Raw genomic sequence first — 144179 nt, 5'->3', positions numbered from 1 at the left:
TCTCCGTCTGTTTGCATTAATCTTTCCTCCAGAGAACACATTCATTGATTCAAAAATCTAGGGGATAGTTTCTACTCATGTACCATGACAAAAGCATGCACCATGTCTTGATATGGTGGGATTGAAATGTGGGTTGTGGAGAGTTATGTGCCTTCATAACTTGAGTGTAGAGCAAAATGCCTTTTCCCTTAACTGACTAGGCATCAAAGCTAGCACTGAAATAAGACCCCCTGGTTTCTCTAGGTACTGCACTTTAAGGGTCTTCCTCAAAATTTATAATGCTTAAAAAATTGTGATAACAGTGAAGTGTACACACACACACACACACACACACACACACACACACACACATATACAAACACATATACATATAATATAGATTGATAGATTCCTTTAAATGGAAAATAGGCTCAATTTTCTATATTTGCTTCTCAAACAAAGTAAGCACTAATCAAGTTTCAGACTCAGATGATTGTACCATCAAAGGCTGTCCACTTTTTAAAAAATTGTTTAATTTGGGTATAATATTCTTAGGTCAGATTTTTAATAGCATTTTGTGGAACCTAGCCATCTTCCTTTTTTGGATAATCTAGTTACATTTTTTTTCATGTGTATTCCTGATTCATCCACCACACAGAGGTGAACCTGTTCTTTGAAATGCAGTGAAATATTTTCTACAACTCTTCTGCTTAACAACATGAAAAACCAGACAGATAGAAATACAAAGAGCATCAGAGACTCAAAGCCTCCTTCTCTCACTGGCCTCTGACTTCTCTGGCATTTCCTTCCCTCTTTGAGCAAAATGACTTTCTTCTTAAATATTTTTCCTTGTGCTTCCTTAGACCCTTTGAATATTAGCTGAATAATGTTAACTTGTTTATCAGTAAAAAAAAAACAGCAAAGACAGTCATCAGGATTCCATCAAACACTTTTAAAAATTATTTCACTGCATATAGTCAATAAGCAGATAGGGCACTATCCCCCTTTCCCCCACAGCCATCATGTCATAAGACAGTGCAGTAAATTGTCTTAAGACAAATTCATTAAGAATCATTAGAGAGGAGCTACTACAAAGGGTGAAATAGTTCATCTTTAAAAGGGTGAAATAGTTCAATTTAATATCAATACAATATTCCAGAGAGCTAGAGAAATCAGAACAATTTATAAACTTGTGAAAGAAGAAAGAATACTTAAAGCTCATTTAGTACACTGATTCTCAAGATCAACAAACTTAGTATATTTTCACATATATATATATATATGTGTGTGTGTGTATGTATGTATATATGTATATATATGTATGTATCTACATATATATAACTCAATAATATAATTTATTTCCTTTATAATAAAATATTTTATTTTATTTATTAACAATATTTGGAGAAGGGGATCCATAAGTTTCACCAAAATGTCAAAAGCTTCCTCTCTTTTTAGAGGGTTGCATTCCCTGTAAATATGCATCTTCTCCAACACTAATCATTTTTTTTTCATTTTTGTCATTCTAATCAGTCTTATAGGTGTGAGGTGGTACCTCATAGTTGTTTTATTTTACATTTCTCTAATCAATATTGCTCTGAAGTATTTTTCATATGCCTATATATAGCTTTAATTTCTTTATCTGAAAACTGCCTGTTCACATCTTTTGACCATTTATGAACTGAGAAATAACCTGTAATCTTATAAATTTGTTTCAGTTTTCTATATATATTTGAGAAGTGAGTACTTTATCAGAAACATTAATTATGAAAATTATTTCCCAGCATTCTATTTTCCTTCTAATCTTGGCTATATTTATTTTATTGATGCAAAATTGTTTTTAATTTAATATAGTCAATATCATCCATTTGGCAAATTATAATATTCTCTATTGTTCAGTTATAAATTTCTCCCTTTTCCATGGTTCTGACAGAGTATACCTTATTCTCTTAACTAGTCTATGATATTGCCCTGATGTCAAAATCCTGTACACATTTTGACCTTATTTTGATATAAGATATGAGATGTGGAGTTGTACTTAGTTTTTGCCATACTATTTTCCAATTTTCCTATCAGCTTTTGTCAGATAGTGAGTTCTTATCCCAGAAGGTAATGTCTTTGGTTTGCCAAACAGTAGAATACTATAATCATTTACTATTGTTTCTTTTGTACCTACTCTAATCCACTGTGTCATTCTATTTCTCTGTGGTTCAGTGCAAAAACTTTTTCTTGCCTCTTTTTTGTGAAATAACCCATTCTCCCTCCTCCTTTCCCTTTCTACCAGGACACTCCTCTTTCACCCCCTAATGCCATCTTTTTTATATGTTATCCCTTCATATTCAGCTGCCACCTATACCTTGTCTATATATGCTATTCCTAACTACACTAATAAATGAGAAAGTTCATATGAATTATCAGTACACAGTTTACTTTAAAAAGGAAAGCAAGATGGATATCAGATAACTATGTTAGCATTTTAAACTCCTGCTTCCCAAATACCTGATGTAAAAAAATATGAATCCAACTTGCTTCCAGCCCAATATCCCAACACTCCAAACACCACTACCAGCCCAGCAACCAAATCTGGAGAAAAAAAAAATGGGTTAACATCTTGCCCATATGATTATTCAAAAAGGTGCTCTGCCTATGAGACCACAGATCCAATGGGGTAATAGAATCAACTATTAAATTATTTTTGGAAAAATAGGCCCATTGTTAGCCCTAATGTTAAGGACATAAAGCTCATAGAGCCTCTCACTACCTACTCTTCACTCTTTAGCTACAATAGGCTTTCTAGTTGTTCCTAAATTATCCATGTGGGAGGTTAACACATATTTGAAATTCCTTCATCCATTTTATGTAAGAACTTTGCTAGTTAGTCAATAATAAGAAAACAAGAAAATAAGCAGCTGAGTCAGAAATGTAAATGTAGAATTAACTATTCTGAAATGGGGGAGTAGAGGTGGGGAGGGGAGTATCTATGAAAAAATGTGGTGTTTGAAATAAATGCTTTGAAATTCTTAGTAGAAATTCCAGAGAGTTAGAGAAGTCTGCACAATTTATAAACTTGTGAGAGAAGAAAGAATACTTAAAGCTCATTTGGTACACTGATTCTCAAGATCACCAACCTTTGTATCATATACTTATGCATATATATATATATATATATTCAATCTAATTTATTTCCTTTATAATACTATATTTTATTTTATTCATATAGAAACAATATTTGGAGAAGGGGATCTTTAGATTTCACCAAAATGTTAGAGGGTTCCATGACACAAAATCTTAAGAACCTTCGATCTAGTCCAATGCCCTGATTTAGCAAATAAGAAACTGAAAACTAGAGATGTGAATGTCATTTAGCTTCAGCTACATATTTTGAAGGGGGGAAAAAAGAATCTATAAATGAATAATCCAACAAAATAAGGGCATGTAACTCTGCTCACAACAGAACCCAATTCTTGATTTTAAAGTCTGAATTTCAATTATACTCAGAAAACAGACTATAGACAGGGATGGTTCTGTCTCTAGATGCCAAGTTCTTCATTGAGCTGGAGAAATCCTTGATTTGGGAGATAACATGAAAGCAAGGCATCTGTCACTTTCTGAATTCTAGTATGAATGTGTCATTTAAGACTTATCTATAATCATGTTAAAATCCTACCACATCATCTGAAGAATTCATTTCCAGAACCTGTCTAAAGGTACTCCAATAATCTCTGAAAGTCCTTTCCAACACAAATGATCCTCTCTTCCTTCAAAAAACTTCTTGACTTTGTCATTGCTATTCAGTGTCAGATTTTACAAGGATCTCTTAAGCATCCAGTGTGTGGGAAAAAGAAATTTTGAAAACTCTAAGCTACTGTAATATCCTTTTTAGGCATATATATATATATATATATATATATATATATATATATTTGTTTTCTTAAGTCATTTTTCAGTCATATCCAACTCTCCATGATCCCATTTGGTATTTTCTTGGCAACATCCTGGAACAGTTTACCATTTCTTTCTCCAGCTTCTTTTACAATTGAAGAAACTGAAGCAAACAGAGTTAAGTGACTTTCCCAGTATCACACAGCTAGGAAGTATCTGAAGACCTCATGAAGATGAATGCAGTCTCTACTGTACTATCTAGCTGATCTCATATACTGGTATATGTTTCTAATTACTTAAAAAGTGGCAAAAAGGGAAACAAAGGAAAGAAACCAAAGTATGTCACTATAATAAGACTGACTGGCATTGACATATGAGCAGTGTTCAGTTTGATGCAATCTTCATGTGTGTACATAAAGAGGAAACAAAAATACATACCTAGTACCAATGCATTCTTTAGTGGCAATTATCCAGGCATTCAAGCATTTATTGGAGAGTAAATATAGTGTGTATTACATATCTACTTACATTCATACATGCATGCATATATAAACTCTATATTTGTCTTTACTCTATGTGTGGATCTCTTTCTCTTCTCCCTTCTTAACTCTCAGCAAAGAAAAAAGAAAAAGAGGAAGGAAAAAAAGCTGATTTTACTCTTCAAAGATTGAAGAAACCAATCAATTCAGAGACCTTCTATTCTAAAGGTGATATTTAACAATAATGAGACACTGCTTCTGGAGCAGAAATGACAAGAACTTTATACTCCATCTTCCAGTTCTTGAGAGTGAAAAAGAAAAAAGGCAGAAATTTGTAAGAGCAGATTTCAAAGTATTTAGGAAACAGGTTACATTCCATGAATGATTTTTTTTTCTTTTTATAACATTTATTTATCTATTTTTAAATTATTAAGCATTTTTTTATTTGTCTCTTTTTATTTTCTTTTATTCACTGGGAAGGAAGGAAGGAAGGAAGGAAGGAAGGAAGGAAGGAAGGAAGGAAGGAAGGAAGGAAGGAAGGAAGGAGGAAACCTCTATTCACAAACACAGTCGAGCAAAATATATTCTCATATGGGTCCATTAATTCTCTATTAGGAAGTGAAAAGCATTCTTCTTTATCAGCACCTTGGAATCATAGCTGATATTTAGTTGATCAGAGTTCTTAATTCTTTTTAAGTTTGCTTTTATCATATTAATGTTTTAATATAAAGTGTTCTTCCAGTTCTGTTCATTTGACTCTACAATTGTTTCTACATGTCTTTCCCTGTTAGCCTAAGTTAGCCTAAGAGGACATAAACTTTCAAGAATGAAATTCTGAACACACACACACACACACACACACACACACACACACACACACACACACACACACAGCACAGAAGAGAGTTAACATAAGAGGCCAATGTCTGAGAAGTCAAAAAAAAACCTGAGAGTTGAAAAGAAATGTTTATTAGATAAAAGCAAGGGAAAATAAATGAAGGTTAAATACAAAACATAATACAATCTTGGAAGTATAATGAAACAAGATGTATCTGGCAAGAAAAATTAGGGGAAGGGCAAATTTAAAAAATATGAAACTACTAGGAAAAGAAATAGGGATCAAAAAAGGGTTCTTGTTAGGGACTGCTGTGTATGGGAGCATTGTAAATTATCTTCACCTGGTGTCCTTGAGCACCAGAGTCTTGTTTTACTAAGTGCCACAAGAGTGGGAGTGGATTAGAGACTGGGAGGTATTTAAGCACTGGTATTTGTTTCAACAAACAAAGACCTTGGTATATAGGGAGAAACTTGTCTTCCACCCATCCAACACTTGTCTGGGGAAAGTTTGAGGGAGTCCAGAAAGGGAATTCAACAGAGTTCTTTTTAAATTTCTCTTTTCTCTACCTGCAAAAATGATCTTTTTAATTTGGAAGATGACAAAATGGCTTATAAGGAGTTGATACCCAAGATAAGTAATGCTATCTCCCAAAGAGAGTATCTAACTGCCATTGAAAAGTTCCAGCTACCAGAAAAGAATGAGCTATATTCGACTGACAGGTGTGATTATTGTGTCACTGGCAGTATTCTTTGAAAGATCATGGAGACTATTGATAAATGGTCAAAGGATATGAAAAGGTAATTCTCAGATGGAGAAATTCAAGCTATCTATAGCCATATGAAAAAATCCTCTAAATTATTATTGATTAGAGAAATGCAAATTAAAAGAACTCTGAGGTACCACCTCACACCTATCAGATTGGCCAATATGTCAAAAAAAAAAGAAATAATCAGTGTTGGATGGGATGTGGGAAAACTGAGATACTAATGCTTTGTTGGTGGAGTTGTGAACTGATCAACCTTTCTGGAGAGCAATTTGAAATTACACCAAAAAAAAAAATAAAACTGTGCATTCCCTTTGATCCAGTAACATCACAACTAGGTCTATATCCCAAACAAAAAAGGGGGAACCACATGTACAAAAAATATTTATAACAGCTCTTTTTGTAATGACAAAGAAATGGAAATTGAGGGGATACCCATCAATTGGGGAAAATGGGTGAACAAATTAAGGTAAAGGAATGTAATGGAACAAATATTATTATATAAGAAATCATGAGGGACAGGATTTCAGAATAGCCTGGAAAGCTTTTCATGAACTGATGCAGAGTGAAGAGAACAGAACCAGAAGAACATTATACACACTAAAAGTAATTGGGTGATGATCAACCATGATGGACTTGCCCATTTCAACAGTATAATATTCAAAGACATCCTAAAAGACTTGTGATAGAAAGCAACTTCCATATCCAGAGAAGGAACTATGGAGTTTAAATATAGAACAAGTTTACCATCTTCAGTTTTTTAAAGTTGTCGTATGTATTTCATCTTTTTGCTCTCTAAAGTTTTTCCTTTTTAAATTTGATTCTTCTTTCATAACATGATTAATATAGTTCTTTGTTCAGCATGGTTATACGTGTATAGTATATATTAGAATGCTTTCTGTCAGGGGAAGGGGGAGGGAAAGAGAAAAATATAAAACTCAAAACCTTGCAAAAAATGATTGTTGAAAACTACCATTGCATTTGATTGGAAAAATAAATAAATAAAATATTTGATTAAAAAAAAAGAAACACTATGGAGAACAGATGAAGTGCCACAGGATTAGGGAAGGGCAAATCCATCCCCTATTTTTTTAAAGAAATGAGGAGTGGGAAGAAAAATACAGGGGATAAACCTGATATGCTTGACTTCAATTTCTTGAAATTTTCTAAAATATTTTATTGAAGAGATGGTTTGTGAAAATCTAGAAAAGGAACTGGATTTTGCAAAAGACAATTGTTTCTTCCAAAACAGAATATGACAGAACACCCTCATTTTCTTTTCTTAGACTAAAGTTATGATATTAGTCGTTTACATAAATTTCCACAAAACTTGTTATGAACTCTCCCATGCTGTTCTTAGGAGCTGGGTAGATAGGTGTGGGCTGGATAATAAATATTTAGTGATTTTTAAAACTGTTTGAATAACTGGACCATGTTTCCATGTCAACTTAGAAAAGGATCACTATTGAAGGGTCTACTTTGGAAAGCAATATTCGGTCCTGTGCTGTTTACTGTTTTATCAAAGACTTGTACAAAAGCATAGGTAGAAGATTTTCTAATGGCATGAAGGATACTTAATCTTTTATATGACAGAATTCCAAAAGATTTTGACAGGTAGTTCATGGGGGGGGGGAATAGCACATGGAAACAAAATTTATGCCAAATTTCTCAGTGATTCTACACTTAGAAGGATTAATATAAAGTGGCTTGTGCTTATGTTTCTCAGTTAGAGAGCGAAACTCTCAAGAATGCCCTGAGGATGGAATCCTGGGCTAGAAAAGGCCCATTTATTCTGTGTGGGTCCAATTGCACCATCATACTGCAAATAAGGGATGTTTGGCAACATTGTAGAAATAATAATAATGTTGTCTTTAACAGGACACATTTAAGAAAAGTACAAGTGGAAGTATGATTGGGGTAGGGGATAGTTGGTCCATTTTTTCTCTCTTTGTTATTTTCTCTTCTTGCACCAATAATAAAACACAAGTATTAGAAATCATCTGTCATGGCCTTATAGAAGGGAATCATTACCATTTGCTGCTCTTGTCCTGCTGCTGCCCTCACTTCTCTTTCTCAGTCTCTTCCTGAATCCCTCATGATGTGTTGTATATGAAAAACCTCCTATTACTGTCCATCCCCAACTACTCCCTCCAAGATTAGAGGGCTCTCTTCTCAAACTGGGAATAGCTGTAGATCCCAGAAGGTGTTGTGTCTATCTGACTTTTTTTTTTAAACCAGGGCTTGTTACACATAGATCTAATAGTTACTTCAATTTAAATATATAGTTTCCACTTCTAACCATTATTCCTACTTTTCATCTCTGGAATTAATCCAATTAAGTTTAATCTCTCTTCCATATAACAATTCTTCAAATCCTTGGTCATTTGTTATGATTTCCCTGAAGTATTTTTTCTAAGGTTAAACATTCTGAGTTCCATCAACCAGTCCTTATATGAAATAGACTCAAGGTCTTCCACCATTATGGTTGCCTTCCTCTGGTCACTCTCTGGCTTATTAATGCCCTTCCTAAAATTTTTCCTGGCTTACAATGCTCAGAACTATCTGAAATATAAAGCTAGATTTTTATCCACAAGGCCAAAAGTGTCAAAGTTGCTACCTAGCACCATCAGCAAATTACCCAAGAACACTAAATCAAATTAAAATGTAATTGAGAAATATTTGACAAAAATAAGTAAAAAATACAATGCAACATAAATAATACTAGTTTGTGAGTTTCTAAGTGCCACCTGCAGGGTTTATATGTGTTTATACCACTACATTAGGTCAGGTGCTTCTCATTATTCCAAAACAAAGAGGATCAATAAATACCTTTGCATCTTTAGATGTTTCTCCCCATGTCCTATCCATTTCTGCTGTTTTTATCTCACTAGAATTTTCATTTGTATATTCAATATTTCACTCACAATTTTTCCAAAGGTATCTTAGGGTTGACTTCCCCATAGAATATTAGATCCTTGGGATCCTATCTATTCTTTCTCAGAATACTTTTTTAAAAACTCTCTTCTCAACCTAGGATGTATATCACATTATATATGTCTGCTTTACTTCTCCTTTAGCACTGTTTGTAAGATGAAGTAGTCTAGAACTTGATAGTTAACTTTATGAAGTTTGCTCTGGGATAACCTTCGGAATTTTTATGGAGATATAGTCTGTCTCTTGTCCTCAAAAAAAAAATCTGGAAAATGAGTAAGGAATGGTGGTTAGTTACATTTTTCAGAAAACTTAATGACTTAAATTCTCTTTGTCCCTCTCTCTGTGTGCCTTACTTCTCTCTCTCAAACTTTATATACAAGATCCATAATTTTTCATGTTTTATTTCAAGTTGAGTTCTTTGATTTCATTTTCTGTCACTGTAACTGATATTCCTTGCTGGAGGGGACTTTTCTCTCCTCTCTGTCATGTTTTTGAGATTTTCCACTAATTCCTCAGTATTATTGATTTCTGTTACCAAACCATTTTTGCTGATAAAGTTCTCATCACAGACATCAGATTTTTTTATTGATATTAGACTTTAGACATCTTTTTAAATCTAATATTATGACAAATGTTTCATCAGAGACAAGAGATTGTTCTTTACTGATTCCATATTCTTCTTCATTTCCTTTAATCACCTTTTTAAATCTAATGTGATGTTTCGTATTCGATGAGTTTTGTTTCTGTGGTCCCAAATTCATTTGTTATTTTTTCTTCAGATATTACTTTTTGAGATTTTTTTAATCCATATTTGCGCATTGTGTTGGGTGTGTTTTTTTCTTCCTATTTGTTCACATCTTTGTGCTTTCCATTTGAGGCTCACTGGATGTTTCTCTTCTTCTCCATGTCTTTTTTGTTCATTCATTTGTGTGTGTTCCTAATTTTTATTCATGTACAATGGTGAGATTGAGGTGTTTCACTACATTATTTAGCTAAATTTTCTGGATAGAGAGCTGGTATGGAAACCAGCAATACTTGGGTGAAAGTACCAATTCTGGACCATTCAAAATCTCTTAGTGCTCTAAACAACTCCTAAGATTATGAATTGTAGAATTGTCAACCTGCATTGATAGAAGGATTTTCCTCACCTGAAGTTCTTCTACCAATGAAATCATAGATACAAGTCCTATTCCTATTTCCTCAATTATCAGTTCTGTTTCTTCATGCTGCCAATTTGAGTTACCATTTGTTTATTCTTTTTCCTTTTTTCAGATTTTTGCAAGGCAATGGGGTTAAGTGGCTTGCCCAAGGCCACACAGCTAGGTAATTATTAAGTGTCTGAGGACAGATTTGAACTCAGGTACTCCTGACTCCAAGGCCAGTGTTCTATCCACTGAACCACCTAGCCGCCCCTACCATTTGTTTCTAAAAAAAGATTAGCTAATAGCAAATACACAGATATATATATATATATATATATATATATATATATATTAGAATTTTTAAAACATGCTCTAATTCAGTAATACAATTCCTTTTTATTTTTATCTTCTTTGATTTTCAGAAATTTCTCTTCCTGGGACTAAGGGTATTTTTTTATTTACTGCTTTTCTAGCTGTATAATCTTCTGCATGAAGCCTTCCCCAATGCCTCAAATGCTATGTATCTATGTATCTAACTACTATGTATCTACTATGTATCTAACTACCATATGCATATGAAGATATTATATATATGTGTGTGCGTGTGTGTGTGTCCATCAATTTAAACATGATGCACATGTATACATATATATCCTTAAACTTTATATTAATGTTGCTATATTCTAGTAAAATATTATAGTAGTTTTGTCAGACAACCTTTCTTTAGCCCTGAACGGGAAGGCTTCTAGTTTATTTCTATTGCTGATATTTGCTTTCAGTTTTAGAAAGATACTACTTATCATTTTATGAAAGTTGTATTTATTTCTATGTTTTATGGTATTCTTATAGTAATTAGAACAAGTTTGTCAAACTCTTATTTTCTTCGATGTGATAAGATTTTTGCTGATTTTGTTATTGATATGTCAATTATACTTCTGGTTTTTCTAATATTGAGCCAGTTCTGAATTCCCGATATAACTCCCACCTAGTTATAGTGTCTGATATTTGTGATATATTACTGTAATTTCCTTGCTATTGTTTTACTTAAAATTTTACATCCATATTCATTAGGAAAAATGGTCTATAGTTTTCCTTCTCTGTTTATGCTTTCTTTGACTTAGGTGTAAAAAAGCTATATTTGTGTCATTGAAGGAATTTGGTAGGACTCCAATATGTATTTTTTCAAATAATCTATATAGTATTATGATTAATTATTCCTTAAGCTTTTGGTAGAATTCACTTGTAAACATGTGGTAATGAGGAATTTTTTCCCTCAGGGAGGAAAAAAATAGGTTATTCAGTTTCTTTTTCTAAGATTGAATTGTTTAAGTATTCTATTTCTTTTTCTGTTAATCTGTACGATTTATATTTTTTAGGGGTTTTTTTTTGTAAGGCAAACAGAATTAAGTGGCTTGCCCAAGGCCACACAGCTAGGTAATTATTAAGTGTCTGAGACCAAATTTGAACCCAGGTACTCCTGACTCCAGGGCCGGTGCTTTATCCCCTACGCCACCTAGCCACCCCCCTCAATTTATATTTTTTTATACATTTTCACCCATTCAATTTAGATTGTCAGTTATATAGATGTGCAATTGAGCAAGAAAAGCTTCTAATAACTGCTTTAATTTTATCTTCATTGGTGGTGCCTTGATTCTTTTTTATTGTAGTTTCTGGTGATTTGTTTTACTTGTTTTTTTAAATCAAATTAGTCAATAGTTTATATATTTTATTGCCTCCCCAATAAAAGAGTTATTAGTTTTATTTATTAGTTTGTGTTTTGTTGTTGCTGCTGTTGTTCTTACTTTCAATTTTATTATTTCCAATTTTCAGATTTTCTATTTTGGGGTTTAATTTGGAATTTTTAATTTATTCTTTTGCTAGTTTTTTTTAAGTTACATATTAAACTTTTTGATATTTTCCCCTTTTATTGTTGTAAACTTTTAAAAATAGAAATATTCCACTAAGCACTGCTTTGACTGCATTCCACAAATTTTGCTATTTTATATCATTATTATTATTATTTTTCATGAAATTACTGATTATTTCTATTTTTTTCTTCAGCTCATTCTTTAAATTAGATAATAGAAAGTTCTGCCTTAACATAACTGGATCATTCTACAGACATCCCAATACCCTTACTGACTGTGTTTCTGCAATCCTCACAACCAAAAGAGACTTTAGTACCTGGAACAAAGGACTCCAGTGTGGATTTGCTGAACCTATTGGAAGCAAGAGTTAGACCCTGCCCTGGTTCCCATTACTGGCCTGTCAAAGAGTCAAATTTGTATAATGTGAATTTATATAAAGCAAGAATCATCTATATTTAGTTTTTCTATTCATTTTTAATCTATACTTCCAAGGCCCTTAATTAGATATAATTCTTATTAAAATATGGTCCATAAAGGGTGTATTTAACATTTATGCTTTTCTGCACTCATTTGTAAAGCTATCAAGCCCTAATATGTAGTAAATTTTTGTGAAAGTGCAATGTACAACTGAGGGAAAAAAAGTATAGTCTCCTGTTTTCATTCAATTTTCTCCAGAATTAGCAGGTTTAACTTTTATAAAATTCTATTCATCGACTTAACTTCTTGTTTATTTTATGGTTAAATTTCTATAGTTATGAAGGGATGTAAAGATTACCTTGTTAATATAGTTTTATTGCCTTTTCCCTCTAGTAATTAATTTTTCCTTTTAAGAATTTGGATTTGGTGAAACCAAGATGGCAGAGAGAAGAGAGGAACTTTTGTGACCTCTTCCTAACTTTCCTCAGAAACAACATTAAATCAAACCTCTAAACAGATTCTGGAGTGATAGAATCCACAAAAAGATAGAGTGGAGCAATTATTCAGCTTAAGATATCTAGGAAGAACTTCAGGAAAGGTCTATCTCACTTGGGTAGAGGGAGAACAGAGCCCTAAGCAGGCAGGGTGCAGGGAAAGTCAGTGGAGGTTCTCAAATGCAATTAAGTTCAGCATCCAAGACCCCCTAGGTTCTGGTTCAGCAGGTCAATAGCAACACAGATCAGTTGTGAGGACTAGCTGGGTGGGCAAGCCTGAGGCACCCAGTGTAGAAAAAAAGTGAATAGGTCCCTGACCCCCAGCAAAAGAAGCTTGGGACAGTGTTCCCTGTGGCCCAAGAGCCGAGTACAACTTTGGAAATCAAACCAGGCTAAAAAATGAGAAAGACAGGAAAAAAAAAAGTCCTGGCCATAAAAAATTACTATTGCAACAAGGATGATCAAAATACCATTTCAAAAGAAGACAATGGAAAAAGTCTACATGTGAAGTCTCAGAAGGAAATATTAATAGATCTCATGATAAAAATCATCTTGGAAAATCTCTAAAAAGGTTTTTTTAAAATCAAGTAAAAAAATTGGGAAAAGAAATGAGAGGCATGCGAGAGAGAGTCAACAGTTTGACAAAGAAAGCACAAAAACCGATTGAAGAAAAAAACTTGTTCAAAAATACAATTGGTCAGGGCGGCTAGGTGGCATAGTTGATAAAGCACTGGCCCTGGAGTCAGGAGTACCTGGGTTCAAATCCGGTCTCAGACACTTAATAATTACCTAGCTGTGTGGCCTTGGGCAAGCCACTTAACCCTGTTTGCCTTGCAAAAAAACCTAAAAAAAAATACAATCGGTCAAGTGTAAACAGAATACTACTTGTTAAAAAAATAGAATTGCTCAAATATAGTAGGATATACAAAAGCTAAAAGAAGAAAATAATCCCTTAAAAATTAGGATTGGATAAATGGAAGCTAATAATTCTATAAGATATCAAGAATTAGTCAAGCAAAATTTTTAAAAAATGAAACTATAGAAGAAAATGTAAAATATCTCTTTGGAATAAACAACTAACCTGGAAAATAGATCCAGGAAATAAAGAATCTTTAAACCAATCAGAAAGTCATAATAAAAAAATGTCTGGACAATACTTTTCAGGAAATTATCAAGAAAAATTGCCCTAATTTACTAGTATAAGAAGAATCCATAGATTGTATCCTGAAAGAGACCCCAAAATGAAAGCTTAAAGGAATATCATAGTCAATTTTCTGAGTTATTAGATCAAGGAGAAAATACTGCAGTCAAAGAGAGAAAAACAATTCAAATACCAAAAAGCCTGAGTAAGGACTTACAGATACAACATTAAGAGACAAGAGAGAATGGAAAATGTTATTGTGGAAGGCAAAGGGGTTTGGATTAACTACGAAGAATTAATTACACAGTAAAAGTGAACATATTCTTTCAGGGGAAAAGGTGGAGGTGAATTTCAACTTTCCTAAAAGGAAAAAACAGAACTGAAGAGAAAAATTGATCTTCAAATACTAAAATATAAGAGAAGCATAAAAAGTTAAACAGAAAATGAAAAGAAAATGTTATTCGAGACTAAACTGTTTCCCTACACAGGAAGGTGATACTTATAACTCCTGAGATCTGTATATATGTGTATAAGAATGTAGATAGTAGAGATAGGCTGTGAGCATAAGTTGATTTTGATGTGATTATATTAAAAAAATTAAGGCATAAAAAAGAAATTGTACTGGGAAGAGAGGTGAAGGGGGTGGGAAGAATAGGGTAAATCACATTGCACAAAGTGGCAGAAGCATCCAAGGAGGAAAAGAAGGCATGGGGATGAGAATTTCCTGAATCTTACTTTTATTGGACTTGACTCAAAGAAGGAATAACATATAAATTCAGTTGCATTTAGAAATTTATCTTACCCTATAGGGCATTAGGAAGGAAAGGGAAAAGAAAAGCAAAGGAGTGACTGATAAAATGGAGGGCATAAAGAAGGAGAGAAGTAGGAGGGGAAAGGGGAAGAAAAGGGAGGAAAGCTGATGGGATGGCAGAATGAGAGGGGTGGTGGTCAGAAGCAAAACATTGTTGAGGAGGTATAGAGTGAAAGGAGAGAGAAAAGTACAAACAGGAGAAAAATAAGATGGAGGAAAATACAGAGACAGTGATCACAACTGTGAATGTGAATGGTATAAACTATCCCATAAAATGGAAGGGAATAGAAGAGTGGATTACAAAAAACAAAATGCTATAATATGGTTGTTGACAAGAAACACATCTGAAGCAGAGAGAGATATAAACACAGAGTAAAAGTGAAAGACCCTAGCATAATTTATTATGCTTCAGCTGAAGTTTAAAAAAAAAACCAAGGGTAGCAATACTGATCTCAGAACAAAAGTAAAAATAAATCTAGATAAAAAAGATAAGGAAGGAAACTCAATCTTACTAAAAGATGCTATAGATAATGAATTAATTTCAATACTAAACATACATGCTTCAAATAGTATAACATCAAATTGTTAGAGGAAAAATTAAATGAGTTATAGGAAGACTTAAACAGCAAAACTAACTAGTGGGGGACCTCAATCTCCTCTCTCTCAGAATTAAATAGTCTAAACATAAAAAAGAAATTAGGAAGTGAATAGAATTTTAGAAAACCAAGATATGTTAGACCTCTGGAGAAAACTGAAAGGGGATAAAAAGAAAGATACCTTTTTCCTCAGTGGTACATAGTTCCTACACAAAAATTGACCATGTATTAGGGCATAAAGACTTCAAAATCAAATTCAGAAAGGCAGAAATGTTAAGTACATCCTTCTCAGATCATGTTGCAATAAAAATTATGTATAATAGGGGGCCATTTAAAAGTAGATTAAAAATTAATCCAAAGATAACAATTATAATGAATGGATCAAACAATAAATCATAGAAATAATTAATAATATTATCCAAGACAATGACAATGAAACAACATACTAAAACTTATAGGATACAGCCAAAACAGAGGAAATTTTATATCTCTAAATGTCACGAATAAAATAAAGTAAGAGGAGATCAATGAATTTAGCATACAACCAAAAGTTAGAAAAAGAACAAAATTAAAATCCCCAATTAATACCAAAGTGGAAATTATTAAAATCAATGGAGAGATTATTAAAATCAAAAGTAATAAAACTATTGAACTAACAAATCAAACATGTTTTTTTATAAAAAGACTAATAAAATAGGTAAACCTTTGATTAATTTGATTTTTAAAAAGAATTAAGAAAACTAAATTACCTGTAGCAAAAATGAAAAAGTGAATTCACCACCAGTGAGGAGGAAATTAAAGTAATAATTGGGAATTATTTTGTCCAACTGTATGCCAGTCAATCTGACAATGAGTGGAATCAATGAGTATTTACAGAAACAAATTGCCCAGATTAACAGATGAAGAAATAAAATACTTTAAATGGCCTCATTTTAGAAAAATGGAATTGAACAAATCATTGATGAGTTCCCTAAAAAAAAATCTCCAGGGTCAGATGTATTTACAAGTGAATTCTACCAAATATTTAAAAAAATAATTAATTCTAATTCTATATAAACTATCTGAAAAATGGACAGAATCTTACCAAATTCCTTTTATGATACCTATGGCTGTAATATGCTGATGCCTAAACCAGGAAGAACCAAAACAGAGAAAGAAAAGTAAGGGTCAATCTCTCTAATGAATACTGATGCAAAAATTTTAAATATAATACTGCAAAGAGATTACAGCAAATTACCTATGACCAAGTAAGATTTATATCAGGAATGCATAGTTGGTTCAATATTAGGAAAGCTATCAGGATAATTCACATATCAATAACAAAAAAAAAGATATAAAATGATTACCTCAATAGATGCCGAAAAATCTTTTGACAAAATACAGCACTCACTGTAGCTCTAAAAGGCATTGGAATAAATGAAGTGGGGGCAGCTAGGTGTCACAGAGGATAGAGCACCAGTCCTGGAGTCAGGAGGACCTGAGTTCAAATTTGGTCTCAGACACTTAATAATTGCCTAGCTGTGTGACCTTGGGCAACCCCATTGCCTTTCAAAAAAACAAAAATAAATAAAGTATTATCTATCTCAAACATTAGCAAGCATTATATGCAATAGGGGTAAGCTAGATGCATTCCCAATAAGATCAGGGATGAAACAAAAATGCTCATTTTTATCACTATTGTTCAATATTGTACTAGAATTGTTAGCTTTAGCAATAAGAAAAGGAAAAAAGGTAAAGAAATTAGAAAAGACAATGAAGAAAGAAAACTTTGAAAATGATATGATGGTATACTAGAGAATGAACTAAAAACTAGTTAAAACAATTAATTTTGGCAAATTGGCAAGATATAAAACAAACCTACATAAATAATCAACATTTCTATTTATTACCAGCAGCAAGAGATAGAAAAAAGAAATTCTGTATATAAATGCAGACAACATAAAATACTTGGGAATCTACCTGTCAAGTCAAATATAGAAACTATATGAACACAATTACCAAAAATTTTTACACAAATGAAATCAGATCTAAACAATTAGAAAAAGTTCAATTGCTCAATGGTAGACCAAGCTGATATAATAAAAGTGACAAGTCTCCCTAAATTAATCTCTTAGTTTAGTGCCATACCAATCAAACTATCCAAAAATTATTTTTGGGGGGTAGGAAAAAAAAACAAAATTCATCTGGGGTGGGGTGGGGCAAGATGATGGTGTAAAGGCAGGGACTCACCCAAATTCTCCCCCAAACCACTCCAAATACCTTTAAATAATGACTCCAATCAAATTCTAGAGTGGTAGAACCCACAAAAAGCTGAGTGAAACAATTTTCCAGTCCAAGACACCTTGGGAGATCATCCAGAAGGGTCTGTTGTACTGGGTTTAGAAAAGCCCTGAAGTTTAGCCAGGGCAGCACCAGAGCAAACTAGCCTAGCAATGCAGGAACAGATCAGCAGGATAGTTTCCAGACCTCTCAACCCAGAGATCACCAAAGACAACTTGGAAGATCAGTAGAAACCTGCTTCACCAGGGTGAGAGTGGAGTGTAATACAGTGCAGACCTCAGCAGTGCAGTCTCAACCCAGTTGACCGAAGCATGTCTTGGGAGTCACCTAGCAGCTACTTCTGAAGGGATCAACCTACAAAAAGTAAGGTTAGAAGGAAATTATAAAGGGTCTCTCTGCTATCCCTGAGGCAGGACTCTGCTGTTTTGCACATACTCATATCGAGTTATAGTCTGGGGCCCCAGTCCCAGGAAAAGAAGCAGAACAACAACAGAGTTTACTGCAGCAGAGCAGGGACTCTCCTCACAGTACCAGCGAAGAGGGGAATACTTATGGTCACCTACAGATTTGAACACAGGTCAGGAGAGTAGTCAGAGACTCTCAGAAGATCTTGGAGGAATTGAAAACTTACAGGTCCCTGAATGTATCTCTGAATACAGCTACAAAAATCCTCAAAGGCTTGGGACAATGTTCCTCCACCCTGAAAACAGAACCCCACCTTAACAAAGAGTTAAAATCAAGTCATAGGCTGAGGAGATGACGAAATATCAGAAGAATAAAAAAATCCAACAATAGTTACTTTGGTCATACATACATATTTTGTTCTTCCACTTTGGTCATATGGAAGAACAAAATACACACTCAGAAGAAGACAATAAAGTCAAAGTTTTTGCATCCAAAGCCTCCAAGAAAAATATGAATTGGTCTCAGATCCATGGAAGAGTTCAAAAATAACTTTGAAAATCATGTAAGGTAAGTAGAGGAAAAATTGAGAATAGAAATAAGAGTGATGTGGGAAAATCATGAAAACCAAGACAACAACTTGCTGAAGGAGATACCAAAAAAAAAAATTACTGAAGAAAATAATATCTTAAAAACCAGCTTGGTGCTTCTGGCCAAGATGGCAGAGAGAAACCAGGCACTATTTTAAGTTCTCCTGGTTTTCCCTCAACCAACAAGAAACAAGCCTCTGAACAGATTCTGGATTGACAGAACCAACCAAAGAACAGAAGGGAATATCTTTCAGCAAGGTCTATCACAGGGAAGCATGGGCATGCCCAAGGCAGAGAGCAGAGACCCAGGGCATTGGCAGCAAGCTGAGGCAGGGGGCTAACCTGAGAAGCTCAGTAGAGGGAGAGGAAGACTTTGTGGTGTGCAGAGTGGGAGGACTGGGAGAGCTTCATCTTGTAGACTGAGACAGCTCCAGTATGACTATCCAAGTCACCCATTTGGCCAGCATGGTTAGTCTGGATGGAACCAGGAGCCCCTGGTGTTGACTGGCATTCCTAAGTGCAAACACAGAAAACACCGCAGGTATTCACACCTTTCCCCAAGGCCAGGTGTAGGTGGTGGATTTCCCCAGTTTTGACTAACCAGAGAGAACCTCTGACATTTCCAGACTCAACAGCCTAGCCCAGTTGCTGTGTTACAGTGAGGACAGCCCCACTTAACCCCATTTGCCTTGAAAAAAAAATTAAAAAACTTACAACCTAAAAAAAAAACTCAGTCTGAGACAAATGGAAAAACTGACCCAAAAAGTTAATGAAGAGACAAATGCCTCAAAAAGCATAAATGACCAGTTGAAAAAGGATATATGAAAGCTCACTGAAGAAAATCATTCCTTAAAATATAGAATAGAGCAAAGGGATGCTAATGGCTTTGTGAGAAATCAAGAAACAAGACAAAATCAAAACAATGAAAAACTAGAAGAAAATGTGAAATATCTCATTGGAAAAACAACTGACCTAGAAAACAAATCCAGGAGAGATAATTTAAAAATTATTGGACTATCTGAAAGCCTTGACCAAAAAAAAAGTTTAGATATCAGTTTTCAATAAATTATTAAGGAAAACTGTCCTGATATTCTTGAAACTGAGAGTAAAGTAGAAATTGAAAGAATCCATCGATCACCTTCTGCAAGAGATACTCAAATGAAATCTGTCAGGAATATTGTAGCCAAATTTCAGAGCTCCCAAGTCAAAGAAATAATTGCAAGCAGCCAGAAATAACTCAAATACAATGGAGACACAATTAGGATAACAAGATTTAGCAGCTTCTACATTAAGGTAAGGAATATGATAAAATTTGGAATATGATACTCCAGAAGGCGAAAGAGCTTGAATTACAATAAAAAATCACCTACCCAGCAAAACTGAACATGTTCTTTCAGGGGAAAGGATGTACATTCAATGAAACAGAGGACTTTCAAACTTTCATGTTGAAATGACCAGAGCAGAATAGAAAATTTGAACTTCAAAATGCAAGATTCAAGTGAAGCATTAAAAAAAGGTAAACAGGGAAGCAAATAATAAGAGACTTAATGATGTTGAACTTTTTATATTTCTGAATGAGAAGATAATACTGATCACTCATATGAATTTTCTCATTTATTAGGGAAATTAGAAGGAGCATATATAGACAAGGCACTGGTGGCAGCTGGAATTTGAAAGTATAATATATTTTTAAATAGAGTTAATGGCAAGAAAGGAGAAAGGAAAAGGGAGAGGTAGAATGGGCAAGTTATGTCACATAAAACAGGCAAGAAAAAGTTTTGCAATGGAATGGAAGAGAGGGAAGGTGTGAGTGAGTGAGCTTTAATCTCATCTTGGCTCAAAGAGGGAATAACATACACACTCAATTGAAATCTATCTTAATTGTGAGGAAAGTAGGAAATGAAAGGGATAGGAGAAAGGAGGTGGGAGAGAATAGTTGATAGAAGGGAGGGAAGATTTGGGGACAGGCTGAAAGGAGAGAGAATAGAATAAATGGGGTGGGGGAATAGGATGGAGAGAAATTCAATTAGCAGCAATAGTAACTATGGGAAAAAATATTGAAGCAAGTTTCTCTGATAAAGACCTCATTTCTCAAATGTAGATATCTGAGTCAAATTTATGAAAAAATAATAAGAACCATTTCCCAATTGACAAATAATCAAGAAGCTATGAACAGCTTTCAGATGAGGTTAAAAATGCAATCTATTTAAATCATTTTTAGGGGTTTTTTTTTGCAAGGCAATGGGGTTAAGTGGCTTGCCCAAGTCCACACAGCTAGGTAATTATTGTGTCTGAGGTCAGATTTGAACTCAGGTACTCCTGACTCCAGGGCCGGTGCTCTATCCACTGCACTACCTAGCCACCGAAAATCATTTTTAAAGATGTCCTAACTCACTATTGGTAGGAGAAATGGTACTACCTTATACCTATTGGATTGGCTAATAGGACAGACATAAAGAGAAAATAACAAATGTTGGAGAGGATGCAGGGAAATTGAGATATTGATGCACTGTTGGAAGAGTTGTGAAATGATTCAATAATTTAACAGAGCAATTTGGAAATATACCTAAAGAGCTATAAAACCATGCCTGTCCTTTGGCCTAGTGGTGCCACTGATAGGTCTATATTCCAGAAGAGTTGAAATACAGAAAGAAAAGTACTTACATGTATAGGGATATTTATAACAGCTCTTTTGCAGTGGTAGGGACTTGGAGATTGAGTGGATGCTTAATATGTTCAGGAATAGCTGAACAAATTGTGGTATATGATGGAGATAAAATGTTCTTCTATTATGGTAAATGATGAACAGGATGCTCTCAAGAAAAAACTTAAATGAGCAGATGTAATGGGAAATGTACTATATACAAATTAAGAGCAATATTGCAGGATGATAAGTTATGAATGACCTATTTTTTTCCTTGACAGTTCTGTGACCCAAGAGAATTCTGAAGGACTTATGATAAAGAATACTATCCATCCAAAGACAGAACTGATGATGTCTGCATAAAGACTGAAGCATACTTTTTTAAATTTTTTCTTTATATTTCTCTATGTAGAAGGGGGTGAGAGATTAAATCTTTTACAACATAACTAATGTAGTAGTATGTTTCATAGCAACACATTTTTTCTAATTTATTTAAGGCAGTGGGGTTAAGAGTGACTTGCCCAAGGTCACACAGCTAGGCAATTATTAAGTATCTAGGGCCACTTTTGAACTCAGATCATCCTGTCTCCAGGGCTGGTGCTCTATCCACTGCACCACCTAGTTGTCCCCATTGGCTACACATTTTTAAACTGCACCAAGTAATTTGCTCAATCATCCATCTCTACAAAGTAAAGGGAATAGATTATCTTGTGACAAACACAAGGGTATTTCTCTTTTAGTCATTGCTAGTAAGATTCTTGCCAGAGTCCTTCTCAATAGGCTGAAACTTTATCTGGAAGATGGTCACCTCCCTGAGAGCCAGTGTGGCTTCAGAAAGAGTAAAGCAACAGTCGATATAGTGTTTGCTGCCTGACTACTATAGGAAAACTGCCAGGAACAGAATAGAGGTCTGCATACATTTGTAGATCTGACCAAGGTCTTTTGTTACCATCAGGTGTGAGGGTTTATGGAAAATTATGTCAAAATTTGGTTACCTGGAGAAGTTTATCAGTATTTATTGTACATCAGTTCCATGAAGGCATGCATGCCTGGATTCTGGATAGTGGACAATGCTTTCAAGATTTCCCAGTCACCAATAGAAAGAAACAAGGATGTGTTCTTGCTCCCATACATTTTAACATGTTTTCAGCCATGTTATCAAACACCTTCACTGAGAATGAACATGGTCTCAAGGTCAGCTACCACATTAATGGCAAATCTTCAACTTGAAAAGGTTACAGATCAAGACCAAAATAGAGGGAGTATTGATGCATGATTTTCTGTTTGCAGATGACAGTACTCAATGCAGCCTCTGAAGCTGAGATGCAACAAAGCATAGATTAGTTCTCTGCTGCTTGTACTATTTTTGGTCTAATGATTAACACAAAGAAGAGACAGGTGTTCCACCAGCCAGCACCGCACTATCCATATGTGCACCCATCCATTACAGCAAAAGGAAGTTTTTAGTACTGTGGACAAGTTCACTTACCTTGACAGTGTCCTTTCAAAGGAGGTATATATTAACAGTGAGGTTGACACACACATTGTCAGAGCTAGCTCAGTATTCCAAAAGAAAGGGGAGAAAAGAGCAGTATTAGACTGACTACCAAACTGAAGGTCTACAGAGCCATTGTCCTGACCTCATTGCTATATGCTTGTGAAACCTGGGCAGTCTACTAGCACCATGTCTGGAAACTGAACTGCTTCCATTTAAATTGTCTTAGGAAGATTCTGAAGATCACTTGGTAGAAGATACCAGACACTGAGGTCCTTTCTTGACTTAAACTTCCTACCATTCCAAACATTACTACAAAGAGTGCAACTATGATGGACTGGACACATTGTTAGAATTCCAGCCATATGCTTCCCCCCAAAAAACTATTTTATGGAGAACTCACTCAGGGCAAGTGCTCACATGGGGGTCAGAAGAAGGGATACCAAGAAAGTATCATTGAAGAACTTTAGAATTGACTATACAGCTTGGGAGACACTGGCACAGAACTGTCCAGCATGGTATGCCCTCATTAGTGAGGGTGCTGTGCTTTAAGAGGAAGGCAGAATTGAAGCAGCTCAAATGAAACGAGACATCTGTAAGTTTAAACACCCCAGTTGTTCACATTAGACTATTGTGCCCAACCTGTGAATGAGCATTCTGAGCTTGTATTGGTTTGACCGGAGAGTCAGACACACTGTAATTTGTCTCCAACATAGTGATGTCATTTTGGTCTTCTTCTGATAGTGAAAAACGAGAACCAACAAGTAACTTGCTTTCTCAATGAGGGGAAGTAGGGGTGGGAGGGAGAGAATTTGGAACTCGAGGTTTTTGGATGTGAATGTGTAAACTTGTTTTTACATTTAAGTGGGGGGGAAAATAATTTAAAAAATTTATATGGGGGCAGCTAGGTGGTGCAGTGGATAGAACACTGGCCCTGGAGTCAGGAGTACCTGAGTTCAAATCCGGCCTCAGGCACTGAATAATTACCTAGCTGTGTGGCCTTGGGCAAGCCACTTAACCCCATTGCCTTGCAAAAACTAAAGAGAGACAGAGAGAGAGAGAGATTGAGATTTATCTGGAGCGACGAAGGCCAACAATATCAAGGGAATTAATGGAAAAAAATGCAAAGGAATGTGGTCTCCAGATCTAAAAACTATATTGTAGAGTAGCAGTCATCAAAACTATCTGGTACTGGCTTCTAATAGATCAGTAGAATAGATTAGGTACAAAGAAACAGTGGTAAGTGACAATAGTAGTCTATTGCTTAATAAATCCAAAGACTCCAGCTTTTGGACCAAGAACTCATTATTTGACAAAAACTGCTGGAAAAACTGGAAAATAGTATGGTAGAAATAAGGCATAGACCAGTATCTCACACTCTATACAAAGATAAAGTGGAATTAAGTATAGGACTTTAGACATAAAGATTCATATGTCAATTAGGAGAATAAGAAATAGTTTATCTGTCAGATCTATAAAGAGGGGAGGAGTTTATGACATACAAAAGATGGAGAACATTATAAATACAAAAGGATAATTTTTATTACCTTAAATTAAAAAAAAGTTTTGCACAAACAAAACCAATGCAACCAAGATTAGAAAGAATGAAGAAAACTGGGAAATAATTTTTATAGCCAGATTTCTGATAAAGAACTCATTTTAAAATAAATATCTGAGACAAATTTATAAAAATACAATTCAGTTCCCAATTGATAAATGATCAAAGGATATGAACAGGAAATTTTCAGATGAAGTTAAAGATGCCATAAGAAGAAATATTCTAAATCACCGTTGATTAGAGAAATGAAAATTAAAACAACTCTGGGGTACCATCTATGAGATTAGCTAATGACAAAAAAGAAAAACGACCAATATTGGTAGGGATTGGGGGAAATGGGATACTAATGCAATATTGGTGGAATTCAGAACTGATCTAACCATTCTGGAGAGCAATTTGGAATTATGCCCAAAGGGCTATAGGTGATCCTTTTGATCCAGCAATACCACTGCAGGATCTACATCCCAGATAGGATAAAAAAGGGAAAAGGATACATAAGGACAGAAATATTTATAGCAGCTCTTTTTGAAGTGGCAAAAAATTGGAAATTGAGTATATGGCTTCAACTGGGGAATGGCTGAATAAATTGTGGTATAAGAATGTGATGGAATACTATTTTCAGTTTAAAAAATCATGAAAAGGTAATTTCAGAAAAATATGAACTCAAAGAAGTATAAGCAATCAGAATACTGTACACCTTGACAATAACATTATTTGATGATCAACTATGATAGATTTAGCTCTTCTCAGCAACACAATAATCAAAGCCAATTCCAAGACTAGTGTTGAAAAAAGCCATCCACATTCAGAGAACTATGGATTCTGAACACAGAACAAAGCATACACTTTTTTCCATTTTTGAACTGTTTTTGTCTCGCGTTTTTTCACAACATGATTAATATGGAAAATTTTAACATTATTGTAAAACAAGTATGTGTCCTTGCTCCCATACTTTTTAGCATGTTGTCAGCCATGTTATCAGATGCCTTCACTGAGGATGAACGTGGTCTCAAAGTCAGTTACAGCAATGATGGCAAATTCTTGAAAAGGCCACAAGATGGGGTGGCTAGGTGGCACAGTGGATAGAGCACTGGCCCTGGAGTCAGGAGTACCTGAGTTCAAATCCAGCCTCAGACACTTAATAATTACCTAGCCGTGTGGCCTTGGGCAAGCCACTTAACCCCACTGCCTTGCAAAAACTTTAAAAAAAAGCCACAAGCCAAGACCAAAGTGGAGAGAGTGCTGGCGCATGATCTTCTGTATGCAGATTATTGTGCTCAATGCAGTCCCTGAAGCTTAGATGCAACAAAGTATGGCTCAATTCTCTAATGCTTGTGCTCATTTTAGTTTAACAATTAAAACCAAGAAAGCACAGGAGCTCCATCAGCCAGCACCACACCACCCATACGTGGAACCATTGATTACAGCAAATGGATAAGTTTTGAGTATTGTAAACAAGTTCACTTACCCTGGCAGTGTCCTTTCCAAGGAGGTACACATTGACAATAAAGTTGACACATTACCACAGTCAACTCAGTATTTGGGAGGCTCCAAAAGAAAGTGTGGGAGAGAAGTATTAGACTGATTACCAAACTGAAGGTCTAATTGTCCTGACCTCATTGCTATATACCTGTGGAAACCTGGACAGTCTACCAGGGCCATGTCAGGAAATTGAATTTCTTCCATTTAAATTCTTAAGAAGATTCTGAAAATCACCTGGTAGAAGATGCCAGACACCAAGGTCCTTTCTCAAGCTAAACTGCCTAGCATTCCTAGCATTACCACAGGGACCAACTTGATGGGCTGGGCCCGTTGTTAGAATGCCAGTCATACGCTTGCCAAAAAACCTATTTCACAGAGAACTCACACCAGGCAAGCGCTCACAAGGGAGGTCAGAAGAAGTAATACCGAGACATCCTGAAGGTCTCATTGAAGAACTTTAGAATTGACTGTATAGCATGGGAGACACTGGCACAGGACCGCCCAGCTTGGCATGCCCTCATCATTGAAGATGCTGCACTCTATGAGGAAGGCAGAATGGAAGCAGCTCAAAGAAAATGGTTGCATGCTCTATTTGTGCCCAGCCTGTAGTAGAGCATTCTGAGCTTGAATTGAGTTAATCAACCACAGTCAGACACACTGTCTCCAACAGAGTGATGTTGTTTTGGTCTTCTTTGATAAAGGGCAAGAACCAGAAGCAGTCATAAGGAGGGGAGAAGAAAGGGAGGGAAAAATATGGAACTCAAAAATCTTTTAAAAGGATGATAAAAACTACATGTAATAGGAAAAAATTAAAGAATTTGGTTTCTGTCATTTGGTGGATATGTTTAGTGATTTTATCATTACTATTGTTAATACTTGCCTATGGTATTTTAGCAAAATGTAATTTTCCTCATTATTTCTCAATTTTTGTCTTTACTTTGAGATTATGAGTGCTATCCCTTCCTTTTTAACTTCAGCTGAAGCATAAGATATTCTGTGTGTATGTGTCTGTGTGTGTTTGTGCATACAACCTACTACTGAGTATTTTTGCTCTCGGGTTATTTGCCATTTCTTTTGGCTTATTCTTATAGACAATAGAATATAATTTCTGTTTAGTGAAAACACTACTCCACCCCCCCCAAAAAAAATCCACTCTGAAAGCCATAAAATTTGATTGCAAAAAGAAATCCTATTTGAATTTTCCTTACTATTCTATCTAATTTATATAGTCTACAAACATCCTGATTCAGAGAATGTGATTTAGACTATTTAAAGCTACAACCAGTTTTCCAGTTCTCCAAAAAAAAAACCTCAATCAAACCCTGACTTGGCAAACATGAAAATAAACTCACCTAAAGGCATGATGAAATTACAAATAGATTACCTGATTGTACTGGTGATCTGAAAGTATTTCAAGAACTAAAAAGAAGATCTAAGAACCATTAGCAAAAATTGTGGTTCTAAAAATAATATATTTTCTGATTCAATAACAAAGAGGATTAATAGGATTAATTCTGAGTGGATAAAAATAAGAAATGGAGAACTTTATACTGAGATTTATTAGAACTTCATTCCTACATTCTCATTTAAATCAAAATTCAACATTACAATAAATGTATGTTCAACTACTCCCAGAGCAGGTTAAATCAGGCAAAAGTAGGTTAAGGACTGACCTAGGGACGTTGTGTGTAGCAACATCATTCTTCAGAGTTAATTTTAAATACCTGGATTTTCTTTTAAGATAATAGTAAAAATCTTTATCCTTTTACATATTATATAACGAATGTTATAAAAAGAATTTCATCAAAATACAGATAGTAGCATTATGCTCTGACTTCAAAAACTTTCTACTAGCAAGCAAATCTATTTTTATTTGCTCACTAGATTTTTAAAAAACAAAAATTATACTAACAGTAGTGTTGATTTTTTTCCTCTTGCAATTAAGAGGAACAGAAGCACAATATATTAGTGGGTTAGTGTTCTTCAGAATAAAAATATAGATCCTGAAGCTAAAAATAATTTATGCTTGGTCTTATTCAACTCCGCACAGAAAGAGATACAGAATGTAGTGTTTTCTTAGTTTATTAATTTATTTTGCAGGAAATCTGCGACTCTCCAAATATGTATTGGTTGGAGGTACGATGCATGCATAGCCTTTTAATGCCTTTGTACAATTTCATCTCAAAATAATTTCATTCACAGCGTACACAGAAATCTAAAATAGACACCATTATTTACAAGATTTATTAAGCTCTTCCTTTTAATGAAAAAAATTGTGATCAATCCTGTTACAATAGGGAAATATGGATTAGGTACATTATTGATATCATTATAAATAAAGATTTAGAAATGCTCAGCTTCTTAAAAAAACTTTTCATGGCTTTGAAAAATTAAAATTAACTAATGTCATAATCCCATTGACCTTTGAAGGCTCAAGTCAGGCAGTCTACGTGTATTTAAATATTTGAGGATGTAAATAATACTGAAAATGTACCTCTGGTGAATGTGGAAAATGTCATCAAAATTAAAAATAAGAAAATACTGCTTAATCTTTCCATAAATTACAGTAGTGATGCAACAGTCAGTGCCCAATTATTCCGGTTTTGCAAAGTACACTTTTTACTTCTAGTTTCTGCAAATATATAATTATGTATATGTGTGTATGTGTGACACACACAATCATTGTGGCATGAAGTCATTTCATTAACACTGGTAAACTAAATAACTGAACCTTTAATTAGGAAAAGACATTTTCACATTCCAGGGTGTACCACTGACTTCTTTTAAGATCAATATTTTTACACATTTAAACATAATTTTTACCTTTTTACTTTCCTCAATTATATTCACTTAAAAAGGAATTTATAATTTGCTTTCAAAATCCTATATATAACTTGCCACAGAAAGACTGGATATGAGATCCTAATAACTGTGACATATAAAGCAATTAACAAAATTTACTGAGACATTGATTTCTTTTTTATTTGTAATCATAAAGTACTAAGATTGAGACCAGCTCTTTAAAAATATTACATTGCTCATCACACTTACCATTTTGTGGGAAAATACACAAACAAAGTAGCACCACTCCTCTCCCTACATCATTAATCTGCTGCTCTAAGACTAAGGTTTTACAAATGCATTTTCTTCAGCTTCCTTTATCAACCAGTCCCGTTCCCCACCCCAGTCCTCTAATTCTTCCCCCAAATAGAGTTAACAATAACAATTCAATGCATTTTAGGGTGCTTGGAAGGACTTTGGCTCCTCTATTTTCAATTAAAATTTTAGAGAACTATTCCATAATTTGAGTTAAATGATTTAAAAAAAATTTATCAGTATAGTGAAATGTCATAAAAGTTTACATTCTATTGTGTACATTACCATCTATATCAACCTAGTAGCATGTTAACTGAAATGCTGTTTTTAGAAACCAGTAGTATACTGACTGACCAAAACTGCATCAACATATTATCTCTTAGGCTGAACAGGAGTTAAGATAATTTTCAATTATTTGCCATTGTCTCTGCCAAATTTACTAGATTCTAATTTTCAAAGGCATTGTCCATTTCTTAAATTTTGGTGACTTAATGCTTAAATTGGACACAGGCTCACATTCTTTATACACTAAATATTTAAGCATACCTAATCTATCAGTGGCAAAGTTTCACTTTTTTTTATAATGACAATCTAAACCAGTATATCTGGTTTAGCACACACAAATTAGCATACACAAAATCTCCTTAAAATTAACCTCTATTTCCTTTATAACCACTCTAAGTACCTATCCAAGGACATCTTTTTTTCATATCCCCTGGCATGTGAAACCTATGATTGACTAGAAATATCACCAAGTACCAGAAACCATGCATCTACTGTATGGTAACAACTTTTTTACTTTGATGCATTTCATGCAGAATTTTTTAAAAGCCAATAATAAAATATCAAAGTATTTTCAAACATGCTACTTCCATTCTCAGTTGAATAACTAATAAAGGTCAATTTGGTTGCTGCAATTCTAAAATGTCAGCATCTATTATTGTTAAAGTTTTAGATGGAGTGACCCCAAGCAGTATTTTCCCCCTAAAATATTATTTTTAAAAGGGCTGACCATCAATAAACAAGAGATGTGAAATCATAGCAAGGCAAAGGCATTGGTGTACAGAAAACAATAGGACTGGTACATGATTGCTGAAAACACAAGATTAAAAGATACCAGTGTTACAGAACCTTTTGGAAGTGTTGTCAATAAAGTGTTAGTCCATCTGCTTTCTCACCATTTTCACAGTTTTGCCATAGTTGTGATAGAGATGTTTTAATCAGTGTGATTCCACAATAACACACTAAAATGTTTATTCTGTGAGATAATCTGATGTATACTCTTCCACATATGAGAAGAATAAATTTGAGGCTTGTGTTGGAGTATGAAATTAGAATTTTGATGGACTTTGGGTCATTGATAGAAAACTATTAATGCTCTGATGCTTTGGTTTTATTATACTTATTAGAGCAGCTTACTTTCCAAAATCTGCCAGAGATCAAATTTCTAAATAGAATAATACAACTGATGACTCTTTAGTAATGGCAGACCTACTAACTTTACTGCTGTTTTGATTCACCAGAGATCACAATCTTATTCTGAGCATGGTAGGAAAATGGCATCAGTGGGAGAAAAAATATTTGTTTTTAAATTATTGTAACAAAATGGAATAATAAAATCCCTTATACCTAATTTTCCATCAGTGTTGATATTCTAGTCCATCACATATAATCTTTACCTTACATTCATTTACCCACACTCCAAAGTTGTGGTTTCATAAACATGGAGTGTTTCACTATAGCTATTTAGATTGCAAGAATGACTAATATTACCTTTAAATAAAGGATATCAAACTCCATAGCTATCCTAGTTAGATTTAGTTTGACAGTCCTTTGTATTTATCATTCTTCTAATAACATTTCCTGACCAGCCTCCCCAAAATGCAATGGACAACTTTACAAGATTAGCCATCTGCAATTTCAACTTGCTGGTTTATTAACAATGTGCAAATAAACCTTTATAAGCTAATATTGATTATATTTCAGCTAAATCAGGATTGTGGCACAAAGTACTGTCTGTGCTGTAAACATCATGAATTCTTCACAAAATTGGAAGCTGAGAAAAGGCCTAAGTAACAGGGTGCCAACACTTCTCATACATAACCACAGCTGAGCTTGAGTATTCCAAATGGAATCTGGAACTGGTCTGCATTTGGCATCCATTCACTGTACTTTTAGCAAAGCACAATCTGATGAGTGTCACATATAAAAGCAGACTTTATGGGAACTTGTTAGCTGTAAAAACACAATAGCCTAATAAAAGCATGCAGTAACTTTTTTTTTTATCCATTATGTGGCATAATTAGGTCTCTGTTAGTTACCAGTGTTGATACAGCTTAATGAATGCCGTACAAGCAAAAGGGATTTTACCACCTCTGATTGTACCTTCAGTAAAATAAGGCTCATGCCTATGTCCTGATATGTGTGTGTATATGTGTGTGTGTGTGTGTGTGTGTCTGTCTGTCTGTAGGTAGAGATTGAAATTACCCCTGAAGAAAGCAGCAATTACAAACATCCTCTGATTACTCTGCACATAAAATAATCTGGTTGCTTTTTCCTGACTTCTTTTTCAGCAGGATAAAATCTGGCAGAGCATGGAAGCGGCCTTTTCCAGCACACTCTGATCAGGTGAGTCTGTGCTAGCATGTCACAGTTTGTCTGGATAACTGTAACAGTTTGCACTGTGACTCAAAGTTCTAAGTTTAAGAAATAAGGGCCACTGAGCAGTAAATATAGCCATAGGGATTAAACAGGAGTAGCTCTTGGCTTTCCTGTATACATTCTTTGAGGAGTGAATCCTTTTCTGGTTTCAAGTATCCCACCAACTTAGCACACAATGTGGTTAAGAGAGAAAAACACCCCCTTCATTTTTTCTTTAGAGTGGTAGACAAGTGGATACTATTTCAAATCTCCTTTCCTTTGGGAAATTGGAAAGTAAAACACTGGTCAGATAGTCTGAAGGAGTTGCCAGGTTTCCTCTTCCTCTGGGGGGGGGGGGGCAGGGAGGCAAGGGGGGGACTTGGAATGTCCCTCTCAGCCTTTTCTTGACTCAAGTGTACCGAGGCATCTCACACTGCTCACAGCGATTTAATGCAGGGTGATTCAGAAAGGTGCAACTCTCACAGTTCCATGGAGCTCCCTCAAAGTCTTCATCTTGTGGATGGGTCCTTGGAGTTTGTTTGGAGTCATTTGGATGCTCTGGGGAAGAAAAAAGGCAGGAACTTTTTTCTAGTTCCAGGAAATACCACTATGGTGGGAACAATGTACATGTGGAATCAGAGGCCAGTGACGTGGTAGGCTTTTAGGGGGGAAAAAAGTAAACTAAGAATTTGTACACATCTATTTTCACTTTTCTAAAGCCCCTATTCCCATCCCATCCCCATCATTAGGAGATGAAACCTACAAAAAGTACCGTTAGCTAAACAATTATGTTTCAAATTCTCCTTGACGTTAAATTTTGCCCACATTTTGCTATCTTTGCTAATTTGATGGACATGTGATAATAATTCAGATATCTTTGATACCTGAGAATACTGAGCAATAATAGAGAAATAATAGAATAAATATCCCGCAGCATCTCTAATTATAACAGGTACAATTTGTTTTCCCCCATACTTATTTTCCACAACTTTGAACTTCAATAACACAGAATCATTCCACATAACTAAGCATTTGATTTTTATGCTTATTGTGAAATTCAATGTATATAAATTCTGCATGTGTCAAAGTTTTGTCTTCATTAAAACTCCAAAATCCTTAAGCACAAGGCAGTGCCTAGATTTTTTTTTCCCTAGAGCCCCTGAAGAACCTAGCATGATAGCAGGTTCCTAAGAGAAGTGGATGCAAGAGGCCTGGAACAGGATCAGAAAAGAGGACACACCTTGTGCCAGTTCTGTAAATTAATAGCAATGTGACCTTGGTCAAGTAACACCTCCCCAGAGCTGAGTTTTCTAAGTTACAAAATGAAAATAATACTAAATAAATCATATTTCTCAAAAACTTCTTAAGATCAACTATGAAAAGGATCTCAGATCTTAGATATAGAGCCAAAAGGGTATCCAAAAGCCATCAAGTCCAGTCCACTTACTTTACAGATGTGGAAACGCTAAGATTCAAGGAAGACAAGTGACTTGTTTGAGGAGCCAGTGGTCACAAGGGAAGTTGTGGAGAAGGGGGTGAGGGGTGGGGAAATAGTTTTTTCTTTGCAAAACATATTTCATCTCCTGCACTTTTCTCACAGCCTTACATTAAAATATATAATGAAGGCACTCTAGAGATGGCAAAGTACTATTATATAAATGTGATATATAATTATTGTGATAGGGGCTCAAAAATCTCTACCCCAATGATTAATAATCTGAAGTCTCTTCTGTCTGAGGTGATCCACAATATATCTTGTATATATCTCATTGGGATATAGTTATTTATATGTTGTTTCCCCCTCTAGGCTCTGAACTCCTGGAGAGAAGGGTTGGGTTTTTTGCCTTTGTATTATCAGATCTTAGAACAATCATGTCTAGAATATATATTTCCTCCATTTCACAGAATTCTTCTCTTCTTTCAAGTTATAGTTCAAGAAGCGTTTTCTACATTATCTTTCCTAATTTGCCCAATTGCTATTCCCCCTACCTTCCTTTAACTTCTTTACATTTGTTTGTATTTATTCCACATATACTGACATGTGGACTTGATATTTTTTTTGTTGGAATGTAAGCTCCTTGAAAATAGAGGTAGTACTTTAAGTGACATTTTTTAATATTAATTAGGAATTATTTCAAACAGAATATCAGTACTTATGGATCAGATGTGAACCTGACTATATATAGGACTTCTGGTAGTTTGAAAGAGTTTAACTTGCCTATTCCAATGGGCCATAACCTGATCACAAAGACTCAAAAATCGGTGAGCTTCTGTTGACTATGGAGTCAACCTGGTCAAAAAATGTTTGCCAACCTCAAGACTTTTCAGAGGATGATAGGAAAGCCTATGTTTTTTATGTCATCCTGGTTCCTAGAAATCCTCTCTCTCTGAATAAAGTCAAATATGAATTACCATTCATCTTTGTGTTAAACCAATTCACAGTCTTAGTTTAGTTCGCCTCACTATTTTTGGCACCTATGTAAGCTACTACCTTTTCAGCTGTTGAAAAGAGCTGCTCTGGTTGCTAGATGCATCCCTGACTAATGAGGAGTCCTGGATCCTATTCACTGGCAATTGCCAGCTTTGCTAATACACTGGGCATGCTCAGAATTTTGTGTCTCAATTTCTTTTTATGGCAAATTTTTATTTTGGTAATGATCTCCAAATTTTTTATTTTACAACCTTACCAGCAAAAATAAATTTGAGCAATTCTCCACATGTATAAGCTTATTTATAAATTATATATTTGAACTGTACTAATCATTATGCACATTATAAAACCTATATAAAGATTTAAATTTAAAAAGAATGAGATAAAAATGAAACAGCTGCTCCTAAAGGCAACTGACAGCCACTAGAGTTCATGGAGTAGTGGAATTATATAGTGAAACTTATATTATTCAGCACCTCACTTGCCCTTGCTACTTATTCTTTCAAAAGAAGAGATAGAGGAAATCAGTTTTCTTGGAGGGGAAGATCTCTAGTTGGTGCATTATTTCAGAGAAATTCAAAAACTGGGCTTATTCTACATCTTAACTGTACTCTCTGAAACTTTCTTTTTTTCATTTCCTAGGTTAGCACCTGGAGGCAAGTTGGGAGGATGTCTAAAGAATATCCCTTAGAATGGTGCTGAAATGCCATCTGAGAATTTGGGTCTTTCTCTTTTCCTCACTCCTTCTACTATCTCCTATTTCCTGTTTTGTTGTATTATTTAATTAATTTTAATTAGTGCTCCATTCTGGTCTCTTACCCCATTCACTCACTCCCAAAGGTTCCTATGGTTCCTCAGTTATCCTGATTCTTTCTGAAGCTTAAGGGGTGATTTGATGCATAGGTCTCAATTTGTCTTATGCTGGGCAAAACTGAGACTCTGCCAAGGCAAGGGATGAATTCTAAAAAATTCTAAATCTCTAAAACTTAAAGTAGTTCTAAGAGGTTTGTTTTGGGTTTTTGGTTTTTGCAAGACAATGGGTTAAATGACTTGCCTAAGGTCACACAGTGTGAGTACAAATTTGAACTCAGGTCCTCTTGAGTCCAAGGCCTGTGTTCTATCTACTATGCCATCTAGTTGCTCCCTAGCTATAAGAGTTTCAGGATTGCCCTGGAATGGAAAGTTGTGGGAAATGATATAAGCATCTAATGTGATGGTGACTGAATAGATGTTCAGTTATCTTTTGCAGTCATAATAACCTTTTTTCCAGAGTCCTTTCCCTTATTCTCTTCTTGTTCTTATGAGTTATCTATATTTGGGGGGACTTTTTACTTTTATTATTTTGATGTTGTGAGCAGTTGCCCCTTGGCAATCTCTAACAATGCAACCTTCCCAGGATTCTTCTCTCCCTCCTTAGATTTGTTCTTGACTTTGAACTTTGCTCTTTTTATCTAGTCAACTGGTCAAAAGCCCATGAATATCTGATTCAAATATAATTCAGGGGGGCGACTAGGTGGCACAGTGGATAGAGCACCGGCCCTGGAGTCAGGAGTACCTGAGTTCAAATCCAGCTTCAGACACTTAATAATTACCTAGCTGTATGGCCTTGGGCAAGCCACTTAACCCCATTGCCTTGCAAAAAAAAAAAAAAGAAAAAAGAAAAAGAACAAATAGAATTCTGTCATTTTCTATCTGATAGATGCATCAATTTTATTTTTAATGACATTGTTTGGCATTTAGTGGATGCAGTACCCTTCAGCTTTCTTCTTGAAGGTTTCCAATTCTTTGGTTTCATTTGTTTCTTAATTCTGAGTCATCTTATCCAACAGTTTTTTTCAACTAAAGATTTACATACTATCATAATAAATGACAAAAGTTTTGGATTTTGATAAATTTGTCTTAGGGTTTTCTATATCTCTCATGCTCTGCAACAAATTAGCTGTAATTACTTTAAGGTAGTCTTTCTGCCTATTCTCCTAATGAGCTTTATATCCTATATAGTAATTTTTCTTAGAGCCTTGTGAATCTTTCCCCTTGACAAAATACCTGCCACAGTCTATACTCTACTGGAACAATCATGGGAAATCCAGGATAACTTCCAGACAGGTTAAGGCATTGGAGAAATGTAAGCAATAAAGTATCAATGTTTCAACAAAAATGACTATGAAAACAAAAAAATCAATACATAAAGGTATCTGTATCTATCTAAAGGTAAACTAGAGTGGTTACTTTCAAAAAGGCTATAGTATTTCCAAGTGAATATTATTTTTAAATGGTTAAATTTAAAAAGTTTAACCTGGGGATATAATTTTCATGCAATTTTATATTGTGATAATTTGCACGAAGATACTCACCATCAGCAGTAGTGGCCTGGGAATCTAGAGGATCCAACTGCACTTTGGAGGTCACACTGATTCTTCTGGCTTTTCTCTCCGTTGTACAGGGATCTGAAGTCTCTGCACAAAATAAACAGAACCCAAAACAGAATCACTTAAAAGATTAAATTCTATAATTATCATCTACTATCAAGTTATTTTCTAATTTTTTAATGGGTCTTAATTCTGTTTATCTAATCAATAAACAAGTATTTACTAAGTGCTTATTATGCTCTAAGCACCAAGTATTAGAAATACAAAGACACAGCAAAAAGTTCCTAGACTTGAGGAGATCATATTCCAGAGGGGAGACAACACATACAAAGATGATAAATATGGATGAGATGGAAGACAGTCTTTCAGAGGAAGGTATTGGCAGCTGTGAGGAACAGAAAATACCTGGTACAATTCAGGAAATAGTATTTGAGACAGTCTTAAAGGAAGCCAAGGACAAGGCAGATGTTAGGAAAGAGAGCACTCCAGGCTGTAGTACCAGAAATAAAACAGACACAGGAGATGGAGTGTCACATTGTGAAGATCAACAAGTATGATATCAAGACTTATCTCCCTAAATAGCAATTAATAGTTAATTATCTAAATTAATAGTAATTAAAATAATTATTTATTCAGTACAATAACAATCAAACTACCAAAATATTTTATACAGCTAGGAAAAATTAAGAAAATTCATCTGGAAAAGAAAAACATCAAGAACATCAAGGGAATCAATGGAAAAAATGTGAAGGAAGATGGCTTAGCTCATACCAGATCTCAAAATTATATTATAAAGCACTGATAATAAAAACAATCTGGTACAGGTTAAAAAATAGTGGTGGATCAGTGGACTAGATTAGATACACAATGCACAGTGAATGCTAGGTAGCCCAATGGATAACATGCCAGAAGACTCATCTTTCCAAGTTCAAATCTCATCTCAGTCATTTTCTAGCCACCTAATCCCGAGCAAAACACATAGCCCTAACTGCCACAGTTTTCCTCATCTGTAAAATGAGCTGGAATAGGAAACAGCAAAGCACTCCAGTATCTTTACCAAGAAAATGCCAAATGAGGTCTGAAGAATCAGAAACTATGGAAATGACTGAACAACAACATAACAGTAACAACTATAGTAAACTGGTGTCTGATAAACTCAAAAGTTCAAGCTTTTGGGAGAAGAACTCACTATTTGACAAAAATAGCTAAGAAAACTGAAAAGCAGCTTGGCAAAAACTAGGTTTAGACTAACATAACACATCATATACCAAGATAGGGTCAAAACAGATACTTTATTTAGACAGAAAAAATGATACCATACACAAATGAGGGGAACACAGAATGGTTTACCAGTCAGCTCTACAGAGAAGGTTCAAACAAGAGACAAAGTATTTGAGATGCAATATAGACAATTTTGATTAAATTAAATTTAAAAGTTTTTTGCATAAACAAAAACAATGAAGTCAAGATTAGAAGGAGAGCAGAAAATTGAGAATAAATTTTTGCAGCATGTTTCTCTAATAAATGCTTCATTTCTCAAAAATGTAGAGAAATGAGTCAAATTTATAAGAATATTAGTTGGGGCGGCTAGGTGGCATAGTGGATAGAGCACCAGCCCTGGAGTCAGGAGTACCTGAGTTTAAATCCGGCCTCAGAAACTTAATAATTACCTAGCTGGATATGAAGTTTTCTGATGAAGAAATAAAAGCTATCTATAGTCATTTAAAAAATTCTAAAAATCTAAACTGATTAGAGAAACAGAAGGTACCAATACCTATCAAATTGTCCAATATGAAAGAAAAGAAAAATAACACATGTTGGAAAGGAATGAGGTAAAACTGGGACACTGATTAGTGGAGTTTTGAGCTGATCCAACCATTTTGTAGAACAATTTGAACTAGGCCCCAAATCAGCAATTATACTTCTAGGTCTATTTCCCCAAAAAAAGGTTTAAAAAAATAAAAGGAAAGGAAAAGGACCTATTTGTTCAAACATATTTGGAGTAGCTCTTTTTGTAGTGGCAAAGAACTGGAAATCAAGGGTATGTCCATCATTTCAGGAAATGGCTAAACAAGTTGCAGTCTATGATTATGGTAGAATATATTCCTGTGCTATAAGATATAATGAGCAGGATGTTTAGAAAAAAAAACTTAGAAAGGCTCATATGAACTGAATAAAACATTGTACATAGTAATAATAACACTACAATGATCAACTGTGAATGACTAAGATATTCTCAGTAGTACAAAGATTTCTGACAATTCCAAAGGACAAATGAAAAAAAAGCTATATTCAGAGAAAAAAAACTGATAAGAGTATTAATGCTAATAAAAGAATATTTTAAAACTATTTTTCTTTTGGAATTTGGGGGGGTGGAAGGCATCTGTAGTTTTCTTTCACAACATGACTAAGGATGTTTTTTTTTAATTTTATTTATTTAAGGCAATGGGTTTAAATGATTTGTCTGAGGCCACCCAACTAGGCAGTTACTAAGTATCTGAGGCCGCATTTGAACTCAGTTCCTCCTGACTCCAGGGCCAATACTCTATTCACTGTGCCACCTAGCTGCCCCTGAAAATATGTTTTGCATGACAGTACATGTATAACCAATATCAAACTGCTTGCTTTCTCAATGAGGGGAGAAGGGAAGAAAGGAAGACTGAGGATGAGAATTTCAAATTCAAAATTTTAAAAAAATGAATGTTAAAAAATTTTACATGTAACTGAAAAAAATTCTATAAAATACATAAAAGACAGCAAGCCTAGAAGACATAGGAAGATGTCAAATTTTTAAACATCAAACTATGTTATATTGGATCTTAGTGGTAAAAGGAGCTAAGGACACAAAGAATAGATAAGTAGATCTGGTAATTATCTACCTTGAGAAAACTGAACCCATCGAATGGATAGATTATTAAGTAAAATATATATATATATATATATATATATATATATATATATATATATATATATATATATATATTCTCTAGGAGGAAAAAAGAAGAGATCTTAATGACAGTATGGAGGGATAACACCATGGCTGATGAGCAAGAGGACTGATAAAGATCTGGCAAAGAACAATGAGAAGTGGTACCAGACAGATAAGGAAAAAACCAAGAGAAAAACTATAAAAATCTAAAGAGGAAAGAACTCCTCAAAAATATCTAATGCTTCAAAAGTTGAGAAGGATAACTGAAATAAAGATCGTTAAATGTAAATATTAAAAGATGATTCTAACTTTGGAGTAGTACCAGTTGAGTCACGAAGTCAAAAGCCAGATTATTAGGGGGATTGAAAAATAAGAGGAGAGGAAGTAAAGGCAATGAATTGTAGACAACTTTTTCTGGGAATTTTTGAGATACCTATGAAATAGAGTAGAGATACAGGATGAAAACTTGAGGAGGCAGTAGGGAGAAGAGAATTTTTAAGGATGGAGAAGATTTGGGTATGTTTGCAGGTTATCAGGAAAGAGTCAATAAATAGCACAAGATTACAAATTAGAAACAGACAAGTATGGGGACAACTTACTAGAAAAGATAAGAGGTAATAGGGTCAAAATCACAAGTAGAGATTGGCCTTGGAGAGGGAAAAAGGTCACTTCATGTTTTCCCTATTTTTTATTCTAAACTTAACATCATCAAATAAAATAAGCATCTATATAATTGTATAATAAGACAGCATTCATATGAAATTATTAATTTCTACTATATAAAGCTTGCCTTTCTTTTAAAGTATAGTAAGTTCAACATGTCACTTGCAATGCTATCCTGCTCATCTTTGACTCTTTCTGGCCTTCCTTTGAAGTAGGAAGCAAGCTTAACCCCAATTTGATCTTCTTTGTTCTCTCCTTCCATTGGGAGGAAGAAAAAAACAAAATACTGTAAAGGAGCATCTCTTCATAAATGACTGCATTAAAGGAGGACACCATGGGAGATGACAAAGGATTTGGGGATGTAAAGTAGAGGAAAGGAGAAGCTCACAGTATTCGAAGATCTAAACCTTTATCTCCCACAACTCTTCTACTCTCAGGTCAAAGCAGATTGTCAAACATGCCTTGTATTTGTCCAGTTTCTCAAATCACCTGACTCCAGTTTTGACCTATTAAGCTTTACTCAATCTTCAAAGCCTGGATCAAACATCATTTTCTCCATGAATTCTTCAGAAGTGACTGCTCACTCTTTTCCGAATTCTTAGAGCACCCTGTTCCTTTGGTTCTTATGAATAGAGGGTTTCTCACACTGCAACTTGAATTATATTTACTTATGTTAATGTCTTACATGCCCCTTACTATAGCTTGTCCTCTGGGACCAAGCCTTTGTAATCCCTCATTGAATACCAAAATACTTTGCCCCTAAAGTAGGTACTCAATATATAATGAATGAATATAAAGCTTCAGAGGAGAAAGAAGTTACAAAAAAAAGAAATTGAAAAAATATTTCAAAATTAAACTGACTGAGCAGTAGGACATGAGACACTTGATGGCAGGGACTATTGACTATTCCATGTCTGTCTTTGTATCCCCAGCACCTAAAGAAGCACACTCTGTAAAGAAAATTGCAAATGAGGTATTAAATATTTGTTGAACTGAATAGAAAACAACAGAAGTAAAACCACCATAGAAGCTCCCAACAATAAGTATCAAATTTGAGGTATTTGTTTCTTAAAACAATAAACCCTTGTATCTTACCTAAACAGTTTTAACTTATTCTAAGAATCACACAAATGATTAGTAAGTGAATACTATGAAAATCCAGTGTGTTGACAGCTCTTCTTAAGATCATGGATCCTGCATACATCTTTTCATATAATATTACTGCTGGACAATTTTCAAATATATTTAAAGAACCTGATGCTGAAGCATTCATGAGTTCTAGCTGCGTTTTTTTTTTTTCAGGCTGAGTTTGAATTTGTAAAGCTATTTATATACTGTTGTTTTTGTTTTTGTTTTTTTACTAGTGATGACAGTCTATGAATAGTGCAAAGGGAATTTAGAGGAAAGTTTCAGGGCTGTTGGGAGCCAGGGTCTCTAAGCTGTTTGACACAGTCGCAGCAAGAAGACTCAAGGCAGTCACACTGCCTGATGGAACAACATTTCCTTCATATATATATATGTATGGATTTCATGCATACCATTTCCTTCATATATATATATATATATATATATATATATATATATATATATGTATGGATTTCATGCATACCAATATTTTTAGGTTTATTATTGATTACACTATTTACTCATCCTAATACTGGAATGACTATAAAGGAAGGATTTCAGAAAAATTCCTTGAATAAAACAGATTGTAAACTCTGTCCAAATTTAACAGGACTGCCTCTCCCTGAGGCATACAAAAGGCTTCAACATTATGAAATCTCTGGAAAACCCAGCACTGGAAATTCTAAGGTGATACCAGAATATATACAGGGAAAACAGATACAAGATGGGTCAGATAGAATTCCAGGGAAATTAATAGTCCCCCCCCCCCTTACCATACACAGGAATATATGAAAAAGATGGTGAGAAAATAGTACAGGTGACTGATATGTGAACTCCAGCAGCCTTAGTTTCAAGGGAAAGAATAAAAAAGTCACAGAAACTGTGGTTTCTACCAACAAGGCCAGAAAGAAAAATTGGTTATTGTAAGAGTTAATGGATGGGTGGACAAGCATAAAGACCCTCACTACAGACTGTTAAGGAAGTGTATCAAAAAACATTACCTACACAAAAAATATAAAAAACTTTCCATTAAAAGAATTGCTTACTTAATAACCCTAAATGAATTAACAATTATACAATGTAGTAATAAATATGGTAACAGACAGGTTAAGGTCATCATGGTCTGAGTAGGGATAAGAAATTAATTAACTATATGATTATTACTTAAACTTGTAATCACATGATTAAAACTTGTAACCATATGAACTATATGATTGATGATGAAAATTGTACACTCTTGTAACCAAGGAAATTATCTCAGCTTGCCTGCTTGAAACATACATGATTCTGAAACTATAAAAATAAATCCAAGCAACCGACAGTCAGTCAACCTGCTCCTGCCTATACCCACTTGTTGACTCAACTCATTTCGCTGACTCTATCCCTCCTGTCAGGTTCCAAGAACCCCGTGGAGGCTGGACCCCCACACTGGGCAAGGGTAATATGAAAATTTTAAGTCTGCATATTTTAAATAGCAGTTATAAATACAGGAATTTTACAGCAAATAACTCTTGACTACTTAATACCAACTAATCAATTTATTAGCATAAGAATTTTAAAATTTTTAACTAGAAGATGCTGGTTTAAACTAGAATTTTTTTTCCTCCAAATTGTACTTGCTCAAGGCAAATTGCAAAAGTCTGAAGCTCTGGTTTATATGATAAACAAGCTTTAAAGGACAAAGGCAATATAAAATGTGGATACCTTTGGCATTATTTTTGTAACAATAGAAAAGTACATCCTTCTAACTAAGTTTATCTTAAAGAATTCCAAAGGGTCATTTGAGGATGCCAAGAGACTAAAATTATTTGGAAGTAAATACGATGCTGCCCTTTAAATACTAATGTTACAAGTACTGCTAAATGGAATTCTTGGAGTTAAAAAAGATGATGCTGACCTGCACAATCCCTTCTAAATGACTTAAGGGAAAGCAGGACAATACCTATACATAAAAGATGAAAAGAAAAGCTGCATATTACTCATTTTGTAACCAAAGTTGATTTCAATAAAGGTCTATTTAGCCAGGATATATATATATATCATCATCAATTAAACTATGTGTTCCCTGAGAACTGGTACTTTGTTCCCCCTCCTTTTTCTGTATCCCCATTATCTAATACCTTGAACATAGAAAATTTTAAATAAAAGTTTGCTGATTTTACATGCATTGTTAATGCATGATGAGAATGACTTCCACCTGAATCCATCATTAAAGCACCTAGGTTTAGGCCCTCCCTCCTCCCACTACCCTTCTTGAAACAGTTCTCTGGACCGTTAAAATGAATTTTCTTTGACTAAATCTAAGGATATGTTAGTCATTTACCCTGACCCTTGGGTATATTGCTGACAACCCTTTCCCCTGCTCATTTCTCTTTATTCCAGAGAATCTTTACTCTCTTCACTCTCTAATTCTTCCTTATCAAGTACTTCCCATGCCCCCTCTAAAATACAGTCATTCTTCTGGCTGTTCTTGGTACTGTCTCCCTTGGAGAACCTGTCAATCTAAGAGCTTCAACCCACCTCAAAGTCTCTCATCCACATCTGAGTTTCAATCTTCTATTCCTAAATGTTTATAAATACCTTTATTTGAGCATGTGACTATCACCTCAAACTATACACATCTAAACTTATCAAACCCTTTCTTATCAAAAGACTCTCTCTCATCTTTCATACTATTTTAAAGACATCATTATCACAGATTCTCAGCCTAGAAACCTTGAAGCACTATTTGAATTATATCTTTTCCTGTTGAAAAATCTATCATGATATAGTGTTCATTCTTTCAATGCACCTCTTGAATTAAGTCCCTATGAAGTTCTGAAGGATCTTCAGATCTGGGTCTACTGAGAATGAATAAAAAATTATTGACTAAGTGTTTACTATGTACCAATCAAGCCCTGTACTAGACGCCAGGGTCACATATCCAAACAACAAGATGCCCATTGGAGATTGACTTTGAAGGATACTTTGATCCTAAGGGATGGAGAGTAACAAAATAAAAAACTTCTTTAACTTCTCCCCAAATCTTTTCCCAGAGTTTCTAAAAGGTAATTGAATGATTTGATTTTTGCCTTTTCCCCCTTTTTAACTCCAGTTTATAAGATCAGAGGCAGCTGGTGGCACAGTGCATAGAGAGCTGGCCCTGGAGTAGGGAAGACCTCAGTTGTAATCAAGCCTCAGACACCAGCTATGTGATCTCGAATAACTCCCTTAACCTCTGTTTGCCTCAACTTCTGCATCTGTAAACTAGGGATTATGACGTTTGTTCATTATTCTCAAAGAAGACCATGACATCAAAGGAGGTGATGTTATGACAAGCCGATGATTTGGATTTTAGTGGGGGGATGCTGTGCTAAGTCACCAGCCTCACTTTCTCCTCCAGAGTCATCTGGGTACAACTGAAGATGCCCTGGAGGAGAGACAAGCAGGGTTAAGTGACTTGCCCATGGTCATAACAGTTAATAAATATCTAGTGTCTGAGGTCAGATTCGAACTCCCATCCTCATGACTTCAAGGTTAGTGCTCTATTCACTGTACCACCTAGCTGCCTCAAAAGAGGAATGATAATAACAGCACCAACCTCCAGGGATGTTCAAGAGTCTCAAATGGGATAATATTTATAAAGCACTTAGGATCTGTGCCTGGCACTACATTAGCTAAGCGGCTAATGGTGATAAAATGACCAAAATAGAAAAAAAAAAAGGAATGAAACAAGACTAGTCAATATCCAAATTGGATAACCTACCTCTATGTAATCAAGAATTAATATTACAGAAAAGTAAATGTAATTGCCTGCATGCTATTGCAAACCATTCTTTTTAATGCATTCTTTGAAATAGGGTCACTCTTTACAGGTTTCCCCACAAAGAAACAGTAAACCCAAACTCACCTGGCATTCTTTCATGGCCATAAGTTATATATACTGTGATAAATTCAAAGATTAAGTATCTTATTAAAATGGTCTCTGAATTGTAACTTAAAACTATATATTAATTTCTCCTCATGCCAGATCTGATGACTAGAATGCAACTGCTAAGATTCTTCTCAGTTATCATTTTTAGAAAGCAGGATTCTATTTAAATTAAAGATGCAGAACATGACTATAATGAAATATACATTCACAGTAATGTTAATCAAGAGTATATTTAAGCATGCTATGTTGTAAATAGTGTATATATAATCTTCTGGTATGCCCTGATAGTTTGAAATTTTGAGAAATTATTAACTTTCTTACTTTAATCACTTCATGGCCCATTTTTAACCTAAACCTGAATATTTCCTATTAAGAAGAGTTGTTTAAGATTTATGTCTTTCCGCGGGGGCAGCTAGGTGACGCAGTGGATAAAGCACCAGCCCTGGAGTCAGGAGTACCTGGGTTCAAATCTGGTCTCAGACACTTAATAATTACCTAACTATGTGGCCTTGGGCAAGCCACTTAACCAACCATTTGCCTTACAAAAACCTAAAAAAAAAAATTATGTCTTTCCTAATTCATTATTTGTTTGGGGTTTTTTTTTTAGGCTTTTGCAGGGCAAAAGGGGTTAAGTGGCTTGCCCAAGGCCACAAAAATAGGTAATTATTAAGTGTCTGAGGCCAGATTTGAACTCAGGTAGTACTCCTGACTCCAGGGCCGGTGCTCTATCCACTGCGCCACCTAGTCGCCCCCTAATTCATTATTTAAAAAAAATACTCCTTTACTAATGGTTCATTGTTATTTGGAGGTAGCCCTCCCTGGGTTCTCAAAGACTATGTCTATGGCTTATGAACTCTAGCAATTCCTAGCAAGTGAGTAACCTGAGCACTCAACTGCTACTGACTGTGCTCCCAGTATCTAGCCATTAGGTAACCAACTGTGTTGACTACAGCATCTGATGAAGACTATCTACTATATATCTTGATAATATTTATAAAGCACTTTACAAAATGCTTTGTAAACCCTAAAGAACCATATAAATACTAGCTATTATCATTTTCATCATTAATTACTATGTATTACTGAAGGGAATACTCATAATCAATACTCCAAAGATGTAGTGTTAAAATATTAATTCTATCATTACATGCAACAACTAATATACCCTGAATTGCTTAAAAGTGAGACATCAAATAATCCAAAGGATCTATGATTCCAACAATGTGGTATTCCTTCCATAGATGATAACTTCAACTTCACCTTGTCTGCCCTTCTTTTGTGACTCTTACTCATCTCTTCCCATAACCTATACAAAGGGAAGTACTCTAATGTGCTGGGAGCTTTCCTCAAGTTTCTACTGATGTTCTGTAGATCCCAAGTAGCATACAAGCCATCACTTATGAAAACTCCTTTTGAATAAAGACTATTTCATTTCTTGTATTTGAATCCCTAGCACAATGCCAAGCACATAAAAGGCAAGAAATGTTTGTGGACTGCTTCCCTCTCATGGCACAATCATCTTTTCTTTCTTGATTGTGCATTTCTTTGATGACACCCTTTATGCCATTTCACAAAAAAAAAAACAACACAACTTAATGATCGTAATGTACCACAATTTATTCTTGTTCACCATGTGCCTTTCTAGTACTCTTTCCATGATTTTCAACTTCAGTTCTTCAGACTATTCTAAAACTCACCGATATACAAAATCCCCAGAAGAATCTTTCATACTAAATATTAAATTCAACATTGGTTTAAAGTGAAAGAAATTAAATGACATGCAAGACATTTCCAAGAATTATATTTACGTAAGATGCTAATATTGACTGAACATTTAAAGCAGAAAAACTATAACATTTTATAAATATTCAGATGTTAGCTGCTAATATGACAATAGTTACTGACAAACTATTTTAAAATTTGTTTTTAAATCATAAATTAACCTTCATAATAATATTTAAGTCTCTTTAAACTTCCTATTCTACAAAAATAAGGATCCCACAAATCCACAGGTGAAAGGGAATCTAAGAAATCATCTAGTTGATTCTCCTGCCTCAGGGAAGAGTATATGTAAACTATTTCAAATTTTTTAAATCTTCCAAATGGGGGGGGGGGGATGGGTTTTCAACAATCTTCTATGGATCAAGTAAATAAGAGATCTATATAGCAAAATTCATGAAATTGTGATTCTTTTTTATCTGTATCAAAGGTATTGTCTTATTTGAGGAAAAAAACAACTCTTTTTCAAGTATAAAATCTCTTAAAAATGACTTCAAAGTCTTCTTTTCTCCAGGCTAAAATATTTCAACTACTCTAATTTTCTAGCCCTGTAAAAACAAAGCAAGAATACTTTTGAATCTATAAAATTCATTTGATCCATAGTATTTTAAATTTAAAATAATATATAATATATAATATTTTTCTATAAACATTTGTTGTTGAATCATTTTTCAGTCATATCTGACTCTTTGTGATGCCATTTTTGAATTTTCTTGGCAAAGATACTGGAATGATTTGCCATTTCCTTTTCCAGCTGATTTTACAATGAGAAAATTGAGACAAATAGAATTTGTTGTGAATCATATAGTAAAACTAAGTTTCTGGGGCCAAATTGGAATTTAGGAAAATGAGAAAACAACAGCAAAGAATTACTAATCTGCTAGGTAGTACAGAGGATACAGCACTGACCCCAGAGTCAGGAGGACCTAAGTTTAAATGTGATCTCAGACAATTAATAATTACCTCCTGTGTGACCCTGAACAAGTCACCTAAAACTTTTGCCTTGCAAAAAAAAAAAATTACTAATCTTAGCACTTTCATACAATAAAAATTCCAGCACATTTGCTAGTATCAATATCAGTATATCTATTTTTCTAAGAAGCCTATAAAAATAACTTTTAATCAATAAAGCTCTTAATTATCAATTAACTACTTACCATATTCTCCAGAAAATCAGCACCATGAAATTCAAATTGTCCAAAACGCACCACTATTCTCCCAATTATCCAGGTTTCAACCTCAGAATGATCCTTGTAAACATCTTTATCTCCCTCTACACTTCATATTGTTTCCAATTTCTTTTTTTAATTTTTTTTTGCCAATTTCTTCAATTTAACTTAAGATTTTTTACACTTCTCTTCTTTTCCTCAATTCACTCAGATCCTCATCATTTGTCTGTAAAAGTCTTCCTGTTGTCAGTTTTGCCAATCCATCCTTACCATTGACACAAAGGTCTAAGCTATGTAAAGATGGAATAAGCATGTGTCACTGCCTTACTCAAAAACTTTCATTAGTTCCCTATGACTTCTGAAACACTGATTCATCTTCTTGGCTCTTATAAGCTGACTCAATTTACCTTTTCAATTTCAGTTTATATTACTCCCCTTCATAAATTCTACATTCCAGGCAAATCTGACTGTTCCTAAATCAATATTTCATCATCTTACTCTGTGTATTGATATAGGCTTTCCCCCACTTCCCCTCATCTCCATCTCAGAATTATCAGTTTGTGTCATGTGCTGTTGCCTCCTAAAAGTTATCTGATTCCTCACCAGTTGTTAATACTAATGTCCTCTCTAAGTTATCCTGTATTTAGATAGATATCCTTAAAGACAGGATAGATATATGATTTATTTTATTCTTTTTATCCCCAATGGCAGCAGAAACATGTTTAGAAAAAATTTAATAAATATCTGTTGAATTGAGTCAAGATATATGTATTTCCAAAGTACTTTGATGGTATCACTGACATCTAATGACTCACCTTTTTTTGATGGTTTAGGTGGCACAACTGGACCAGGTTCTATATGGTCATAAAAATTATTCATGGCTTTTGGATCAAAATTACCTATCAAAAAAATAAAATAAAACAGGAATTTAGTTTATTTTCCCATAACTGCAATATTGCCTAACAAGAAAAAAAAGTAGGGAGTTAAGGCTTATTTTTCTAAAATTGGAATACGCTAAAAGAAATGAAAAAAATTAAGAAAGGCACTTCAGACCACTTATTTCAGACTACTTAACTCAATTCTGTCCCTTTTTCATTACAACTTTAATGCCCTATTCTCATGCAGGGAAAATACATAATTAAAAAAACAACCTTCACTTTAAATTCATTCCAGTGTTTTTTTCATTAAATTGTCTAAAATAACAAAACTTCTATACTAGTTTTCTTAAGTAGGCATAAACAAACTTATTGGGCAACAAAAACAGCAACCAGGCCAAACAGTGAGGGCAGTTATCTTTCTTACTGAATTTTTAAGAAAATTAAAGCAAAATAAAATAGATGAAAGATATATATCCATGTAAATAATTTCTAATAAGCTTATATACAATTTTTACATGTAATGATCGTTAAGTACTCACATGAATTTGAAATAGAATTTAATAATCTTAAATAGGTTATATATAGAGTGTCCATCAATGAATTTCAACCATTGGACAGATGGAACAAAGAAAGAATTGCAGAATAAATGTCATGGATCAATCCCTAGGGGAAAAAAATATCTTGATACCAGCATCTCCAAAAATTTCTACAGTTGCTAAAAATTATTTCATTTTTATCTATGATGAAGCTATAACTGTACATTGTTTCTATTCCATGAGGTTTTTTTATCTCTTATGTTATACTATATTTAAAGCTAGTGCCATATTTATCATCCACATCTGTTCATGTAATATATCCTTTCTTCCAATAAAGCACTTATTATAGGATTGTATTGTTGTTAACTTATATGGCTTTTCATCAAACTACTGAATCTTAAGATCAGGAAGGGACCTTAAGGATTATCTATTCTAATTCCTTCCTATAAAAAATTAATTTTATAGCATTAAAGTTACATACTGGAATCTTACTACACAGAATAAACAAGTCTTGGACCCTTATCTATGGGAAATTTAAATACCAAAGTGCTCAGCTTAACATTAGTACAACTAAGTACTAAATTATCCCATTATAGTAGGTACAAAGAGCATACCTAAGGCACAGAATAATATTAAAATTCTGATGGCATTTATAAACCTTACCTCTGTGTTCCATCACAAATATCTTTATGAATTAATGTATGTTATAAGATCTTCTACAAGTAATTTCTTAAGACTGCTCATTGAGGTATTTTAAAATAATAAAATAAATTGTCCTTAGCTGAAGTACTCTTCTAGTCAGAATTTTTATCATTAAGTTAAAGGTATAAATGGCTTGATTACCAGATTTGAAGATTAAGTTGTGAAAGATAACAAGTATGTTGGATTAACAGAATTAGAACCAAAAGATCTTAAAGATAAGACTCAACAGGGAATAAAAGTGTTTCTATTGAAAATTAAACTATACATACAGGAAAGTGGAGACAAATACTCCTTACATTTTTATAGACTTTAAGTTTGTAAAGTGTTTTGCTTGAAACTATCTGATGAGATAGCTAGTTCAAATATTATCATTCCTGTTCTACGAATGATGAAATGGGCTCTGAAAGGTTGAATAGTTTGCCCAAACTCACATGAATTTAAGTGTTTGAGGCAAAATTCACACTCAATTCTCTTGACTCTAATTCCTTCATTCTTTCCACTATACATGATAATGCCTCTGATATTTCCCAATAGCATGTTTATTTCCATATATGTGAAAAAGACCTGGAGATTTTCACATACTAAATATTTATCAAATGTGATATAGCAGCCAAAAAACCTAATGTGATCATAGGCAGCATTTATAGAAGTGTAATTCCTGGAAGCAAGAGAGTGACATTCTGTCTTGATAAGATGTTTGGTATGTTATGCCAACTAAATGTGAAGCTCATCCAGAGGAGAATGTCTATGATGACCAAGGGACTGAAAACCACGTTACATGCAGATCATGTCAAGGGCTTAGCAATATTTAGTTTAGATAAAAGAAGACTTAGAAAGAATATGAAAATTGTCTTCAAATATCCATCGGGTTGTCATGTGGAAATAGAATTAAGGCTAGTTTTGCTTGAATTCAGAGAATAGAACTAGAAGGAATGAATGGAAACTGCAGAGGCAGACTTCAGACTTCTTGAAAAAAAGAAAAAAACTTTGTTAAAAATCAGAGCTATCCAAGAGGAAAATGGACAGATCAAGGAGGCAATGAATTTCCCAACATTAGAGGTCTTAAAGCAGAAGCTGGATAACTGCTAAGTGGGAACATAGTAGAGGAAATTCATAATCAGAATGAATTAGACTAGATGACCTCTTAGGTCTCTTTCATCATGGAAATTCTAAGATAAAAATTACATGATTTGCTAACTACATTTTTTATGCTTTAAATGTTTTACATTGATGAATTACTTAAGTAAAAGTGAGTACTCTCATTTTCAGTTCTGTTAGAAAAAAATTGTAGTAAAAACTTAGCAGGTATTTCACTAAGTTTTTGTTCATGAAAATCTTCACCCTCATCTCCCCCAAAAGCTAGTCATTATCTATATAAAATCTTGCAATATACAATTTACAGAACTTCTAGAGATTCTCTTGATGCTTCAGACTAGTGGGTCTTAATTCCCTAATTCTTACATTGTTTCTTTAGGTATATTTGATTATGGTGTGTGATTTCCATCACTAAATTTGCTTCTACCTCTATTAATGTCTCACTATAGCTTGGTTTTATTTCTATTATGCTCTGTAAGAAATTTTTTAGAGTTATAACAATACAAGCTTGTGGTTCCTGTCACAAATGTACCAATATATAAAAAAGGATATAAAGAACTAAATATGAATATTTGAATTCTTGGATCTACATTTTGGCAATGATCTTAAAAGGAATTCACATTTCTTCAGAAGCTGAATTCCTGTGAAATTCATACTACACATAAGAAAACTATTTTAGGTTTTCATAGTCAATGAGTGATTTGTAAGAACTATACTGGAAGACTTCCTACTAGTTCTATAATTCTATGATCAGGGAAGAATCTTTTTAAAACAAAATTCACAAGGTAAGAATTTCAGAATAAAATCACTATTGAGGCACCAATAAATAATTTCTAGGATAAAAATGTGATTAATGATCTTATCTATGCATCTTAAAATATCATATAACTTATTTTTTAACCAAACAATTAAGTCTATACCTCTAGATTGAAGGAGGTCAACTTCTTTCAGTGTACAGTCAACATTTATCTGGAGTTGTCTGTTCATGCTTCTCAATCTTGTCATTTCCTCAGGCTAGTAAGAAAGGACCCAAAATAGCAATTGTAGGAAAGTAATTATCAAGCCTAAGATTTAAGTTTGTGCTTTATGTAAAACAATTTCTAAGTGGGACTTATTCAGGGAATTGCTTCTGTCCACAGAACAGGGCTTTTGTAAAGGAATTTTTTTAAAAAAGTGATCAAGTAAATTTGGAACAAATAAAATGGTCACAAATAAAAGTTAATATATGAACCAATGTGTGTATAAATTTACGTTTCTGAATTAAATATGAAACACTAAAACAGTTCAATAGTTATGTATACAATGTACATAAATAGAATTTATAAAACTTATTTTCTTACTGCTTTTATCACACAAAAAGTCCATAGTAAAACAGCTTTGAAATGCCTTATTTTTATGATTTGATACTAAAACAAAACATAAGCATCAAATAAAGCTTACAATGTTGAATAATGATACCAATGATTTTAATTTTGTAGAGACTAGTGTAATTATAAGAAAATGTATTATCTTACTGGCTGAGATAAAGTAAAAATGCACATGAAAATAATTTCAGGATCCTAGAATTTTTTCTATTTCTCTTTAGCTATATTCTTCTCTACTTTTCATTGTATGCACAATCTTTGTCCTTTATTCCCCTTTATGATTCTTTTCCCTCCAATGTCCTGCCTATATTTTCAGACCTTCCAGAGGGGATATCTTTGTTAAAGTTAAATTTTATTATAGTCTCTTCTCTAAGTAGTAAGATCTCAGGAATTTTGATTTATTTAGCATAGTAAGCTATATTCAGTGAAAAAAAATCAAAGCTTAAAAATCTAAAAAGTATGAATTTTAAAGTTCTCACTAAAGGTTTCTTTCAAAGCAATGCCAAAGATTAACTTGACAAACCTAATTCTAATAACATTACCTAACAAAATTCAATTCTATACATATTGACTTCTTTCTTTAAAAACAAAAAAGGTAGTAAATGAGCAATATTACTCCACTAAAAGAACAAGAGCAATGAAGGAAAAACATACTTAATGACCAATAGCCAAGACTTTCAGGGTAAGTAATGGGGGGGGGGGGCAGTGGGGGAAATTACCAATAAAAGGGATATGTCTCTACCACAACAAACCTTTTTACTAAATAGTTAAGCTGAAAAATTGTTAATTGGGAAAAATTATTTATATCTTATTTCTAATATTTAAAAGTGAGATATCCAAGATATATAGGGAAATAATAATCATTTCCAAAAACAATAATAAGTTGAAGGTGAAAAACAGTTTTCAAAAGAATTACAAATAATCAACAAGCATATCATCACTAAGAGGAGAGAAAAATAAAAAACTAGAAACAAAGTAGGTGTTCTTCAATTGGGGGAATGGCTCAATGTTTCAAAAGAAAATAAGATATTATTAGTAATATAGATAAATGTAGAAAGACTTGAATGAACTAAAATAGAAATAAGAAGAGAACAATATATACAAATACAATCATGTCAATGAAAAGAATGCAAAAATAAAGCTGAATGCTGAGTTACTAGGACAACCAATCTTGGCTCTGAAGAGATGAAGAAGCATCTCCTTCCTTTGCGACAGAGAGCTGGGGAACTAATGATGAAGAATACACTGGCAAAGTAGGTTTGCTTAACTAATTCTTTTTTGTTACAAGTGGGAATTTACTTGGTGGCAGATGAAATACTAACTGGAAAAGAATGGCATAAAAACAAAAGATATAAAAATAATGTTTTTAAAATAAAGTTTGGGTAGAGATTTAAAACTAAGAAAAGTTATCCTAAAGTCATTTAAGACAAAACTGGAAAGAGGCCAGAAAAAAAATAGTAAAGATCTATAAAGATTTTTATAATAAACTTTTTTTAATCATCAGAAAATAACTCTAACAATATAGCTCTAGATATACTACCAGGAGAAAAAAATAAGGACCATTAAGGAATCAAGTCCCCAAAAAAGAAAATACCAAAGGAATGGAACAAATCTTTGATCTAATAATTGCTCCAAAAAGAGCAATAATGAAAATACTGATAACTATCCATTTGTTAATTCACTCACCTTATCAAAATTTTAATGAGAATAATCTACAAATCAAGATATCCTTTAAGAACATATGAGAAGGGAAAACACAGATTTCCTCAAACACTCTCGTACAGAAGCCCAGCTCTTTTGTATTATACAGAGAAAAAAGATATAAAGAAAAAGATCTCAATATGCTTAAGGTTTGTTGATTGCAAAAAAAGCATTTACAAACTGGTTTTATTTCAACAAGTTGTCTTCAATGCACATATTAATATCACAAACTATTCTCTGAAAGCTAAAGCACTGATTACTTTATTAAAGATCTGCTTATTATGAAGTACAGAACATTGATAGATAGATGTTTGCCAACACTAACATGAAGGAGATTCACTGAATTCAAAGTGACAAGGGGTTGTCTATGAACAGTGAAATTGTCCAGATGCTGGGCCACTATTACATTATTGATGGAGCTGTGAACTCATCCAACTTTTCTGGAGAGAAATTTGGAATTATGCCCAAAGGGCAAAAAAAATGAGCATACCCTTTGATCCAGCAATACCACTAATGGGTCTATACCCTGAAGAGATGATGAAAAAGGGTAAAAACATCACTCATACAAGAATATTCATAGCAGCCCTGTTTGTGGTGGCAAAGAATTGGAAATCAAGTAAATGTCCTTCAATTGGGGAATGGCTTAGCAAACTGTGGTATATGTATGTCATAGAACACTACTGTTCTATTAGAAATCAGGAGGTATGGGAATTCAGGGAAGCCTGGAGGGATTTGCATGAACTGATGAACTGATGCTCAATGAGATAAGAACCAGAAAAACATCGTATACCCTAACAGCAACATGGGGGCAATGATCAACCTTGATGGACTTGCTCATTCCATCAGTGCAACAATCAGGGGCAATTTGGGGCTATCTGCGATGAAGAATACCATCTGTATCCAGAAAAGAATTGTGGAGTTTAAACTAAGACCAAAGACTATTACCTTTAATGGGGGTGGGGGGAATTCATTATCTTATTATGTAATTTTGCTATCTCTTATACTTTATGTTTCTTCCTTAAGGATATGATTTCTGTCTCATCACATTCAACTTAGATCAATGTATACCATGGAAACAATGTAAAGACTAACAGATTGACTTCTGTTGCGGGGGGGGGGGGGGGGGGGGGGACAAGAATAGGATGAAAATTGTAAAACTCAAAATAAAATCTTTAAAAAAAATTCTACAGATGCTCTTGTGAATGCTGATTGTTCACAAACCGCAGAAACCTCTAAAGGAAGTCTATAATCACTGGAAAGAGATTTTTGATCCATAGGTCTACACTGGAAAAATCGAGTGAATCAAGAATGCTATTCTCGGGATTGAGAGAAGTCAATCAGTACACCTATCTGGAAGAGATAATGCCCACAGACAAAAAGCAGAATTCAAAATTGAACATGAAAAGGAAAAGCAAGCTAGATACTCTTTGGAAAATTATCAAGTTCTTTGAATGTCCCTAAAGCTTCTTCCAATAACAAAGATCCATCTTTTTAACACTTAATATAATTCCAGAATTGTTATATGGATGCAAGTCAGGGAATACCACAGTTTATGATGGAAGGTTAAAAATCAAAGAAAGGATAACAGAGAGGTACAAGATGGATGTGAGCAGGCCACAACACATTATGAATGAGGAAATATGGAGAAATGGTTTGAAGGCTGATAGAAAAATGTATATAATTAAGAAAAAAGAAGACAGTCTGGACACATGAAGAGCAAGGGAAAATCAATCAATGGACAACTGATTGGTATTTACACAATATCAGGAGAACTCAAAAAAAAAAAAAAAAGATTCCAGTATGTCATAGAATCCTCCAAAGGTAAACTTATGAGGCGGCAGGACAGTAGTTATACAGGATGGGCAGACAAATAGTTTTGAATTCAGCATTGCTGCACAAAATACGCATATTGATGAGATCACAGATTTACTGGAGCAGTAAAACAAAAAGAAGCTTGGAAATAAGAAATGTTTGAGCAATCAAATGGAGCAAAGTCACATATCATTTTTATTTGAGAATACAGAATTTTTCTTCTGATTTTCCAAAATGTATGAATAAGGGATGCTGGTGAAGTTGGTGAAGAGAAGCCAGGAATTTACTTGAGTTTCCTTTGGAAGCAATGTTAAATCAGGTCTCTAAATGAATTCTGGAGTGACAGAATCCACAAAAAGACAGAATGAAACAATTTTATAGCCCAAGATAACTGAGAAGAGCTTCAGGAGAGGTCTGTCTCACTTGGTTAAAAGGAACTAAGCCCAGGGTTAGCTGGGTGACACAGTAAATAGAGCACCAGCCCTGGAATCAGGATGACCTCAGTTCAAATCTTAATAAACGCCACACTGTGTGTGACCTTAAGCAAGTCACTTAATCCCACTTCATCAAAAAGAAACTGAAAGGTGGGATCCCAGCAAGTCTTCTTGAAGCTCTTAGCCACAGTACACATCAGTAACAGAGGCCCCAGAGTTGTGGCTCAGCAGGTCACTGACACAGCAGGTCAGCTGTCAGGTTTCTAGCCCCAGAGTAAGCAGACAAACTGCCAACCTGTGAATCCAAGGCACAACAGGAATAACCAACCCCGGTCACCCTAGCATATGCATATACTATCAGTTCCAAAGGCCCCAGGACAGAAGGTCAGTGACCAGACCTCTGGTCCCCAATGCAAGAAGTTTGGGACAGTGCCCATGATACCCCAAAAGCAGAGCTCAACTTAAAAAACTTAGCAAAAAAACTAAAGAGCCTTAACCATAGAAAGTTACTATGGGGGCAGGAAAGACTAAAACACTAATTTAGAGGACAACAATGTCAAAATACCTATGTGTGACCCCTCAAAGGGGAATATAAATTGGTCTCAAGTTCAAAAAGTCCTCCAGCACTGGCCCTGGAGTCAGGAGGACTTGAGTTCAAATCTGACTTTAGACACTTAATAACTGCTTAGCTGTGTGACCTTGGACAAGTCACTCAACCCCATTGCCTTAAATAAAATTATTTTTTTTTAAAGTTCTCTTGGAAGACCTCAAAAAAGGATTTTAAAAATCAATTAAGATGGAGCGGCTAGGTGGCGCAGTGGATACAGCACCAGCCCAGGAGTAGTACCTGAGTTCAAATTCGGTCTCAGACACTTAATAATTACCTAGCCATGTGGCCTTGGGCAAGCCACTTAACCCCATTGCCTTGCAAAAAAAAAAAAATAGCACTAACAAATGGAAGCTAATGACTCAATGAAAAATCAAGAAATAATCAAACAAAACCAAAAGAATGAAAAACTAGAAGACGATGTGGACTATCTCATTGGAAAAACAATCGGCCAAGAAAATAGGTCCAGGAGAGATAACTCACTCAAAAATTATTGGATTATTGGAAAGCCATTATCAAGTCACAAAAACTGTTCTGATATTCTAGAACCAAAGGGTAAATTAGACAGTAAAAGAATCTACAGATCACCTTCTGAAAGATCCCAAAATGAAAACTCCTAGGAATAATACAGCTAAATTCTAGAGCTTCCAAGTCAAGAAGAAAATAATGCAAGCAAACAAAAAGAAATAATTCAAGTAACATGGAGTCACAGTCAAAGAAACATAAGATTTAGCAGTCTCTGTATTAAAGGATTGTAGAGCTTGAAATGTGATCATTCCGGAAGGCAAAAGAGCATGCATTACGACAAAGAATCAACTACCCAACCATATTATTTCAGGGGGAAAAGATGAACATTCAATGAAATAAGTGACTTACAAACTTTCCTGATTAAAAACAACAGAACTAAATAGAAATTTGACTGTCTACTGTACGATTCCATAGAAGCATAAAAAGGTAAACAGGAACAGGATTTAAGGGACTTAATTATGTTGAATTGTTTATATTCCTACATGGAAAGATGATATTGGTAACTCATAAGAACTTTCTCATTATGGGGGAGGAGCGAGTACATATGTGCGTATATGTAAAAAGAGAGAGCTCACACAGATGTGAGTTGAATATGAAGGGTTGAGATCTAAAACAAGATAATTAAGGGGTGAGAGAGGAATGTACTAGGAGAAAAGGAATGAGAAAGGTAAAGTGGGGTACATTATCTCATAAAAGAGGCAAGAAAAAGCTTTTCAGTTGAGAAGAAGGGGGATATAAGGAGATAAGTGAACCTTTACTCTCATCAAAATTGGCTCAAAGAGGAGATAACATATATATATACACACACACACACACACACACACACACACACACACTCAATTGGGTATAGAATCTATCTTATCCTAGAGTACAGCAAGAAGAGAAAGGGCTAAGAGTGGGTTACTACAGTTATGGATAGGAGGGCAGATTGGGGGAGGGGTAGTCAAAAGCAAAACATTTTTAGGAGGGATACAATGAAAGAAGAGAGAAAGAACAGAATAAATGGGATGGGGAATAGGATGGAGTGAAATATAGCTAGCAATAATAACTAAAAAAATTTTGAAGCAAGTTTCTCTGAAAAAGGCTTTATTTCTCAAACAGAGAACTGAGTCAATTTTATAAAAATAAGAGCCATTTTCCAATTGATATGAACAGTTATATCCAAAGGATATGAACAGTTTTAGATGAGGTTATCAATACTATCTATAGACATTTAAAATGTTCTAACTCACTACTATTTGGAAAAATACAAATTAAACAATTCCAAGGTACTGCCTTATACCTTATTAGATTGGCTAATTGGACAGAAAAAGGAAATGATAAATATTAGAGGGTATGTAGGGGAAATGAGACATTATTACATTTCTGGTGAAGTGATGAACTGAGTCAACCATTCTGCAGAGCAATTTGGAACTATGCTCATAGGGTCATAAAACCATGCATGCCCTTTGACCTAGCAATGTTACTACTAGCTTTGTATCATCAAATAGCTGAAAAACAAAAAGGAAAAGGACCTATATGTACAGGGACTTCTGTGGCATTTCTTTACAGGTGGTAAAGAATTGGAAACGTGAGGGGACAATCAGTTCAAGAATGACTAAACAAACTGTATGTGATTATGATGCTATAAGAAAAATCTGGAAAGATGTACATGAACTGATGTAAAATGGAATGTACTGTGAACAAGGTAATAGCAACACTATATAGGATACATTGACCAAAGGCAACTTTGGTTTGGAAGAATTTGTGAATTTTAGGAATTTTTTATAAATGCTATCCATCCCCAGAGAAAGAATTGCTATGCTTTCAGAATACAGATTGAGGCACTTTTTTTTAACTTTACTTTCTTTAAGTTTCTTTTTTTGGGGGGAAGGGTTTCCTAAGTTGCCCACACACAATATGACTATTATAGAAATGTTTTGCATGACTACACATTTATAACCTGTATTAACTTGTTTGCTTTCTCACTGGGGGTGGGGATGGGGAGGAGGGGAGAAAATTTGGAACTCAAAGTTTAAAAAAAAAAAACAACTAAAAATAGTTTTCACATTTAACTGGGGAAAAATAAAATACTAAATAAATAAAAAATTTTTTTTAAAAGAACATATCAGGTGACTCCCTTAGGTATCAAGCAGAACACAGAAACAATAATGAATCTATATTGCCATTTATTAAAAGTAGTCTTTTGGGGAAAAGAAGAACAAAGGAATAGATCACTAAAAACAATTCTCACTAAAGAAAATTTGGAGTTTATAATAAACCTGGGTATGAATAATTATAAAAATTAAGAAGATGAAATTTATGTGCCATTTTTAAGGTTTATAAATTGCTTTATATACATTAACAATAATCTTTCAAAATAAAAAGCATTTTTAAAAATTTATTATTTTAAAATCATGTTTGTATATTAATATATACATTAATCCTTACTTAGCAATTCTTTCTAATAGAAAATAAAAAAGGGGAAAAAACAATTTGATAAAACTAACCAATGCACTAACCATATCTAAGAATATGTGCAATATTATTACACATATAAAGCCTATATTAGATTGCTTTCTGTCAGGGGGAGAAGGGAGGGAAGGAGAAAAATGGCAAAACACAAAACCTTGCAAAAAAACAATTAGTGAAAATTATCACTGCATGTTGTTAGAAAAACAAATAAATAAAAATATTTAAATTTTTAAAAAAAAGTAAGCCATAACATTAAAAAAAGGGTAAGTGCAATATATATTATAATCAGTCTTCTTACCTTTGAAAAAAGAGAAAATGCATTTTTTCAACTCTTCTCTGGACAAAGCTTTATTTTGTTGTTGTTGTTGTTGTTTTAGATTTTTGCAAGGCAAATGGGGTCTGAGGCTGGATTTGAACCCAGGTACTCCTGACTCTAGGGCCGGTGCTCTATCCACTGCGGCACCTAGCCACCCTGAAAGCTTTAGTTTTTATAAATATGTAGCTCCCAATGTTGTTTTTTTTTCCTTTCATTTACACTGCTATAGCCAGTGTACATACAGATCTCCTGATTCTGCTTACTTCATTTTGCATTAGTTTATATAATTCTCCAATACATTCATTTTTCTTTTTTTAAAGTAATATTATATTACACCTATAAATTAAATAAATTTGCCCTTCCCCAATCCCTAGACAGATACTTTGTACTACTAAAACAAAAATACCACTATCACTATATTGGTGTATATGGAACTTACTTTCTGTTTGCCTTCTTCAGAGTATATGCTTAGCAGTAAAATTTCTGGGTCAAAAGGTATGGCCACTTTAGTCATTTTTAGGGTAAAATTCCAAATTCTTTTCCAGAATGGTTGAATTCACGGCCCCACCAAGAGCATATCTGTATGGAGCATGTACTTTTCCCCCCAAGGCAATGGGGTTAAGTGACTTGCCCAAGATCATATAGTAAGTGTCTGAGGCTGGATTTGAACTCAGGTACTCCTGACTCCAGGGCCGGTGCTCTATCTACTGCACCACCTAGCTGCTCTGGTGCATGTACTTTTGATAATTCAAGAGAAAAAAGTTTAAGCTAATTCCTAGTGATGACGTAAGTCTCCTAAAATATTACAAAGAGCATCTTAAAAGTTTTCTGTCATATGGTTAAGAGTGGATTATAAGGAAAGGTACAGGAAATTGTTCTACACACACCTAGGCATCACTCTATGACTCTTAGGAACATCAAAACAAAGTTCTACCTGAGAGAAACTAAGACTACCAAAATTAAATGGTTTGTCCTCTCACAACATTTGAAGCAAGAGAACACTTAACAGAGAACCAGGACAGGGAATGGTGTTTCCCTGTGATTGCCATGAGAAAACTCCTAAACTACTGTAGTAAAATTACTGACATGTAAAATTTCCCATCATTAGAGATTTTTAGATGGCAGGAAACCCAATAAAGATGCTGTTGATAGAATAGTCTGTTCCTATATACAGTGGACCTAGACCAAAGGTTTCAAATTCAGGGTGAAATCTCCAGTAATGTCCAAACCAGTTTAAAATGTAATTGGGAGCCATTTAATAAAATAAATAAAACTACAATACACTGTAGATAATGTTAAATTTGTGGGTTTCTAAGTTAATATATTGCCCAAAGTCATTCATTTCTATGAATTTAGCAATATTGGACTAGATGACTTCTAGTTCCCTTTCCAAATCTGATATTTGATGATTCTACCATAATCTTAAGGCTTTAGTTTTTCAAAGAATTTCTCTACTTCTTCATCCTTTTCAGCAACTGATGTGAGCTGCAGTTATTTTCATGCTATAATATAAAATTAAAAAAGAAAATTCCTCCTTAAATCACTCATTCATACAACATTTACTAAAATCTATGGCATTTAAAACACTATCCCAAGCACTGAAAAAGAAAAAAATCTAGAGGTGATTAAGGATCTGCCTAAAAGATAAAATAAAATCTAGAAATAACTATGGATCTGCCTATAAAATACTGAATAAAATAATAATAATAATCCTATATCGTATATGAGATATGAAAAGGAAAGTAGTTATCTAGAAACGTCAGGGAAGATTTATGAAGCAACTGCTGAGATGAATTTGAATTTGGAGAGGAATTCTCAAGGTAAAGAAGAAGAAACAAGAACAATTTTAACTATAGGAACAGCATAAGGAAAGTTGTCCTACAGTTTGGATAGAGTGGAGAGTGTATGAATAGAATACTAATAGAATATGAAAAGAAGAAGAAAGCCTCAAGTGCCTATTTGCATTTTTATCTATTTGACAACACTATCTAGGGCAGAAAATTCATTATTTAGTAGTAAAATACCCCAAAGTCTTCCTCATAGCTTTCAATTTCACTAATTTGGAACAGGAATTTGAAACAAAGTTAAAATTACCTCTGCAGTGTCCTATGAAAATAAAATTATATAAATGAATAGCTTTACCAACCACTAATCTGACCTACAGGATGTCATAACTTTCTACAAACATGGTAAAATATTTGTCATACCCCCCAATATTTCCCTACTGCTTACTGAAAACAGTCCAAACTCTCCAGTACTATTCATTTATCTCCACAATCCAGTCCTACCATCTAACTCTACAGTCATAATTTCCAATATTACTGAACACAAACCATAAAACAGAGATTAAAAGAACTCTTCACTTTTTTGTTCTCTATAAGTCATTATATCAAGTGTCTACTGAAACAAGTCCTTTATCCTTCTCAGAATGTCTGTCTTTATGTTTTCTCCACCTATTTAAAATTTACCCACCTCTTCAAGGGGGTAAGTGCCACATCTCCTCAAGTCTTTCCAATGTCCATTTATCTCCAGCTCCAAATTTCTAGGGTATTTTTTAAATAAACTCAGACATAAGTTAATCACAAACTCCTTTCATTGTTATATACTAAGTTTCAGGTGGACATAGCTTGCTATCTAAAAAAAAATTCAGAAAATACAGGAATTATTTCTTACTTTTTCAACTAATATCTTGAGTGTCTAGTATGTATGTAACATTGTTCTAGATGCTGAGGAGAAATACATGAGAAAGGGACCCTGCCCTCAAATAGTTTATAAGAAGACAATACTATACACATAATAGATAAGTAAATGAGAAAAAAGATGAAACAGAATGTTTAAATTAGTTAAGAAACAAATAAGCACCTTAGAACTCAATAGCATCTTAAACAAAAATAATTATAATCAATCAACAAGCATTTTTTAGGCACCATGAAATGTGCCAAGCACTATGCTAGGTGCTGGAAAAGTATACCAAAAAATATGCCAAAACTGCTCTCAAAGACCTACAATCAAAAAAAGGAGAAAACCAAGTATATATATTTAAGTATACACAAAATAAATATAAATAAAATAGAAAGATTTGAGGGAAGAAGGTCATCAGCAGCTCGAATCAGGAAAGGTTTCACATCGGTTTGAACTGATTCTTAAAAAGAAAGATTTTTATTAGGCAGAGCAATCCAAGTACAAGGGATGCCCAATACAAAGACAGAGACAGGAGACTGTGCTTCATATGCAAGGGATGAAGAGAAAATTGAGCTTGGCTTAAATGGCAAATATAGTAGAGGGTCTAATAAACAAAAAGGCTTTGGGATAGATGTAAAGGGCTTTAAAGGGATACTTTATTTTTGATCTTGGACACAAAAAGATTCACTGGAATTTACTAAGGGAGTGACATGATCACATCTGTTCTTAAGAAAAATACTTTTGGCAGCAGCATGGAGAATAAGACTAGACAAAAAGAATGATTAGGAAGTCATTGCAATAATATAGGTGGCACATAATGAAGGCCTGAACTAAAGTAGTAGCTAAGGGAGCACTGAAAAGGCATCTGATACAACAAATATAGTGAAGGAAAAAAATAACAAGATCTAGCAACTGATTATCCCAGATTATCTAAAGGGTAAGAAAGAGTCTAAATTAATGTTAAGATTACAAACTTAATGGGGAACTAGAAAAATGGTGGTACTTTCAAAAGAAAGAGAGAAGGTTGAAAGAGGGGTAAGTATGAAAGAACAGAGAGTTATATTTTATCTTTGTTTTGAGAAAATCTCCAACTGGACATCCACAGTCTAAACTGTCCAATAGACAAATGAAAATAAAGGGAGAAATTACGGATGGATCTATATATCCAAGTCTGTCTGCACAGAGCTATAATCGGCATAGAGATAATAATTAAACCCACGGATACTAATAGTGAGAATACAGAGAGAGAAAAAAAGATCCCAGAACAGTCTTGGGGATTACCTGGAATTAGGTGATGTGAAATGGATGATGAATCAAGAAGGAACAGTTAGAAAGGTAGGAGACCTAGAAAAAGTGATGTCATTAAAACACAGATAGAAGACAATCTCTAGGCAGAGAATAGTTAATAGTAACAATAGTTGCAAACAGGTCAAGGAGGTCAAGAATTGGGAAAAGATCATCAAATCTGGGAATTAAAAGATCAATGGTAACGGTTGAGATCAATTTCAGTTGAGCAATGAAGTTGGAAATCAAAGTGCAAAAAGGTTGAAGAATAAATGAGGAGAAGTGGAATGAATGACGTTTTTCCCCCTAGGAGTCTGACTGAAAGAAGGAAGCAATATAAGATATTATATATTGGACAAGTTTGAGGAAATGAAAAGATCTAGTTAAGTGTTTTTTTAACAGATAAGAGAAAGGAAGATTTTTTTTTTTTAAAGGATGGACCTTGTTTGAAAATAGAAGGGGAAAATAAGTACAAAGAGGCTGAAGACTAGAGGGAGAGAATGACTGACAATATCTACCAGAGAAAACAGGAAGCAATGAGATCAAGGGTACCTGTAAGAGGTTTTCCATTTCATTGTCAGACTTCAGGAAAGATAAAATAGGGGATGAGGTGAAGGGGTCTTGAAATAAAGAGAAGAATCAACTTGCATCAAAAGGCAATTTTCTCAGTAAACTAAGAAACTATCATCCTTATCTGAAACACATTGCTAGCTTAGCTTATAATTAATAATCCAAACTAGTTAGATTTGATTGTACTTTTTTCTTTAGATGAAGGGATTAAAAATGAAAATCATGTTTGATTATACATAAGCAAAATGAAATCTCAATTTTTTTGTACAATGTAATTTAACACAAAAAGTGGAGCACCTGAATTGACTCCTAAAATAAGAATAACAAATCCTAATAACTTGTAAATTCTCCCAAAGATTTACTAACAAGAAGAATGATTAATAAATTTGAAAGTAGGGCACAATTTATACCACTATTTTTAAGAACAGCTTTGTTTTTACACACACACACACACACACACACACACACACACACACACACACACACCCCTTGATTATGAACATAATTTCACAATAGTGAATTTCTGTGGATTTTTAAAATAATAACTGAGCTTGAATTTTTTTCTTTTGAAATACTAAAAGACTAAACTTATATATAAGGAAATGAAAAATTCCTTATGGCAGGAAGAGTCTCTCTTTGTCTCAAATTCCTAACACCTAGCAAGTTATCTAGAACAAAGCAAGAGCTTAGAACATCCTTACTGATTAGCAAGGACTAATGATAGTAAGAGAGCTTAATTCAAATAGATATTGATTAGCCTTGACCCCAAAAAGTTAAAACAAGCCCTGATTAAAGAATTTGCTAATAAACGTTCTTTTTTACTTATTTAGTTAGTTACTTTCATCCATATGAACATGGATATTAAGTATAAAATTTCCTGCTACTGCCCCTTCCTTCCCCCCCCCCCCGGGGTGAACAGTCAAGTTAGCACTATACATTCATACTTTTGATATACATGTTTACAGATTAGTTATCTTAGGTTAATAAAATTTTTCTGAAAACATTAGTCTATTTTCTATCTTTAATAATACTAAATATACTAAACAGTTTCTATTTCTGTCTTCATGAGTAGCCAAAAATGCTTCCTGTTTCCTACTAAAAACTCAATCATTTTATAAAACACTTCAGCATTTTTAAAACATGAAAAGAACAGTGAATGGAACCATAATCCTTATTACCTATTTTTAAACATAAACACACACACACAAACACACACACACACACACACACACACACACACACAAACACAAAAAATCACTTACAGTTGGGATTGCTGTGGTACAGCTAACTCTTCTAAGTCGTCTCTGCATAAGATCATGCTCCATACCATTAACTTCAGCCTTCAACCGCTCTAGTTCTTCTTCCTCAAGTTTCAACTGTTTTGCTAACCTCTCCATTCTTGCTCGCTGATGTAATAGCAAGGCTACAGCATTACAAAGTCATTATAAAGATTAACATTGAAAAAGTGAATTGATAATGTCTAAATAATACAAAGTATATAAAGTTCAAACATATTATCTTAATTCCAATTCTTTCACTGCCACTTGCAATTTCTCTCATGAAAAGGTTAGTAAAATAATCATATGCATATTAGAGACTCAAATCATTCTGAATATCAAAACCTACATAATATATTTAAGTTTTATCCAAAATTATTTCTATATTTAGGTATATTTTTGTTATGACTAATATCAGACACAAAGAAATAACAAATTACCTTTCTTAGAAATAGGTGAAATTTTGATTCTTCCCCCAGTCTTTGGAGTATCTTTAATTTAAAACATCTCTGCACAATTGGAATTGATTAAATATCCCACTTATTTTAGAGTACCAACTAATAGTACCACTTAATACTGAACCCTTTCCACTGACATTTTCACTTCTGCCCTCACATTTATTATTCACTACTACTTTTCTAAATAATCTATAATACTCCATATCTATTTCTTCATAGTACTTCTTTCAAATGTCTAATGTATTTCTGTAATATTATATTCTTTACTTATCTTATTTAAATTTTTTTCAGGATCTTAGAATTTCAAAAATAAAAGTTCTCAAATAGAAAACATTTGACATAAAGGAATATTGTTAGATTTGTAAACAAGACAGCAGAAGAAAAATCACTAGAAAGATTAAATTGTATGTAAATAAGAAAAATTTACCTTGAGTATAAGCATAATCATCAGATCCAGAACTACAACTTCTCTGATATTTAAGGCTTCCTTTTTCTCCTCCCGGTGCTGATATCAATGAAATGGGTTGAATAGGTTCTGGTGCTCCAGAACGCTCTTCTTGGTCCACTAAATTTAAAAGATTTTCAGTTGTTGCTCGGCCTACTGTAATTTTGAAAACTGTTGTTGGGTTTGGCATTACCCGAGGAGATGGTGTAGGAGCACAGGAAGGTCCAGTTGGTTGTGTATATGTAATATATACTGGATTAACACTAAATGGAGGTTTAGGTTGATTAGACATTCCTCTTGAAGGAGAACCTGAAGGTGGAGTAGTGGCTGTATATAATGGGTGTTGGTTCCGTTGAGATGGCTGATTGCTTATGGGTGAAGGACTTCTATTAATTGCTGTCCCAGGTCTTTGTGGGGGCTCAACTGTAATTTCTATTTTCTTCATGGAACCTTTGGATAAGCTAGATGTACTGTAAGGGAGATAGGATACCGAATGACCTCCCTGTTTCTGATAGCTTGGGGGTGCTTGATACAGATGGGGTGGAGTAGTTGAAGGACTGGGTGGCATAAAGACATGTGAGCTCTGATGGCCCAACTGAGGAGGTTGCACTTGATGCTGAGGAGAACCAAAAGGTGAAGGACACTGAGAAGTAGGTGGCGATCGATAAGCAGTTTGAGGGATCTGTGGTTGTTTTGGAGAATACTGAGAAGGTTGGTAGTTTTGCTGATGTGGATAAACAGGTAAAGGACGTGGATTATAATGTGGTATGGGGCCCTGTGGTGAGGACTGCCAGGGTGTGCTCTGAGGAGTCTGTCGTCCTGATGAACTTTGAGATGTCTGTCTAATATATATGGAACCAGGAGACCCATAGAGATTGCTTGGAATTTGTGGAAGAATTTGTAAAGCTCTGGGAACAGTCTGTCCAGAGGGGAGGTTTTGTGATACTGTAACAGTAATTGGATTTGTACTATAACGAGGTATGTGCATGTATGAGGGAGGTGGCTGTGGTGGTGGAGGTGAAGGCCCTTGCATAGCAGATGTATTCATTCCTGTTGGCATGGAAGATGGCTGTTGAGGTGGCTGTGGAGGAGGAGTAGCTGCATTTCTATTCTGTTCATTCATAAAAAATGGATTGTAGTTAGGAGAAGCAGCCACAACGGCTGGAGCCGAGTGTGGTTCCTGAACCAAACATATCAGCTGTTTACCTGGTGTATGCTGTGGATCAATATGACCATCACTTGAACTATGTACCAGTGTTCGACCACCATTAAGTTGAGTTCCATCTCCTGTATGGTAGTTACTAGGTGGATGGACACCCAGGTTAATGTGCAAAAAGCGATTTCTATTCATCCTGTTGTCATCTGGGCTCTGGTACTCCATGTACAAATATTTGCTGCTTTCCTGTGAAAGGGCTCGACAGCAAGCTTCCAGATTGTTGTTATTCTAAAAAGGGGGGAGGGGGAGAGAATGCCAAAGTTATATTGGTATATTAAAGAACTATAATACTATAAATAATGTTAAACTCAAGTAAAGGCCTAACAGAGGATAAAATAATATCGTAGTTAAAGAAAAGAAACACTATTTTAAATACTGAGGAAGAATAAAGAAATGATTTATACTATCTGGCTCACATTATTTTTCCATCCAGAGAAAATGCTTAATAAATATCTGTTTAGGGGGCGGCTAGGTGGCATAGTGGATAGAGTACCAGCCTTGGAATCAGGAGTACCTGAGTTCAAATCTGGTCTCAGACACTTAATAATTACCTAGCTTGTGTGGCCTTGGGCAAGCCACTTAACCCCATTGCCATGCAAAACAACAACAACAACAAAAAAATACCCTGAAAAATAAATGATTAACAAATAAATAAATGAATATATTTAGGGGCAGTTAGGTGGCACAGGGAATAGAGTACTGGCCCTGGAGTTGGGAGGAACCGAGTTCAAATGTGACCTCAGACATTTGATAATTGTCTAGCTGTGTGACCTTGGGCAAGTCACTTAACCCCACTGCCTTGAATAATTTTTTAAAAAGAAAATAAATAAATGAATTAATGAATCAATAGATAGGTAAATAAATAAACTTCTGTATGATCTAAAAATATACGATAAAATTTTCTTACAAAGTATATATAAAACAAAATGCTGGTTAACTGTTTAATAATACTGCATGTATAAGACAGTTAGCAGATCTTGATGTATAATAATATCTACCTTCTTAGCAGTCTAGACCTGAAACCATGCCCTGGGGGAACTGATGCCTGACAATGTTTCCAAAAACACCACTTCAGGAAAGCCTCAGTCATTCTTCTAGTTATTTTTTATATCTCATCATGAAAAGCTATTCTCTATTCATGTACCCTCTCCCCAACCCTGTCTCCCCTTACAGTTCTGGAACCAGCATCAAATCAACTTTTCTTTGTCCTGGATGAGATGAGTACTATCCCCAATTGTCCTACTCACCACCCCTGAAATCATCTGAACCAAAATGCTCCTGTGAAAAGATCACTCCACCATGTGTTAATTTCCCATTTACAATGCAAGCTCTTTGAAGACAGGAGGCACTTTCATAACTTTTGTATTCATAACCCCTTAACTTAAAATATTGTTCTCTGAACAGTCAGCACTTAATATTTTTTATTTATTTTCCTTCATTCATTAGATCTCTTTTGTAACTAATAATCAGTAAACCAGAAGTTAACAACATAGATCATATACCTTTTGGACAATACATTTTAGATGTAAATGACATTATTTTGCAATAACCCAATTCAACAATTCAATTAACTCAGTTTTGCTAAAATTTGAAAAAGCACTGATAAAACATCCACTTCAGTTTTTACTGAAATTGAAAATGTGAACTTTCTAAACACTTCAACACTTAAAATTCAAAGAAGCTTTCATTTAGAAATTTAAGTTAAACAAATAAAATAACTTAAAACAAATGCTTTAAAACAGGGGATATATTTTCAACTAAGACCTGACGCATAAAGTGATTTTCAATGATAATTGGTGCCCATACTAAAATCATACAATCCTTGTCAACACTTGATTAATATGTGAGAAGCCTTTGAAAATTATTAAATGGTTTAAATGGTTAGCTGATCCCTAAAAATGGTGGCAACCCAAATTGTTAAAAAATTATAAAAAAAAATTTAATCTAAGAAAGGTTTTCTTCTCTTTACATTAAACCAATGCTCCAAGTGACTTTTATTAAACATGAAAGGGCATTTAGGTGGCTTAAGGGATAGAGCACTGGCCTTGGAGTCAGGAGGATAGAAGTCTGAAAATGGCCTTAGACAGTAGCCATTTATTAGCTGTATGACCTTGGGCAAGTCACTTAATACAGACTGCCTCATATCCAGGGCCATCTCCAATTGTCCTGATTCACATCTGGCCAAAGGACCCAGATGACTCTGAAGGAGAAAGAGAGAATAAGCACAGCCCCCCTCACTGAAATTCAATTCATATGCTTGTCATGGCATCATCTCCCTGATGTTTTGATCTTTGAAAATGAAAAACAAAACATTAACATGAAAGAAAAACTTAGAAAGCAGGTGCCCAATAAAATAATGGAACTGTGCTCTGCTTTTATTAGTGTGATAAACAATCAAGAATAAATAAAATTCCCTGAAATGTGTCAATAACCTGAAAATTTTACTATTTTGTCTCAAATGTTTATTTTTTATAATTCACATGAAAAAAGTTTTCTTCTTAATAGCGAGAAAAAGAACATTTTAGAAGGGAAAAGAGAATTAGGGAAAGCCATCTAGTGATCAAAGAAACATAGGGTAGTCAAAGAAGAAATTCAATGAAAGAAAGTAGACTCAAAATTTTGTAGTTGAAAAGACTCTTAAATAAGAAATTTCACTGATTTCCCTTAAGCAGAATTAGGGGGAAAAATAAATGTGTGTTCTTCATAATTTTTCAAAACACCATGGAGGAGAAAAAATACCTAAAAATCTTTTTTTGAAATATATCAATTTGGAAAATTTTAATGATTTGAATTAAAAGTTTTCCCACGTAAACTTGTAAATGATTATTTGTAAATAAGATTAAAATTCAAAATAACTGAATTTGTAACTATTTTCACAATGAATATCTAAAAGAAATAAAAGATGAACTTTGCAAATGCAAGAGAGTAAAATACAACAGAAAAGCACTGTGAAGAAAAAATAAGCTAAACAAAAGTAAACAATGTAGTATTCTGTTAAAAAAGAATCTGGAGGTAATAACTCTAATCTGTTTTCAATAAAGCAGTACAAATAGAAAAAGTATTTGGCCAAGAGGAACTTCAGAGAAAATGGAAAGAACAAAGAACCTGAATGTCAGTTTCTTCATCTGTAAAAGGGGAACAATAAGAGTTGAAAAGCTTTCTTAATAGTGTTATTGAATTCAATTCAACAAGCATTTATTAAGTGCCTGAAAAATGTTCAATGGACTTTATTAGGCACTGGGGTGGGGGGGAGGGGAGTGAAATACAAGGATACAGAATGTGTCCTGAAGGAAATTGCGATTATTTCATACACTCTAACATTGTATTATTAAGTTAGTGCAGAATCACTCAACCTTTGAAAGGAAAAGCAATAAATAACAGATGAGAATATACAAAAAATATCTATCCCCCCAAAACTGAGGATGAACTAAAAGACAATCTTTATTAAAAGCTTTAAGTTTGTATTTATGATGTAAAAATGGATATTTTCAATATTTTAAAATGTTTGAATAAATGTATAAAGCTATTTCCAGAGTCAATATTCTTAAAAAGCGTATTGATGAGGCGGCTAGGTGGCATAGTGGATAAAGCACTGGCCTTGGAGTCAGGAGTACCAGGGTTCAAATCCAGTCTCAGACACTTAATAATTACCTAGCTGTGTGGCCTTGGGCAAGCCACTTAACCCCATTTGCCTTGCAAAAACCTAAAAACAACAACAACAACAACAAAAAAAGTATATTGCTGATTCTTAAATAAAGGATAAAAAGAAACTATGCTACCAGGAAGAAAGGATTTTTATGCTGGATCAGGCAAGTTAAAAATTGATAATGCTAGGTGACAACATCATAAAGATTTGATTAAGAAATAGTTAAAGAGAAAAATTAGAATGACTAAGTTTATAATAGAGGGACTGAGGAAATAATTTCCTTAAAAAGTTTAATAGTAGGGGCGGCTAGGTGGTGTAATAGATAAAGCACCTGCCTTGGGAGTCAGGAGTACCTGGGTTCAAATCCAGTCTCAGACACTTAATAATTACCTCACTGTGTGGCCTTGGGCAAGCCACTTAAGCCCGTTTGCCTTACAAAATAACCTAAAAAAAAAAAAAGTCTAATAGTAAACATAATATAGTTTTGGGGGAAAAAATCAGGAAGGGCAAACAGAGTAATTGACCTGAGTTGCTAAGGCTATTCAACAGAAGTCAAAAGCAGAACACTCAAACAGGAAATCATCTTGTTTCTACATAAACCTAAAGGGAACTAATGTGTATGGACTCAAAGCCTTAGGGCTAAAACTCTCTACAAATCCAACTCCCCCAAAATAGAGGCTTATCTAAAAAAGTGATTCATGGACTAAAAGGGAGAGTGAAGCCAAGCAATGTCTAGGAGAGATAATTCAATATTTTAAAGTTGCACTAAATTAACTGAGTAATCTAACACTGTACTTCAGATCTGTTTCAACTATGTCTCTGAAATCCCTCAAAGTATAGGTAAAATTTAGTTTGTATATCTGGACCATCCATTAAACAAAAATGGACATGGTAGGTGATGTGGTAGTGCTTGAAAAGACCAAGTAATTTGAGTCAAAACATTTACTGGGTTTGTGATGTGTAAGACATCGTGTGTGTGTGTGTGTGTGTGTGTGTGCGCGCGCACACACACACACACACACACACACACACACACATATACACACTGTGGTTTAGAAATTCTTTCCACCAGTACAGATTAGCAAATTGTCCATAACATATTCTGTAAGAACTTCTTGGGGGGGGGGGGGGGTGTCGGGTAGGTGACGCAGTAGAAAGAGCACCGGCCCTGGAGACAGGAGTACCTGAGTTCAAATCTGACCTGAGACACTTAATAATTACTTAGCTGTGTGGCCTTGGGCAAGTCACTTAACCCCATTGTCTTGCAAAAACTTAAAAAAAAAAAAGAACATCTTGGGAAACTAAAAGGTTCAATTCATTCTCTTTAGTTATTTCTTGCCATGTTGTCACTCAGTGTCATCAATTTTTAACTTGCCTGACCAAGTTAAAGTTCTTTCTAACATAAGTTCCTTCCATCCTTTTTAGCAATACACTTGTTAGTTCCTGGCAAACTTATATCCAGGCCTTCCTAAACAGCTCTCTATCCATCACACCTGACTTTCACAGGTTTGGAGTAAAATTCTGGACACAGAATATAAAGAAAGAAATAAAAACCTTTCAGGAAAGCTTGTGCTTAAGATAGTATATTTGAAGAAATCTTCCTACTGTTTTCCCCTTAGGTGGTAATAACATAAAATTAACTACAGATTTAATGAGAAGGGATATTGAACTCTATGGAAAGCCTTCATTCTACTTAGGGACTAAAAAGAAATGGAGAAGTACTAACCATTTCATTATAAGGATATTTTTAATTTCTGAATATAGTAAGACAAGTTGAAATTTCAAGAAAGTGGATTTATCTTATTTAAATCTTGTTTAAAGGTTTTAAGATACTATGAAAATAATGTAATAATGAATTGTCTGAAGCTTTTTTTAATAGAGTGAAAATAGATTAATATTTAAAAGTATAAACAAGATGCCATGCAGAAATTTAGAATATTATGACTCCAAAGATTTGAGGGCTGAAGAGACTATGCCAAAAATAAAAAAGGAGAAATTATTTAAATCTTACTTTTATTTCATTTCCTACAATTTTTCATTTCATGTTTACAAGATTTCATTTTTTAACTAAAATGTAGACCACAACTCAAATCATAAACTCTAGGGAAAATTTTGGTTTTATATTTCTATTTCATTACTATGCAATCTACCTGCAACATGCATTGTGATACCACACCCTCTGGAATCTCAGGGAAAAGTTGTCGGAGATCATGGAGTGTCTGGACATCAAGCTGTGGACTGCTCTGCGCCATGCCAGGGCTGATGGTAATCAAGTATTTGAGGAATGGATGTTAATTGGCCTTCCAGTAGAAATGATGCTCCAATATTTCAGTCATTTTCTATGACAAGAAATAAAGTTATTGATAATTTTTAAATTATTTTTGCTCTATCCATAAGAATTCTCACAAATTACAGTTATACAGAGAATTGCAAATATTATTTATGGAGTGTTATGCCCATTTCTATGATTGAAAAATCCTGTGCCAAAGACAATTTTGACTCTAATAAGCAATTATAATTTTTTTCAGCTCCCCTTTTAAAACACAGAGTGTAGATATTCACTCTTTCTCATACTGAAAACTTTGGAAACAAAATACACACATAGTAGGAAATTACTCCCATGTGGCTATTAAATTTTTCTAGCTCTAAGTAATATTCATTATGCAAGACTACTCTGATTTTCCCTAAGAATACCAATCATGTTTCAAGGCAAAAATTATCAGGATACTTAAATACAATATCACACCTCAGGAAATAAGGTTTTTAAAAATATGATCACAACAAGCAAAGAAGTTGTATTTATTTTGTAATCTCTACTTAACAGTTATGTTGACAGTCAAATTAGATCATCTCTTCTTCAGAAAGAAGGAAAGCCAATGTCCAATTGAAAGAATATAGCAAAAAAAAAGAGAATATAGCAGATATAAATTAAACTATACTGTCCTTTATAATACAATGTAGCTGTTGGGAAACTACATTTAAAAGACTTTACTTTTTCATTAATTATTATGTGTTAATACTAAATTAGGTATACTTTTATATTTTATTACCCCTGGGACTACTATAGTCAATTTTTCAAAATAGCTAATTATTATATACAATCAGTGGTCTTGAGATTACATTAAATGGGAACTGACTTTAAGAAATGAAGATACTTATCTTGATAAAAAAAAAAACACCCAAACTAAAACCTGAGAAACTGTTTTCAAGAATTTAAGGGACAATCAAGTATTAAAGAAACTTACTCTGAAAACTCTCTAAATTAAATCAACATATACTTTTAATTATTCATGACTCTAAGGTGAAAGAGTACACAAAAAGGAGGTTGATAAAAAGGAGCTGCAAAACATATTCAGGATTAAAAAAGTATACATTTTAGAATAAAAACTTCATGCCTTTTATTATGAAAACTTTGGAAAGAGTTGAAAGGTGCTTGACAGAATGAATGTCAAATAAAATCATGCATCAAAAAGAAACTGATTAAATTTTAACATACAAGAAATTACTAGTTATAAATGTCACATATGTATAGTCATTTCCAAATCAACTGCCCATGAACAGCTAGAGTGACTCACTAAAAAAAAGTTCAAAATCAATGTCAAATTAAAAAAAAATGAAAATGAAAAAATAATCAAGTAATCAAGGAAATTTTCAACAGTGCTCTTTAAAAAAAACTGTTGAATCCCATCCCCAAAATGGGAAATGGGTATAAAAAAAAAAGACATCAACACTGACTATTCAGAACTTCTTAAGAAAACTAAGTGATGTATTAAATTGCCACAATGAAGAAACTAAATAAGCCCAGAAACTGACCCAGAAAGTAAAATTTAATCAGTCTCAAACACAGATCAAAGAGATTGATGACTAAATATCAAGAACAAGGGAGAAACAATGAAAGGTCCAAATGATCTACTGATAGCCAAGAATTTTTAGCTTATTCAGAGCAGTGGGCTCCAATGTGGTATGACAAAAAGATTTGTGATTAATCAATTGCAAGTAAGAAGATGAGTGTTATCCCATCGCACCACTTTTGGAGTTCTTTGCCCTCTCCACTACAGTGTACTTATCCTCCTGTTCCCCTCATCACTTTATGACTACAGCAGGTATCCCTCCTTAGGCTGTCTCTGTTTTCAAAGACATCTGTGAAATAAAAATACTGCCTCCCCCAACCTCTTTTCCCTTTAAATGGGGGAGAATGACATAGGACTAGCAAGTATGCATGGTGATCTACACCTACTACATTATAGTTGTCGTTATGTTAACCTGCCCCTCAAACCCATCTCTTTTTTTCAAACTTCCCAATTTATGTCAGAGGTACCATTATCTTTGCCATCCTTAGAGTAGCAATTTCAATGTTATTCTCAAGTCAATTTTATTTATCTCCCAAGTGCAAGCAGTTGCAAAATCTTTTTATTTCTATCTCAACAAAGTCTCTTGCAATCATCCCCTTCTCTTCAAACACATAGTCACCACCTTAATCCAGAATCTCATTATTTCTCAACAGAGGCTGTGACCCAAAGAAGTCACTTAACTTCCCTCAACGCCAATTACTTCACTTATAAAAATGATAGTGATAATAATAGCCATCTCAGAGGGTTATTGTGAGGATCAAATGAAATAACCTGTTAAACAACAAAATATTTTGAAAACTTTCAGGGGGCTACATAAATCTATTATTTTATAAACAATATATTGACAATTTATACCATAAACTATATTAAAATATAAATGCATAAATGTATATTGGGTGCATATTCCCAAATTATTTACTGATGAAGAGAACCACTGATCCAGAGAAACTCCCTTAGTATTCTGGGTGAAGCCCTTTTAGGGAATTTATGGAAAAACATGAACAAGATTCATGAAATGAGAAGGTACAAGAAGGCATGTGTGAAATGAACTAGATTCTCTAGTTTAATTAAAGATAACTGTTTGGCCTCAAAGGATAAAACAAGGAGAAATTAACATAAGTTGCAGAGGAATTTTAAGTTTAACATAAAGGGGGAAAACATCTTTCTAACAATTAAAACTATTCAAAAGTAGAAAGGGCAACTATGGGAGAGAGCAGGTTCACCCTAACCAGAAGTCTCCAAGTATAGATTGAATGTGGTAAGGAATTGATATCCTGTTATAAAATAGATTAAATGGTTTCCAATTTTCCTTTCAAATCTGACATTTTCTAATTTTAGCTTTGGAATAAAATTTTTTCTGTCCTATGCCTCATTATTAACACCAAGTTAACTAGTTTAGAAAGGCAGAATCAAAGGTCAAATACCTAGTCTTTTTCTAATGAATTTCCTATTTGAGGTATGTATATGTACTATACAATAACTTCCGAACATCTCGGAAATTCAGATTCTTTAAAGAAGAAAATAATGCTAAATCTTCCCAAGAGATACAAAGACCATATTAGATATTACTCTTTCTAATCTATAATTAGAAATATATTTGCCACACTGCACCATTACCATTACATTTTCTCATACAAAAAGAACAGATTTCAGGTTTATACAATTTTGCTTTTGCATCCTCAGTGTCTGCCTTGACTGACAGTGAAACAGACGTAATAGAAGTTGTTTACAAAAAAAAATAAGGAAAATATTGAAGAAAAATAATACTACTATTGCTTTTATAATAAATTAATTTCAAAAGTATGTGTACAACAGTAATTATGGCATAACACTGTAATTTTCATAAATTAGAATATGATCATACCCTATAAAGGTGCATTGCCAATATATAACTTGCTGAAATGTTGAAGAAATAAGAGAAATCATAAAAATAAAATTAAATATTCAATATATCAACTATCTTCCATTCAGGAAACAATGGATGCACCTCAAGAAAATTCATTAAGAGGATGAAACCCAGTCATTATATTTCATTCCATTTTTAGTTTTCACTTCACATATTTGAATAAATCACAAATTGAAAAACATCATAAATCTGCTCAAATATGTTCATAACTATATAAGAGTACCAATAGAGTCTAATGGGTCTACTAATGAAGTCTACGGTATACTATGCTACAAACTACTAGAACAATAAAAAGCAAATATTGGCAGAGAAACTTCATTTTATATACAAACCATGTGATTTTATTGGGCATAAATGGAAAATCAATTGAGTCAAGCATCATATCAATGAAAGGGTCAGAGTGTTGCTATTTAGAAAAATGAAAAGATTACTTCCCACAATCAGGCCTATTTGAATTTAAAATATTTATGATTTCCGGTGATACTGATAGAAAAGATTTTCTATTTAAAGCAATTTATCCAAAAAAGGCAAACCAGTTTATATTAATTGACCAGCAGGATTTGGATCCTGTTGCTTTTTTAAAGACAAATCTCCCTTTATATAATATCAGTGGATATATTCTAAGTATAAACATTTAATTGACAATCTTATTTTGAATTCTTTCCAGCAAAATTAACTTTTATTTTCAAACAGATTTTTAATTACCTAATCAGAACAGCTAATATTAACCTTCATTAACCTTCTCTGTAATATGAGAATCTATTATTTTCCCTAATTCCAGGTTTCTGTTTCAATAGCTTTGAGAAAATACAAGTGATTAAACCATCTTAAAATTGGAGATGAACACATTTTTAAAAGTGTGTTAAAGCAGCTTTAATATTTAGGTGCAATAATATGAGATTCTGTCAATGGAATATTTCAACCTTTAAAATTTCTAAATATTCAATATATTACATGGATTAAGGATATTTAGGGTTACCAGAAAGTTACCAGGTCTATTTTTAAGCTCAAGTCTATAAAGGTTTGGGGAGGTAATAAAGCTGCAGAAGATAATGAGAGAAAAGAGGAACGGTAAAGATGACCTGGAACACAGAAATTAATATTGCTTTGAAGAAGATCCCTCTATTAAATTACTCCTCTGATTTCACTTTTCGATCTTTCACAAAACATCTTTCTACCTTATCACTCAAACAAAACTGCTCTCTTCAAAGTTAGCAAGATAGCTTAACTGTCATAGCTGATGGAATTTTATCAATCTTCATCTAATCTTGATGTGTGAAGACAGTGACACTGCTGACCACCATCTCCAACTGAATCCACTCTTTTAGATCAGTACTGGGGACACTGCTCTTTCTTTTGTGACCTTCCTTTGCTAGATCACTGAAATTTGACCTAATACTGAATGTCTCCAAGCTCTTCTCTCTCTCGATTCTCTCACAATAAAATTTCATTTTATAATAACAATAATAATAAATAACAATAGCTTGCATTTATGTAGTACCCTGTGTATCAAATGCTTCATTGATATCATTTTTATCATCTCTTAAGCAAACTGACTTCTAGATCTACACTCTTATCTCTCTCTAACTCAGTCCCACATCACCAACTAACTATCAGGCATTTTAAATTAAATGTTCTATAGGCACATCAAATTCAAAAGGTTAAAAAGAAAATTCATTATCAGCAACCCTGTCCTCTCCATGCCCACAAAGTCAAGATCTTCCTTATTTTCCCCTCAACTGAGTTTCAAAATCTCATATTGTCATTCACCCACACCTTAAAACAGGCTGCCCAATTCTACCTCTCCAACAACTATCACATAGCCACCATCATTACAGGTCCTCATCACCAGGTCTGTGAAAACAGCCTTCTGGTTTTATTCTTTGACATAAATCAGGTACCAAATAATTTTCCTATGGTACTAGTCTAGCTAAGTGAGTCCTTATAGTATCAAATCTTCAGTGGCTATCATCTATCTATAGGTTATTACCTTGGGTCTGACATTTGAAATTGAGTAAGTTATAAATGAACTCATAAAAAAAAACAGCTCAGATCCAGATAGACTTACAAGTGAATTTTATCACGAAAAAAAATGATTAATTCCAATGTTACACAAACTATCTAGAGAAAAAGGAAAAGAAGGGATGTTTTTCTAAATTCTTTCTAAATTAAAATTTGGTTTTTCTGTCTATTATCAAGGAGAGACAAAATTTCTCTAGGTTAGTATCTATAGGTTACTATCTTGGGTCTGACATTTAAAGTTCTTTACATCTTAACCATAACTTATAATTTCAGTCTTATTATAAGTGACTCCCCTTCACATACTCTACTGTCTAGCCAAACTGGTCTTCTTGCCATTCCTAATAGATAATGTATACTCCACCTTCCCACCTTTGTGTCAATTGTTTGCCATATCTACAATACCTACCTTTACTTCTACTATCATATTTCTTACAAAATTTAGTTCAAGTGCCAACCTTATCAAATCTTTCCCAATGCAACTAACTGCTAATTCATTTCAAACAACACAACAGTAAAAATAGGCATAATAAAGAGATAAGCAGTGGAAACCACATCTTGGTTAAAATCAACACAAATAATAAACCAACATGAATAGTTCATATGAAGTATTCGTGTTGGTTTACTGTTTGTGGTGATCTGTGCATTATTTTGGTTTATTGTTTGTGGTGCATTATTTAGTTTGTGGTGCATTATTTAGTTTATTGTTTGTGGTGATTTGGTGCATTAACCAAATGCACCAAATGCATATCATCTAAATACTTAAGGGGAAAAGTTAATCTATTTAAAGGGGAAAAGGGACAATAATCCTTATAAGGGAGTCCTAAATATAACCCTTTCAAACCCTGTCAAACCTTGACAAATATGTCAAAGCCATAAACAAACAAACAAAAAAAGTTGGAGACTTGAATAGAACTTTAGCAGACTAGTTAGATATAATAGAACTCTGGAGATTATTAAATGAGAATAAAAAGTAATGTATATGTATTCATAAAACATTTAATAAGTGTGATTGTGATTTGGAGCATTAAAAGTATCACAAATACACTAATAAAGAAATATTAAACAAACACATCTTTACTGAACCCAACACAATAAAAATTATATTCAATAATAGATCTTTTAAGAGAGGACTGGCAATTAATTGAAGATAATAATTTACTTCTAAAGAAATGGTGGTCAAAGAATTAATTACAGAAACAATAGAAAATATAATCGATTGGGGTGGAGCCAAGATGGCAACAAGAGAGGATCTTCTCTTAGGCACTCTCTCATAAAACTTATAAACTAGGGACTCTGACTAAATTTTCAAGAGACAGAACTCACAGAGGGACCCAGTGAGGCAGTTCTCCTACTCAAAGTAACCTGGAAAAGAGGAGAAAGGCTCTGCTCCCCAGGGTTGGAGGGGCGGCCCCCCAGAGCGAAAGAACTTCAGCATCCTCCCATGACTCACAGCAGCGGGGTAGTTTCCTGACCTACGCCCCAGGGGAGCACTGGGCAAAACCTGGGGAAACAGGGAGGGGGGGTGGGTCCTCTGCCAGAGAGAGCATGTGAAGCCCAGCCCTCAGGACACACAGCAAAGCAGCTTGGCCTCTTTAGCCCAGATCCAGGAATAGGAAGCAGAAGCTGGTAAGCAGGAGCCCCCAGGGTATGAGTGTGCTGAGCCTAGGGAGGGAGGTGGGGAGAGAGAGAGAGAGACTGCCCAGCTCCCCAGCTCCGTTCTCTGCCCCTGGAACAGGACTCTGGGGTTCTGACCACATTCAGATCCTGATCACAGTCTAGCCCCCCCCCCACCTCAGCCCTGTGGACTGGGGGCCCAATATGGTCATTCACAGGCCAGGAGGGAGAACAGAGCCTCACACACTGAGAGCCTTGTGGGAGAGTCCCAAAAGCTCAGGAAGCACCCCCAAACCAGGCTCAGGATAGGAAAATGAGCAAGCAGAAAAATAAGAGGAACACCATTGAGAAATATTTTTTATATGAGCCCAAGAAGGATCAAAATACTCAGTCTGAAGATGAGGAAGCACAAGCTCCTGCATCTAAAGACTCCTAGAAAAACAGAAATTGGGCTCAGGCTATGACAGAGCTCAAAAGACTTTGAAAATCAAATGAGGGAGATAGAAATGAAAGAGATGCAGGAAAAACATGAAAATGAAGTCAGTAGCTTAGTCAAGGAAATCCCCCAAAATACTGAAGAAAACAGCATGCTAAAAACCAGCTTAGGTCAAATGGATAAAACAGTTCAAAAAGTTATTGAGGAGAAGAATGCTTTAAAAAGCAGAATTAGCCAGATGGAAAAAGAGATAAGAAAGCTCTCTGAGGAAAACAAAACCTTCAGACAAGGAATAGAACTCAGGGTGACTGATTAATTTACGAGAAACCAGGACTCAATACTTCAAAATCAAAAGAATGAAAAATTAGAAGAAAATGTGAAATATCTCATTGAAAAAAACAACTAATATGGAAAACAGATTCAGGAAAGATAATTTAAAAATTATTGGAATACCTGAAAGTCATAATCAGGAAAAGAGCCTTGACATCATTTTCAAAGAATTACTACAGGAAAATTGCCCTGATATCCTAGAAGTAGAGGGCAAAATAGAAATGGAGAGAATCCACAGATCCCCCGAGAAAGAGATCACAAAAAAAAAAAACCCCAGGAATATTACAGCCAAGTTACAGAACTCCCAAGTCAAAGAGAAAATATTGCAAGCAGCCAGGACACAATTCAAATACTGTGGAGCTGCAATCAGGATCTCACAGGACTTAGCAGCAACTACATTAAAGGCTCATAGGGCTTGGAATATAATATACCGGAAGGCAAAAGAGCTTAGAATGCAGCCAAGAATCAACTACCCAGCAAAACTGAAGAATGTCCTCTTCCAGGGAAGAAGATGGACTTTCAATGAACCAGGGGAATTTCAAATGTTCCTGTTGGAATGGCCAGAGCTGAACAGAAGGTTTGATCTGCAGATACAGGACACAGGTGAAGCATGGAGATTGGAGGAGAGGGGGGAAATATGAGGGACTTAATGATGAAGAACTGCATGTATTCCTGCATAGAAAAATGACAGTGATAATACTCATATGAACCTTCTCAATTAACAGAGCAGGTAGAAGGAGCTTTTATGGATGAAGCACATGAGAAAGCTGAATTTTAGGATAAAATATGTTGTAAAAATGAAGTCAATAGAAAAAAGGGAAATGTAATGGGAGAAAGACAAAAGGAGAGGATGAATAGGATAAGGTATTTCATATAATAATATTTTTCTTTATTACAACGAGCTATTGCAATGATATGGAAGGGGGAAAGGCAAAAGGGAATGAGGGAATCTTCACTCTCGTCAGAGGTTGCTAGGAGAGGAAACAGCATATATAATCAATGGGGTATAGACATCTGGAGTAAGGAGGAAGGGACAGGGGAAGGGATGGGGATGTGAATGATGGAGGAGAGGATGGACCATGGGGGGGTGAGTGGCCAGATATAAAGCATTTTCTTTTTTATGTCTTGCAAAGGGCTGGGATTAAATGGCCTGTCCAGGACCATAGAGCTGGGTGGTTGCTGGGCCTAAGGGGTGGTAGGGGGCCCTTGAGGCCTCTTGGCCCCAGGACCAGGGATCTGTCTGCTGCACCACTCAGCTACCCTACAGCAGAGTCAGTGAAAGGAGAGAGAAAATATAGTACATGGTAGTGGAGAAATACGAAAGGAGGGAGTTGTGATTAGCAATGGCAATGGTGGAAAAATATGGAAGTAACTTTTGTGATGGACTTATCATAAAGAATGTGATCCACCCATGACAGAGTTGGTGGTATCAGAACACAGACTGAAGCAAATTTTTTAATATTATTATTACTTGGGGGGGGGGGGTGCAGGGCAGATGGGGCTGGGTGGCCTGCCTGTGGCCGCATAGCAGGGTGATCGCTGGATTCAGACCTGGGTGCTCCTTTGAGCCAGGTGCTCTGTCCACCACCCAGCCACCCCTACTATTATTACTATTTTATTTTATTTTAGGTCTTGTTTTTTCTTTTTTTGGTTTATGCAGGGCAGTGGGGTTGGGATGGCTTGCATGTCACAGAGCTGGGAGATTGTTTGGGTATATGGGGGCGGATATGGGCTCCGGTGCTCCTGACTCCAGGGCTGGTGCTGCATCCACTGCACCACCTGGCCATACCTACAATTATTACTATTATTTTTTTTAATTTTAATTCTTTTCTCTCCCCTTTACTTTACTGCTCAAGTGAGTCTATATTTTTTTGGGGGGGGGAAGTATTTTGTTTACTCTTAAACAAGAATATTTTATTAATGTATAAAAAATTGTTTGTACAAAATAATAACAAATATTAAATCAAAAAATGCCATTTCCCAATTAACAAATGGTCAAAGAATATGCAAAGACAATTTGCAAATGAGGAAATCAAGGCTATCTACAGTCATATGAAAAACTGCTCTAAATCATTACTGACTAGAGAAATGCAAATTAAAGCATCTCTGAGGTACCACCACACACCTCTCAGATTGGCCAAAATGACCAGAAAGGACAATGATCAATGTTGGAAGGGATATGGAAAAACTGGGACACTAATGCATTGTTGGTGGAGCTGCGAACTAATCCAACCTTTCTGGAGAGCAATTTGGAATAAAATGTGCATATACTTTGATCCAGCAATATCGCTACTGGGTCTATACCCTGAAGAGATCATGAAAAGGGTAAAAATATCACTTGTACAAAACTATTCATAGCAGCTCTCTTTATGGCAAAGAATTTGAAATTGAAGGTAAATCCATCCCTTGGGGAATGGCTAAACAAATTGTGGTATATGTATGTGATAGATCGCTATTGTTCTATTAGAAATCAAAAGAGGGGCAGCTAGGTGGCACGGTGAATAGAGCACCGGCCCTGAAATCAAGAGGACTTGAGTTCAAATGCGACCTCAGACACTTGATAACTTACCTGTGTGACCTTAGGTACCAACTGCCTTGCCAAAACAAAAAAAATCAGGAATTTCAGGGATTTCAGAGAGGCTTGTAAAGACTTGTATGAACTGATGCTGAGCTAGATGAGCAGGACCAGAAGATCACTGTACCCCCAATACAGTCCCATGGGGTGATGATCAACCTTGATGAACTTGCTCACTACATTAGTGAAATAATCAGAGACAATTTTAGGGTATCTATGATGGAGAACACCATCTGTATTCAGAAAAAGAACTGAAGTTTAAACAAAGACCAAAGATTATTACCTTCAATTTTTGAAAAAGTTGTCTTATGTACTACATAATTTTGTTATCTCTAATATTTTATTTCTTCCTCAAGAATGTTTTCTTCTCTCAACACATTCAATTTTGATCAATGGATATCAGTGAAACAAAATAAAGATTATCAGACTGTCCTCTGTTAGGGGGAGGGGTGAAGAAAGGGCGGGTGGGGGAAAAATTGTGAAACTCAAAATCTTTCTAAAAAAAATGTGTAGCCATAGAGGGCACAGCTAGGTGGCAGCGCACTGGCCTTGGAGTCAGAGACCTGAGTTTGAATGTGACCTCAGGCACACAAGTCACTTAACCCTATTGTACTGCCAAAAAAAAAGTGTAGTCATGAAAAACATTATTTACAAGTCATATTGTAAAAGTAAACATGTAAAAATAAACATATATAAAAGTAACATCCTCACACACACACATACATACACAAAGAGAAACTTCAAAAAAATAAAGTGAGGGGTAGAAATGTATGCTTCAGTCTGTAATCGGGTACCATCAGCTCTGTCATTGGGAGGATAGCACAGTAAGTTCATCAGAGAAACTGCTTCAATATTTTTCCCACATCTGCTTGTACTATTTTTAATTTCCCTCCATCCTATTCCCCCAACCCATTTACTCTATTCTCTCATTTTTACCCTGTCCTTCCTTCCTCAAAAACAGGGAGGGAAAATCTTTTGTGATAAGTAAACATAGGGAAGGCAGAACCAAGATGGTGGTATAAATAAAGGCAGGGACTCCCAGGAGCTCTCCCTCACACTACTCCAGATCCACTTAAATGATAATTCTAATCAAATTCTAGTGTGACGGAACTCACAAAAAGACTGAGTGAAATAATTTTCCAGCCCAAGACAACTTGAAAAATCCTGGAAAGGGTCTGTTGCACTAGGATTAGAAAGAGCCAACAGTACAGCCATCCTGGAACCAACTGGCTTCAGCCATCCAGGAAGAGACTGCCAGGCACCTGGGTCCCTTGTTTTTATATATTGTATCATGTTTGGGCCCCTCAAGATTTGCCCCTCCCTTCCACCCTCTATGTTTCACCTGAGTCCTGTACTTGAAGACTAAACTTTCTGTCAGCACTGGTCATTTCACGTTTTAAAGTTACCCTATTTCAGTGAATGTTCATCTTTTCCCCTGAAGGAGTATGTTCAGTTCTGCTGGGTAGTTGATTCTCGGTTGTAATCCAAGCTCTTTTGCCTTCCAGAACATCATATTCCAAGCCCTACAAGCCCTTAATATAGAAGCTGCTAAATCTTATATTATCCTATCCTGACTGATGTTCCATGATATTTGAATTCTTTCCTTCTGGCTGTTTGTAATATTTTCTACTTGACTTGAGAGTTCTGAAATTTAATATTCCTGAGTTTTCATTTTGGGATCTTTTTCAAGAGGTGATAGGTGGATTCCCTCCATTTCTATTTTTATCCTCTGCTTCTAGGATATCAGAGCAGTTTCACTGAGATTTTCTTGAAAAATGATGTCTAGGGGGTCATGACTTTCAGTGAGTTCAATTTTTTAAAATTCTCTCTCCTGGATCTGTTTTCCAGGTCAGTTGTTTTTCCACTGATATATTTCACATTTTCTTCTAGTTTTCATTCTTTTGGCTTTGTTTTATTGTTTCTTGATTTTTCAAAAAGTCATCAGTTTCCATTCTACATTTTAAGGAATTATTTTCTTCAGAAAACTTTTGCATCTCCATTTCCATCTGGCCATTAGTTATCTCCTGCTTCCTTTATTTTTTTGCTTATGTGTCTATTCTTTTAACTTTTGCTTTGTTTTTTTTTCTTCGTAAGTCTTTATAAGCTTTCAAGTTTATGATATACATTAAGGAGTTATTTTGTTTTGTTCCATTTCATTTGCATATACATTGCAATTAGGATTAGTGAACATAAATTCTCCTTTTTGCTGAAATCCCCTCACTATCCACAGGCTGAGGGCTCTGGAAGCAGTTGCCAGGTGGCTCCCCAGGCCTGCTCCTAGTCCCCTAAGACTGAGTCTGCCCTGAGGCCTGCACTGGGCTCCATTCTCAGTCTGATGTGGCAGTTTTCCTGCTAACTTCCAAGTTGTCCTAAGCAATGCCTGGACTGAGAGATCTAGAAACCACCACCACTGCCAGGATCCCAGGCACCCCAAGGGACCCAGGTGCCTGGCAGTCTCTTCCTGGATGGTTGTACTGTTGGCTCTTTCTAACCCTAGTGCAACAGACACTTCCCAGGATTTTTCTAGTTGTCTTGGGCTGGAAAATTATTTCACTCAGTCTTTTTGTGAGTTCTGTCACACTACAATTTGATTAGAATCATCATTTAAATGTATCTGGAGTGGTTTGGGGGAGAGCTCCTGGGAGTCCCTGCCTTTATACCACCATCCTAGTTTCACCTGCCCTATGTTTACTTATCACAAAAGATTTTTCTTCCCCTGAACCTGGGAGTAGTATAAAAGGCAAAGAGGAGCTAGGGATTATTGTTACCAAAAAAAAAAGAAAATTTTGTCAATGAGCAGTAAAGAACAGAAGGTAGCCAGAAGGAATAACAGACAAGCAAGACAACTTTGAAGGTGACATGCTGAATATTATACTTTTAAAAAAATCAAGAAGTTATACATAATGCAAACTAATGTTTCATATATAATTTTGTTTTGTTTATATTCCTTTTGTTTGAAGCTTAAGTTCAAAATAAAATTTAAAAAAACAAACCAACCTGTGAGGTATAATCAAGGCTAGGTCAAAAGAAGGCTTACTATTCAATATGATGAAAGTGCAGTTTAATGAGGAATTAAAGAATAAGTCAAAATCTTTTCAATTCAATGCCAAATCTTGTCAATCAAGAGACTGCAGTAAAAGGATATATTTCATATTATGAATTTTTCAAAGCGGCTAGGTGGCATAGTGGTTAAAGCATCGGCCCTGGAGTCAGGAGTACCTGGTTTCAAATCCGGTCTCAGACACTTAATAAGTACCTAGCTGTGTGGCCTTGGGCAAGCCACTTAACCCCGTTTGCCTTGCAAAAACCTAAAATAAAAAAAAAAGATGCAAAACATTTTAAGTTTATGATATACATCAAGGAGTTATTTTGTTTTTTCCCATTTCATTTGCATATACATTGCAATTAGGATTAGTGAACATAAATTCCCCTTTTTTGTGAAAAGAAGAAAAGTCATATGGGCAACAATATCTAAAGGATAGTAGGATTTTCTTTATCCCAATTGTATCACACTTTTTCCACTAAGGCAAATATAATAAAAACAATGCAAATAATATGTTGAAAAACTTCTTACATTCCCATCCACTCCTAGAAATAGATGTAAGAAGCACACTTCCATTAACTGTAAAAACTCTGTAGAACTGTCATTTTCAGATCAATTTAATTAAGTACAGAGATTCATCAACTAGAGGACTGGCCAACAAGAAATGAAGTTTGCAAAAGAGAACATTCATCAACTTTTGATTATAAGGCTATAATGGGTTAACAACTTAAAAAAATGAAGTATCAGCAGTAACAAAATCACATAAGTTGACTTAATAATAATAACTTGTTCAATCATTTCAGTCATGTTCAACTCTTTGTGATTCCATTTGAGGTGTTCTTGACAAAGATACTAAATAAGTTTGTCATTCTTTCTACATCTAATTTTACAGTTGAATTAACTGAGGCAAGCAGGGCTAAGTAACTTGCCCATGTTAACTTAGGTAGTAAGTATCTGAGGCCAGATTTGAGCTCAGGAAGATGACCAGCACTCTATCCACTGCCTCCTTGTTGCCCTCTATATAGTAGTATTTACATAGTGCTTTAAGATTTGTGAAGCACTTTACATGTGGATTTCACTTAATCCTCCCACAACAACATTGGAAAGTGGATACTATTATTATTATAATATTCATTTTATGGAAGAAAAAACTTGGAGAAGTTAAGTGACCTGTTTAGGGTCACAAAGCTATTAAGAATCTGAACCCACATTTAACTCAAATCTTCCTGAATCCAAATCCTGCCTTCTAGCCATTACACCACCCAAATATTTATGTTCATTAAAATTTATCTGAGCAAATCTGCTCACCTCCATTGATTGGTCCTGTCCTTTGAGAACTTAGAAAAATAGTAGGTTGCAAAGAAAACTGGATGTACTTAAACCACAACCTATTTTTTTTATCTGACCCAGTGACATTTGTCACATAAAGTATATTTTTTATAAAACTTTATTTAGGGGGTGGCAGGGGATAGAGCACCAGCCCTGGAGTCAGGAGTACCTGAGTTCAAATCTGACCTCAGACACATGATAATTACCTAGCTGTGTGGCCTTGGGCAAGCCACTTAACCCCATTTTCCATGCAAAAATCTAAAAAAAAAAACAACTTTATTTAATACTGTTTTACTTGTTCTTGTTTCCTAAAATGTAACAATTAGGCAATCTTGTTTGACTTTTCAGTATCTAGTCACAAAGGAAATAATTTTCTAAACAGCCTGATTCTATAAAAACTGAGAAAATGTTAAATAATTTCCTCAATTGTGGATCATGGGCATTTTTGAACTGGAAGGATCTCTGGAAATTATCTAGTCCAATCCTCTATTTTTTTTTAGGTTTTTTGCAAGGCAAACGGGGTTAAGTGGCTTGCCCAAGGCCACACAGCTAGGTAATTGTTAAGTGTCTGAGATGGGATTTGAACCCAGGTACCCACCCAATCCTCTATTTTTAAATAAACTAAGGTAAAAAAAAGTTAATTGTCAAAAAATCATACGTAAAATCTTGAAGCATAACATGGACTAAAACTCAGGTATCCTGTCTCCAAGACTGGTGTTATGTGCATCGCACTACACAGACTATATAGTTACAAGAAAATTTCAAGTCAAATATAAGCTGCACTGTTTTAGTAGCAGAGATGACATACTTTTTCTGGGCACAGACTAGAGCCTCACTAGATAACTTCTAATGTGCTTTTAGAAAAAGCTAAAACCACACAGCAAGTGAAATTCAGTACTTTTTAAAATAAGCATATGCAAGGGATACTGACAAATACCATATAACACAGCTAAAAAGTTTGACATTCTTTATTTCATATTGCTTCTCCAAAAAAAGTTTACCAAGCTAAAAAAATTTTTTTATTTACACCATCCTCAATAAGGCCTATTTTAAAGCCAAGTCAAACAAATGTTGTCTTATACTGTTCTCAGCATAAATTTTGCCCCTCTAAAATTTAAGTAACTTGTCAGCAGGAATTATGCTAAATGATTTTGGGTCTTCATCATACCTAGCAAAAGATTAGGTTCATTCATTCACTCACCAAGTTTATTCAGTACATTTTCTTTTTATCTATGGCACCAATACAAATTTTTAATGTCATGACTTTATACATTATATTCAATAAGTTTTTCTTGAATTGAATTATGCCAATTTCTAACCTATCCTTGTAAAGAAACACTAAAATATCAGTTTAAGAAGTAGCAGCAAAAATTCTATATGGTAAAAGAAAAACACCACAGAATCTGTACAGGAGCAAATAAAAGGGAAAAAAAAAGCCAGACTACCTGCCAGATTACATAATGACATCTAAGACAACCAGGAAAAATGACAGCCATTTGAATTATGCAAACTGGGAATTACAATTTGGTATAAGTCAATATAAGAAATAGAGTCATGAATGATATCTAGCAGGATACATATGAGATTCACCAGATGCTCTTGTTTGCAGATAAAATAATGGCTGCCATCAATCCAGAAATTGCTAGTCTCTTAAATGAGACTCACAAACACTCAAAAATTTGATTTAAAAATCTCCCCCCAGGGACAGGGAAGGAGAACCATCAAATAGATGATGCATATCGACTACCCAAATATGACACTCAATACACAATTCAACAACTCTAACCAAAGAAAAATAACTTCACATTATCTACAAGAAAAGTTGCAAAATCACTAATATGCCACAAGCTTCACTATAATTTCTGAAAGAAGTAAAGCAGAAATATTAAAAGGCTAATATAATTTCACAGCAGGGTTTCAAATGTTGTGTTTTTCTTTCCATTACAAATAGTTTTTGTACACTGTTTTGATGCTTCTGTTACTTCATTTTAAATCAATTCATAGAATACTGTTCAGATTTTTCTGTAGCCATCCTACTAAATAGTTTCTTCTAGCAAAATATTCCTTTGCATTCACATACCAGAATTTGTTTAATCATTCCATAAACAACGGGTATCTACTTTGTGCCCATGTCTGTCAACAACAACAACAACAAAAAACTGCTATAAATTTTAACTTATATTAATAAGCACCTTTTTGTTAATCATTGAACTCTTGGGTATCTATGCACAAAGAGAGATGGGCACTTTAAACACTTTACATAATTCCAAACTGCTTTCTAGAATGATTGGAATAATTTACAACTCCATTACATATTAGCATGCCTTTGTCCCTACAATCCCTTAAACTACTCCCATCATTTATAATCTTTGTCAGTTTATTTGATGCAATGTGTGACATCTTGGGATTTTTTTTTTTTTTTTGAGGCAAATGGGGTTAAGCGGCTTGCCCAAGACCACACAGCTAGGTAATTATTAAGTGTCTGAGAATGGATTTGAACTCAGGTACTCCTGACTCCAGGGCCGGTGCTCTATCCACTGCACCACCTAGCCGCCCCATTGGGATTTTTTAAATGTACAATTCTCCTTATTGGTGATTTAGTTCATTCTTTTCTATAGTTATTGATAGATTATAACTTCTTTTCAAAAATCATCTTTCACATCTTTTTACCAATTACATACTGGTGATTGGTGTCTGATCTTAATATTTCTGTCAGTTATCAATACAGACTAGATATAAAATTATTAACAGGAATATTTCATTCAAAGATTTTTCCCCCTAACTACTAACTTCCCTTATGCCAGTTGCACTAATTTTATGCCTTAAAAGTCTTATAATTTAGTATTCAATTTAATTTTAGTTTTAATAATCAAAATTATCTATTTTATCTTTTGAAACTTCCTCTATTCCTTCATGGGTTAAGAATTCAAAGTCCAAATCAGGAAAAGGCAAATAATTTGCTTCTCTTCTGATTTCTAACATTCAGGTCAAATATCCATTTTAAGCTTATCATGACATTAAATATATCTTGGCCTAGACCTAATCTGTAATATTGTTTTCTAATTTTTCCAAATATTACTATCAATAGAGATTTTCTCCTAAACAATTTATAGTTCTGAGTTTAACACTGTATTGAGATTTGGCACAGTGGATAGAGCACTAGTCATGGAGTCAGGAGAACAGGAGTTCGAATGTAGCCTTAGACACTTACCAATTACTGGCTATATGTCCTTGGCCTTGCATTCAGGGTCATCTCTAGTTGTCCTGATTCATACATATCTGGACACTGGATCCAGATGGCTCTAAAGGAAAAAGTAAGGGTGGTGACTCGGCACAACACTCACTCACTCAAATCCAATCCATGTTTGTCATGGCATTCTCCTCCCTGATGTCATAGGCTTCTTCAAGAAAGAAGAATAAACATCATTCTGATTCTTCCTTTTAGGTTACATTGATCTTCTCTTTCATTTTTTTAACCAAGAATGTATGATCTAGAAAGATTGCTGCTTTAAATATTGATTATTTTTAAGTGCTAATCATTATTAAAACATAAAATTTATTTTCCCTCTTACTTCTATTTCTTTTGTTCCTCCAAAAGAATGCTAATCTTTGATCTGGCTCTGTAAAGTATTCCATTAATCATATGATTATTACAGTTCAACCTCTAATATTTTACTGGTATTGAACTTTATTAAACTGACAAGACACATTTAAGTTTTTCTTTCACTACTGAAGGTTTTCAAATTATGTCCACAAGAGTAACATGTTTACCTTTAGAGATCTAACTCATATATTTTATACATTTTGGAGTTATACACTAAATGGAATTTCCCTTTCTATTATTTCCTCCTAGATTTTAGTACTGAAATAGAGAAATATTAATGATGTTTATTTGGTAGGCTACAAGTTTTCTGATGTTACTGTCTTTTTTTTAAGTTTAGGGATTAATATTCTGTTGAACTGGGGTTGCAAATATTTCTAGGCAACTGAATGTACAATGGCAGTACAAATTTAAAAGGCAATTTAGAAAATAGTCTTTATAGAACTAGAAGTATAGTCCAGGGATGTTCAAAAAAGATAAGAATGTATTTTCTACCAAAGGGAGTGTTTCTCTTCCATTTCATTAATTGTGTTCTCCTTTCTGAACTTCTGTGATACCCAGTTTTTGTTTTTTGATTACTATTAAACTTACTAAAACCTTTTTTCTTTCCAGTTCATTGATACAAAATAACTAAAACTACTTTATGACTGGCTTATTACTATTTGTCTCTTCCCTCATCCAATTCTTGCTAGTTCCAAATTTTCTGCCTTCCTATGTGTGTGTATATGTATGTATGTATATATATATGCACATATTGATAAACATGCATATACATATATACATATACAAATATATATGCACATATTTAAATATGTAGTCATATAAAACAAATTTCTACATTAGCCATGTTAAAAAAAAGTAAGAAAAAGAAAGGGGAAAAAATTCATTCTGGGTCAATCAGTTCTCTATTAGCAAGTCCTTTGGAACATTGGGTCATTGTGCTGATCAGTTACAAAGTTTTTCAAAGCTACTGTCTTCACAATATTGCTATTACTAAGTAGATTATTCTCCTGATTCTGCTCACTTAATCTTCCTCCAGTTCACACAGGTCTTTCCAAGTTTTTTCTAAAACCATATTCTTTTTCATTTCTTACAGGACAATAGTATTCCATTACACTGACATATCATAACTTATATTTTCATTTCCCAATGGATAGACAGCCCCCAGTTTCCAATTCTTTGCCATCAAAAAAAGGTTATTAAATACTTTTTGTACATATGGGTCCTTTTCTTCTTTCTTTGATCTCTTTGGAGTATACCTAGTGGTAGTACTGGACAAAGGGTATGCACATTTAAAAAAAAAATCGAGGCATAATTCCAAATTGATTTCCAGAATAACTAGACTAATTCAAACACTGTTTCCCCACATAACTCCAGTACTTGTCATTTTCCTTTTAAGAAATTTTAGCCAACCTGATGGGTGTGTGGTAATACTATAATAGAAGTGTTTTAATTTGTATTTCTAAAATTATTAGCATTTTTCATGATTTTTGATAAATCTGATTTTTTCCTTTGAAAACTGATTATTCATTAACTTTGACAATTTAACTACTGCAGAATGGTTCTTTTCAAGCAATCTGGACTTAGTTAAATACAAATTATTAGAGAAAGTTGCTAAGAAAATTCTTTCCGGGCAGCTAGGTGGCGCAGTGGATAGAGCACTGGCCCTGGAGTCAGGAGTACCTGAGTTCAAATCCGACCTCAAACATTTAATAGTTATCTAGTTGTGTGGCCTTGGGCAAGCCATTTAACCCCATTTGCCTTGCAAAAAATCTAAAAAAAAAAATTTCCACCAGTTTTGTGATTTTCTTTTTACTTTAGATAGTTTGATTCCTGTAAAAACTTTTTAAATTTATGTAATCAAAATTATACATTTATCTTCTGTGAAGCTCTCTATCTCTTGATGATTACAACCCCTTCCCCTTTCCATAGATATACAATATAATAATAAAAACTCTATTAGTTTATGACATCACTTTTATTTCTCAATCATATACCCATTTCAAGCTGGTTTTGGTATGAAATGTACACAAAGTAGATATCCAATTTCTGCCAGATTGCTTTCCAATTTTTTCAAAAGTTTTTGTTCTAATTCAAAAGTTCTGGGTTCCTGTTCTAATAGTTGAGGTATTAGAGATTTATCAAATATTCAGTTTCTACATTCATTGCCTCTGTATATTTTATACCTATACTGTTTTACTAATTAAGCCTATTCTTACCCAATATCAAATTTGGTTTAAAGATTACCACTTTGTAATGAAATATAAGATCTGATATTGATAATAAGCTCTTCCTTTCCATTTTTTTCATTGATTCTCTTGATATTCTTAATTTTTTGTTCCTCCAGATGAATTTTGTTACTTTTTCATTCTATAATGTAATTCCTCAGTAATTTCATTAGAAGAGTACTAAATAATTACATTAATTAAGGTAATGTTATCAATCTTACATTGGCTCAACCTACTTATGAGCAATTAAAATTACTCTAGTTATTTAGGTAAATGTTTATTTGTCTCAAGTGTTTTGTAATTGTGTTCATATAGTTCTTGTGTGTGTTTGGTAAGTATACTCCCAGGTATTTTACACTGTCTATAATTATTTTAAATAGAATTTTTCTTTCCATCAAAACCTTCTAGGTTTTGTTGGTAATATGCAGAAATGGTAATTATTTGTGTGGATTAGTTTTATGTCCTGCAACTTTCTGTACATCCTGCAACTGTACTGAAGTTAATTATTTTGATTAGGTTTTTAGTTGACTCCTGAGGTATCTCTAAATAATCCAACATATCATCTTCAAAAAGTGGTAGTTTAGTTTTCTCATTGCCTGGCTCATTTCTTCAATGTTTTTGCTAGTACAATACTTGGGAGTTTAGTAATAATTCCTGCTTCATTCCCAATAGTAGTAGAAAGGCTTTTGGCTTATTCCTATTCCTAGCTCTTGTTTTAGACAGACACTACTTAAAATATTAAGGAAAAGTTCTATTTATTCCCATGTTTTCTCATGATTTTATCAGGAATAGGTATTATATTTGTCAAGATTTTTGTTATGCATTGAAAAAAATTATATGAATTTTATTGTTTCTGTTATTGATATGGTCAATGATGCTTACAGTTTTCTTAATAATGAACCAAACCTGCATTTTGGCAGTTTGATCATAAACCTTTGGAATATATTACTGTAATTCCCTTTCTAGTATTTTATTTAAAATCATTACATTAATATTCATTGCAGAAATTGAGCTATAGTCTTCTTTCTCTATTTCTGACTTTTAAGTATCAAGACACGGGGCAGCTAGATAACGGTGGATAGAGCACCGACCCTGGAGTCAGGAGTACCTGAGTTCAAATCCAGCCTCAGACACTTAATAATTACCTAGCTGTGTGGCCTTGGGCAAGCCACTTAACCCCATTTGCCTTGTAAAATCCTTAAAAAAAAATAAGTATCAAGATAATATTTGTCACATAAAAAGAATTAGAAACTCCTTTATCTTTTTTCCCCCCAAACAAATGATAAAAGTATTGGAACTGTTCTTTAAATTTTTGGTAGAATTCACTTATTAATCCATCTGATCCTAGATTTTTTGAGAATTCTTTTTTGGCTTATTCAATTTATTTTTCTAAGATGGAGTTATTAAAGCACTCTATTTACTGTTCTGTTAACCTGACCAAATGATGTTTTTATAAATATTTATCTTATTTAAATTATCAGTTTCCTAACAATTGCTTTTATTCCTTCTCCACTGGTTATGCATTTGTCCTTTTCATTTCTGAAACTAATAATTTAGCCTTCTCTATTTTTAATCAAATTAGTTAATGGTTAATCTATATTTTATTATTTCTCATATTTATGACATTGAGTTTTTTCATGTTCTTTTGAGAAATCTATGATGTGAGAAATGATTCTCCAAAATTTATCTTTGAGAATGGCTTTTACTTTAAGTAAAATCCTTTGTTCTTTTAACCTTGTTTCTCTTTGCTTTTCTTTATTTATTTTTTAGAAACTGAGTCTCTCTACTCTCCTAGGAGGAAGTGTGGTGGCTACTCACTAGTCCAAAAACAGGGCTGACTGGCACAAGAATTTTGACTTGCTCCATTCCCAGCTTGGGCTAGTTCATCTTTCCTTGGATTAACAGGTGGTCCCTTAAAATAATAAGAGCTCCTTTTCAATATTAAACTTACTGAGGACACCTGACTTACTTGTCAGCTTAGTCAGCTTAGTCCACAGCAGCTCAGAATAAGTATTCTTAACAAGCTATGAACTGAGACAAATGGGGAACCATTTGGAATTATATCCAAAGGGCTATAAAACTGCATATCCTTTCATCTGGCATGACTACTGACTACTAGATCTATATCCCAAATACATCCAAAAAAGGGGGGGGAGAAAAGACCTATTTATACAAAAATATTTACAGTGGCTCTTTTTACAGTGACTAAGAATCAGAAATCAAAGGGATGTCCCTTAATTGAGGAAAGAATGTAATGGATTATTATTGTACTATAAGAAATGACAAACAGGATGATTACAGAAAAAAAAAACTGGAAGACTTACAGTACAGTAATGCATAGTGAAGGAAGCAGAAGCAAGTTGTACACAGTAACAGCAATAATGTGCAATGAAGAACTGTGAATAACAGCTATTCTCAGTAATACACTGATCAAAGACAATTCCAAAGGACTAATTTAGTCCTTGAAACAAGGTCCTTATTTTTAACATCATTATTCCGCAAGTCTTGTATAGCTACAAGAAAGGGAAATCCATAATCTCCAAAATATTTAAAATGAAGGGTCCACAAAGAGTAATGGAAAAGCATATGGGGGTGGGAAGAGCCACATATTATAAAGACTTATGAAGAAAAAAAAAACCAAAGCAAAAGTTCAAAGAAAACACTTATATAATCAAAAAAATAAAGCAAACAGGAGATAACTAATGGATAGCCCACATAACCTATCCATGTCAAAAAAAGCAAAAAAAGGCTCCTAGCAGATAATGACAAATTTATGGAAGTTCATGGGAAAGAATTGCAAAGAACAGGAAGACCAGAATGTACTGCAATGTGCAACCTTGGAGGGAATATCCACTTTGATGAGATTACAGATTTACCAAACAAGTAGAAACTAAAGGCCAAGATGATTTTTATAGTTGTAAAAAATGAATTTACTAGAAACTAAGTCAATAGTGTCAATCTTTTTCAATATTGATTCATCAGCCATTCACAGAATTTGAAGTTTAGCATTATTATATCTTTGAAAAAGGATAAATTATCCCATTTTCTTTCTTTCTTTGGTTTTTGTAAGGCAATGGGGTTAAGTGACTTTCCCAAGGTCACACAGCTAGCTAAGTATTTAAGTGTCTGAGGCCACATTTGAACCTCCAGACTCTAGGGCCAGTGCTCTATCCACTGCTCCATCATTTTCTTTTCAAAGGTTAGATTTGTTTTTGGTTACCAAAGTTATATTTTCTCTTTTGAAAATAAGAAAAATAGACTTATATCTAGGAAATTAATAGATGAATAAGTATAATTCAATTAAAAAAAAAGATGGGTTACATTTGGCCAATTCCACTCCAACAAAATTTAAAATTAGTTTTATTACCCAAATCAAAAAATTCATACCTGTGATCTCACAAAACAAAAATAAAACTGTTGCCTTAACAAAAGCCTCACTCTTGAAACTAGGCCTATCAAAGCAAATCGTGGATTAATATTACTGGAAATCTAGTTCTTACATAGAAACCCTACTCACAGAAAATCAACTGCTAAGAAATCTCAAAAGGGAAAGAGAATATTAGTTCTTTCCCTCTCACTCACATGACATGGTGCATGTCTTTACCTAACAGTAAAAACACTAAAAACCAACACACATTTCTTTCACAGTTCTATACAGATATCTAGACCACAACAATTAGTTCCTTTTAAGCCTGGTCCAAAGCCTTAATCTAAAGTCAAAGGAGGTAGTCAAATATCAGTTTTTTATATTTCTGCCCAAAAATATAATTAAGGAGAAATATTGAATGGATTAAAAAGTAAAACTTTAGAATCATTAAAAATACTACAGTTAAATCAGCAATAAAATTTAATTGCCAAAACAAGGAAAAAAAATTTCTTTTAAGACTACAGTAGTAATGTTCTAATATATATGCATATATATATTATATATATATATAAAATAAAATATATATATAAAATGAACAAGGAAATCTTACCTTTGTTTTATTTATTTATTTATTTTTTAGTTTTTGCGAGCCAATGGGGTTAAGTGGCTTGCCCAAGGCCACACAGCTAGGTAATTTATTAAGTGTGAGGTCGGATTTGAACTCAGGTACTCCTGACTCCAGGGCAGGTGCTCTATCCACTGCGCCACCTAGTTGTCCCTTACCTTTGTTTTTTAATAGAAAAGGATTTAACTAGATACTAGTTCCAATTTGGAGTACCACAGACCAAGTTGGTAAATAACTCAGGCTGCAAAAAGCAAGAACAGTGAACTACTATTTTTTTAAATATCTTATTAGTGCTTAAGGGAAAAAAAAATCATCACTGTGGCCAACACTCTATCCGAAAAGAATCCTAACTTGTAACTAATTAATACAGTTAAGAAAACTATGATTGGGAGAGATTTAAACAACTATAAAAAGCAGCTATAAAGGGCAAAAAGTATTTCATGCAAAAAGGCTTTCATGGAAAGGAAAACAATCAATTGCTCATCAAATTTTCTGGAAATTTCAAAGGAACAAAATTTGGTTAAACCAGTTTGACTATTTTGAGAAAAAAAAAAGCATATATGTCAGTCTTGCCCTGACCCTTAATCCTGTGATTGAGAAGAAAGATGTGATCTATACAACAGAGAAGGCTAACATGAAGTCAAAGCAGGCAGCAATGGTTTTTTAGAAGTCTAGGGCTTCGCAGAAAAGCTAACCAGGATATTGCAGCTGCAAACTTGGCAAGCTACTGAGACCCTGCTGCTCAGAGAGAAGTGAAAGCTTTAAATAACTTCCTATAATGTTGCAGAGCCACCCAGCTCTGGTGCAGGATTATTAAATTTTAATGACCCTAAGCATAAAACAAACTGAGAACCTTTAAAAGACACAGAAATGAACTGAAGGTCTTTAAAATTTAAATGATACCATGCTGAGGCTAGGTGGTTCTCTGGCACAATAACTACTATAAGTTCCCACAGTTCACAGTGTGTAACACATACCTGAGAAGTAGTGGGAAGTATCACTTCCCTAACTTATTTGCTACCCCATACCCTATTTCAAAGCATTAGATTTTAAAGAGATCTTGGAGGTCATCTATTCCATTGGTGTCAAACTCAAATAGAAATAGGGATCACTAAACCTTACATAAGGATCCCTATAGAACATATTGACCAAGTTTTAAAATGTAATATTATCTATATTTTGTTGTAATTTTATTTATTTTGCTAAATACTTCCTAATTATGTCTTAATGAAGTTTGACTGAGTATGGTGTGCTGTGTGTTTAACATCTGTAATCTAGTCCATTGCCCTCATTTTTAGGGCTTAGGGCAGTTAATGCCAAAAATCACAAGTATTAAGTAATAAAACCATGATTCTCACCTATACCCACTGGATTCGGTATTCTTTCCCTTAAATGCTGCTGCTTCCCATGTCTTAAGCTATTAAAGATTTTTGATAGAAGACATTCTGCCAACTTTTAAAGAACTTAATATCTAAAGTATATAATATTAGGTAATGTTATGATTATAGAGCCCAGTCAATACTGAAAGATGTGGGTTAGCCCAGAAACCAAAAAAATAACAGGGTCACAGGATGCCTAATACAACCAAGAGTAACTAAATAAAATTAGCAAACATATCAGAATCTAATGTGAACTAATTCAAGGACTAAAAAGCAACAATAACAAATAATACCAGCATTTATTTATATAGTTCTTTATATACATTCTCATTTTTTCCATAAATAATCATGCTTCTTATTTGCCCAGGAAGTCTACATATAACAATAATGAAAACTCAAATCCTTATGCCATGGACTTCAGTGGCTGAGCCAAAAAAATTCCAAGAATGGATTCATATCACATGCCCCAAGTAAATCAGCCAACAAAAAGGTTAAATGTACACAGATTCAATATTTTTAAGTATTGAATGTTGTAAAGGGGCATCAAGTTCATTCCATCCAATAATCGGCTAAAAATATTGGGAATATTTAATATGAAGTCTTAGGGGTATTTTCAAATAACTGAAATTCTGTCATATAGGGAAAGAAAGAGAATTGCTTAGCCTGGCCCTAAAAGGCAGAGTAATAAGTATGAATTGCAGAGGGTCACTGATGAAACAACATTTTCTTAATACAAGCATTTATGAAGCACTTGTGTGTTAACACTATGCTAACAATGCGAGCTCTCCAAAAGCAGAGAGGGCTGGTTGCCTTCAGAGGCCTTTCTCACTAAAAGTTTATCCAGCAAAGACAGAATGAATGACCACTTATTAAGTACCCGTAGAGAGTGTTTTTTTTTTCAGATATGGGTTGGATTGGATTCCTTATAACTAATATTTTGTGATTCTGTGGGTTATGGGGAAGGAAGAGATCAAGGCAATTGATCTGCTCAAAACTGCACAGCAGAGACTCAAGAGTAAACCCAGAAAGAGATAGAACTGGAAGAAATTTCTTCACCTCAAAATTTCCTGTCTCAAAGAAATCACAATTCTAATTTAAATCCCTACTGTTATATAATAAAATTACATATTGCCATTAACCATGGTTATGAAAAGATACCATATGGGATTTGAAAGGTGGACAAGGAAATGATTCAAAAAAATTACCTTTTTAGAATTTGGAAATCTTGGATATATTTAAAGAGAAAAATTCTAAACAACAATGGAACTAGGGTAACTGACTAAAAACAGTATACTAATGATTATTATAGGATTCAAAGTATAAGCGGAATTTAGATCATAGGGACTGTGGTGACTATCTAATTCAACTCATATACCAAAAGAATTCCACTGAAACATATCTCCTCCTATCTGACTTTTCCTTCTCAGGTTTCCTTACTGGATCATTTATGTCCCAATCCTTTTCCATCCTATATATTCTGTCTCTATAATATCCTCTAATGTTCAACTATGTTCAACTATTATCTCAATGCAGATAATTCCTATGTCTACATATACTACCTCATATTACTACTGCCTGAAATTCCATACATATCTTAAATTCATGACCAAGGCAGGCATTTTCCCCTGTAAAATGAATCTCCTCCTCATTTTTCTATTTCTGTCAAAAACAACCTTCACTCAGGTTCAAAATCTAGTCATCCTCACTTCTTCTGTTTGATTCACTCCCTAAGTCCACTCATGTGCTAAGTTTTCTTGAATCTTTTCTTAGACTCTTTCATCCTACCAATCCAGCCCTATTGAAATAACCTAATTAATCTCCAACTCTTCAGTCTTTACTCTCCCCCTTCACACAGCTGCCTAAATGATATTTCTAAAGCAAAGGTCTGATCTGTTCAAGAAGATTGAATGGTAATGGTGTCATCCACTTATTTCTCTCTTGTCACCAACCTTATTATTTGTTCTAAACTTTTTTTCAGATATAAGTTTTCTTCCAAGACTGTCTTTTTTGCATAGATGAACTTTAAAAAATAATTATCAAAATTTAAATACTGGGGAGTCCATCAACTCTTAATTATTCCACTTGAAGGTTGGGTTTTTTTTTTTTTGTTTGCTTTTAGTTTTTGTAAGGCAATGGGGTTATTTAGCTTTTGTAAGGCAATGGGGTTAAGTGGCTTGCCCAAGGCCACGCAGCTAGGTAATTATTAAGTGTCTGAGGCCCAATTCGAACTCAGGTACTCCTGATTCCAGGGCCAATGCTCTATCCACTGTACCACCTAAGTGCCCCCCACTTGAAGGTTTTTTAATGATTAAAACATTTTACTGAGAGGTGCCAGTTCCAGAAAGACACTGACAAACTGAATGGTGTCCCTGGAAGGCTGAGCAAGAAACAATGCCATTCTTCAGTTAAAGCAACCAGGTTAAGGGGCACAAATATTAAAATTGTCTTAGGGAGGGATTATATTTGTTTTAATTGGTCCTCTTCTCTAGTTGCAAAAAAAAAAAGGTGAATTTTTCTTTGCTATGAGGAAAAATTTATAATTAGTTATCCAAAAGAAATAGAATGTCCCAAGGTAGATTCCCCCTTCCTAGAGCATCTTCAAGTGAAGACAGGATGACTGTTAGAAGCATTGTAGAAAACGTCTTATTCAGATACAGATTGAACTAGAAGCCATTAAAGATCCTTCCAAATATGAAATTCTATAATTCGTTTTTATAACTTATTGTTTTTTAGGTTTTTGCAAGGCAATGGTGTTAAGTGGCTTGCCGAAGGCCACACAGCTAGGTAATTCATAAGTGTCTGAGGCCAGATTTGAACTCGGGTAGGTACTCCTGACTCCAGCGCCGGCGCTCTATCCACTGCGCCACCTAGCTGCCCCTAACTTATTTTTAATTTATGAAATAACACAAGCATTTCTATAACATAGTTGATTTTTATAAAAAAGATGATTGCACATGAAACCACAAATCTATTATGCACTACTTGCAATTCCTTTTAAATATATAAGAAAGTTATCATATGGGGCGGGTGGCACAGTTCATAGAGCACCGGCCCTGGAGTCAGGAGTACCTACCCGAGTTCAAATCTGGCCTCAGACACTTATGAATTACCTAGCTGTGTGGCCTTGGGCAAGCCACTTAACCCCAATGCCTTGCAAAACACCTAAAAAAAAAAGTTATATAAATTCTTGCTTGTCTCCTTTTATTGTGATACATTCAAAAAGATATGCTCTATGATATTTAAGAAATATGGACATTACCAATGAAGCATTTACACAAGAAAACCTAGAGGAGTGGCTCATATCTTCTTTTAGTGTCAATCAATCAATTAACATTTATTAAGTTCCTATGTGTCAGACACTATCATGAACCCCTTTGGCAGGTTAGCGACACCTATGTATTTATTCCTTCTCAAAACAATGTTCTTAAATGCATAAAATGAAATACATGAAATCCCAAAGGACATCATTGCTATATACAGACATAAAACACAGATATCAAAATATTAAAAAATTAAATTTACAATCCATCTTAAGAACCCCTGCTCTAGAAGATCCCTAGAAACCAAAACAACTGAGTGTCCTTTAAAACTTAAAAAAACACAAAGCAGAAAATCAGTAAGTGGAAAGGAAGGATGGAAAAGAGAGGAAAGAAGCATCATTATTGTTCATAAATACATTGTTTATCTCTAATTCTTTCTAAATTAGGTCTTTAACAATATAGTTTCACTATTATGTTTTTATAAAATAAAACCACTATAATATGAATGATATAAATGTTAACTGAAGTTATGTTCAAATCATGTTCAAGAAAGCTATATCCATTTATCACTAAACAACACCTGTTATGTAATAAATTTCCACTAAAATTCCCAGGTGTGCATGTTTTATGTATACATTATATATATACATGTATAGGTGCATGTGTATGTAAATACACAAGTGTGAGTGTATATAACCTTATGTCAATATGATGAATAGTAAATATTCTCTAGATCAGAGAATTCAATCTTATTTTTATTCACTTGAAACAGTATTAAAATGCTTTTTCTTTAAAAATTTTCAAGCAGTGATTTTAGAAATACTGATCTGATACCATGAGAATTTTAGTGAGCTATCACAATTTATTTACAAACACTAAATCTACTGGAACAAAGAATTTTTTACTTGACTATATAAAAGCAAAAAAAGTTTTCTTTTAACCTTAGGAAAAGAATCAAAGGCAAATGTATACATACTAATTTTAAGGGTTCACTTTTGTTTGATAAAATATGAGTAATTTCACTCAACAAAGGAAAGCTGTTTAATTAACAATTTCCTTTAGTTCACACTAAGAAAATTATGCCAACTTTTCATATGAACACCATCATCTGAATTACTTCACTTTGAACACTTATTACTAATACTACAAGTCATTTCTGAGGCAACAAAGATAAACATTTTAAGAGGCAAAGTGTGTGATGTGCAATATAAAAGATAGCTTTCTGTGTATGCTAGATAATTTTTCTGGAATGTAACACAAGGGCCTGCATGATAACTCAGAATGGCGACATAAGACATTAGGTGTCTTTTAATTAAACTTCTGGCTATATATAATCTTAAGATTTTTTTCCTCAGAATAAATGTAAATAGATCTACTTACTCATCATGTCTTGTTATTCAACCAAACTTGTTAAAAATATTATCATTTTCCCTTTACTGCAATTTTTCTCTTCAATTGAACATAACAAAAATAGGCTAATTACAATCTTAAAACAGTAGAATATGTTGCAAAGTATGCTGAATTTGGAGACAGAAGACTTGAGGTACGCATCCTAGCTCTCCTATATACCTGTGTAACTGGGGTGGAGTTGAGGGGTAAAGCCACTTAACCTCTCGGGGTTTCAATCTGCTTATCTTTTAGAACAAATGGATAGGACTGGACAACTCAAGTTCTATCCAGCTCTAAATCATGAATCTATGAACAACTCTGATGGAGATCAAAAATTAACTTGTAATTTCAGAGCTATGTCTATTAAAAGTGAACATTACATGAAATGATCCATGTGATTCAAATCCTATTTATACTGAACAGACTTTTAAAGAGTTCTCTTTTAAATAGTTAATATAAGGCAGCTAGGTGGCATAGTTTATAGAGCATAAGTTTGGAATCAAAGACAACTCATCTTCATGAGTTCAAATCTGGTCTCCGACACTTATTAGCTGGGTGACCCTAGATTTCCAAAAGGGGGGTAAAGTAAAGAACATTCCAAATTAATCAATGGTCAAAAGATTTTAACAAACAGTTCTGAAAATAGAAAATCCAGGCTACCAATGGTCACAAAGAAAAAAAAATCATTAATAATTAGAGAAATATATATTGAAGCATCTTTTTAAAAAAAATCAATAAAAATAAATGAATGATATAGGATACTGTCAAATAATTTCTAAAGAGTTACCAAAAAAGGGCAAAAATATAACTCAAATACCAGAAACATGAATTCAAAACTCATGATCACAAATAAATGTGATCTAATTGCTAAATTTCTTGTTAATTTTTAGAACTAATGTTTCTGAATTTGTAAAATATTACCTTTTGAAATATTTTCAAATTTAAAATCATTGTGATATTTGCTGCTGCTATTCGTCATCATACCATGCTATTCATCATCATACCACAGAAAAGATTTATGAAATCAAAAATATATTACACTCAACTATATGCTCTATTCCTGGTCCTGGACTATTCAACATTTTTTTATCAATAACTTGAGGATAAGATAACATGTTTAACAAATCTGAAGACAAAACTCCCTGCAATACTGAATACATAATATGCCAGATTTGGTTTTAAAAATCTTTAAAGACCATGGGCTAAAACTAATAAAATGAAATTAACTGAGATAAATAGAAGATTTTCATTTAGTTGGGTTTTTTAAGTCAATACAGCAAGTACAAGATAGAAGAAACTTGGTTCATTTTTAAAGGATTTAGGTACTTTTATTGGATTGCAAGCCTGCTATATATCAAGAGAGCGACGTCAAACAAAAAACATAATTAAAACTCAGATTACATTAGCAGAAACAAAAGAACCAAATGGGGGGGGGGGGGTGATAATTCTACTGAATTCTACTCTGACCCAACCTTGGACACCAAATTTTAAAAGTGGGATTGATAAACTGGATGACCAGAGATGGATTTCAGAATAATCAAAACCATGCCCTAGAAGGATCAGTTAAAAGAGCGAAAGATAATTAACTTGAAGAAAAGCAGATAAATAGATATATAGATATATATTTGGTTTCTTTCAGAAGGCTAAATTACACTGAGGGGTGGTTCATAATAATTAAAGCACTCTGAAATTGGAATGGGTTAATTCAGCATACAGTAAATTCTCCAAGTGGATGGAATATGATTTCCTAGCAGTAATCATGAAGTTTTGGGGGTTTTTATTTTATTTAAGGCAATGAGGTTAAGGGACTTGCCCAAGGTCAAACAGCTAAGCAATTATTATGTGTCTGAGGCTGCATATGAATTCAAGTCTTCCTGACTCCACTGCGCCACCTAGCAGCCCTAATGATTAAGTTTTTCAATAATGATTGGACCCTCTCAATAACAGTATATATTCTATGATCTGATGTGAGCTTTGATTCTACCAGTGTAGCACACAGAAATGCTTTTATTTTATACACTGAAGGTTCAATAATTGAGAGGGTACTAATGGCCAAGTTATAACCTAAGCCAATATCTTAATTATTCTACTAGTATGCAAAAATAATTACAATCAGGTAACTTAACATTCTCCTTTTCCTGTATAATTCTCCTACTTCTTCCCCCCCAAAAAAAGTTCTCTCCTAAAATGCTGCATGATTCAAGCTGGTCATTTGTTGTTATTCTTCATTTCTGACACATGACTAGGCTTCCTCCTCTCTGGTCATACCTTTCCAGATGATAAGCTCTATGCTACTTCTTACAATCAAGTAATCATTGGAAATATGCCGCAGCCTATTTAGGCCTACATTGCATCTCTCCATTGCCCTTTGGGTGAGGTGCAAATTTAATTCTTCAAAGACGGGTTGTGTTCCAAAATTTGCAACATACAGCATTATCAAAAGAATGTTAGTATCAAAAAAGACACATGTTTGTGTCAGGGAACGTTTTAGGGCTATTAAAAGCACTATAACATTTTCTAAACAAAACCTAGCTTTTTTAATGAACAAAATTCTGGGCCCATCTCATTCTCCTTCATCACCTATCCTAGAAAAACATGCTCATCTCTCAATTCAATGAACTAACCAACCATTCAACTACTAGTGGAAAAATAAGCATTTTAAATCAAATTGCCTATTATTGAAAATTTTTAGGTTAATCTGAGAAATACTAATATGTCCTGGGGGGGGGGTTGATTTGGAATTCTGTCTTGAATTTTTCTATGCATGGTACTCCTGGTACACAAACTCCCTATACAGACTGGCAAATCCTGAATAACATATATTTTTAAAGAACCTCATGGAAGTTAAATAATTTGCAAGAATCATATGTTAGAGGAAGGATTTGAACAAATTTTTCTCACTCTAGGGACAGACTTCTGTTCAATATGTTACAGTGCATCATCTTCATAAAACATTGAAATGATTCCTGTCTAATAGTAAAGTGCATTTCATTGTGAAAATAACATCAGAGCACATCAAAGAATCTTGATTTGCAATCAAGTAATGGGACAAGAAACAATGAAGAGGAGAAGTTAAAGTAGTACATTTATTTTACCTTATTTCCCAGCTACTTACTTATACTGTAATTATCTTCTTTTATCTCCCTTTGAAATATTAGTTTAATGTTCTGCTCCTAAGGCCTGGGACCTGTCATGCTCCAAGCTCTATATGTCTGGAATTACAGATAATCACATATTTTCAAAATGGGAGAATTTGTAATAACACTTTCAAATATTTCTAGACTTTGCATTGAAGGACTTACTCAAGTCTCGATTCTGACACTGAGTTGTGTGGTTCTAAGAGTCATCACTTTTGTATGTTCCTCTTTCCTTATCTGGCTTAATTTGAGAAACCACTTTGTAGACTTTTAAAAGTATTACATAATATAAACTATTAAAAGGTAGCATGGATTAGTGGAAAGAGTACAGGATTTGACATCAGAGGGCTTGAGTTTTAATGCTAGCTCAGTTACTCATTAGTTGTATGAAGATGGAATATGTATAATTCTTGAAGTACCTACGCCTATGTCATAAAGTTGTCTCAAAGCTCAATTAGGGTCTTGGTTTTCCACACTACAAAATGAGGGGATGTTTCCACGTAGCAATTTTTCCCAGGGCAATCCTTGGTAGCCAATAATTACGAACTTCCTGCCTACTTGGTTGAATTCATTATGATCCATTTTAATGAGAATCAACATTTCTTGAATTATTCTGAACTTTTAACTGTTAATCAGAATTCATAAGGTATAAAATGTTATTCTTTAAAAATAGCTTATCTAAGAATTGAATTTAGCATTAATCGTATTTGGCTTAAAAGTGACAGAGTAACTGAAAGTTCCAGTAAGAAATACAGAAAGTCTTCACAATTGGCACAATTTGTGTAACTCAGTTTAAATTAAAAGATTTAATATTTTAATTTAATTAAAGAATGAAAGTCATTTGGCTTTTTTGGGTACAAGCCTTGTGAATGATCCATGGAATGATATACTGCAAAGAATCATACAGGATTCTGAAGGAGGAACAAATACCCACACTGATGAGAAATTCATGGCTTCATCAAAACCTGAAGCAGAAAAGAAATGTTGGATCCTTGTAAATCTTAAACTCTTAGAGAATTTCTAAAGCCCACACTAGAGGATCACTGACAGAGATGCATATCATACCACTTTTCTGAAGCCTGGAAATAAGATTCTGCATTTACCACTTTCAAATACTTATCATGAGGCCTATCAGATACACTTGTTTGTAACCAATATAATTTGATACTCATATTAAGAAAAAAAATCTTTAAAATACATTAGTATCCAAGTGATACAACTATATTTAGTAATAGCAAAATGAACATAACAATAAATGACTAATAACATTTGACTTTTCTTTTTCCGATGATTTTTACAGTCAATAAACAATGCAGATTAATATATAAACAGCACTTCATTCACCTCTAGTCTTAAAAACTATAATTACTTCCTATCTCATGCCAACATTTGGGGCAAATAACAAAAAGCTGGTGATATATATTTGGGAAATCTGTACAATATAGTAACAAACTCACAGAAAATAAAGTAGTGTCAAATGGGCATAGGAATTGCAAAAACAAAAAAGAAATAAATTAGAGACAGATTATTCACATTTAAGAAAACAGTTCTAATAAGAATAAGCTTGAATATAACTGGAAACTGAAGGAACTCTTTTGTCATTTGGAGAAAATTGAAATTATCGTGATATGGAAATAATATCATCATCAGGCAATAATCAATCAACAAGCATGCTAGATTATGTGATATATGCTGGAAAAATAAATAAAAAGACATAATCTCTACTCTTAAGAAGCTTACATTTTAAAGGGGGAGACAAAAACAGTTCATACAGAATAAATGCAAAAGAAATTGATAAGATTCAATTATAAGGGAGAGAGAACAAAGGGTGCTAGCTGCTGAGATCAGGAAAACGTCATGTAGAAGAAGGTGCTCCCTTCAGTGGCATTACAGTCTCTTTCCAGGCAGAGGTAAAGAAGGAGTATACTCATGGTTTACAAAGTCAAGAACTCCATAATCTGTGTGTGACAAACAAAGCGATGGGCAGTTTAGCTGGATCACAGAATGTGGAAGGAAGAGAACTATACAATGGGGCCTGAAAGATAAGTTGGAGTTGAGAGTGTTTGTGGCTATGTGCACCTGACTTGAAAGACTCAACGAAGTTTACTAAGGAATGACATGTTCAGTCCTGCACTTAAGGATAATCACTTTCACAACAGTGTGGAAGGTAAAAAGGGATAGCGGAGAGAGACTTGAGTAAAGTCTAGCAAGAGGGAAGACAGCAGTGTCAACAGCAGCAGTAAGGTCAAAAAAGACAAGGACTGGGAAATAATCAACATATTTGATCATTAGGAAATCCCTGGGGGTGGGGGTGGGGGTGGGGGTGGGGGCAGCTAGGTGGCGAAGTGGATAGAGCACCAGCCCTGGAGTCAGGAGTAGCTGAGTTCAAATCCGACCATAGACATTTAATAATTAACCTAGCTGTGTGGCCTTGGGCAAACCACTTAACCCCAATGCCTTGCAAAATTTTTAATAAAAGATTCTAAGAAATCCCTGTTCACTGGTTCCAGCAGAGTGATGAGTGGAAGTCATATTACAAAGAGCTGAGGAGAGAGAGAGAAGTGGAAGCAAAGGAGGCAAGGAGACACTTTCTTCCAAGCAATAGAAGAAATGGAGGAGAGATATAGGTTAATGGTGCACAGGACAATAATTTGAAGGAATGGTAGGATCTAGTGATTTTTAAGGATGGGTCAGAGAGGTATCATTTGAAGGCTAAAGATAAGAGACCTAAAGGATTTGATTGAGAGGGATAATTTTACTGAAAAAGACAGGAGGGTTGGAATCAAGATAGAGGAGCTGGTCTTGGCAAGAAGAAAAGTCATTTCATAGTCAAAAACTGGAGGAAAGATGTAGTCCATGGCAAGCATTAACAAAATCTAAGTAAATGTTATATTATTACGTAATTTTACTATCGCAAATTTATTTTTCTTCCTTAAGGATATGATTTCTCTGAGATCACATTCAACTTAGATCAATGTATAACATAGAACCCATGTAAAGACTAACAGAATGCCTTCTGTGGGGGATGGGGAGAAGGAAAAAAGAATGGGGGGATGGTAAAACTCAAAATAAATAAAATCTTTCTAAAGAAATAGAACAAACAATAATGTAAGTGACTTCCGCTATAGGTTAATAAAAATAGTTAAAAACTCCAAAAAGAGACAAAATTAAAAATGTCATATAAATAAAAAATGTACACATAATAAACATGCTAAAATAACAAATTCCAAACTTATCTGAAAATAATTGCAAGGGATAATGGAAACGAGTTATTTCATTTGAGGTAAATCTCAGTCTAATCAATTATGTTACATTTGCCTTACCACTAAAATTGAGATGGAGTAAATCTGGTAAACTCATTGTTCAAAAAAGTCTCAATTTCAGAATCTTTCCTTATAGACAAACGAATTATTCAGTGATCTCCTGAGTATATCTATCAAATCAAACATCTGATTCAAAACCCATAGATTACCCATTATTATCTAGAGTCTAACATAACCAGTCCCTAATTTAGAAACAGACTATATTCCAGAAGTTCCTTGTAAAGTCAACTGTTTGCAACTTGTCACTCATCTTCCTCTAGAAACAGTAGACATAATAATCACATTCTCAGATTTTCCCACAAAATTTGTTTAATCTACAAAGCACTTGTATTATTTCAATCTGAACATTTATTATGTACCCACTATTACATGCAAAGCACTAAGTTCAACCCTGGGGAAGCAAGAGACTGGAAGTGAAATAAGCTGCTCACAAGGACCTTTCAAGAAAAAAAGTTTAGTGTTCTAACTTGGAAAATCAGGAAAACACATCACCTCACTATAATTTGATAGCTCCATATTATTCCCCACAGGGGTGGTGAAAACTGAGATTATCAGTGTTCTTAAATCACTGGTAGCAGGGTTCCAAAAAAGTGCTACTTAGGGAATGAGATAAGGGCTCTCCAGGATCAAAAGTGAGAAGTTAAAGTATACGTTTTAGTCTGAGGAAGAAGACTAAAGCTCTGAGGGACTGAAAGTTTAAAATGGGGGTACAGGATCAAGAATGAAGTTAAATTAAGGGGCATAAAGAATGGGAAACAAGGTGATATGTGCTGAATGTCTGCTTCCCTTGCAGCTAAGTTGCGGGTAGAAGGAGAGGTGAAGAGAAAGAGACTCGAGAAAAGCAGGAAAACAAACTCTGATGAAAATTAATTTTGATTTTCCCTCCCTTCCCCCAAATACCTCCTAACTTGCTGAAGAGGAACACAATGTCAGGAGAGGAACACAATGTGAGAGACCAGCAAGATCCATAACAAAAATAAAAAGATGCTTCCATAGTATCTATTCTTTAATCCAACAGAGAAGCTCTAAATCACTGCAGAAAGTCTGTCTTATGAGCATTTCTATTACTTTAAAATATGGCAACATTTTAAATATTTACCAAATTACTTTTACATATAGAACAACAGACATGCCCTTTAACAAATCATTTATTGAGAAATTTCAGGACTTCCAGGGCAGGGTCAAAATGGAGACCTAAAGCTATGTGCTCTTGGGGCTTTTCCCAACACAATGTTAAATGAAGCCTCCACACAGACATTGAAGCTACAGATCCCATCAAAAAAGACAAAATCAAAACTTGCTTTCAGGGGTAGACATCATGGAGGATTTTCAGTGAAGGTCTGTCTCTTTGGGGGAAAAGTAAAGCCCAGCTAGGCAGGAAAGCAGGAAAGCCAGCAGAAGACTTGAAGTCACAATGCAGGATAGGTCCTGACAGCTTGACAACAATAAAGTCCCAGAAACTAGATAACCAGCCATCAGGGAGGGTCCCAACCCCAAAGTCTGAATCCTGGAACAGCAATGGCACAAAAGACAGGACTAGGTTGGGTACTAGGCAGAACCTGGACATAAAGGAGGAAACAAAACTCTGCAAAGGCAACACCTGGGCTGCACAGGCAACATATAGGCCAATGACAAACCAGGGATTAGACCCCAGCCCCAGCATAAAAAACTTGGATTTTATTCTCCCTATACTCCAGGAGCAGAGCTCAAATAATCAAAAGAGCAAAAAAAAGCTAAAAGAGCACTAACCATAGAAAACTACTTTGCAGATAAATATAACAAGAAAGCAGAAAAATTATCTGCATAGGAAGTCTCAAAAGAGTCTATGAATTGAACTTGAATCCAAATGCTCACAGAAGAGTCTAAAAAAGAATTTAAACATCAAAGAAGGGGGGCAGCTAGGTAGCACAGTGAATAAAGCATCGGCCCTGGAGTCAGGAGTACCTGGGTTCAAATCCGGTCTCAGACACTTAATAATTACCTAGTTGTGTGGCCTTGGGTAAGCCATTTAACCCCATTTGCCTTGCAAAAAAAACCCTAAAAAAAAATCAAAGAAGGAAGAAAAGTAGGAAAAAAATGAATCATACAGAAAAATTATGAAAAATTGATCAAAGAAATCAGCACCTTTAAAAAAGTAAAAATAACCAAATGGAGAAAGAAAGTAACTCTTCAAAAAATAAAATCAACTAATTGGAAAAGAAATGCAACTCATCTAAAACTGAAATCAATCAAATGGAATGGGAACATAACTCAAAAAAAAAATAAAATTAATCAACTGGAAAATGAAACACCAAAGCTAACTAAAGAAAATAAAACCCTAAAAATCAGAATTGAACAAATGGAAACCAATCAATCTATGAGACTACAAGATTTCATCCAAAGAAGTAAAAAGGTTGAAAAAAATGAAGAAAACATAAAGCGCCTTGTAAGTAAAACCAACAACTAGGAAAAATGGATCCAGGAGAGATAATTTATGAATTATTGAATTACCAGAAAACCCAGATCAAAAAAAAGAGAAATTTCTGTCAAGGATTAGAAAAACTGACTAATACAGATCAACAGAAAAAAAAATTTAAATCAAAGTTTTTTTTAAAGAAGTTACACATTTTACATGTTTGGGATGAGCTTCTGCCTACAATACATAAATCGTCCTTAAGAATCATTAACAAATACATCTTTCTTTCCTGGTCTCAGTATATTCCACATTTTCCAGAAATTCAGGTCTTAAGAACAAAATTCTGCCAAATCTATTTTATCTAGATCCTATGCCAGTTCTTTTGGAACTTCCCAGCCAAGTGTCAAGACTATGATGAATCCAAATAAATTCAGGTACCCAGGCACTTAACATTCTTTTCCTTATTTCTGATGCCAACACTCAGCCTGATAATTCCCCCAGTCATGAAGCATACTTCTAGTGAAGGCACAATGAGATACAGCAGTCACACACCAGAGAAGCAAAAAGAGAAACCAGTGAAAAGACAGTAAGTGACAGATGTCCATCCAACAGCAAGTTGTTCCTTCAGTTTCACCTCCAACCTTGGCTCAAAACCCAGGAAACTTTCCCATCACTGACTCCTAAAGAGGTTGTGTCACATTCAGCTCCTATATCTTCTGAAACTAATGGTGTGGGTCTGAAATTTTTCCAATAAAGACAAGGAAGGACCAAAAGGGAAGCATATTGTCAGTTATTAAGTATTTTCACTGTTTGGAGTAGATTAAAATTAAATTCTCTTAAGTGCATTCCCAAAATCCAAAATAGTATTTTAGTTACATAATCATTTTGTCATTTAAATTATTGTCCAGAACAGATGAAACTAGGCATTTTGACGTTTACCAGATAACAGGCATGGTGAAATAGGAGGCAAAAATGATCACCATCCTTCATTAAATTTTCAGATAGGTATCAACAAAGAATCTTTAGAGTTCAGTTCTATAAAAATCCTTGCACTAAAAAACATCCCTGTATCAAGTTTCTCTGATAAGGACTTGGTATCCAAGATATGTATAAAAATTAACATATAGACATAGACTGTAAACAGTCATTCCCTAGTAGATAAGTAGAAAAAGGATATGAACAAAAGAATTTAAGAAGTGTTAACAATCACATGTAAGAATGCTCCAAATCAATAATAAGAGACAAATCAAAAATCATTAAGGTTTCACCTCACCCTGAAAATTTGCAAGAATGTCAAAAAATGGGAATGGTCAACGTTGGAGGGGCTTTGTAGAACAATAGGTACACACTAATGTACTGCTGATGGAGCTATGAATTGATATAACCCGTTTTGGAAAACAATCTAGAATTATCAAAAAATGACTAAAATATCCACAATGGTTGACCCAGAGGTTGCATTACTGAGCTTATTCCCTAAAGAAATCACTGATAAGAAATTCTATACTGATCAAAGTATTTATAGCAGCACTATTTGTGAAAGCAAAGAATTAGAATCAAAAGTAGTAAGCCATCAACTGGGAAATAGCTAAAAAACTGTCATAAGTGAATTGTAATGTTCAAAATTATGAACATGAATACAGAAATGCACATTAAGATCTACAGTACTGATGCACAATGAAGCAGAGCCAAAAAAGATATACATATATATACACACACAATGACTACCACAACATGAATGAAAAATACCCACACCAAAAGTGAATGAAGCAAAATTATAAAGATTAATAAGCAAGATTTGGAAAAAGAGACATGACAGGTTGTGGCTAAACCATCCTTTCATGAAGTCCACACATGTTGTACATTGCCTATATTTTAGGAATTTTTCTATATATTGATTGGCTGTGCTAATTTTCTTCTTTTTCCTTTTTGTTGTCTTTAAAAATACTATTTATTATACTTGCATAGGATGGCTCTTGGGAAAGGGAGGAGAAAGATATTGAAAGTCATCATGATGGGAAAAAAAGACATCAATAAAAGCCTATTTAAAAAACTTTATATTAAAATTATGTGTTCTCTACTATATATTAGACTCAGATGTAAAAAAATTCACTTAACTACAATAAAAGCAATACAAATGGAACTTTCTGTTATAATGAAAAATTTCTTTTTCTATAGAACTATGCAAAATATCCACTTGAGGAAACAATATTTTGGGTGAGACCTTCATTAGGAAGTGGTCTATTGTGATAATGACGGTTACTTGACACCAGAATTAATATTTTTGTTGGTGTTTTTGGTCAAATTAATCTACACTGAAATGTATTTTCTTGAAGTTACTGACTTTAGGAAAATGTGTGAACCCTGTTAAGAAAAAAACTATCACATATGATGATTTGATTAGGCAAAAAAGAAATACCTTCTCATAAACTTCCAATGTGTAGACAACATAACAAATTTGCAAAGATGAAATTTCACAATAGGTTTCACTTCACAAATTCTGCTGCCTCCATGTCAATAGTCCATTCCTCTTGCAACATTTTCTCCTTTTGATTCACTTCTAAAATTTTCCTGTTTTTGTTGCAAATAGGTGATTTCTAAAGCAAGAAAAAGTTAAATCCATTCTGTCTTCTTGGAAAAGTTTAGGAAAAAAATAAGTACATATAAATAACCTATTCTAGCAAGTTAATTGGTTTTTCTACTAATTCAAATAAATATATTACAAGACTCTTATAACTTATTAAAATGGATATCACTGATGAACACGCTTAATTGACAGACCTATAAATAAGGTGAATTTTTTAAAGGATGGCACAGCCTTCTTTTTTAAATAATCTAAAGATAAAAACTTTAAAAGTCTCCAAATATTCAAATAATGTAAATTTTAGGTCCAATATACAATCCTGTACTTTGCAAAAATATTAATATTCAAAAATTCAATCAAATTTCTTAATGAACTAAAAAAACTTATGATCTTTTTTTGGTAGATGAACAAAATATTAACATTCACTTCTTACTATTTCCTTAACCTACCTTTAGGAAAACACCACGATTACTGTTTCCTGCCACCGCTCCTATACCCTCCCCAAATACGTGTAAGTGAATATGTATAATGAATACCAGCATCCGATTTCTCTAAGGAAGGATAATTCCGTCCTTCCTCACTTAGCAAGAGTGAAGGGGTGAGTACGGTAAAATGAGAAAGGGGGAAATCATTGAAAGCCGAAACAACCCAAAACCCATCGCCAAACACAAGCAGCTAAAGATAAGCAGTAGGAAGGTCACACGAATACTATTATTATAATTACTGCTCCGACACCTTCCCAATTCCTCTGAATGGAATGGAAATGATGCCGACTCTGCGAGCAAAGCAGCCTGCAAGGTCCTTGCTCTGCCTTCTCCGTCGCGGACACCGCCGCCCGCACCGCGGTTGCTACCACCAGCACAAGCCCAGGGGAGCCCGCTCGGAGGCAGGGCTGCAGGAACAGGCGGCGAGCGGAGCGGAGCGGCGCGGCCGGCCCCGGCGCCCGGGAGGAAGGCCCCGCGCGCCCGAGGCGCGCTTCTGCGGCGGGCGAGGGGAGCGCCCCGCACACCCCCCCCAGCCCCCCGGCGGTCACGGCCACGAAGCGCTCTCCGCCGCTCCCAGCCCCCCCTCCCGGCCCAGCAAGTGCAGGGGGCGGGCTCCGGGGCCTGCCGGGTCTCTCACCCCGAGCGGGCGCCGCCGCCGCTCCTCCTCCGGGTCCGCGTCTCCCGCGGCGCGGGCGCCCTGGGCTCCTTCCTGCCCGTCCCCCCCGGGGCCGGGCCCCGCGGGCGGGGCCGACGTCGCCGCTTCCCGGCGGGGGTCCGGCCGAGCGCCGCTTCCCCTCCCCCTGGGTTCCGCCCCCCTCCCGCACTCGCACACCCTCACTCACCCCCCCACCCTCGCGAGGTATGCGCGCGCGCGCACGCACGGGGGGGGCCCCCGCCCCGGGAATCCCGGGAAATAGCGGCCGGCGAGCGCCCGTGCGGACAGAGCAGCAGCAGCGGCCGCCACGGGCGCCGCCGCCCCCTTTCCTGCCTCCCCCCTCCCCCTCCGTGGATTTCCTGGATCCGGCCTTGACGCGGGGTTGGCAAGTGAAGCGACGGGCTTCCAGGCACAGCCAGCCGCCCGCTACAAAGATGGCGCCGGCGGGGGCCGCAGAGGACGATCTCGCGAGAGTTGCTGAAAGAAGGACGAGGGATCCAGGAAGAAGGCGCTGCTGGGAAGGTCTCCAAAGCCGAAACCGGGCTCGGATTGGCTGTGGGGCAAACGCGCTCTCGGCCTAGGGAAACAGCGAGTCCCGTGCGTAGGTAATGCGCATGCTTGAAGTTGGCGCATGCTCAGAACGAGCCGTCAGCATCCTGTTGGGAAGTTGTGACTGGATCCCCGGGCTTCGGTTTTCAGCTGATTTACTTACGGAGAAGAGAGAGATGGACGGAAGGAGCTTTGGATGGAACTCAAAAAGGGAGCAGGAGCCACTCCATCGTTCTAAGTTCTCGAGACGCTTGGGCATTGCTTCCTTCAGTAGTCCTGTGAATTCTTCCTCAGATCTGCCTCGGCAGTCCTTGCTTCTTCTCATTTCTGGAAGGGAAACCTGGGGGTCACCTCCGGCCCGCCACCCCCAAAAGCAGGCTTTTTGGATCGCTCTTCACCTGCTCGCCCACCCAATCTCATGAAATCCTCTTGGAAGTTTCTCAGTCCCAAATCCTCCACTTCCACAGCTGCTGCCTCAGCTCAGAACCCAGATACCCCTCCCTGGACTATTCTCACTTTCCCAACCGGCTGCCCCCGCTCCCCCTGCTCTCGATTCGCTCTGCCGGCTTGGAATGCAGCAATAGCTCCCGCTGTTCCACACCATCAAGCCCAAGCCCTGCTTTTACTTACCCCTTACTGGACTGAGACGCGCTTCTCCGCCAAGGATTAGCCAAGTGACCCCAGGGAATTCAACGACTGAATCCCCGTTCCCGTGCCTACAAGGAAATTTAATGAGATAGGAAATTACTGTGATGTTAACTTGCACCATCTGCTTCACCAAATTGTGAGGGAAAGTACATTATAAAATCATAAGATGACATATGGCTATTACATCCATCTTTTAAGGTTCATATCAAATCTACCCTCTTCCATAAAAGCTTGCCCTAACTATTTTGGCACTAAATGATGATTTTTTTTCTAAATTATATGTATTATCTGAATATATGGCAACCATATGTTCTGGGTTGGTGGGGGAAGGGAGCAGCACCAAATTTATGGCAAAGCTTTATTAAGCTTAATTTTGACTTTGGAAAAACTAGCATTTCTCTAGCTCACCATTTTACATTTGATTATGAAGCATCCCCGGGGTAATTGCCTCAACTTGCTCTCATAGTAGAAAGTTAGGTTATTAAAGTTCTAAGGGTAACTCAGGGACCCTACTACTAAGGTACAAGACCCCATCAGTGTTTTTTCCCTTAACAACCAGCAAAACAATTAGCTTTTCACAAAGATATTTACTTATGTCCTAGTAAAAAAATAGTAGATTAGAAAACTATCCCCATAATCCTGGGGTGCATTCTCCCACATATAGATACAGTACCTATGGAAAGAATCAAATATAGTAGTAATGAGATTCACACATAGGACACAAATGTATAGAATGATCAATTGAAGATTTTTAAGGATAGAGGCAACATAGGGTTGTTTGTAAGTAGTAGGGAAGGAGTTGGTAGATAGGGATTAAAGTTAAATGATGTGGCCATGACATAGGGAGTAATACATTGGAGGAGCTGGGATAAAATGGGATAGTTTGTGCAGGTAGAGGGTTTACTTTTGTAAGGAGTAAGACCACCTCTTCCAGTGAGATGCGGTAAAGGAGGAGAAAATGTTAGAAGGTTAGAAGGTTAGAAGCTAATGAGATGAGGAAGAAAAGTAAAGAGGAGTCTACAGGAAACAACCTCCAGCTTAGTAACTTAGAAATGTGAAATATTAGCCGAGTTACAACTTTTGCCTGGAGTAGAAGGAGCATAGCTTCCAAAACCATAGAGTGCACCCCCTCAGATAAAGTATTGTGTATACTTCTGGATATGGGATTTAAGGATAGTCATCATTTTTAGGGTATCTAGAGTAGGGTAATCAGGATAGTGAAGAGTCTTAAAATTATGATTTACAAGTATTGTTTGAAGGAACATTTAGAAGGGCACATTTAGAAAGGAGGAAAGAATATCTGTAGAACATGATGGCCATGTCAAGTATTTGAAAGTCTAGGGGCAGCTAGGTGGAGCAATGGACAGAGCACCAGCCCTGAAGTCAGGAGGATCTGAGTTCAAATCTAGGCCTCATACACTTAATAATTACCTAGCTGTATGACCTTGGGCAAGTCAAGTGCAAGGGGGGGGGGTATCTACCATGTGAAAAAAGGGATTACAACTCATTCTATTTGGTCCCAGAAGGTAGAACCAGAAACATTAGTGAAAGGTTTTGAACAGACTAACTAAAGCTTGATTTCTAGGAAAAATTCTTAATAATTAGAGATAGCCAAAAGTGGAATGACTTGTCTTCAAAGATGATGTGGTTTTTCAGCTCTTCAAATAGAGACTTTTTGAATATAATAAGGATCCCTTTATATATAGGTTGGACTGTATGACATTGAAGTCCCTTCTAATTCTCAAATTCTATGATTCCTCTCCATAGTTAGCTCTCCTGTATTACCTGTGGAGAGGAGAGGAGAGGAGAGGTGAACCCCAGAAAATCAGGTGTCTATTACTTTATTATCCTAATGCTTATTCAACTTGCCCACTAATATTTATCCCAAAAAACAACAAGAAGCTTTACCTAGAACTCAGATCCCTCCTTAACTGGATAGTAGATAATCTAGATAATATAGTTATTATCACTGTGAATAATAGAGACTTGTCTTTCTAATCTGGCCAATCTTGGTAGTTACCTGGCCTAGGATTGAAGAAATGTTCTTGATCTTTTTTTTTTTTCCAGTTTCAGCCACCTTTGGAAAACTTTGTTGAAACCTCTTATCTCTGACCCCATCCAACCCACGGGAAATTACTATACCATGGAGGAGAGGAGGGGAAAGTGAAGAGTCAGGCTACCAACCCATCTTCCCCTAGCACATTTCTTGCTAAGGATTAGAATGGGGAATGTAATGCCTCAAGGAGATAAAGAGTTCCATTGTGTACTTTCCAAATTAGAGGTTCCATTTAAAATAATATCAGGGAAGGGGCATAGCCAGGATGTAAAGGACTCTTCCTTTTACAGATCCTGGATGCATTCATACATTTACAGAATGGGAAATACTTGCTTCATAGCTACAAAGACAAAACTTCAATACTAGCCTTTTATTTCCCCAAAACAGAGACTGAACCATGACACGAAGGAAAGATCCACATTTGCCTATGGCATTATCTAAAATTTCAGCTATATTGTTTATACAGTAGAATTTGCAAAAGGTGCAAAAAAAGTTGTTGAACTGTCTATTAGTATATCCAAAACTCTGCTCCCCACCCTTAAAAGGTAATTTGCTTGCAGACTGATGATGCCATTATCCCATTGTATTATTCTCCTATTCCCTCCTCTCCCGGCTTCCCCCTCAGCTTGAAACCTCTAAACTGTTCTATATCCCCAGGAAGGACTGTGGTTTTGGTTACGTTAAAACGAAAACTTCAGATTTTCTTATTATGTGTTACTGGGACCAGGTGACAGGGCAGTCTTTAGTAGTAGTAGTAGTAAATGCAGAAGTTAGATACTGCAGCTGTTTGAACCCAAGATATTCAATGTTGTTGGCCCTATAGTCAAGTACCTAAGGGGAAAAAACAAGAGAATCCTCTGCAAAAAAAAAAAAAAAAAAAAAAAATTGGAGCAACTTAATCAATGTATTGCTTGGGTTTGCTTTTCTCATCTTTTAAGGGTCAAGTAAAAAAAAATCAAAACAGGTTGATAAGACCAATTCAAATGGAGTCTGTGTTAAATATATTCTCATTCAGTGTATGGTCTTAAAAACTTGTGGAAATAAAAACATGAAAGGGTAAGTACCAGATTCTCCTCCCCCTCTGCCCCCCACTAGCCCACATCCTCTAGTCACTAGCCTATTTAACTGGACTGTCTAGGGGCAAGATCTATATAATGTCCCTTGGTCCATTATTTCATCTGGGACCCATTCATTACCACCTGTTTGTTTCCATCAGATTTCGAAGTCCTGTTTTTTTTCTATTACTCACCCATCCTCTTGTTTAGGTTAGTTTCAGTGATCCCAGAAGTTTACCTGGGCTGTAAATTGGCTATCTTAGGAAAGCTAAGTGTGGCCTTAGGTAGGGTAAATGTAAAAGATGATTGATCCACTAACCAGACTATCAGGACATGGTCATTAGGGATCAATGCATCCAAGGAGAGGGCATCTGGTTATGTAATCACTGAATTACTCAACCCTGTTATAATCTAGTAGCACCTTTCCCTGCTCTGATAATGGGTCAGTGAACATCTGAAGACTCATCCTTGTAAGGTATAGAGGTACTTAAATATTTGACTTCCCAAGCCAGGCAGTAACTAGAAAAGGTTTACCTATTGTAGTCATAAATCAGGGCTTAATCCATCATTCCGTATACCTGCTAGTTGAGTATACTATGGGACAGAGAAGACCTATCTAATGTCCTAATTTGGGAACCATTGTTGAAAATGGAATTCTATATGAATTATAATAATAATGTTTCTCAGGGGCGGCTAGGTGGTGCAGTGAATAGAGCACCATCCCTGGAGTCAGGAGTACCTGAATTCAAATCTGGCCTCAGACACTTAATAATTACCTAGTTGTGTGGCCTTGGGCAAGCCACTTAACCCCATTTTCCTTGTAAAACAACAACAACAACAACAATAACAATAATAATAATAATGTTTGTCCTTCATTCTCAAAGAAGACCATGACATCAGGGCGGTGATGTCATGACAAGCACTTGAATTGGATTTGAGTGGCTGGTACTAAGTCACCCCAGTCTCACTTTGTCTTCTATCTGGGTCCAATAGCCAGAAATGAATCAGGATAACTGGAGAGGACCCTGGATGCAAGGCAATCAGGGTTAAGTGACTTGCCCAAGGTCACACAGCTATTAAGTATCAAGTATCTGAGGAGGCTAGTTTTGAACTCCTGTCCTCCTGAAGCCAAGGTCAGTGCTAGGGGCAGCCAATTGACGCAGTGGTTACTAGAATTATATTCAGAAAAGGGAAGATGAATATATGTCCTTCTCAAGGGCTGTAACAGTAGGCTTTGCATCAGGATGGGGAACAAGTATGATTAGCCCACATCCTGTATACCTATCTATTACTGTTAAGATATGGGCCATGGTGTTATAGAAGAGGACCTACATAATCTACTTGCCAAAATCTTACTGTTCAGATTCCCTTGAAAATCTTCCATAGGGGTCCACTTTCTAAGAACAGAGTTGGCAAGAAGTGCAACTAGCCTTTGTTTCCTTGGTTTCTTGAGTGAAATAGAGGTCTGATAGATCCAGTCCCATGTTGTATATTCATCTGTGTGATTAATTTGAACATGGATCTGTTGTGCTCCTGAGAGGATCTATAGAGTATAAGCTTGATTAACCATCTCATTACATTCAATCCCTTGGGGAAAGGTCCCCTTTAATGGACAGATAAATGAATGACCTACAGTCATTGTTCAGTTGCTATTTGGGCCACAGGGATTCCTTCTCCAGTATTAAGTTGGATTTGATTTACTGATTAGTTTGCTACCATCAACTTGACAAGATGGCTAGGTCACTGACCAAGGCTCAAGAGTCAATATAACTGAATATCATCTGGAGAAATGCTTCATTCAACAGATGGTGGTACCTTTTATAGAAATAAGGAAAGATGGATTAGACTTTTAAGTTCTAGGGAAATATATAATGAATTCTGTTGAGAATGTCATGAAACATCCATTGAAGATATCTGGGAAGCATTTAGCCATGAGGGATTTCAATTCAAGTTGCTCCAGTCAAAACCAGAAGTTTTAAGAGGCTATTATGTTCCAATGACTTTGTTAAGGTCAAAGATAGGCAAAAAACAGTGCTTACTCTCAAAGAGCTTATATTCTATTAGGTACATGCAAACAACTGTGCAAACAATCCATAATCACATGTATCCATATATATTTGCTAAGTTGGAACTAATTACAATGGGAAGTCATTTCCATTAAGTGGAACCAAGAAAGGTTTTTTAAAACAAACAGAAATTTAGCAGAGACTTGAAAGACATGGAGGACTACTAATTGTCATTGAAAGATTAAGTATCTTGTGCAAAGAAAAGCAAGGAGACCAGTGTCATTGAATTGCAGAGTATGTGGAGGGAAGATATAAAAAGAATGGAAGGAAGAAAGGGACCAGGAAAGGAGCTGTCAATGCTTATATTTGACCTTGCAGGTGATAGGGAATCAGTGGAGTTTATTTAATATGGGGTAATGAGGTCAGATACAAGTCTTTAACTATCCTTTTTATAGCTAAATGGGGAGGATGGAGTGGAGTGGAAAGTCACTTGAAGTAGAGAGAGAGACCAAACAGAAATACTGCAATTGTACAGCATGAGATCATGAAGGCATATATACCAGGAGAGGAAGGAAGGAAAGCATATATGAGAAATGTCAGGGAGATCCAAGCTACAGGACTTTGCAACTGATTGTAGGTTAGGGTTGAATAGAAATTTAAAATCATCCACATAGAGATAATAATTGATCAGATGAGATCATTGATGTAGTGAATATACGAATAAGATAGAAGAGGACTTTAAAGAACCTGAAGGATAGACAGTAAGAAGGAGAATTACAATTGAGTAGTATTGTGAAAAACAGGGAGGCAGAGTAAGTATTTAGGAGGAAAGGATGTTTAATATTGTTAAACACAACAAATGGATCAAAGAAAGTGTAAAAGAATTTCCTACCAGTAGTGAGGGTCCAGATGAGGTTATGGAGTAAAGATAATTATATATATATATATATATATATATATATATATATATATATATATATATATATATATTTATGAAAAGGCAGCCCATATTGGGAGTGGTCTAAGGCTGAGGCTTAACATCACAAAATCCAAGGGGACAAAGGACTCCAGAGAAGACAGTGAAGAGCTGACTTAGTTCCCCAAGAATTCAAGATGGAAAAAAAAGAGTATAGCTAATGCAGAAGTGCTAGCATGAGAGAGAATTGAGGAGTTGAGAAATTGGAGTGTATGTAGAGCAGGTTTCAGTATTGGAAGACAGAGGGAGATGTAGAATGTAGTGATCAGGTAAAAGAATTTCAGAATTCATGAACATAGAAGTGGTGCATTTGTAGGTAGAAGCAAGATCAATGATATGACCATTTTTGCTGAAGGGGGTGGAAAAGAATGAGTAAGTAGAGGAACTGGGAGATTGGGGTATTTGAGAATATCAATGTATATAGATATATAGGTATATAGATATAGAAGTCCCCCTAGTATAAAGACCCATGGGGAGGATATTATGAGTCAGGTACTTAATTCAGTGAAGAAGGAAGAAGAGTGTCTTGAAAGACTGGTGATAACAGCTACCAGGATTTTTTTTGATTGGGTGATAGATATGGATTTCATGAACCTCAAAGAAGTTACTGATTAATGGTGGCAAGGGAAAAACTTGGAAGTGGCAATGGGGAATAAGGGATGTACCAACTCCCCCACCTTGACCAGTAGGATTAGTAAAAGTGCCACCAGTTCTGGAAAGGATGAACAAGGAGGCTGTGTCATCAGGAGGAGCCAAGTCTCAGTGAGAGATTTAAGATGAAATTGTTTGTACTCTGTGGATTAGGTATTCCAGAAAACACAGCTTTGAGGTGGGACATTGTATGGCCAAAAATTGAAGGGAATAGGAATAAGAAGAAGGAGATGAAAAATGAAGTCTAAATGTTGACTTCTAGGGATTCTGAAATACTAGGATGGGGAAGGGGGGGGTTGTTAATCATTAGGGGGAAATTTTAGAAACATTTTTAATGTCAGTATTTTAACTTCAGGGTGTTAACATTTCAGATTCTTTGGTAAGCAAGAACTTAAGCCAAAAAAGTGGTGATACTCTCCTTCCCCAAAGCAAGACTCAAAGCTAGAAACTTGATGGAATGGTGTCTTCTTCCCTCATTTCAGTGGCCGGAAACTGGTAAAATGGAATAGCGTTTGTCATCTTTGCATAAGAGTCTGGAGACCTGGAAGAATATAAAAGTGACTGAGATAAAGTAGTTAGAATGACTCTGTTCACCACAGCAGGAGACTGAAATGGTTCTCTTTCTTTTTTTTATTAAAGATTTTATTTATTTTGAGTTCTACAATTTTTCCCATCTTACTTCCCTCCCCCCACCCCCCACAGAAAGCAATTTGTCAGTCTTTACATTGTTTCCATGTTGTACATTGATCCAAATTGAGTGTAGTGAGAGAGAAATCATATCCTTAAGGAAGAAATATAAGGTATAAGAGATAACAAGATCAAACAATAAGATATCAGTTTTTTTTTCCCCTAAATTAAAGGAAATAGTCCTTGCACTTTGTTCAAGCTCCACGGTTCTTTATCTGGATACAGATGGTATTCTCCAACACAGACAGCCCCAAATTGTCCCTGATTGTTGCACTGATGAAATGAGGGAGTCCATCAAGGAGGATCATGTTGCTGTTAGGGTGTACAGTGTTTTTCTTGTTCTGCTTATCTCACTCAGCATCAGTTCATGCAAATCCCTCCAGGCTTCCCTGAATTCCTATCCCTCCTGGTTTCTTTCTTTCTTTCTTTCTTTCTTTCTTTCTTTCTTTCTTTCTTTCTTTCTTTCTTTCTTTCTTTCTTTCTTACTTCTTTCTTTCTTTTCATAAAACACTCCAAATTTTATTAGGGTCACACAGCAGCTTATATCCTAGTTTACTTCTGTACTTGTGGACAACTCATAAGACCAGTCATATTAAAGATTGCACACTGGTTAGGTCATTACACTTTGGTTAAACAGTTACACATTCTTATGCATACTTCATTGCACTTGCTATAATGTGATTCTTTTTTTATTTATTCTTATTTTTGTACAAATGATTTTTATACATTACTAAAATATTCTTGTTTAAGAGTAAACATAATGCCCCCTCCCCCAAAAAATATAGACCCACATTGAGCGATAAAGGAAAGAGAAAAAAATTAAAAATAATAATAATGGGTACAGCCAGGTGGCATAGTGGAGGGAGCACTGGCCCTGGAACCAGGAGCATCCGAGTCCAAATCCAGCCCCAGACACCCAACAATCACCGAGCTGTGTGACCCCGGGCAAGCCATCCCAGACCCAGTTGCCCTGCAAACCTTTCCCCCCCCCAAAAAAATAATAATAATAAATGTGCTACAATCTGTGTTCTAACACTTCCAGCTCTGTCATTGGTGGATCACATTCTTTCTGATAAGTCCATCACAAAAGCTGCTTCCATATTTTTCCACCATTGCCATTGCTGATCGCAATTCCCTCAATTTGGACTTCCCCACTACCATATACTATATTTGCTCTCTTCTTTCACTCTGTCCCTCTTCTTAAATGTGCTATAGGGTAGCTGAGTGGTGCAACAGACAGATCCCTGGCCCTGGGGCCCAGAGGCCCCGAGCCCACATACCACCCCTTAGGCCCAGCATCCACCTGGTCCTGTGGTCTCAGGCCATCCAATCCCAGCCCCTTGCAAGAAGTAAAAAAAAAAGAAAATGTGTTATATCTGACCACTCTCCTTCCACAGTCCATCCTCTCCTCCATCACTCAGATCCCCCCCTTCCCCCCTGTCCCCCTTCTCTCCTTCTTACTCTAGATGTCTATACTCCATTGAATATATGTGCTGTTTCCTCTCCTAGCCACCTCTGATGAGAGTGAAGATTCCCTCATTCCCCCTTGCCTTCCCCCTCTTCCCTATCATTGCAATAGCTCATTGTAATAAAAAAATCTTATTATATGAAATATCTTAGCCCATTCCACCTCTCCTTTTTCTTTTTCCCATTACATTTCCCTTTTAGCCATTGACTCCATTTTTACACTATATTATAATCTTCAAATTCAGCTCTCTCCTGTGCTTCATCTATAAAAATTCCTTCTACCTGCTCTATTAAATGAGAAGGTTCATATGTGTATTATCAGTATCATTTTTCTATGAAGGAATATATGTAGTTCATCATCATTAAGTCCCTTATATTTTCCCCTTCTCTTCCACTCTCTATGCTTCACCTGAGTCCTGTATTTGAAGATCAAACCTTCTGTTCATCTCTGGCCATTCCAACAGGAACATTTGAAATTCCCCTGGTTCAGTGAAAGTCCATCTTTTTACCCTGGAAGAGGATGTTCAGTTTTTCTGGGTAGATGATTCTCAGTTGCATTCTAAGCTCTTTTGCCTTCTGGAATATTATATTCCAAGCCCTGCTATCTTTTAATGTAGTTGCTGCTAAGTCCTTTGTGATCCTGACTGCAGCTCCACCATATTTGAATTGTGTCCTCCTTGTTGCTTGTACTATTTTCTCTTTGACTTAGGAGTTCTGGAACTTATCTATAATATTCCTGGGGGTTGTTTTTTTTGGATCTCTTTCTTGGGGAGATTGGTAGATTCTCTCAATTTCTATTTTGCCCTCTGCTTCTAGGATATCAGGGCAATTTTCCTGTAGTAATTCTTTCAAAATGAGGTCAATGCTCTTTTCCTGATCATGACTCTCAGGTATTCCAATAATTTTTAAATTATCTTTCCTAAATCTGTTTTCCATATTAGTTGTTTTTTCAATGAGATGTTTGACATTTTCTTCTAATTTTTTATTCTTTTGGTTTTGAAGTATTGTGTCTTGATTTCTTATAAAATCAGCAGCCTCCCTCAGTTCCATTCTACACCTGAAGGACCTGTTTTCCTCTGAGAGCTTTCTTATTTCTTTTTCCATCTGGCCAATTCTGCTTTTTTAAAGCATTCTTCTCCTCAATAACTTTTTGAACTGTTTTATTCATTTGACCTATACTGGCTTTTAACATGTTGTTTTCTTCAGCATTTTTTTGGATCTCCTTGACTAAGCTACTGACTTCATTTTCATGTTTTTCCTGCATCTCTCTCATTTCTTTTCCCAATTTTTCTTCTATCTCCATCACCTGATTTTCAGAGTCTTTTTTGAGCTCTATCATAGCCTGAGCCCAATTTCCATTTTTTTTTTTTGGAGTCTTTAGATGAAGGAGCTTGTACTTCCTCATCTTCAGATTGAGTGTTTTGATCCATCTCGGGAATCATAGGCAAAGTATTTCTCAATAGTGTTCTTATTTTCTCTCTGTTTACTTATTTCCCCAGCCTGTGCCTGGTTTGGGGGTGCTTCCTGAGCTTTTGAGTATTATTGGGACACCCCCCCCACAAGGATCTCAGTGTTTGAAGCTCTGTCTTCCCTCCCAGTCTGTGAATGACCACAAGCGCACCCCTCTGCCACAGGGCTATGGGGGGGGGGGGGTCTGCTGTTCTATGGGGGGCCTAGACTGTGATCAGGATCTGAATGTGGTCAGAGCCCCAGAGTCCTGTTCCAGGGACAGAGGGCAGAGCTTGGCAGTCTCTCTCCACTCCCCTCCCTAAACTCAGCACTCACACCTGGGGACTCCAACAGCTTCCGCTTCCTGGATCTGGGCTGCCCTGGCCACACTGCTTGCTGAGTGCCCTGAGGTCCCCGCACTGATCCCCCAAGTTGTGCCTGTTGCTCCCCGAGAGTAAGTCAGGAAACTGCCCCTGCTGCCATGAGCCGCAGCTCCCAGCACCCTGGCGCTTCCTCTAGGAGGCTGAAGTTCCTTCTTTCTGGTAGCTGCCCCTCCAACCCCATGGAGCTGAGCCTTTCTGCTATTTTCCAGGTTACCTTGGGCTGGAGAACTACCTCACTGGATCCCTCTGTGGATTCTGTCTCTCGAAAATTCAGTTAGAGTCCTTAGTTTATAAGTTTGGAAATATCAGAAAGTGAGCACCTAAGAGACGATCCTCTCCTGTTGCTATCTTGGCTCCACCCCCAAAATGGTTCGCTTTCAAGGGACACTGGAGTATAGGTAGGAAAAAATTGAGGCATTTCCTCTTCTCTTGGCTCCTAGAGAAGAAAAAAAATTCCAAGATAGAATAGTATTATCATACAACTAGAAAGAGTATTATCATACAACTAAAGAGAAGATTGGCAGTATATAACTGGTATTAGGCCAATGGGATAAGGTATTCAAAACTAGAAGTTCTAAAATTCAATTGGGCAAATATAAAGACTGATTGTGAAAGGAAGATAAAAAGATCAGAACAGTGGTGGTGAATTTGGAATAACATGAAAGGCTATAGGGACAAATCATGATGAAAATGAAGAATAGGTTTTGGAGGAGTGAGGCAGAGAGAAAGAAGAACAGGAGGTTATTTTAAAAAGGGGGATATTTCAGATTTCAGGATCATTGAAGTAGCCGAGATGTAGGAGGTAGGGAAAATTAAGGTTCTATGGTCAGTACATTATTCTCTCATTTATGATATTTCTTTATTTCTTTCCAATTTGAACCTCATGCAAAGGCTCAAATCTAGCCTCATATGCTTACTAGACCCTGAGCCAATCACTTAAACATTGTCTGCTTCAGTTTCCTTATCCGTAGGGCAGCAAGGTAGCACAAAGGCTAAAGCACTGGCCTTATAGTCAGGAGGAGAAGAGTTCAAATCCAACCTCAGACACTTGACTATTACTAGCTGTGTGACCTTGGGCAAGTCACTTATCCCCGATTACCTTGCATAGAGGGCCATCTCCAATCATCCTGATTCATATCTGGCCACTGGACCCAGATGGCTATGGAAGAGAAAGTCAGACTGATGACGTAACACAGTACCCTCTCACTCAAATCCAATTCATGTACTTGTTATAGTATCACCTCCCTGATGTCATGGTCTTATTCAAAAATTAAGGATAAATATTCCTTATCTGTAAATTTGGGTAGTGAAAGCACCTACCTTTTTGAGAAGATTAAATGAAATAATATTTTAAAGTACTTTGGAAACCTTAATACAACCATATAAATGGGATAATGAGATACTACTCTATTATCTCTTATTCTATCTGTCCTTTTTTGAATAAAATATACCCTTTCATTGTATTGAGAATTCTACTTTCAATTTTTTAATTTTTAAAAATTTATTCATTTCCTATAGTGTAGAAGGCAGGCACTCAATGAGTTTATTTTGTTTATTAATCATGCACTATATTTTTGTATAGATATCTCAGGCAAGGAATGAGAGGCACAATTTGCTAAGAAGAAGGAAGGAGGGAGGGGGAGGAAGGGAAGGAAGGAAGGAGCAAGGGAGGTGGAGAGAGGGAAAGAATAAAAAGGAAAGAAGGAAGGAAAATGGAAGGAAGAATGAAAGGAAAGGAGAGAGAGAAGGAAGAAGGGAAGGGAAAAAGAGTGAAGGAAGGAAGAAGGGGGAGGAAAGAGAAAAGGAAAGGGAGGGAGGAAACAAGCATTTATTAAGGATCTACTCTGTGCCAGGTACAATCCAGAGTAAATGAAATCTGGGAATGAGTCAGAATGCTGACACTTTCTAAAAAGAAATTATTTGCTCTTTCTAAGTCTCAGTGTCTTCATCTGTAAAGTGGGGATAATTCTAGTACTATTTGCCTCAGAATTTTGTGAAGAAAGCATTACAGAGACCATGGCGGGGGAAGCCAAGATGGTGGAGAAAAGACAGAGACTCCCGAATCCCTCCCAAAATCAACTTTAAATAATACCTCAAAAAAAATTCTGAAGCCATAGAACCCACAAAAGGACAGGCTGAAACAATTTTCCAGACAGAACAATTTAGAAGATTAGCAGGAAAGGTCTATCTCATCAGGGTGAGAATGGAACATAGACTGTGCCAAGCAAAGCAGAATATACTCTTGGAGCAATTGAATCAAAGGTGACAGCAGCTGCTTCTGGAGCTCTGAGCCCTGAGATAGAAGTGAATTGGATGACTGATCATAAGGAGATTACAGGGGTCCCTTTGTTGTACCCCAAATGTTCCCATATAGTCCTGCATCACAGTGCTAGGGTAAGGAGGAACAATAGCATATGAGAAGTTTGTGACCCCAGAGGTGCAGGGACTGGTCACAGTTCCAGAGGAGAAAAGAGTGGTCTCTCACAGACCAGAGCACAAGCCACAAGAGTGATAAATACAGTTCTCCCTAGATAAAATCACCTTGGGAGAACTGAAAGCTTATAGACAATTCCTAACCCCCACCCCAAACTATCTCTGAAAGTGGATAGACAAAAACCTGAATCATAGGAAAGTGGATCCTCCCCCCTGAAGCAGAACCCCAATCTAGTATAGTGTTACAAGTCATGAAATAGACCAGAAAATGAGAAAAAAAAAAGAACCAGGCAATAGATAGTTATTATGGTGACTTAAGATCAGAAGAAGAGAACAAAATCAGAATTGCTACATTCAAAGCCTCAAAGAATAATGTTAAATTGGTCTCAGGTCAAAAATAAAAAATAAAAGAATTCCCGAAAGGGCCCAAAAACGAATTTAAAAACCAAACAAGAGAGGAAAAATTTGGAAATTAAATGGAAGTGATGCAAGAAAATCTTGGGGGAAAAAAAAGAGTCAAAAGCTTGGTAAAGGAGGAACACACACACACACACACACACAAATTACTGAAAAAAAATAACATCTTAACCAGAATAGACCAAATGGAAAAAAATATACAAAAATTTACCAAAGAGAAAAATTCCTTTAAAAGCAGAATAGACCACATAGTTAAGATGTATGAAAATTCAGTGAAGACAAGAACTCTTAAAAATGCAGAATTGATCAAATTAAAAAAGAGGTAAAAAAAGCTTGCTGAAGAAAATAATCCCTTAAGAAATTAGAATTGGGTAAGTGGAAGCTAATGACTCTAATGAGACATCAAGAAGCAGTAGAACAAAATTTTTAAAAAATGAAAAAATAGAAGAAAATGGTGAAATATCTCATTGGAAAACAACTGACCTGGAATATAGATTGAGAAGAGATAATTTAATTTGGAATACCTGAAAGTTATGATAAAAAAAGACTACTCATCAATACATTAATCAATGATAATTCTAAAAGATTTGTAATGAAAAATGCCACCCACATCCAGAGAAAGAATTAAAGTCTGAATGCAAATCAAAGCATACTATTTTCCACTTAAATTTTTTTTTGTTTTTTCTTTCTTGTGGCTTTTCCCTTTTGTTCTGATTCTTCATTCACAACATAACATGAAAATATTTCTGACATAATTATACATATATAACCTATATCATATTGCTTACTGTCTTGGGAAGAGAGAAGGAAATGAAGTAAGGAAGAAAGATTTGGAATTCAGAATCTTACAAAAATTAATGTTGAAAATTATCTGTACATGTAATTGGAAAAAAATTACTATTAAGGACCCCTAAAAAGAAAAAAAGAAAGACTAATTTTAAAAAAGAGATTAGACCATCAAGAAATTATCAAGCAAAACTTTCTTGATATTCTAGAACCAGATAGTAAAAATGGACCCTAAAAGAATCCATTGTTCATCTCCTAAAAGACATTTCAAAATGAAAATTCCTTGGAATAATATAACCAAATTCCAGAGCTTCCAGGTCAAGAAGAAAATATTGCAATCATCCAGAAAGGAACAATTTAAATATCATATAGACACAGTCAAGATAACACAAATGATTATTTTATATTAAAGGATTGAAGTACTTAGAATATGATATTCTAAAGGTCAAAGGACCTAGACTTACAACCAAGAATTACCTAACCAGCAAAAATGAGCCTAATTTTTTGGAGAAAATATGATATTCAGTTAAATGGAGGACTTTCAAGCATTCCTGATAAAAAAAAAAAAAAAAGACTAGATGGGGTGGCTAGATGGCACAGTGGATAGAGCACCAGCCCTGGAGTCAGGAGTACCTAAGTTCTAAGTTCTAAGTGTCTACTTAATTACCTAGCTGTGTGGCCTTGGGCAAGCTGCTTAACCCCACTGCCTTGCAAAAAAAAAAAAAACCAAAAAAAAAAACCTAAAACATTTTTTAAAAAGACTGAAACTGAATAGAAAATTTGACTTTCAAATATAAAATTCAAAAAAAGCATGAAAAGATTAATAGGAAAGAGAAAGGGATTCAATAAGATTCAACTGTGTGCATTCTTACATGGGAAAATGTTATAACTCAACTTTCTCATTATGAGATCATTTAGGAGTATACATAGAGGGCACAAGTACAAATTTAACATATTGGGTTGATATCTAAAAAAATAAAATTAAGGGATGAGAAAAAGGAATATTGATTATAGAAATGCTAATTAAAACAATTCTGAGGTGCTACCTCATACCTCCAGATTGGCTAATATATCAGAAAAAGCAAATGACAAATGGTGGAGGGAAGGTGGAGGGAAAAATGAAACACTAATAATGCATTCATTGTTGTGGAATTGTGAAGAAGTCAACCATTCTGTAGAGTAATTTGGAAGTATACCCAAAGGGCTATAAAACCATGAAATACCACTACTATATCTATATCCCAAAGAGATTAAAAAAGGAAAAGGAAAAGAACCTATATGTACAAAAGTATTTGTAGCAGCTCTTTTTAAGGTGGCAAAGAATTGAAAATTGAGGGAATGCCCATCAATTGTGGATTGTCTGAACAAATTGTGCTCTAAAAAATGATGAGGAAAATGTTTTCAGAAAAACCTGGCAAGACTAACATGAAATGAAATAAAGTGAAGTGAATAGAACCGGGAGAACATTGTATATAATAACAGTGACATTGTGCAATGATCAACTGTGACTGATTTAAGTATTTTTCAGACGTAAGGATTCAAAACAATTGCAAAGGATATATGATGAAAAATTCTCTCCATCTCCATGCAGATCAACGCATCCTTAAAAAAAACTTTCTTTTTCTTTTTGGGGGGAATGGGGGTGGGGATCTATGTTTTCTTTTACAACATGATTAATATGAAATATGTTTTTCATGACTGCACTTGTATGACCTATCTCAAATGATTTTTTCCTTCTCAATGAGATGGAAGAGGAGGAAGGGAAGTAAAGAATTTAGAATTCAAAATTTTATAAAAACAAATGTTAACAATTGTTTTTACAAGTAATTGGGGGAAATAAAATATTAAGAAAAAAAGAAGCATAAAGTACTAACTTTCTCTTTACGTATATTATTGTCTAGGTAATTCACCCCCCCACACACACTGCTTCTTTTCTTCCAGATATACTTTCTTCTAAGTTACCTGGTTGTGGATATATGTGTTTGTGTGTATGTGTGTGTGTCTGTGTGTGTATTTATCTATGTACACACATACATATATGGCTAGTTTGTTTCTCTCACCTCCAGATTTTCAATTTAAAGCCCACTTAATCATATTCTCAAACCTCAAACCACATTGCATACACTTCATTTCTGGACAGAAGCCTGTCATTCTTGTCTTAAGTGTGTTCACACTATCATTTATGTCATTTTTTTGAATTTTGTTTTGACTGATGAAATGAATCCAGCTTTTCTCATCTTCAAATGATGATAAATAGTGAGCACATTCAGACTTTGTTTTATCAGTTTCATTTCAGAAGAGGCCATATGTAATACCATTCACATAAAAGAGAGATCTTGAAACCAAGCCAAACAATTTTTAGAGGTTCATATTTGTTGGGCTATTTTTATTCTATGTAAAATATGATAGTGTAGTCTTGTGAGTTAATTTATGCTATTCCTCTCTGTATAATATCTTTTCCTTTACTTCAATAAGGTTATTTATATATAACCCATAGCCAAGTACTCCATAGCTGTGTGTTTAGATTTATAAGGATGTGTCTCTTTTAGACTTCTGTAAAATTGAGTTGTAAATAACAAACAATGAAAGTGAGGTAAGTGGAAGGCTCTTTTAGGAGTACCAGAAACATAGACACCCGTAGAAGATCAGAGCAGTCCAATTGCATTTGAAAAGACCAGCAATGAACTTGCCCCTAGGAGTTAGACAGGTTTAACAGAGAGGAAAATTTGAATTCTTTGCCAGAGAACTCAGTCCTAAATTAGGGAGAATATCAGAAGAGGAGGCCTTCTGACTAATTGAATGAATGAATGAAGCATTCATAAAGTGCATATTTTGTACAAAGTACTATACTAAATACTGAGGTTAAAATGGAAAAGTCTCTGTCCTTAAGGAGCTCACATTCAAATAGAAGGAAGGAAAACATATGGAAGGTTTCAGCTGCAAGTCAGATAGAAAGGTGCCATGAACTGTAGGGTATTATGTCAGAAGCAAAGGGTAAAGGCCTCTTCCTTAATATCATTTTCTATCTATACTGAAATGTATGACCTCTCCCTGATCATACAACACATGTTATCCTGATGAACCTCAATCATCATGGGGGTGTGTAAGTTACTATGTATGAAGCTTATTAAGCATGTGTACAGGGCAGCTAGGTGGCACAGTGGATAGAGCATCAGCCCTGGAGTCAGGAGTACCTGAGTTCAAATCCAGCCTCAGACATTTAATAATTACCTAGTTGTGTGGCCTTGGGCAAGACTCTTAACTCCATTTGCCTTGCAAAAAAAAAAAAGCATATGTACTTATGAAAGGTCAGAGACCATCAGACCCAGACCAGTTTGAGTTGGCTTCAGCCTAATCTCTGCACAGGTCTCTTCAGGTTGGGCTAGGAGAACTCTTCCAGTTTGGTGATTGGCTGGAGTCATTTCTTTTATCTTTCTTTTTCATCTTATTTCCATATTCTTACAGTGTCTTTTAGCCTAACCAATAACCCAGAGACCCCTGCTTTTGTAATGTATTGTTCTGACAAGATACCTGTGGAATCCTAACAGCATCCTCTCACATGCTATGGAAACCAACACTGTTTTCTCACACTATAGAAAAAGGGAAATCAGGGAAGCCATTTTTGAAATTAGCTTAATACTACAGTCAGGGAAACTGCCATTACATTGCCCCAATCTGGAAAACATTTCAGGATCCAAATTGGGACTATTCTACTCTCACAACTACCTAGGTAGTTAGAATATACTTTAATAAATCTCCTTTGGAAACATAAGTCTTGTGAGTTTCCTTTTCCTGACTCTAGAGATACTTGGGTTACCACAGTCATTCATTTAGAGAGGCACTTGCTGACAAATGAAAGAATTTAAATGGATAAGAAAATATGACCAAATCTCCTCTTCATTTTTTTTAATCCCCACGGAGCCCTTATTTTGCAGTGTGCAACTTCAATTTAGACAGTGTCTGGAAGAGAGCAAAGGGAATGTTTAGGAAGTGAATAAGAGGCTAGGGATTAGTCACCAAAATGAAGAAAAGACCAATGATATGACCAAATAATGAACAGAATTGGGGGACAGACAGGAAGCTGTACCAAGAGTTAAGAGAGAATAGAAATCTGCTCTGAACTTGTTAGGAGGCCAGTCAGATGTGCAAAAGATAAGGAAGGCTTGGTTCCCATTGGGCAATAAAGCTATCTTTTCTTAAGTGAACAAAAAAAATTTCCTTTTTGTACTGATTCCTCTTTCACAACATGACTAATTTAGACATATATTTGATATGATGTACACATACAACCTATATAAGATTGTATGGGAAGGAGATAGGGAAGGAGAAAATTCGGAACTTTAAATCTTACCAAAATATGAATGCTGAAAACTATATGTGATTGAGGAAAATAAAATACAAAAAAAAAAAGTGAGCACAAAAATTTCACCTAACAATTGGAGGATGGTATTTACCTATATAGGTATTATAAGCTAGGGCTATTAATCTTAAAAACTAATTATAATTGAGAGAGACAAAACATAAAGGAAGACTTACATTGGGTAGGGAAAATAATAGGACAGATTGAAAGGCCTTAAAGACCTTGGCTAGCAATGGCAGGAAAGATAGATACTAACAAAGAGATAGAGAGTTCAAGGATTAAAGTGGTTCTAGGATGCCTCTGGTTAAGGTGAGAATGGCAGAGAGGGAACAAAGGGCATCCTGTACTTGGTGGGAAGCTAGATATGGGGCAGTAAGAAAATTGGGTAGCAGGAAAAGTTTCTTGTTCCTCTTGGTAGTGGCAAGTGGTACTCTCACCTGTCCCTTGTCATTAATTTTTCAGAAAAAAAATCTATTTTTTCTCACTGAGGGAGCTTCTTTACCTAGAAGTGAATATTGATTCAATCATAAGTCTGGACCACTCCTCATCTCACTGCCCATTCCAAACCAATAATAATTTATTACTATTGTCTTTTTGCTGGGATTTTACTGGAATATTGATTTACTTGAATCAAGATTGATTGGTAATACTTTATAACTTTTTATTTGTTTCATATTTTCCTGGCTTTTGTATTAGGACTATCTTTTAGAAGGGATTTGGTAAAGTGTTTTCATTTTCAATTACTTAGCATAATTTTGTAATATGGTGATAAATCCTTTAACTCTTTCTAGACCAGAATTGTTTTTCTTCTCATAGCAGTTCTAGATCAATTTCTTTTTAAAATTGGATTGTTTAGGATCTGTATTTGATGTCAATTAATTTGTCTTAAATATTTTAAAGATATTCTACTTCTTTCAAATTTTCAATTATGTAATAATTTTAAAATGAAGTATTTTGAAACAAGGAATTATATGGAAAAAAATATTTATAAAAAAGGATTCTTCAAATAGTTTAGGTAACTAGTTATATTATCCTGAGCAATGTGTTAGTTTTTTTAATCATATCATTAAAGTGATATTTTTCAAGATTAGTGAGTAGAGTTTGTTTTATAGTCTTTAGTCACAATCTATCAACTCTCTAATATTTACTTTTTGAACTTTCTCAAATATTTTTCAGGCAGATTCTCTGCATTGTAGTTTGGAGAATAGGGCATCATTCTGGAGAAGCCCTTTACAATTCATCTCTTCTTAATATGAGTGGTAAGTGAAGAATATTCTCCCTGAAGCAATATTAAAAATTAAGCAGGTGTATTATGCCCTGGAGGACTGACATTAAAGAATCAGGATAACTTAAGTTATGTTCATCAGAACTGAGTTGAAGTATAATTAATCAATTAATAATAGGAAAAGGAGCTTCACTTGGCTTAAGAAATTGAGAAATTAATTCAAATTGTATAGTCTTTCCATTTTAAAAGGCTTTGGTACTGTTTTTCATTACAAATTTTAGTCAGAATTGAGGCCACAATTCTAATTTCATCCAGTGTACTCTTCCTTTCAATATCATGGAAATTCATGTTTTAGTTTTTATCAATGCAAAAGACAATTCTCTTTCCATTTAAGAAAGCTAGAGAGGCAAAATATATTTTTCAGTCAGGTTCTCAGGTGGCAAATGTCACTGGTAGTTTGCCTGGAGGTTTATTTGCATTGCAATTGTATTTCTTCATGATTTCAAGAGTGTTCCCCTTCTAAAACCACCTACTGTATCTATACAGGGGAGAATTTCAGGAGAGAAAATCACATCCAGTTTTAAAGTATAATATTTCTAGCTGAGAATCTCTCATAGTCTGGGCTTAATAGATTAATCGTCTCTTATATTTTTAGTGCATTTTACAGGTTACAAAGTGCCTTCACAAATGGTTTTATTTTCTTCTCATACCAAAGTAAGATAAGCAATAAAGTAATTACTGTATTTGTTCAAATTTAAACAGTACTTTTTCTCCAAACCTGACTTTTATAGATCTTGAGCATGAGTTATAGTCTGCCTTTATTTGCTTTCTTCTACTCCTATCCATTGGTATAAGACAGTGATTTATGAGAGTGTAGTCTGTTTCATCTTCTTCTTTATTTTGCCCTTCTGTCAAAAGATATTAGTCTTCTAAAATGACACCTTATCCCTTCTTGCTGCAAATACAGTTATCACAAATCTTGGGGCCTGTCTTCTTGACCCTTGCCAGGGCAATTCTAGAACAGATGCTCTGGGAACTTCCATACTTTTCTCCTCAGTGATTCATATAACTTTTACAGTAAATCTTGATTTTTATAATACTAGTGTGTTAATATTTTTCATTTTATGTATAAAATTATTTTCCCTCCAACCAATAAATCAAACATTATTAATATGTTAAAACCAAATCCTAGTATAAAGATATGAATCCTGCCTTAATATTCTTAGGGATCCTATAAAGCATTTATAACATTGTTCCTATTCAACTAGCATCTTATCTTACAATATTTTCATAAAAAGGTTAATGACATTTGACAGGGTTTGCCTATCTACTTACTCAAATGCTCAAATGGATTCTCTCCTAGTTTTTGAAAGTCTTATAGCAAATCACAGCCCATCCATGCTTGCTCATCCTGTGGGACTTTGGATCATTTTCTCCTATAAACTTGTCACTTGAGTAGTTCCACTCAACAGGCTCATGACAACATCAGAGTACACAATGTCATTCTTTACTCTCCCCAAATAACAAGTCCCTCTTTCCTTTCTATCATATACTTCCTTGATGATATGTTTTCTCCTGTTTTTCAGAATTCCTTATTGGTTAATATTAGTTATATCATTATTTATATCTATAGCTATAGATATAGATACAGATTATATATATATATATATATGCAGACTGTCATACTTAACTATGTGCCTCTCCATGTCCTCTGAGTAATAATCATTTTTAATTTTTCATAGGCTATGTAATCAAGTATTCAGATATTCCCTATGAACTGAGGAAATTTCTAAAATTTAACTCTGAATTTTGGAAATGATCATAGATGGAGAGTTTCCTTCTGGTGCCTGGAAGAATTTAAGCTGTGGTGGTAGATACCTACTGAGCAAAAAATTTAGAAACTTTTAAAATACTGATAACAACAGGAGAGATGAGTAGATAACAGTAACACAAGGACATTTGCAAAGGAGAGAAAAATCACTGCAGGTCTTTTTCAATGTCTTTAAAACTAGAAAATAAGTATTGCAGGCTGAGAAGATGAGCAGACACTCATGAAGAATTAATTGCATGGGAGAAGGGAATTGGTTGGAAGGGAGTGATGGTGCTGGTCACTTCTTGAGGAATTAGTTAAGGACAACAAAGGTTTCATTCATTTTTTTTTAGGTTTTTGCAAGGCAAATGGGCCTTAAGTGGCTTGCCCAAGGCCACACAGCTAGGTAATTATTAAGTGTCTGAGGCTGGATTTGAACTCACATACTCCTGATTCCAGGGCTGGTGCTCTATCCATTGTGCCACCTAGCTGCCCCTTCATTCATTTTTTAAATGATCTTATGCTATTTCTTTAATTTCTTTCTATGTTCTGTTTTTGTTTCATATAAAAACCATCACCAACTATAATTTCTTTATGGCATATCTATATATTAATTGCATTCAGAGAAGTCAGTGGAGGACACAAGTCACTAGCTAGCTATAAAAAGAATGAAAATAATGAAGTCAATGAACTTCAGTGAAGCACCCCACCCCACCCAGGCAAGGAGTCAATTAATCCCTGACCCAGGCACCTAGCAAGCCCCTATCAACCTTCATCCCATTTTTCAGGGCTATCTAAATTACTTGAAACCTGCCTGTTGCTATCTTTCAGAAAGTACTTGAAGACACTAAGTTGACCCCTCAGGATATGTGCTACCCACTATGTGTTACCCACTCCTTAATTTTTCCCTTACACCTCCATAAATTCTCCCTTACTCCTTTCCCAGTACTCTGTATAAACCCTATTGTTATCCCCTGCTGACTGCTGATTCCATCCAATTGCTGGTTCTTGTCCTTCATTATTGAAGAAAATCAAAATTACATCATTATGTTTGAGACAAATTACAGTGTGTCCAACTGTGGTTAATCAGACCAATTGAAAGTCAGAATGCTCTACCATAAGTCAAATACAAATAGTCCATGTGAATACCAGAGTGGCTACTCCAAACTTATATATGTCATGTGTCCTTTGAAGTATTTCAATTTTGCCCTTCTCATAAAGGGCAGTAAGTACTCTTGCTGAAATCACTTTGTAACTATCCCTATTTATTTTCTCTATTCTATTATACTACCCTGACAGATATCAGCCAGTTGCAATGCCCTTGCAATTGTCCTAGCTTTCTCTCTTAGCTTTAGCTATTTCTTAAGGAACTTTAATAATTCCCTTAAGAAATCTAACCCTGTTGCAACAGCTTTACAACTGTCTTAATTCTTTCTTTCTACTCTGCTCCCTTTTTTTATGCTGCTAACCTCCTGCTGGTTGCTACTGATCAAACCAGCTGCAAACTCTTGTAACTCTTCTTACTTTCCTTCTTCACTCTGCTAAATTCCCATTTCTGTTTAATCCCTTTACTTTATCTTAACAGAATAAACGTTTTTTTTCCTTCCTAAATACTTCTGGGTCGAGTTGTTTTTAAAATGAATGCATTCACATCCTTGAACCCTTGACTAGACCACTTCAACATTTCTCTGCCATCAAGAGGACAGGGATTAGACACTTGTTCAGGATAAGCAGAATTTCATCTTGGTTTGAGGGCTCAAAGCTAAGAGTGAGAATCTTATGTCTTTGAATATTATTAATCTCTCATAAGCTCCAAAATAGGAGAGAAACAGAGACAAAGAGATAGACAGAAAGAGATGGTCCATATGAATAAGTATCATTTTACCTATTGATTTAAAGGAATTCTATTCAAGTAGAGCCATTTGCAATTTAGAATATAGATGTCTCCGGGAAAATTATAGGGCCCAAGATAAAAAGGTGTTGAAGTCAACTAAAAACAAATCTGAATCTCTCCCTATTTTATCAATGAAAACTGATTGGCACCTAACATCTTGGAGAGGAAAGATTGACATGCTTTGTGAAAATGTTAGCATAACTGATGAAGCACAAAGGTCCTGAATTGGGAGGAGACAATAGACACCCTGACAGGCATTTTCAATTTTAATGGAATTTTTTATGAGGAGCCCACCTTTTAGTGTACCTAATATCTAGCTCCAACCTGAGTTGAGGGTCTTTGTGTTGATGGACAAGACAGAAGTATTTGGGTTTTTTTTCAGATCCTGCCTTCTAAGAGAGAAATTGTATAAGAATCTCTCTCCAAAACTCCATTTGGGGGGTCTGGTTTTCCAGCTGAACCCTCCTCATATATGCCTGTGAGAAAGCTTAGAGAAATTTTAATAAACATGTATAGTAACCTAATTCTGTTTGTTCTTTCTTGAGACCAAATTCTTGAGGCTAATATTGGTCTCCATTAGGACCAACTCATGAGATTAGCACCATGTTTAATTTAACTCTTTACTAAATTACCAAACTCATAGAGATTATCAAGGAGTTAAGTAGGAATATGGACAAAGAAGATCATGCATCTGGAGATATCTAGAATGAAGAAAAAGATATGATCTGGAAAGAACATGCCCTGCTTTCTTATCCAATTTGGGATGGGGGAGATAGAGAAGAGAGAAGTTTCTGCACTAAATTTTCAAACCTTGACAGATAATAGCACATATTTGAATATATGCATGCATAACTACATTCATAAATATACTATATATATATATATATTTCCATTTCAAAGAGATCTCTTTTTAATCTATCAATTAAACCAAAAATAAATATTTCTTGAATACATATCAGCTGTATGACCCTAGGCAAATTACTAAACCTCTGCCTTAATTTTCTCATTTGTTTAAAAAAAAGGAATAATAATAATAGCACCCACCACCCAGGGTTGTTGTGAGGATACAATGAGATAATATTTGCAAAGTGCTCTGCAACCCTTAAAGCACTGTGCAGGGGCTAACTATTATTGTTTTTATGGTTGTTATTGTTGTTCAGTCCTTTCAGTCATGTCCAACTCTTTGTGACCGCTTTGGGGGTTTTCTTGTCAAAGACACTAGAATGTTTTGCCATTTCCTTCTTCGGCTCATTTTCCAGATGAGGAAATTGAGGCAAAAAAGGGCTAAGTGACTTAGCAGGATCATATAGCTAGTTAGGGCTTAAAGTGAGACTTGAATTCAGGAAGAGTCTTCTTGTCTCCAGGTCCAGCAGAATTATTTTAAAATCTACAGATACAAAGACAAATACAGGATAGTTTTTGCTCTCCATGTACTAAGATTCTACTGGAAAAGACAATATGTATTCATATATTTATATAAAATTAATTAATTAATTTTAAGGACAGGGGCACAAATAACCAATGGAATCAGAAAGTCTCATGTAGTTGTTAACACTTGAACCACCTGCGTAAGATAACCTCTAAAGCAACTTCCAAGAAAAAATGATCACTGCTAGGAGCATGCCTCCAAAGCATGCCTTGACTTCCCAGAAACCAAGAAGATATAAACTTGAAGTTGCTTGGCCAGAGGTTCAGTAGTACTTGGGGAATTTTAAAAATCAACCTTATGGAAGAATGTAATGGAGGTTAAGGGATACTGTTTTAAGCTTTTGTCAATGAGTCCTCAAGCCTGTCCTCTGTGGTAGAAGCAATAAATAAACCCAAACCCAACAAAAGATGCATATAGAAAATGGAAGCAAGGGGAATTAATGAAGGATCAATA

General features: G+C 35.0%; 1 protein-coding gene across 8 annotated transcripts; it reads right to left on the bottom strand.

Annotated features, from left to right (window-relative positions):
- Nucleotides 1–27859: 27859 nt before the first annotated feature.
- On the bottom strand, nt 27860–117513 carry TAB3 (TGF-beta activated kinase 1 (MAP3K7) binding protein 3). Of its 8 annotated transcripts, none has more exons than XM_074214203.1 (9): nt 117428–117460; nt 116141–116318; nt 74065–74253; nt 67035–68496; nt 66135–66295; nt 52041–52134; nt 48725–48808; nt 36317–36418; nt 27860–32089 (listed from the first exon to the last, which is right to left on the bottom strand). In XM_074214203.1, the coding sequence occupies exons 3-9, from the start codon at nt 74164–74166 to the stop codon at nt 31941–31943; spliced, it is 2154 nt and encodes a 717-aa protein (XP_074070304.1). In that variant the 5' UTR covers nt 74167–74253; nt 116141–116318; nt 117428–117460; the 3' UTR covers nt 27860–31940. The 8 variants fall into 8 exon arrangements, 7 of the variants coding, with proteins under 7 accessions (XP_074070304.1, XP_074070305.1, XP_074070306.1 ...); XM_074214204.1 differs by lacking the exon at nt 117428–117460 and adding an exon at nt 116755–117140; XM_074214205.1 differs by lacking the exon at nt 116141–116318 and having other exon boundaries at nt 117428–117513.
- Nucleotides 117514–144179: the final 26666 nt, after the last annotated feature.

The sequence above is a fragment of the Macrotis lagotis genome, chromosome 1 (genome assembly GCF_037893015.1).
Source record: "Macrotis lagotis isolate mMagLag1 chromosome 1, bilby.v1.9.chrom.fasta, whole genome shotgun sequence".
NCBI classification, from domain to species: domain Eukaryota; kingdom Metazoa; phylum Chordata; class Mammalia; order Peramelemorphia; family Peramelidae; genus Macrotis; species Macrotis lagotis.
The sequence above is the reverse complement of the archived record's forward strand: the minus strand, read 5'-3'. Positions and strand labels throughout refer to the sequence as shown.

What these genes read in the sequence shown, in the direction of transcription:
- TAB3 (XM_074214205.1), bottom strand. Translation starts at nt 74,166, where the DNA reads ATGGCGCAGAGCAGTCCACAGCTTGATGTCCAGACACTCCATGATCTC. An exon ending in GTACCACAGCAATCCCAACT is followed by an intron (nt 52,135 to 66,134) that starts GTAAGTGATTTT and finishes CTTTCTTACTAG; the next exon opens with CCTGAGGAAATGACAAGATT. An exon ending in ACCTAAACCATCAAAAAAAG is followed by an intron (nt 36,419 to 48,724) that starts GTGAGTCATTAG and finishes TATTTTGTGCAG; the next exon opens with AGACTTCAGATCCCTGTACA.